We start from the raw sequence: 121,623 nt of genomic DNA, 5'->3' as shown, positions 1-121,623 counted from the left end.
AACACTAAACAAAAGACAAAAAACTAAAAAAAACAAAACAAAAAACATTCCCCTTTTACAAAACACAAAATTAAAATGAAATACAATAATAATCTCTCATTCTCTCTAGCCGCTTTATCCTGCTCTACAGGGTCGCAGGCAAGCTGGAGCCTATCCCAGCTGACTACGGGCGAAAGGCGGGGTACACCCTGGACAAGTCGCCAGGTCATCACAGGGCTGACACATAGACACAGACAACCATTCACACTCACATTCACACCTACGCTCAATTTAGAGTCACCAGTTAACCTAACCTGCATGTCTTTGGACTGCGGGGGAAACTGGAGCACCTGGAGGAAACCCACACGGACACGGGGAGAACATGCAAACTCTGCACAGAAAGGCCCTCGCCGGTCACGGGGCACGAACCCGGACCTTCTTGCTGTGAGGCGACGGCGCTAACCACTACACCATCATGCTGCCCTACAATAATAATAATAGACAGAAATTAATCAAGGGTCTTGGTTTCTTTTAAGAGGTCTTGAATAGATCTAGTCATGCTTGAACAGTTCTTGGTTTGGCCTTGTTGAGGCGCGTAGTTGTGCGCTCCAGAGAGGTTACGTGCTGGTATGAAGTGAGCCAGTATTCTTTTAGGGGTAGAGTGGGGAGATACCAGTGTTTTAAAATTGCCTTTTTTGCGGCTATGAATCCTGCCAGCAGTAATCTACGTTGGTTGAGACTGAGAGATAGCTGAGAGTCATCATTAAGAAGGATCAGAACACAGCTTTCATGGAGAGTCCTGTCGACTCAGCTCCTCTCATTTCACAGCACTGATGCAGAATATTGTAGAAAATACACTACATTGCCAAAAGTATTTGCTCACCCATCCAAATTATCGGAATCAGGTGTTTCAATCACTTTCATGGCCACAGGTGTATAAAATCAAGCACCTAGGCATGCAGACTGTTTTTACAGTTTGGAGCTGGCCCCTTCCTCTTCCAACATGACTGTGCACAAAACAAGGTCCATAAAGACATGGATGACAGAGTCTGGTGTGGATGAACTTGACTGGCCTGCACAGAGTCCTGACCTCAACCCGATAGAACACCTTTGGGATGAATTAGAGCGGAGACTGAGAGCCAGGCCTTCTCGTCCAACATCAGTGTGTGACCTCACAAATGCGCTTCTGGAAGAATGGTCAAAAATTCCCATAAACACACTCCTAAACCTTGTGGACAGCCTTCCCAGAAGAGTTGAAGCTGTTCTAGCTGCAAAGGGTGGACCGACGTCATATTGAACCCTATGGATTAGGAATGGGATGTCACTTAAGCTCCTATGTGAGTCAAGGCAGGTGAGCAAATACGTTTGGCAATATACTGTATCTCCAGTGGCATGCAAAAGTATGGGCACCCTTGCTGAAAATGTCTGTGAATAGTTAAGTGAGCAGAAGATGAACTGATCACCAAAAGGCATAAAAGTAAAGACGAGACATTTCTTTAATATTTTCCACAAGATTACATTTTTATTTCCATCATTTACAGGCGTAAAATACCAAAAAATGAAAAGGACCTGAAGCAAAAGTTTGGGCACCCTGCATGGTTAGTACCTAGTAACACCCCCTTTGGCAAGTATCGCAGCTTGTAAACACTTTTTGTAGCCAGCTAATAATCTTTCAGTTCTTACCTGGGCATTTTCACACATTCATCCTTGCAAAAGGCTTCCAGTTCTACAAGTTTCCTGGGCTGTCTTGCATGCACTGCTCTTTTGAAATCTATCCACAGATTTTCAATGATGTTTAGGTCAGGGGACTGTGAGGGCCGGGGCAAAACCTTCAGCTTGTGCCTCTTGAGGTATTCCATTGTAGATTTTGAGGTGTGTTTTGGACCATTGTCTTATTGTAGGACCCATCCTCTTTTTAACTTCAACTTTTTTTTTTACAGATGGTGTGATGTTTGCTTCCAGAGTTCTCTGGTATTTATTTGAATCCATGCTTCCCTCGATCGATGGGTGGCACAGTGGTGTAGTGGTTAGCACAGTCGCTTCACAACAAGAAGGTTCTGGGTTCGAACCCAGCAGCCGGTGAGGGCCTTTCTGTGTGGAGTTTGGATGTTCTCCCCGCCTCTGTGAGGGTTTCCCCCACAATCCAAAGACATGCAGTTAGGTGAATATGGGATGGCCTTGGGCTGAGGTTTCCTTGAGTGAGGCACCTAACTCCCAACTGCTCCCTGGGTGCTGTTAGCATGGCTGCCCACTGCTCTGGGTATGTGTGTGTGCTCATTGTGCATGTGTGTGTTCACTGCTTCAGATGGGTTAAATGCAGAGAGGAAATTTCACAAGTGTGTGATGAATAAAGTTGTGCTTTCTTTCTTTCAATGAAATGTGCCCTGTGCCACTGGCTGCAGCACAACCCCAAAGCATGATCGATCCACACCCGTGCTTCAGAGTTGGAGAGGTGTTCTTTTCCTGGAATTTGGCACTCTTTTTTCTCCAAACGTACCTTTGCACATTGTGGCCAAAAAGTTCTATTTTGATTTCATCTGTCCACAGGACTTGTTTCCAAAATGCATCAGGCTTATTTAGATGTTCATTTGCAAACTTCAGACGTTGAATTTTGTGGCTAGGACCCAGGAACGGTTTTCTTCTGATGACTCTCCCATGAAGGTTGTATTTGTTCAGGTGTCGCTGCATAGTAGAACAGTGCACCACCACTCCAGGGTCTGCTAAAGCTTTCTGAAGGTCTTTTGCAGTCAAACAGGGGTTTTTATTTGCCTTTCAAGCAATCCAACGAGCAGTTCTTTCAGAAAGTTTTCATCTTCCAGACCTCACCTTGATCTCCACTGTTTCTGTTAACTGCCATTTCTGAATAACATTACGATCTGAGGAAACAGCTACCTGAAAACACTTTGCTACGTTCTTGTAGCCTTCTCCTGCTTTGTGAGCATCAATAATTTTATTATTCAGAATGCGAGGGAGTTGCTTAGAGGAGCCCATGGCTGTTGATTTTAGGGACAAGTTTGAGGAGTCAGAGAATTTATACAGCTTTGAAATCTGCATCATCTGACCTTTCCTAACGAAGAATTTGAACAAGCCACAGCTCAATAAGCTAATTAAGGTCTGGAACCTTGGTAAAAGTTACCTGAGAACTCAAATGTATTGGGGTGCCCAAACTTTTGCATGGTGTTCCTTTTCTTTTTTCACTCTCCAGTTGTACAAAACAAAACAGTAATACACAAATCCTGCAGAAAACGCTGAAATGAAATGTCTCGTCTTTACCTTTATGCCTGTTGGTGATCAGTTCATCTTCTGCTCACTTAACTATTCACAGTAATGGACATTTTCAGTAAGGGTGCCCAAACTTTTGCATGCTACTGTATATATTTGTGTCATGATTTTAAATCTTGGTAAATTTGTAACCTAACTACTGACTAGCTAAGCAGTTCTGAGGTGTTTGAATACTAAAGTTTGTGTGTTTATAGCCTTGTTGTTGTTTATTAATGCTCGGTTATATTTCTGGATTAAATGGCCCATGAATCAGATCTCATGATTCATTTACAGGATCCGCTCAAAAGAATCGAATCAGTTTGTTGAACCGTTCATGAGATGAATCATCTCTCTCTCTCTCTCTCTCACGGCTTAATTTGACACACTTGTGATTAATGATTTCTTAGTGTTTTGATCTATTATTGTCCTCTTTGTGTGATTTTTTCCCCCTTTAGTGAGAATTTTACAAAAGGTTTAAACACTCAACTATTGGTTTTAATGTTTTTTTTTAACTTGTCGAAAAGGTTCGGTGTGTATCGCCATCTTGTGGACGATCATTAAAATTACACCCACTTTATAAACACGGATTTGAGTGTGAAGTTCTACGTTCACACTGCAAGGCTTAATGCTCAATTCCGATTTTTTGTGAAATCCGATTTTTTTGTGAGGTCGTTCACATTAACAAACATATGCAACTTGTATGTGATCCTCAGTATGAATGAAAAGCGACCTAAAAGTGTTCCGCATGCGCACTGCAGGATACAACGACGTCACACGCAGTGAGCATGGCCAGTGTTTACGGAAGTAAAACCGCCCGGTTGCGGTATGACCCATCCAATCTAGCTTGAATAGCTGCATCCCCCCAAATGGAAATCAGCTCCCAACCTCTGCGTCCTTCCATTGAGAAGATTCAGAACCTTCACAGCCCGAAGCGTCCCTCGCATTGATGTCATGCGCAGATACGTTTTTTGAACTGGGGGGGACAAAAAACTGGGGGGGACAAAGCTGCCAGCAAACCAACCCCAACATGCCTGTCAAACTTGTTGTTAGTAACCATAGCAACCAAGCTCGAGCTCGCAACCTGTGCAGTCTGCGCAGCTCAACCAACCAAATATCAGTCTTTGTTTTGTTTTATGTGAGTTGTTGCAACTATATGTATACACTGCTGTGCACCTCAATAAACCGAATGGTAATTAGTCTTTTGATTTTTCCGTGAGGTTTGCCTTATGCAAAGAAAGACAGCATAGACGTTTTTTCCTCCCTATAAGTAGGGGGGACCGAACGAGGTGAATTTAAATATGACTCGTCCCACCCTCTATCTGCGCCCGTGATTATGCGCCATGTTGTTGTAACTTTTTTGAGAGACCCGCCGCCTACTTCAGCGCAGAATAGTGACGTTTGTGGCTTGTTGATGACGTGCAAGTCGGATGAATGCGACCTGGCGGTTCAGACTGAAGTCGCATATGAAAAGAGCGGATAGGAATCGGAATTAGGACCACATATCCAAACGGCCTGGGTCGGATTTGAAAAAATCGGATCTGTGTCGTTCATATTGTCAATAAAAGATCGGATACAGGTCACATATGGGCGAAAAGATCGGATTTGAGTCACTTCAGCCTGCAGTGTGAACGTAGCCTTAGAAGAAGAAACCTTTATTTGTCACATGCACATTTCAAGCACAGTAAGATTCATCCTCTGCATTTAACCCATCTGAAGCAGTAAAACACACACACTCTCTACAGCGCCCGGGGAGCAGTCAGGGGTTAAGTACCTCATTCAAGAGCACTTCAGCCCAAGGCCTCCCCATGTGAACCTAACCTGCATGTCTTTGGACTGTGGGGGAAACCGGAGCACGTGGAGGAAACCCACGCCGACACGAAGAGAACATGCAAACTCCACACAAAGTCTCCCGCTGCCGGCCTCGAACCCAGAACCTTCTTACTGTGAGGCAACAGCGCTAACCACTACGCCGCCCAATGGGGACCTTTCAACTGGTAGCTCTAAACTTCCTTTTAGTTATTAGTCTGAAGAAAAATAAGCTCTCTTTAGTTTTAGGAACATTTCAAATATTTTATAAACATACAATTTTTAACTGCTCCTTTAAAATGTACACCATGTCCATCTTAGACTTAATGTTTGTAAGCAAGAAACATGCATCTCAAATAACTGAAGCAGGAAACAGCTTCAACCTTTAAAATCTTTATTTTCTGTTTAACATAGTTTGTTCTTCTCAAAGCAAAAACTCCACTAGCCCCACCCTCTGTGTCCATGCGGCTGGCGGACAGAGGGATGGAGCATGGGTCGGGCGAACATGTCCTTTTCAGCGAAAAGGACCTGCAAACTTTGATAATACCTTAAAACTGTCGTAGCAAGGAAACCGGTATATACAGAGCCGAGTGGAAACGCTCCACAGCTGAGGGCGTGTCTGCGTCCAGACTGCTGATGCACACTCGCGTGAGATAGCAAGTCGCGATAAAATTGTCCACTGTACAGTTTAAGGCATGGCAACAAAAACAAGGGGGAAATTTTTTTCAGAAAATAAAAATTTACATTTATATACACAAGAAGTGTGGAGCGTAAGGTGAAATCCGATCAGCTCGTAAGATATGTTAACATCATTTGCCAGCTTGACTATAGAGTGCTACGTTCATGTAGCTAATGTTTGCTAGCATTAATGTTACCTCACAGGCAGTTAGTACTGTGTGAAATTAAAAATCGCCATGTATTCAAGCAAGCAAGCTAACATTGGGTTAATAACATTGTCATTAAGAATAGGCACCAGTTTTGTTAGGAAGCTAAAATACAGTGGTGAGATCATGATCGAGTTTAACTTCAGCTCCACCCTTATAGATCACATGACCAAGAGGAGGAAATTTAAAGTAAAATGTATAATTGAGGAAGAAGGAAAAGTAGTTGGCATGTGCCATGATGACATTTTTCTATGTATGATCTCTGATATAAATTTTGTGACTAAATTCAAAACAATACGTAGCTGTTCTGATCGGTCACTGAAAAGCAACCTCGGCTTCCTCTTCGTACAGCAGTGGTGCTCGTGTGCAGTCACATTTGTTTACGAGGATCTCCGCTTTGCTAAAGGGAATAGCGCTAACGTCTTGTGTATGCGGAGTACTGGGATTATAATCGACGAATTTCGGCACATGCCTGAAAAATACAGAAAGAAAGAAAAGGACGCAGTTCAGTGTGTCAGAAACCTCGGACAGATCCTGAGGTCGTCCTCGCAGGAGAAACCCGGCTCTGATCACAGGGAATCTGTCGAAACAATGAGAAGAAGTCGGATCAAAACACGGTCACAAGGTTCACACGCTAATCGTATACTCTGGGTCACACGGTTATCGGAAAACAATCAAGCCAAGTTTCTGTTACATCATCAAGGTTGATTATCGACCTAAAACAACACGATGGCAGGTGTTTTATTCCTCTTATAACAACACAGCAATTTATTACAGAACATCATGTCATTTCTTATCCATTTACACTTATATTATAGCAGCTATAAACACACTTTCCTGCACCAGCCTCTTTTTTTTTTCTCTTGAAGTTAAGACAAAAAAAACCCTTGTGTTTCTGAGGAAAGGCAAAGATGCACAAACTCCTCTGTACTGAAGACAACAGAGGTAAAGCTGTAACTAAGGTTTCTGACACTGGAGACTCCTTCCACAAATATTACAGAGCAATTAGTCTGAGATTAGCTGGAGCATCTGTTCTTGTGAATGAGTTGTTACCAAAGAAACGATAATGTCTTAGAATGAGCAAGTTAATATAAACCTGGGATGAGCAGAAGGGGGAGGAAACAAACAAACAAAAAAACAAGCACCTTCCAATCAGAATTCAGTACTGCTGTGAGAGAAACTGTAGTATTCTACTAGTATGATATGAGACAAACACACAGTCACGATTTGGGTCAATGAGGGTTGCGTTTCATCCTTAGACAGGGTAGTAGAGTCAAAACTTTGACGTGTACGGTCACTAGTAAACTGGTTACTTGTATAAATGAGTAGAAGCTGGTGTTTTACCTGTCCTCACGCTGGAACTGGGAGGTTTCATTCATTCCTCTTCCACGAGGACCAGCAGCAGTGTCTGTCTCTCGCTCTCTCTGCAGTTCTAGTCCACGATGTAGGTAAAGGAACTTCCACCCTGTTCTTCTTTACAAGTTGTCCATCCAAATCTAAGGGTGAAAACACACCGTAATGTTCTCCGGAAGCCAAGCTGCTGTCAAGTTTTCGGTGGAACATTCAGTTAAAACCAGCCATTTCAGTAACGGTGCTGGATTTTCCTTCATGTGACAAAGACGACTCGAGTGACATTCTCCAGTCACCTTTTTTCCCTCCAGAACAATGCAGGAGACTTGAGTCCAAGAATCCACTTGTCTAACACTGTGGACGCTGTAGGACATTGCAAGTCTGCAGCTTGAAATCTTTGAACTTTGTGTGAGCCTTGAGTCTACTTGGCCAAGATGGCAGACGCAATACGAGTCCACCAGAATGCTGAGAACTGCACAAGACTCGAGCCCACTTGTCTGGGACGACATAGGAGGCTCGAGTCCGTTTCATAAGACTGAAGATCCATTTTATTCCTCCAGGACGCAGTATGAGGTTCAAGTCCACTTCTCCTGGAGAATGCATATCCTCACACATGTTCTTGTCCTTATTGCTGCTTCTTACACATCTTATTTTTCTTCTTTTGCAAAAATATATTCCAAACCAAGAAAAAGTGAAATGTTTCCTTTCCTCTAGCTCAAGTACCGATTATTAATAATAATAATAATAATAATAACCCTCAGCTCCAGGCTTAAAAAGTCTCTGTCTTGACTGAAGAGTGGGGCGGGGTGGGGTGTCTACTACTGCTACACGGTGCATGTCCTTGGCTCTGATTGGCCCGAGGTTCACTGCTGGAGAAAGTTCTGGAAGAACAGCAGGACATTTCCTTCTGAAAATGTCTTTGTTGAAAGCCCATCAGACTTAATTGAGAAGACTCTGGGCTTGGTGTGACGCCCCGTTCCACATTTTAGGAATACATTCATTTGTAATAATAAACTTCCCAAGGTTGCAAACAAACCCAAAACAAAATCAATAATAATAATAATAATAATAAAAAAAATCTATATGACAGTAAGGTAGCAGCCTTGAAAATGCTCCAAATCAGATCACAGAAGTTTCAAATACTTTGTATGCAACGATAAAAAAATAAATCAGTCATTCTTTTCTTTTCCCTTAAACAGCAATGAAAAGTAAAGTTGTCTCTTGCGCGCACACACACACTCAAAAGGCAATTAGTTCACATGTGGTCCTCCGAAATCGGGAGAAATAAACATTACACAGTTTTGTGGTGTTTTAAAGAGAACAAAAAGAGCTACACTATTAACGCTTCAACATTATTCATTGACTCACTCACACACTCAATCACTCGACAGGGCAACAGCAGCTCGCCCACCGTGGTAGAGTTTTAAAATGTCACACACACACGCACGCCTTTTTCCTACAAAATCTACACCGATTCCTCACTTGAGCTGGTGTCGCACTAAAGATGGTGACTACGACAAAGTCAACAAGGGTGTTAAATGTGGGATTGGGACGAGGCCCAACACTCAAACTTCCTCAAAAAAAAAAAAAAAAAAAGAGGAAAGTTAATACAGCACCACACTGTCCCATCTTTTCTGTCTCTAACGATCTATGTACAAGTGAAAAGCAGGCGAGCTCACACACACACACACCCCTCTCTCTCACACACACACACACTTGAAATACAAAAATTTCTCTTGAACAAAATAAAAACATGGCATTTCCTTTATACATCTCAGTAATAAAGTTCTTTGTGCAGACTTTTCTTCAAATCGCTCACATACACAATCTGAAAAATATCTAACTTTTTTAAACTTTTTTTTTCTTAAATTTTTGTTAAACAAGTGCAAATGTTCAAGTTTTTCAAATGTATAGCTTTCATATGAAAACAAAACAAATAACACGACAGTGTTTGTCTTCTGAGAGCACATTCTCTCACGCTGATCTGGCTAATTCATTAATGCGCGCGCACACACGCTTTGTATACAAACGGTTCTACACAATGTATGTAACAATATATTCACACTTTTGCACTGTAAAAAAAAAATAAGACAAAAACTCAATTTCAAATATTGAAACTCTGGTAATAAAGTGCAATAGCTTAGTTAAGGTGCTTAGACAAACAGGTGCGAGAGCTCTCTCCGTCTGCACCCCGTTCCTCTGATCCACCCCCCGTCCTCGTCTGGGCGAGAGAGTGGGTGAAAGAGGGAGTGAGTGAGAGAGCAGTGCACATTCGTCTGCTAGTTTGCTCCAGGTTAAGGCCTCAGGTAGTCTCAAGTAAGGTTCTGCTGGATCAGTAATCCTCCACTGCCTCCATCTCTCCGAGCATCATCCGGTCGCTCGAGCCCAAAAACGAGTAACCTACACACACACACACACACACACACACACACCTCCAGCTTTAACTTGCTAAATAACCAACAAAAAATCCTGCAGAGTCCTCAAAAGCCGATGTGATGAATCACCTGAGAATGTTATAAATTCTGTGAAGTTTGTGCTGGACAGAAATTTAGATAAAGACTTAAGCTACTTCACACTCAGCATTTTTTTTTTTTTTTTAACCCCCTCAACTCCCGGTACGTGATTTATACGTAATCTGAAGGGAAGCGCTCGAGGAAACATTCTGCTTAAAAGCAGACGGCCTTTCACTTTAATAAAAATCAGTGAAATTTAGTTCCCTCTGAAATTTGGTCATACATTTATTTCTGTAATATCTTAAAAAAAAAGGCCATTCTGTGGCTGGGAAGTTATTTAATTTGAGGGGATTAAAGCAAATAATGTGCATGAAATTGCTTGCTTCACACAGTCAAGCAGACAGAGGAAGTCCGCGTGTGCGCGCGCGCGCACGTGCATGTTTCCCTTTGAGCGTGCACTGACAGTTCCATCATTCTGTCGCTAAACGAACAGCTGATCACACCGAGGTGCTCGCTGAGCGCCCATATTTATTAGTTTGGTCCTGCGTTTCCTTTCCTTCGTATATACAACCCCGATTCCAAAAAAGTTGAGACAAAGTACAAATTGTAAATAAAAACGGAATGCAATGATGTGGAAGTTTCAAAATTCCATATTTTATTCAGAATAGAACAATCAAATGTTTAAACTGAGAAAATGTATCATTTAAAGAGAAAAATGAGGTGATTTTAAATTTCATGACAACAACACATCTCAAAAAAGTTGGGACAAGGCCATGTTTCCCACTGTGAGACATCCCCTTTTCTCTTTACAACAGTCTGTAAACGTCTGGGGACTGAGGAGACAAGTTGCTCAAGTTTAGGGATAGGAATGTTAACCCATTCTTGTCTAATGTAGGATTCTAGTTGCTCAACTGTCTTAGGTCTTTTTTGTCGTATCTTCCGTTTTATGATGCGCCAAATGTTTTCTATGGGCGAAAGATCTGGACTGCAGGCTGGCCAGTTCAGTACCCGGACCCTTCTTCTACGCAGCCATGATGCTGTAATTGATGCAGTATGTGGTTTGGCATTGTCATGTTGGAAAATGCAAGGTCTTCCCTGAAAGAGACGTCGTCTGGATGGGAGCATATGTTGCTCTAGAACCTGGATATACCTTTCAGCATTGATGGTGTCTTTCCAGATGTGTAAGCTGCCCATGCCACACGCACTAATGCAACCCCATACCATCAGAGATGCAGGCTTCTGAACTGAGCGCCGATAACAACTTGGGTCGTCCGTCTCCTCTTTAGTCCGAATGACACGGCGTCCCTGATTTCCATAAAGAACTTCAAATTTTGATTCGTCTGACCACAGAACAGTTTTCCACTTTGCCACCGTCCATTTTAAATGAGCCTTGGCCCAGAGAAGACGTCTGCGCTTCTGGATCGTGTTTAGATACGGCTTCTTCTTTGAACTATAGAGTTTTAGCTGGCAACGGCGGATGGCACGGTGAATTGTGTTCACAGATAATGTTCTCTGGAAATATTCCTGAGCCCATTTTGTGATTTCCAATACAGAAGCATGCCTCTTATTGCCCGTCCCAACTTTTTTGAGATGTGTTGCTGTCATGAAATTTCAAATGAGCCAATATTTGGCATGAAATTTCAAAATGTCTCACTTTCGACATTTGATATGTTGTCTATGTTCTATTGTGAATACAATATCAGTTTTTGAGATTTGTAAATGATTGCATTCCGTTTTTATTTACAATTTATACTTTGTCCCAACTTTTTTGGAATCGGGGTTGTAACATAACGTCTTTTCTTCTCGCTTTCCGTTACTGTAGTCGGTCTTTCACGTTTCATTCGCACACTCACGCCCTCCATTTTTCTCTCCTCTTTCAAATTTGTATCCCACAATGCCTTGCATTGTGAACGGGGAAAGCCCACCACGTGACGCATGACATAGTATCTTGAATTGGGTCATGTTGAAGCAGGAAAAAAATAGCAGAGAATTTAGGGCCACGTGGCCTTTAATTCATTAACTGTTCTATTTAAAAACAAACAAACAAATAAAACTGGAAGTCTGTGATTCGAATTCAGTAGCTTTCGGTAGGTGTCGGGAAAATTATTTTTATGACCTAAATCTGAAAGTCAGTCTACTTTTAATGGGTTTATAAGATTTATAGCATGTTGTCTCTGTTGTTCATGAATCTCGGGTTAGACAGATCAGCATCTGGAAAAACTGACAACAGTGTTGCTATGGTTACAGTGTTTACAATGGGTAAGCCATGTCTTCCCCACACCAGTACATCTGTGCTGGCTGAACTGCATTATGTTAAACAGTGTGTGTGTGTGTGTGTGTGTGTGTGTGTGTGTGTGTGTACTGCTCACCGAGGATGCTGGGATCAGAGTGGAGCATCATGCTGGGTTTCTTCTTCATTTTCCCGCCCTGGCTGTCGTACATGCTGCCACTTTTACCCACGTGGCTCGTCTGGAATACAGACTGCAGATAAACAAACACAGGTGTTGATGCAGAACTGAAATCCTAAAGTAAATGAAAAACTACAAAACACTGAATTTAGGCTCCAAACACATTTGGTAGTAATGTTAGATCTGTCAGATCATAGATTGGGTGGGGCGGCATTACTTGCTGACATCTTGGAAGTTTCCTTAGAGCTGTTTTTCCCTGCTGAATGCACACTCACCTGTAAGGGGAAGTTCATATTCAGTCCTGCGATCTCCTTACACAGCTGTAGACAAACACAGCAGCAGTGATAAATTAGAAGGTTAAAGTTCATGGACGATCTTTGATGTTGGCTCGACAAAGCCAGCTAAAAGAGTTAAAAGATAGTCCAGGCTTGTTTGGTTTTTTTTTGTAACTGTTAAACCGTTGAATTGAAACGTTCAAAAATTAAAGCCAAAAGGCTGCGTTTGATATGATATTCCAACCGGGCTCGATGGTGGGGTTAGGAGCTTGCATTGGTGTTTCTACATGATCCCAGATCCTTGTGAGACTTTCAGTAGGTGGAGGAATGCAGTTTTAATTGTCCTCAGTGTGTCTGAATTAAGAAAGTCTTCAATTGTGTCTAAGTCGGACCAACAGAACATTTCCCGTGCATTCTTTGGATCAGCGCTACACGGTAACTAATTCTGAGGTTCACTGAAAGCACAAGCCTCAATTTTTATACAATAGATTCAGCTGTGGCAAAAATTTGAGACCACTTTTAACGCTGATCACTTGCTGTATCTACAGAACGGCATTCTATAAAAGTTTAGAGTGCCTGTGGGTGAATAATGACCTGCTGCTGCTGTCTCTGCTGGTTGGCTTTCTGCTTGGCACGGCGCTCCAGGAACTGCTTGGCGAACTCTTTGGCTTCGACCGTGTCGCCCAGGTACGAGCGGATGAAGTCATGCACCTCGTACGGCGACTCGACTTCCTTGAGATACGCCACGATGGCGGCCACTAAGTGCACGCACACACACACACACGGGAGAGATTACAAAAAACATGCGCTGAGAACAGATTCGTCTCAACAAACAGGAGAGAGAGAGAGAGAGAGAGAGAGAGAGAGAGAGAGAGACACACACGTGTCCTAAATCCAGTTGGTGATTGAATGACAACTCTTTCAAGCCAAGTAGAAACAGTACATTTAATAAAGGCATATGATTCGACATTTATAATTACATGCCAATTTTCTGCAAAGTACTTAATTAAAAAATAAATAAATAAAAATACTGGCATAATCATGACGCATCACTCTATATGCAATTCTTTTCCTGTAAACACTTGGGGCTTTATATTTGCATATTTAAATGTCACATCTTTGACCCATATCTCATCACTACACTCTGTGTGTGTGTGTGTGTGTGTGTGTGTGCTCACCATCCCCAGAGGAGGACGAGTTGTTGGCTGAGGTGTTGAGAGCGTGCAGCATTTGTTCACACCACGTGGTGAATCCGTCCTGCTGAGGCTTCATGCCCTGTAAGAGCTTCAGCAGCCGCTCCTCTTCCTCCGTCCGCTTCCGACGGTTCAGCATGTACTGATCACTAACACCACACACACACACAAACAATTAAGTCTTCTAATATAGACAGGTGAGCTAGTACTCGTTGTCCCTGAAGTAGGGCTGGGCGATAAAATGATAACGATACGTATCGCAATAGACACATACTTGATATCAATAGAAAATGCGTTCGATAGAACGTTTCGATAGAATGTTTTTTTTTTTTTTTCAAGAAACAAGCGTTAGCCAGAGCCCTCTCTGGTTTTGGTCCGCTTTCAATCAACTGTTGTTGCGAAGCAAGCTTGGTTGCATGAGCAGAGGCACTCGTCCTCTGGTGCCTAGCAACGCATAGGGAGTGACACGCTGACAGCAAATCATCTAACAGTATCGCGTTTGGTTGCGCCATCTCGTTGTCTCATGGTCGTGTTTATTTTTTTTCCTAGAAACAGCGTGGCCAAGAAAAGAAAGATGAGTGCCGGAACGAGCGAGGAAATTGTGGATAAAGTCAGTAAGGTCAGATGTTACAGATGTAAAGTCTTACGTCTACCTCAGTTTTACTTTAATTTCTTCTATGTTTACAAAACACTATTTTTATTTTATCAAACCTTCAATGAAAATATACTTGAATAGTTTAAGAATAGTCTAAGTCTACCTCAGTTTCACTCAATTTCTTTTATGTTTATAAAGCACTGCATATTTTTATGTTTTTAAATGTTATTCACCAGAGGGTGAACTTTTTTTGCACTAAACTTGCAGTAAAAAATTAAAAATATGACAGTCCTTCTCACATAGCAGCTTTTGCTATGTTTACATTTAACACTTTGCTCATGTTTTTATAACACTTGAGTTTTTTAAGCACTTTATTATTGATAACTGCTCAGTTTTCGTTGTGATCCTAACATTGAACATGCGTGTTGACATTCCTTGCTTATTGGCTGTCAGAGGAAGTTTAAGTTTAAAATAAATGTTTGAATTTAGTATTGTTCCCTCCTGGTCCTTATTTTAAATAGGTCATAAAATGTTTCAATAATTATCGATATCGACCAATATGAAACACTTATATCGTGATACAGATTTCAGCCATATCGCCCAGCCCTACCCTGAAGCCTTTAAAGCAGCGTGTGTGTGTGTGTGCGCGCGCGCGAGAGAGAGAACCTGAAGGAGGGGCTGCTCATGCTGTTCTTCATGCCCATGTTACGATGGTTGGCCTGGTTTTTAACTGCCTCTTCCCAGATGCCCATACTGCTCCCACTGCTGATCTTCCCCTCCATTCCTGTCCACATTCCCACCGAGCTGTCACTCCACTGCCCCATCGCCATCTACACACACAACAAATGTGCTAGCATGAGCCATTTTAATCTTGAAGTAGAGTTCCTGGTCTCCGGTGGTTGCCAGGCAGTGGATATTGTTATTCAGGTGGGTTTGAAGTTGCTATGGTACTCAGTAGTTGCTAGGGTGTCGCCAGGCGGTGGACGCGTTCTCCCAAGTGGCTGCAGCTCTGCTCCTGCTGCCGCCGAGCCAATCAAGGTAGCGAGTGTGAATTACGCAATCAAGACAGGACTGATTTGAACGGAGTGTGTGTAGTGAGGAGCGTCTCACCCTCTGCTGCTGCACTCTCTGCTGTTGCTGCTCCAGCAGACCGAGGTTCTTTCCCTGAGCTTTACCCAGAGACAGGGACCCTGCCTGAGCCGAGCTCCAACCTGCACCTCCCTGCGCCTCCCGCTGCTGCTGACTCTGCTGGAGCAGCTTCAAGAGGAGCTCCTGCTGACGACATTGCTGCACACACACACACACACACATTTCAGTATCCATATGTGCACGGAGTTGGTCCTCAGTCTTGTAATAGTGTTTTATATATGTTGTTATAAGCGAGCACGGTGTTCATTACAGGATGATGTAAGCTACAAGAGTTTTGATTAGTAAGTTAGACCCCGTGTACCTGCTCACGTTTGCGCCTGTACAACTCCTCCTCCTCTCTCCTCTTCTGCTCTTCCTGTTGCCTCCTCTTCTCCTCCCGACGTTTTCGCTCCTCATCCTCCCTCTTCACCCTGAGTTCAGCTTCACGCCTCTCCTGCTGGAGCTGACACACACACAAAATTATGAAATGAATCACAGGCGTCGATATACAGCAAAAGGTGACGCCCAAACCAGTCTTACTTTCTGCAGCTGCTCGAGAGTTGGACCCTGAGGTGAGTTAGTTATGGTCATATCCCACAGACCGACCTCAGCACCTGCAGGACACACACAGGACATTAGTGCTGACATTAGGTGTTCAACTCCTTAATAATGGTTTTTAAATACCAGAACAACGGGGCGTTCCAGAAAGAGCTGTAACTCTGGGTCAGTTGCCACAGTAACCAACTCTGTGAACCTGTTGAGCCTGAAGCAGCTGTCAGACACAGCGTCCTTTCCTCGTTAACTCGATTGATGTTGAGGCTGAATTAATTCACATTCTTGCATTAGGAGATGCTGATTAGATTTAATCATTAGAGCCGAAAATATAACGGTTCAGTTTACTGCAGTCTCATGATTAGATAACAATATGTTAATTTAGATTTTTATTTATTTATTTATTTTCACCATTACAACGTTTTGTCTTGTGCACCCCTAGAGACAATCTGCACACCTTCAGGAATGCAGGCACGACGCTCTGGGAAAGCCGGACATAGGGCGACCTTATTTCTTACTGGTTGCCATGGTGAATTCTAGTATCAGAGCTGCACTGAAGACGTCTTTTTATATTGTCACGCACACACTTAACTCTGATCAGCTGTTCTGGAACTGGACAGTTTTCCAGCTCAAGCTTCATCAACTCAGTGTTTTGTTAAACTTGCTTTCTGGAACATCCCCCAGCGGAACATCAATCTGGTTATGTTTTCAGCCTTCATGCTAAATGTCAAAGGACCGTTCTAAACAGTGTTCATGTAGGCGTGTTCTAACAATGTTTTAAACAGTTCTAAATGCAAATCTTAAAAAAAAAAAAAAAAGTTATTATACACAACTGAAAAATTTCACTTACTTATGACGTTTCGATGTCTTTCTTAGCTGACATCTTGATCACATGTAACTCTTGGTGTCTCTGGCCGCCGCCGGATGGTGCACGTGACCGAGAACTCAGCTGATCCCACGTACGGCTGGAGTTGGTTTGTCCCTACGTCCCAATTCATGCAGCAGTCTGTCTTCCAGAATCCATACGGCATCTTTTATCCATCTGGTCTGCCTGTCTATCGATCACCTTAACCCCCTCCCAGTTAATCACATGGTCAGGGGGTTAAAGGTGATCGATAGATAAAAGAGGCCGTATGGATTCCGGAAGACAGACTGCTGCATGAATCGGGACGTGCAGACATTCCAACTCAGCCATACATGGGATCAGCTGATTTCTAGGTCACGTGCACCATCCAGCGGCGGCCAGAGACGCCAAGCGTTAGATGTGATCAAGATATCAGCTAAGAAAGACATCGAAACGTCATAAGTGAAAATTTTCAGTTGTGTATAATAATTAAGATTAGTAGTCAACCGATTGGACGAACCTTTGAGTTTTAAATGCTGTGCGTTTCTATGCACCTTATTTTCCATGACAACAAAGGGAGTGGCCATGTTTGTTTATTTTGTGTTGGAATTTCCAGGGTGACCGTGAATTCACCGATTTAGATAAAAGACCACAGTGATAACACTGCACTACAGTTAGTAGTATTATATACTCAGAGGGTGTCACAATTATTGGATGAAGGAGTATTATGTTTGAACAGAAGCATTACAAACACAAAACAAAATCTGATTGTTGCGGGACACCATACACCTTGTATCCACTCTTCTTACCATTTCGTTGAGGGGGAAACCAAAACCAGAATATCTGTACCCAAAGAAACGGTAAAGTGGACGCGCCGGGTGCTGCTGAGTAACGGCTAGCATAGCTACTTTATGATCAGTGTCCAGAGCAGTAATGTTCAGACTTGAACTTGAGAGCGAGGTCATGAATAATGTGACACATTCATTTAACCCAGGGGTTTTCAAAGTGTGGGAGAGTCAGCCCCCCCTCGGAGAGCAAATAAAAAACAGCGCCCCCCCCCCCTTACAATTTTTGTTGTTGCTATACTTAATGTTCCATTCGTATTTTTTTAAAAATGGTTGTTGTACACAATTTTTTTCTTTTTCACATTTTAAACATCTGTGCTTTTTAAAACATCTTGTTTTACACATTTTAAACATCCCATAGCATCGTTAGCTAGCATCTCTTGGCAGACAACACACTGTGGCAGTGGGGCATCTTCAGATCCAGTCCATGAAAATCCAAACTTTAAATAATCGTGGTCATACTTCCTTCTTTTTCCAGTCCCCCAGGATTCCGCAGGCCTTTTTTGTGATTGTTGTGGGCTAAAATGTCTGATGTTGCGGGGGGTTTCCAAAAAAATTGCGATGAAAGTTGCGGTGTTTTTTAGGTTTTTGCTGCGATTACATTGCGGGAGGAAGTGAAAGTTGCGAGAAATTGTTGCGATTTTCTCTTTTTGTGATTAAAATCGAGTGATATGTTAAATATTAAGTTATTACTGAAAAACTATTGATTAAAAAAACAAAGAGAAATGGTCCTATAAACAACTTTACCAATATAAAAGATTACCAGGACTACAAAAATGCAGAAAAATAGGCTTTACTTATCCAAATGCACCTGTTGGTTCAAAAGTTAAAGGTCAGAGAACCTCACAGCACAACATGAAGTTACCTTAAAATATAATATAAATGCCTCAGCTTTTATGTAAGAAAAAAAAACCTATTAATACTAGTACTGTGTGCAGGCAGTCTCTCCTGAAGACTAAATTAAACAATAATTATAAACTAATAAAATACATGGCTCAGGCTTCATAGAAGAAAAAAACCAATTTGAACAGAATCTCACAGTATGATGCTGAAGCTGCCTAAACAATGGAAAATAAAATACCATTTTGGCAAAAATGTTGGCATCCATTAATTTCTTGTATAAAGTAAAAAAAAAAATAATAAAGTGCACACAGTCCTTCACTGTAAACATAACACTTTCAGTGTTGCCAGATACTGCTGACGTTTTCCAGTCCAAAATCCGCCAAAATGCACTTGAAATCGTCCAATCTGGCAACACGACGCGCATGCTGCTTCTCTTGAACACACGGAAGTAAGGCGGAAGGTAGTTTGTCGACGTCACCTCAAGACGACGCCAACGATTAGTCAAATTTGTGGGAAAGTTGCGGTGATTGGACATAATTGCAACACCGCCCTGAATTCGCGGGGATTGGTTGAATTTGCGCTGAAGTTGCAAATCGCAACATCCTGGAGGCTCTGTTTTTTGCTTGGCCCAGACTTTGTCTCCTCACTCACTGTAGCTTTAGGTACTAAAAACCGATCCATTTTGTCTCTCACGTTGCGCCCCCCCCGAAGAACTCTGGCGCCCCCCAGGGGGGGCACGCCCCACACTTTGAAAAGCCCTGATTTAACCCATTTGGAAGGTGGTGGATACAACATCCCAGTATTTTTTTTTTGTTGTTGTTGTTGTGTTCAGAACACTTTGAGGGAAATACTTTTCTTCTTCCAAGTATTGTGATGCCCTTTAAGTGGGCATGGTGGAGTAAGGTGAATAGGAGTGTTCTGAAAGACCTTTCCGAAAAACAGAGGTTTTTAACCAAGTGGTCTAAATGGAGTATTAAAACCAGCGTGATCTTTAGGAACACTCTGTTTTCTAAATGCAGTTTTATAAATGGAGTAAACTCAGTGCTCCTACACTGTGTGCACAATTATTAGGCAAGTGAGTACTCTGACCCTACCATTATTTCTATGCATGTTTTCCAACCGCAAGCTAGATACACTTGAATGCTAATTGGATTTAAGCATTCTCAGGTTGTATTTATTTGTGTAATGAGGGAGGGTGTGACCTAAAGTAATTAATACCCTATATTAAGGTGTGCATAATTATTAGGCAGCTTCTTTATCTCAGGCAAAATGGGCCAAAAAAGAGATTTAACAGACACTGAAAAGACAAAAATTGTAAAATGCCTATCAGAGGGATGCAGCACTCTTGAAATAGCTAAGCTATAGAAATGTGAGCACAGAACAATCAAACGTTTTGTTGCAAATAGTCAACAGGGTCGCAAAAAATGTGTGGAGAAGAAAAGACACAAATTAACCGCAAAAGACTTGAGAAGGATTAAACATGAAGCTACCAGGAACCCATTATCCTCCAGTGCCACAATATTCTAGAACTGCAATCGACCTGGAGTGTCCAGAAGGACAAGGTGTTCGGTGCTCAGAGACATGGCCAAGGTAAGGAAGGCTGAAACACGACCACCACTAAACAAGACTCACAAGTTGAAATGTCAAGATTGGGCCAAGAAATATCTGAAGACAGATTTTCCAAAGGTTTTATGGACAGATGAAATGAGAGTGACTCTGGATAGACCAGATGGATGGGCCCATAGCTGGATAACTAATGGACACAGGGCACTTTGACTCAGACACCAGCAAGGTGGTGGAGGGGTAATGGCATGGGCTGCTATTATTAAGGATGAGCTAGTTTGACCATTTCAGGTTGAAGATGGACTTAACATTAACTCCCAAACCTACTGCCAGTTTCTAAAAGATACATTCTTCAAGCAGTGGTATGGGAAGAAGTCTGCATCATTCAAGAAGGCCATGATTGTTATGCAGAACAATGCAGCATCACATGCACCCAAGTACTCCACTGCTTGGCGAGCCCACAAAGGCCTTAAAGATGACAAAGTAATGACATGGCCCCCTTCCTCACCTGACTTAAACCCTATTGAGTACTTGTGGCCCCTTCTTAAGCATGAGATTTACAGCGAGGGAAGACAATACACCACTCTGAATAGCATTTGGGAGGCCGTGGTTGCTCCTGCACAAAAAGTTGATCGTCAACAAATCAAAAAACTAACAGACTGGATGGAAGGCTCATGGCAGTTATTGAAAAGAAGGGTGGCTATATTGGTCACTGAATATTTCTGAAATGCTAGAAGTGTTTATTTGTTAATTCTGAGTTGTTTATTTGTTACACTGAAAATTAAAATAAACAAGTGAGATGGGAAACTTTAAGCTTTTCATTTAGTTGCATAATAATTCTGCACACTAAATGTTGCCTAATAATTCTGCACACTTATATATTCCCCTGAGAAGGCCTAAACTCCCCTTTCCTTTGTTAATCATTCTGGTTTAAGGTTTATTAACAATTTGGATTAACTGAGAGCACTGTATTTGTTCAACGATAAAATTAATCATCAGGAATACAACTTGCCTAATAATTGTGCACACAGTGTAAAGATGTTTGTAAAGGCATGTGTAGACAGTGCTGTTTACATTGTGTGGTGGAATTAGTGCTCAATGTTTATAAAGCAGTATTAACACTACCTTGTGTCTGTGAGGATGAGGTATGAATGTCCCAGGTTTCTGGCACTGACCGGTTCATAGCAGGCATCATTCCCGACTCACCACACCTGAAATGCACACACACACGAGTAAAACAGCTGGTCTGGAGTGTTTTAACCTGTGTGCACTTGCAAGAGAGATCCAGTACCTGTTCATGTGTTGGAACCTCATTTGGAGCTGCTGGTAGAGCGCTGCAGTGGCTGCCTGCTCCAACTGCTTCTTCAACATCTCCTGGTCCATGTTACCCTTACACACACACACACAGAGTTAATAATGAACAGAACATACTATAACATTTCACATATGCATATTCATGTGTGTTTGTGTCTCACCAGCAGGGGAGGAGGTGAGGGTCCTGGAGAGAAAGGCACGCGTCCCCACATCTTGATGACGTCCCCCAGTGGCTGGAAGCCCTCATCACAACCTCTCTTCACCAGCAGGGTCATGGTGAAATAACCAGCCTGGAACCACTCACACATCTCCACTGGACTGAATGGGCCTGAAGGAGAACACACACACACACACACACACACACACACACAATAAAACCATCTTGATGACACAAGCATTTAATTTTTAAAAAGTATGGCTTTTTTTCCTGCCAGAAAACACTATTTGGACAGGAAATCAGATAAAAAAAAAAAATCTGAATTTTTTTTCTGCCTGTTCCAGAAAACTCGAATAAACTGAAAGCTCCATACCTTGTATCTCTCCTTGAGGATCTTTGTAGAACCACTTCATGGCTGACTCGTGAGTGAGCGGCAGGGCGCCGGCGGTGTGAGGCAGGGTGTGTGTGTTGGAGTGGGAGTGTGTGTGCGCATTGGGGTGAGAGTGTGTGCGAGTGATAGCTGCTCCATGGCTCTCCTGGAGCGCCTGTGTGAAACGTTCCTCCTCCAGAGACGTGTCCTGAAGAGACGCCACCATCTTCTCTGCCTCCTGCACATGACATCATGATCAGTGACCTTTAACCCTTTATAAAACCACTCTTTTGTTTTAATAAAAAGAGCAACACTACAAATACTTAACATAAACCTGACCTGAATGAGCATCATAAAATTATATTTAAAAAAAATAAAATAAAATAAAAAACCCTAAGCTCATGAGCCTGAGAACAAAGTGAGATGAAAAATATGTGTGATTTTTTTTCCATAGTTTTTTAGCAGGTAATAAGAAATTAAGATTAAAACATGGAAATCATACAACCCCGATTCCAAAAAAGTTGGGACAAAGTACAAATTGTAAATAAAAATGGAATGCAATAATTTACAAATCTCAAAAACTGATATTGTATTCACAATAGAACATAGACAACATATCAAATGTCGAAAGTGAGACATTTTGAAATTTCATGACAGCAACACATCTCAAAAAAGTTGGGACGGGGCAATAAGAGGCTGGAAAAGTTAAAGGTACAAAAAAGGAACAGCTGGAGGACCAAATTGCAACTCATTAGGTCAATTGGCAATAGGTCATTAACATGACTGGGTATAAAAAGAGCATCTTGGAGTGGCAGCGGCTCTCGGAAGTAAAGATGGGAAGAGGATCACCAATCCCCCTAATTCTGCGCCGACAAATAGTGGAGCAATATCAGAAAGGAGTTCGACAGTGTAAAATTGCAAAGAGTTTGAACATATCATCATCTACAGTGCATAATATCATCAAAAGATTCAGAGAATCTGGAAGAATCTCTGTGCGTAAGGGTCAAGGCCGGAAAACCATACTGGGTGCCCGTGATCTTCGGGCCCTTAGACGGCACTGCATCACATACAGGCATGCTTCTGTATTGGAAATCACAAAATGGGCTCAGGAATATTTCCAGAGAACATTATCTGTGAACACAATTCACCGTGCCATCCGCCGTTGCCAGCTAAAACTCTATAGTTCAAAGAAGAAGCCGTATCTAAACACGATCCAGAAGCGCAGACGTCTTCTCTGGGCCAAGGCTCATTTAAAATGGACTGTGGCAAAGTGGAAAACTGTTCTGTGGTCAGACGAATCAAAATTTGAAGTTCTTTATGGAAATCAGGGATGCCGTGTCATTCGGACTAAAGAGGAGAAGGACGACCCAAGTTGTTATCGGCGCTCAGTTCAGAAGCCTGCATCTCTGATGGTATGGGGTTGCATTAGTGCGTGTGGCATGGGCAGCTTAAACATCTGGAAAGACACCATCAATGCTGAAAGGTATATCCAGGTTCTAGAGAAACATATGCTCCCATCCAGACGACGTCTCTTTCAGGGAAGACCTTGCATTTTCCAACATGACAATGCCAAACCACATACTGCATCAATTACAGCATCATGGCTGCGTAGAAGAAGGGTCCGGGTACTGAACTGGCCAGCCTGCAGTCCAGATCTTTCACCCATAGAAAACATTTGGCGCATCATAAAGCGGAAGATACGACAAAAAAGACCCAAGACAGTTGAGCAACTAGAATCCTACATTAGACAAGAATGGGTTAACATTCCTATCCCTAAACTTGAGCAACTTGTCTCCTCAGTCCCCAGACGTTTACAGACTGTTGTAAAGAGAAAAGGGGATGTCTCTCAGTGGGAAACATGGCCTTGTCCCAACTTTTTTGAGATGTGTTGTTGTCATGAAATTTAAAATCACCTCATTTTTCACTTTAAATGATACATTTTCTCAGTTTAAACATTTGATATGTCATCTATGTTCTATTCTGAATAAAATATGGAATTTTGAAACTTCCACATCATTCCACATCCGTTTTTATTTACAATTTGTACTTTGTCGGAATCGGGGTGGCACATCATTGCAAAATAACATACTACATTTTTTCTAAATGTTCTTAGCTGTGACAGTTTTTCAGACTTTAGCAATACAAAACAGGATTTAAAAAAAAAACAACTAAAAAAGCACAAACAGGGTGCAAATACTTTTTCTTCTGGCAAGACACTGACCTGCTGCATGTGCGTCATGCCGTCCTCCTCCTCGTTATCGCCCCCTGGTGGAAGGAGATCAGCGGCGGTGACAGGAGGAGAGGAAGTGCCGGCAGGAGGAGAGCTGTGAGGCAGCTGAGTGCTGCCCCCTACTGGAGCTGCGTTGAAAAAACACACACACACACACCCCCCTCTTTAACCTCCTAAGGCCCAAGCTGTTTTTTTACATGCATTTTTTTATTTCTCTTTGCTATTTGGGCTTATTAGAACCTGATTAGAATAAAAACTAAGCATCATCTTTTGATAAGATGTACTTTTAGAGAAAAAGTATGTCCACATATGTGGATTCTTGTTCCGAATTTCTAAAAAGTGCTGTCCACGTATGTGACCGCTAAGCCCTAGGAGGTTAAAGGAACAGTCCACCGTACTTCCATAATGAAATATGCTCTTATCTGAATTGAGACGAGCTGCTCCGTACCTCTCCGAGCTTTGCGCGACCTCCCAGTCAGTCAGACGCAGTCAGACGCGCTGTCACTCCTGTTAGCAATGTAGCTAGGCTCAGTATGGCCAATGGTATTTTTTGGGGCTGTAGTTAGATGCGACCAAACTCTTCCGCGTTTTTCCTGTTTATATGACCAGTGATATGAAACAAGTTCAGTTATACAAATTGAAACGTGGCGATTTTCTATGCTATGGAAAGTGCGCACTATAATGACAGGCGTACTAACACCTTCTGCGCGCTTCGGCAGCGCATTGATATGGAGCTCAAATATCAATGCGCTGCCGAAGCGCGCAGAAGGTGTTAGTACGCCTGTCATTATAGTGCGGACTTTCCATAGCATAGAAAATCGCCACGTTTCAATTTGTATAACTGAACTTGTTTCATATCACTGGTCATATAAACCTATGTAAACAGGAAAAACGCAGAAGAGTTTGGTCGCATCTAACTACAGCCCCAAAAAATACCATTGGCCATGCTGAGCCTAGCTACATTGCTAACAGGAGTGACAGCGCGTCTGACTGCGTCTGACTGACTGGGAGGTCGCGCAAAGCTCGGATAGGTACGGAGCAGCTCGTCTCAATTCAGATAAGAGCATATTTCATTATGGAAGTACGGTGGACTGTTCCTTTAAGGCACATCAAGGATTTTAAAATTAAAATAAAATGACAGTAATACAACACGGAAAAATTCAGGGTTCAGATTTCAAAGGTGATTCAGTGTCACACAAAATAATAAACATGCATATCTTAAATGCATAGTTTCACACATGCTGCATGGATGTAAAGTAACTCATTAGTTGTGCTTCAAATTAAAATCACATTAACTACTTTTGGACATCGAGGAGTTTCCTGGGGGGAAAATAAAGAAATATTCACAATATAAGGACAAAATGAAAAAAAAAAAAAAACTCCCAGTAGTAAGGAATATATTCTGTAATATATTTATAAAAGTCTAACTAATATAAGTATAATGTAATATCAAACATTTTCAGCACTTTTGGAAATTTGCCAAAAGTGGAGTGATTAAAATACCTTCATTAATCTGGAGACTGAACTTTGTGGGTGGAGCAACAGAAGGTGGGTGTGTTTCCTGTTCTAAGCCCAGAGCAGAGACAGAAACAGAGGCAGGAGGAGGAGGAGGAGATGTTGTAGTAGTAGAAGTAGTAGTAGTAGTTTTCATCTCTCCACCATCAGACACCCCAGATGTTTCAGTGTCCTCTGCTGGAAAAGACAGAGCGAGGAACAAGTGAGCGAACATTCCACTTTAACACGTGGACCATCTAGTCATATCCATGATACACCACGAGACGTTTTTAATTACCTTTCTCAGCACAGCTGTCCTTCTTCTCCTGCTCGGCCTCGTCTTCCTCCTCTAGAGCCTCAAACTCCAGCTCCTGGTCTTCAGGGATCGCGTCTCTTGACGTCCTCTAAAGATAAAATCAAATCGTTCGTCAACTTGCAGCATTCAACCTGCGCGGGTGAGAGTTTTATAACAGAATTTTAATTGTTCAAGCCAATCCACATTCGCAAAGGAAGACCTGTTAGAGACTTGGCTGTAACCACGGAAACACAAACCGTAACTGGACAGCTTTTTCCGAGGTTTTCCAGAGAAAAGGCATCACCCTGACAAATTCACAAATTAACCAAGACGACAAGCCTTTTTAGAGCAATCATATTTATAAAAAACACCCCAACCCCACAAATGGATGACCAATGAAAAAAAAATAAACTGACGAAACTTATAATGCTTCACAGAATCAAGAGATCTTTCTCACAACAATCTCACCATGACAACAGGTCAATAATGATAAATTCTACAGTCAAATGTTTTACAGGAGAATCTTCTGGAATGTGGCGGCACGGTGGTGTAGTGGTTAGCGCTGTCGCCTCACAGCAAGAAGGTCCGGGTTCGAGCCCCGTGGCCGGCGAGGGCCTTTCTGTGCGGAGTTTGCATGTTCTCCCCGTGTCCGCGTGGGTTTCCTCCGGGTGCTCCGGTTTCCCCCACAGTCCAAAGACATGCAGGTTAGGTTAACTGGTGACTCTAAATTGAGCGTAGGTGTGAATGTGAGTGTGAATGGTTGTGTGCGTCTATGTGTCAGCCCTGTGATGACCTGGCGACTTGTCCAGGGTGTACCCCGCCTTTCGCCCGTAGTCAGCTGGGATAGGCTCCAGCTTGCCTGCGACCCTGTAGAAGGATAAAGCGGCTAGAGATAATGAGATGAGATTTTCTGGAATGTCAGTGAGAGTCAAGATTATGCGCTCACTGTTCAGCTCTGTTGTGTCACTGATGGACAAGCCACACACCCCCAATTCACAGATCTATACATCAAAATTTCCACCTCACCTTGACACACATGAATGCTCCGGACGAATCGAAGGTGCCCATCTCTCCCTCCTCTTCATCAGTGCACCACTCAGGCAGCCCGTCTCTATCATCTTCTCCTCCCTCGCTCCCTGCTCTCCGCCGGACCACGTCGCCTTCCCGAAAATCAAAGTCGAACTTTCTGCGCCGCCCGTCTCCGTTTCCATGGTCTCTCCATCCAGCTGAGCGCGGGCCTCCTTCTGAGAGAGAGTCCAGAGCAGGTCAATGACCGAACACACACCCAAGTCTATTATAAAAGGTATATTGTGTGCTTGTACCATCACGGCGTGTCCCAGCCACCCTCCAGCTCCCGCCTGCGTCTCCACCTCCTTCCTCTTCGTCCTGCTCCTCCCGGAGTGTGCGCCAGTTATCGCTGTCAGAGCGATTGTAATCCTTCCGTCCCGTCCCACCGTCCTCGAACCCGCTGCGTCCTCCCTCTCTCCTCAGCTGCTTCTCAAAACGACGCTCACCTCTGAAAACACGACATACAGAAACAAACAAATACAGAAACCGACTGTGGAGGTTTTGTTTTATAAATCTGGAGAGAGGGGAAAAAAAAAAAACCCAAACAAACCTGTATTTAGTTTCCTTAACCTGTCTGTAGTGTTCATTACTCGCACTGTAACCATGACAACACTCTGACCAGTCCAACTAATCACTTGCTAATTAAATTTTCCATTCAAAATGTAGTAAATTTCCTCAGGTTCATATTCTAATGAGACTAATTTTTTTTCACTGCCATTTTGTCCTCCATGTTGGTTTCTCATTTGCTCTCCCTAACATCTCACCTGATTGGTCAAAAGGGTTTAAATAAATAAATAAATAAATAAATAAATAAAGGCACTTAATGCCACTCGCCTTAGTGCCGTTTTAACACTGTTGTCATTTTATTCATTATTATTTCTCTTTTATTTGAAATCTCCTCCCCCATCTAGGAGAACATGCACACTAAATCCAGTGGCCAAGTTCCTGAATGCTGAAATTAACGATCTCCCCCCAAGACATTTTGGCAAATTTATAAACAGGAAATTATGTGTTGTCTGAGAACAGACCTGTCATCCCAGCTCTGGCTGCGGTGCACCTCTCGGCTGCGTCCGAATCCCACCTCCTCATCCACTCCTCTTTGGTAGAACCCTCCTTCTCCTCTTCCCCTCCCTACCAAATATGAAACACAGCTTGCATCACATGTTCTTCATGCTTACTTGTGTGTGCGCGCGAAAGTGAGTGAGTGAGACAGAGAGATGTGAGACGCACCTCTCCCTCCTCTAGCGCTCCCTCGGCTTCGGGACACACCCACTGGGGCAGCCCCGCCTCCTTTGCCCATGAGCCTCAGCACGGCCACGCTGTTCACAGACATGGAGAAGTTCCTCTGTGGAAGAAGAAATAAAGATATAAAGATAAAAAAAGTGTGTATCTGTGTTTGTGATTAAGTATCTCCTTGGGGTTTGTGCAGTGACCTGCTCCTCCTCGGTCAGAGGCACCAGAGCCAGAGGCTGCTGCGGCTCGTCCTGCAGGATGGCAGCAAACTCCTTATCCTGCATGTCCTCAGGGACCTACACACACACACACACACACACACACGGTGAGCCGACAGCGCACATAGCCCAGAGTGCATGCATGTCTGTCTGTCTGTCTGTCTCTCACCTTGTTATCTTTGATGTAAAGTGCTAACATCTCCTCGCGGCCGTAGCGGTACTCGGCCAGCTTGGACTTTGGCATTGCTGGAGAAGGAGGAGGGGACGTGACACTCCCGCCTCTGGATAGTGCACGGAGCCTGGGGAGAGGACACACACCATCATCATGTCGTCCTTTTACAAATCACAGGTCTGCTGTCCCTCACAGGAACTGAGAAATGTTTCCACACATACGACATTTTCACTGCTGATCTGAGTAAAGACACAAACTTTTTTTTTTTTATTAATAAATCTTTAAAAACAATGATCATTCACAAAAATATAATTTGTAAAGTTTTAGATTTGATACGACGTGGCTCTTGTTATTCATCACTTCATTACAAAATCATTTATGTGAAATGGAAGGAGCTGATTCACTGATAACCTCCAGAGAAACTCCTCCAGCTTTCATTCATAGTTACGTACGTGATGCGAAAACATCATGTCCCCACACGCGCACACACTCAGGCTGTTCCATAAATCCAGCTTTTCTTTCAAGAACCTGGTTAACACGCCCACACAAGTCACTACGAGTAGAAATCTTTGGATTCGTTCTTCCTTACTCAGAGACATCACGGGGTGTATAAAAGTACATGTTAAGTCTGCGATACTGGACTTATGGGACACCGTAATTATTTCCTGTTTATAAAAATGACTGATTTGGAAAACGAGTGCTCCGAGAGCACAATATCCCCTGCTGGCAACTCTGCCATAACTCTGGTAAAACGTGACGGAATTAAACGAAATTGTAACATGCATATTATCGACATATAACAAAAAATCCTGTCAAGTTTTGTGAAATTCCTCCAAAAATTGTGAGAAGAGTTGATTTCAGAAGGTGAGAACCCTTCCCCGGATGGACATCACCACGACATAATCCCCCTTCGGGCCTTTCGGCCAGCGGGGGATAAAAACTTTTTTGCCAAATTACATGAAATTCCTCCAAAAATCGTGAGGGAAGTTGATTTCAGAAAACAAGCACACCTTGATGAAATTGCCAAAGTGCAAGTTTCATGGACGCAAACGGCGCGCCTTTTGGCGGATGCCGCCTTTTTCACGGCTGTCTGGGGGACTTGTGTGAATCGTGCAGATCCGATGAGGTTTTTTTTTTTTTTTTGGGCGTTGGAGTGTCTGATTATAATTTCATCAAAGTAAATTCTGTATTAAAATTACGAAATAAGCAAATGCCGTTACAATCCATGAAACATAGGAAGTATAAGTATGAGAAGAAAACAGTAAATCAGAAAGCTGCGCACGTAAAGCCAATTGGCTGCGCGCCATTATCTGCTGCTGGCTGCACTTCACTGCACGTGCAAGGATTTCCATCAGTCCAACGCAAGTTGCGTAAGTTACGTAATTGGCTTTACGTGCGCAGCTTTCTGATGATTTACTGTTTTCTTCTCATACTTATACTTCCTGCTTCATGGACTGTAACGGCATTTGCTTATTTAGTAATTTTAATACAGAATTTACTTTGATGAAATTATAATCAGACACTCCAACCCCCCCCCAAAAAAAACCTCATCAGATCTGCACGATTCACACAAGTCCCCCAGACAGCCGTGAAAAAGGCGGCATCCGCCAAAAGGCGCGCCGTTTGCATCCATAAAGTTTGTTAATAATCAAGGGCATAACTCTAGGAAAATCTGCCCAAATTAAACGAAATTTCAAGATGTGTATAATTGTCATATAACAAAGCCTTTTGCCAAGTTTGGTGAAATTCCTCCACAAATTGTGAGAGGAGTTGATTTCAGAAGAACGTACACCCTCATGAAATTGTCAAAGTACAAGTTATTTAATCAAGGGTCAAAACACTGGGAAAAGTTTCACAAACAAAATTAAATTGCAATCTGCGTATTACCGTCCTATAACAAGGCCTTTTGCTGAGCTTCGAGAAATTCGTCCAAAATTTGAGAGAGGAGTTGATGTCAGAAAGCGAGCACACCTTCATGAAATTGTGAAAGTACAAGGTTGTTAATCAAGGTCCATAACTCTGGTAAAATGCGACCGAATTGAACAAAATAACAGTATGCGTACTACTGACATAGAACAAAGAATCCTGTCAAGTTTCATGAAATTCCTCCAAAAACTGTGAGAGGAGTTGATTTCAGAAGGTGAGCACCCTTCCCAGGACAGCCAGACATCGCCACGACATAATCTCTCTTCGGGCCTTTCGGCCAGCGGGGGATAATAAAAACTGTTCCTGAGAGTGCGATGAAAGCAGTGATTATACCTGTGATGTTCGGAGATAAAGGTACGGTGGTGTAATTTATCAGCGCGTGTCGGTGAGCTGTTATTAAATCACTTCTCTAAACTAATTCAAAACAAAGTGCTGACCTTCAGGAAACATCTGTTTCCTCGTGTGATGGGGAAGTAATACATAAACACAGCTAACGTGGGGAGAGAGAGAGAGAGAGAGAGAGAGAGATATTACCATTCTGGACCGAAGTTAAGCGTCTCAGCAGTCATGTTCTCCTCGTCCTCAGAGCTCAAAGGTTCTGCTGACATGAAGAAATAAAAAATAAAGGTGTTTATCTGAGGATTAATGCCTTATTTACACCCCAAATCCTTACAAACAGATCAATGTCTGAGAGATGCATGAAAGCAGAAGTGACTTCATTAGAATTACTAAAACAGCTCATCCTCCCACTTTAGGAAAAAGAATTTCAAATAAACGGACTGATGAACAAACTCTCAGCCCTATTTGAACGGGATTCGTTTTTCAGAGCGATTTCCATAACAAATAAAAGAACCTCAGCACATTTTATCGGCGAGAGTGATATGAACTGCTTCCTTTTCCAATAAAGCAGGTCACTGGACCATGAAGTTATTCCACAAAACCTGGACCATGTGATGGTGATGCGTGGAGAGCTCGAAACCCCACCTCGCCTGGCTCAGCGCTGAGAGCTGGACCACCAGTTAAATCATTTTATCGCATCACACTCAATATTATCGACACCCATTTGCTGTCCACTTTAAACAGTAAATGATGATCATCAACACGTCTCGATGCGAGGCTTCTACTGATCTGTGAAAAGCACCGAAAGCCTTCAGCAGTGACATGAGCAGGCGCTTTAACTGAAGTGACTTCATTTATACTTCGGTGTCAAATCGACATCGTAAGCAACAGCGTCACTGCGTACCCACAAAGCAGTCAGTTCTGGTGCATTTCATGCGACATGCAAGTAGAAATACTTCACCCTGCACCAGCAAAGACATCAAATATATAAATTTAAAGCTGAATTGATTTTTGTGCCAATTTTTTTTTTTTTAGTGCATTAATGTGATCACGCTCTTGTGCAGAGATTTTATTTGACTGGATTATGTCATGCTCAGTAAAAAAAAAAAAAAAGACAACATGATAGATTCTATTTAAAATAAAATAAATAAATAAAGTAATCTTTTAACCCCTTAAACAAACGTTTGTTTGTAATGTGAAGTTGTCACAACATGGGAATTTAGTATGCAACACATTTCTGAAAAAAATAAAACAACCACCAACCACAAGTGATTAATTTATTACTGCACATCCAGATTGGATCCAACTCCCTCTAGTGTGTTGATTAAAACTTACTCTAATTGCATGTACATTTCCTTATATTTCTGATTTGATTCCGTTTTAAAGCAACAGTTCGGGGGAAAAAAAAAAAAGTCTACGATCGCTGCTTCAGCTCGGTTATTGCATCACGACATCATGTTCGGTTTTCTTAAGTTTGCATTTTGTAAATTTGCACTAATGATGTTTTAAAGGAACAGTCCACCATATTTCCATAATGAAATATGCTCTTATCTGAATTGAGACGAGCTGCTCCGTACCTCTCCGAGCTTTGCGCGACCTCCCAGTCAGTCAGACACAGTCAGACGCGCTGTCACTCCTGTTAGCAATGTAGCTAGGCTCAGCATGGCCAACGGTATTTTTTGGGGCTGTAGTTAGATGCGACCAAACTCTTCCGCGTTTTTCCTGTTTACATAGGTTTATATGACCAGTGATATGAAACAAGTTCAGTTACACAAATTGAAACGTGGCGATTTTCTATGCTATGGAAAGTGCGCACTATAATGACAGGCGTACTAACACCTTCTGCGCGCTTCGGCAGCGCATTGATACGGAGCTCAGACATCAATGCGCTGCCGAAGGTGTTAGTACGCCTGTCATTATAGTGCGGACTTTCCATAGTATAGAAAATCGCCACGTTTCAATTTGTGTAACTGAACTTGTTTCATATCACTGGTCATATGAACCTATGTAAACAGGAAAAACGCGGAAGAGTTTGGTCACATCTAACTACAGCCCCCAAAAATACCGTTTGCCATACTGAGCCTAGCTACATTGCTAACAGGAGTGACAGCGCGTCTGACTGCGTCTGACTGACTGGGAGGTCGCGCAAAGCTCAGAGAGGTACGGAGCAGCTCGTCTCAATTCAGATAAGAGCATATTTCATTATGGAAATACAGTGGACTGTTCCTTTAAAGCTGTAGCCTGAATTTTTGTAATAAAGATTTAAACATGACACCAAAACTAAAGACACAAACTGACTGATGGGACTAAAGTCACATAAAGGCAATTTGACCTTAAACCATACGTCTGCAGAGTGCTTACCTCTTACCAGGGTGAGGAAGACAGCAGGAGCAGTGGTGCTGTATGACACTGTGTGTGTGGTGTGTGTGTGTGTGTTGCTACTCTGAGCTCAATATGAGTGAACTGATAGCTGCCAAACACTGAATACAAGAGCTCGCAAAAGAAGAAAAAAAAAAGTTAATGTATAGAAGAGGGAGGGAGGGAAAAGAGAAGAGTTTATTTTATCAACACACACTGAGTGAATATGAGCGAGTGTTCAGGGCAATGTAGTTGTGTTTCATGCGGTCGTTATCACCAGACGTTTCTCTCTGTCCGTCTCGTCTGACCTGCAGGGAAACCGGGACAGGAACAGAAATGTGAAGTTGTCATCAGCTTTTATATAAAAACAGAACAATGGTTATGTTTATGTCCACTATACATTCAACATTGAGCACGATCCGGGGTTCACCAAAACCCCAAACAGAAATCTTCAGGATCACATGATGTCAATCTTGTGCTGCTTTATAACTACTGATCAAAACACAAGCGTGTTCATTATATATGCCTGAACCTTGGAAAGATAACGGTCGGTTTTAATGTCAGAACTGAGCCAGATGTTATCTTTTCGCTGTTTGCTTTTAACAAACATTAACCGATATAAATTTGCACAATCTGGCCAGGATAAGCGCTTCTGCACCACAAGCATCCTTTTCTGAAAAAATAGAGAGTTATATACCTGTAATAACAAACTTAAACATCAATACCTGCTTACAAAAGCAGCAAACAAACATCAGATACATTAATGCTATAAACATTTATATGTATTCAGAGTGACATAATCCCAAAGCCAATATTACACCACCTTTAGAGACTAAACTAATTATTTTTGTGAATAAAATGAATTACTAAAAACAATAATAACAAAAACACACGACCTCTAAAATTATTATATAAACTCAAATCATCATCAAATTAACACACTTAGTTATTCCTGTAAATTATTAGGGGTGTACTTTTTCCATAAACTGATGAATGAGCAGGGCTGTGTCTCGAATCGCGGTCTGCTTCCTACATAGGCGCCCTACAGAACGTATTAAATCTCGTCTCCTGTAGTACACTACAATACACACACAGCGCCATTAAGGATTCCGCCTGACAGACTATCAGCGTTACGAAAATAAAGATTTAAAATTATTCTACTCCTTTTAGCAGCTAAACTGTGAAACACCGTGATTTAGTTGTATTAAATATGCATTAACCGCCACCTGGGAGCAAAAAACTCTAAACGCTAAATGAACAATTTGAGTGAATGAGGACACCGGAGCCGAATGCATATCAGCACCCGAGCCCCGATCTGCGTCACCCTGTACCGGCCGCGTTTCAAACTTTACCCCGAGGATCCACTCAGGGCCTCTACAACTCAACACGATTGTCAACATTTTCAGTCATTTTTTTAGAAACGTTCATGGGATTAGTGCAATCAGTGACTCGATCGAACGTTTCTGTGTGAATAATTCTAACAAAAGCCGTGCATTTCTTACCTTTTTTCTTCTGCCAGATGGACAAAATGGGAGCCTGCTAGCGAGCAAGCGAGAGACAGAGGGTTAGCCAGCCAGCTAATGTCTCCTTCACGTGAAGTTTTCTACGACTTTATTCAGTTTGCACGCGCGTGCATCGCAGCAACAGATAAATTCGACTTAAATATATAGAATTTCTGCACCTATCTTCTACAAACACGATAATGAACTGAATATTTACTTTTCCTTATTTTTGCAACGTTCGCCGTTTTTCTGTCTCGTCTTGTTTGTGTTTTACAAAAAAAAATGGCTGTTCAGTGTGAATCACGTGGCAAGTTTATCCAATCAGAGACGACTTTCTCTTCACACTGAGGTTGAATTACAAATGGATGCTCACTACCTACAGCAATGCTCTACGTAGGGTGCTACAATAAAACCCACTGCTAAAGTGTAGTGTACTTCAAGGTGATTAGGAAGCTATTTGTGATTCGGCCCGGCGTGGTTGATGTTGTTGGGAGAAACCGCATGATCAGCATGGCGTCCTGAAAATACAAACCGTTTGACTTTGTGGGGAGAAAACCAAACAAAACACAACCACGCAACGTTTTTCTGGAATACCTTTTAGTGTTTAATAAAATATCCTAACCTGTTTCTTTTTTTTTCTTCTTCCTAAAATGTCTACATTTATTTCACACTCATGCCTAGTCAGGTTGTTTCTCATTACAGCTTTTCATGATTGATTAATTGATTAACTCTATTATTGTGTTTTATGGAAAATAATTACGACAGTCAATGTCATAAAAACATGTACAGCGTTAAATGAACCCTTACAGCGTTTAATTAACCCATGCAGCAGGCTGTCGACTCACCCCAGGAGAAATGTGGAGTGTTGAATTCACATCTGAACTATTTCACTGAGTCACACCATTCAGTGCATTCTGAGTGTTTAGCACAGAAAGTGTTGAATTAATGCAAGTGTTCAAATCAACATGGAGTGTTGAAATGAAGCTAAAAACAATGAATAAGAGATTATAGTAATTAAACTAATTATTAGGACTAACTAAAGTCTAAACTCTGAAAATGTTGCATTAACACCTGTTTAACTGACAACTAATATTGTTCATTTAGAGCAATGTATGAGGGAAGGCAATTTATTATTATTTTAATTTAAAGCATCGAATATGATGCTTTGCAAAGTTTTTGACATCAGTTGGAACGAACATTGGACAAACGATCGGTTGTATGGCTCCTTACCACGCCTATCATCATTAATTCCCAAGCGCCGTCTGGCATTGTGGGGCCACGTACTCCGCCATGATCAACCCGCAGCTCAGGTCCTCCTATGGGAACCTGAGGCGAGGCGTAAAGTTGGCTGGCCTCGTACAACCCTAAAGACAGTCCTCGAATGTGGCACTGGTCTACCATCAGATCTGCTTGGGATGGCCATGCTCGACCGGCAGGCCTGGCATGGAATATCGCTTCAAGTCACTGGCTTGCCAGATGACTAATCATCATCAAAGTAACTAATTGTAAATGTGATATTTTTGGTTATCAGATGACGTGCAATAGTTATATATGGCAGTTATAGTCATGTAAGCCATTGGAAAGAAATTTTGTTCAAATGTGCATTCTGAATGTATATGTGAATGACTATCTATCTATCTATCTATCTATCTATCTATCTATCTATCTATCTATCTATCTATCTATCATTATTTTGCATTAGCCTGTAAAGCTCTCTGTGCACACAGGCTCGGCCAAGACGTGACCACTGCCTCCTCAATGATATATTTCTCACTAAGTGTTCTGGAGTAGGTTTTCCAAAAGCCTCTTAATGCTAAGAGCATCTTAACTCAGAGAAGAGTGTTCATTGTGATGCTCATGCTACCATTTAATGATGATCTTTGTGCTACGATGCGTTTGGGAAACCCACCCCTGATTAGTTGAGAGTGGCAGCTCATATGAGGTTCATGCAGGGATTTCTTCAGTCAAAATGGATTTGGCACAGTTTTTAAACAATGGCTCAACCGAGGAAAAAAAAAATACTGTGTTCATTTTTGACGAATAAGTGAGTTCAGGCTTGTTTGCAACGAAGCCTTTCCGGACCCTTCGATCATGGAGGGTGGACATTTTCGGACATTGTTTGGAACGAGCGAGGCCATCTGAACCAGGATCAGAGCAGTCTGAACACAAATAAAACACAATTCTCCAAAAGTCGTCGATGAGCCATCCAATGAACGTGTATTGCCTCCAGTGTGTGAAAAATAATCACACATGATATTTGGAATAACGGAAACATCATGTACATTTAGTTTTTTGTCAGAACTGCTCCATCACAACTTCATGTGTCAGCTATAAATTACAAAGAACAGCAATATGACAGCAATAAAACTGAGGAAAAGAAAGAAAGAGTAAAAGGAAGCAAGAGAGGACAACATTAGAGCGACAAAGAGAGAAATTGGAAAGAAAAGGCGATAAATAGAAAGAAAGAAAGATCAGGAAAAATAAGTGTTGAATCAGGTGAGACTGAGGAGCTCACACTGCCCTCTAGAGGACAAAGTCGGTATTACAGCCAACTTTCACCATTAAAGGAGATACACAGAGCCATGGCCTCACTTTTTGTTTATAAATGCCTTGAGACCTCAAGAATGGCACAGGAATAGTTACACATCTATTAACAATAAATCTAATATAGTAATTTTTACGATTAAAGTGATTTATATAGGTAGCGGTCTGAGTGAATGACCTTGACGTCCGTAACGTCACAGCAGGAAGTCTATCGGTCTCATCGCCATTTCCGCTATACTAAAACACAGAGCTGACTGCAACTCCGATCCTCCATTTTGAGCTAATTTATCACCATGACACGTAGATGTGTTTTTGGCCGGTCCAGCAACACGACAGAAGGTGGATTTACGTTGCATTCATGGCCCAAGAATGTTCAAACTGCAAAGATTTGGAAGCATTTTGCGAGAAGTTCACGGGCACGTTGGGTGCCTACAAAGTGGTCTCTCCTCTGCTCTGCACATTTTACTGAAGACTCACACGAGACTTCTGATCTGTTGAGGAGCGTTGGCTATAAGCCCGTATTGAAAGAGGGTGCAGTATCAAAAATTAAAGAAAAAGAAAACTACAAGAAAAGGAACGTAAGTTCAGTTGCACCAGTTCTCCCGGAGTGTGAGCCGAGGGTTGTTGATAAAACCCAGGACATGACATATTATTGCTCGGGCAGTGACCTCCCTGCGATTGTTGCTAAAACCGGTGACGTCCTGTCCCGGGTTTTAGTAATTGCCTGAGCTGAGCAGTAATGGCGGAGTACTCAGTATGGAGAAAATGGAGAATGAGTGGAGCAGCCGTCTGATTTCTCCGCTGGATATGCTCGCTTCAGCAGCAATATCTCACCCTTATGTGGAAGAAGTGAATGAACGGAGAACTGAATGAAGAACTGAAAGTCAGATTGTTTCAAAACAGTCAGCCACAAGATCGGCCTTCAAGAAGCGAGAATGCAGACGGGTAAGCTCCGACTCTCATTTGGAGAAAAAAACAACACGTTGTTTCCCTGCATTTAGATTAATCCATGTAACTTGTATTGTGTGTTTAAGTTAGCGGTATAAGATTATTTAATTTGCTTCAGAATGTGATTGTCTCAGTTCATCTGATTATTTAATGAGCCTTTTACATTTTATCAGTGAAAATGCATGCGTGTACATGTATGTTGCATAAGTTATAACACCCATTCTGTTTTAATGAGAGTCAACCCACAATCAATGAAGTCAAATCAGTCTTAGTTGAGTAAGTCGGTAACGCTATTTCTTACTTTCACCATACATTTTTATTTATGTGACTTTGGTCTATAGCTGTAAAAGGCCTCGGCCTTAAAACCGGTTCCCACTGTGACGTCACGCGCTCAGGGCTGGCTGGCTCAGCGGGGCAGCGCCAATCACAACTTTGCGGTCGATTTTAACTCTCAAAAATATATTTTTTATTCCCATTTCTGCAGCATACAAGAGTCAGGGATGGAGAGACTATCCACTCAGAAATGTATTTACAAATAAAAGGTTCTGTGTATCTCCTTTAAAGATGGAGTTTCACCAAAACACACACACACACACACACACACACACTCTTCACTGGTCTCTGAATGCAGTCCATCAGTGAAGAGGCTAATGTAGATAACGGGTAAGGGAGGGTTAGAGCTACCAGTTTAGCACAGTGCACTAAATTAGCAGCAGCGTCTCCTCAAACACTTTCTGACTCTGTGTAACGCACGATGATCTATAAACATGAACAAAAAGACATGAATCACATCAGTATCACTCAGCTGGTGGCTTCCATTTACATGTTTGCGACATTAGCGCCAGTGTCGTGTCTCCTGAAGCGTTACAGAAAGACTCAGAGACGCCTGTGTGTTTTATAACGTCTTTTAATTTTCTCCAGTTCATATACACAACATACAGTGTGTAATAGCCTTTATATGAAATAGAAATATGAATGACGCTTTCCCTCAGACCTGTTACTCTCAGCACGAGTCGCTGTGACTGAACAAAATGAAAAGCAACAGGTGCAAGTGTGTATTTGGCGCCCCAGCGTTAATATTAGAACAGGTGCACTTAGTAAATATCTGTAATATACCTCTACCTCCCACTCACACAGTAACACACACACGGCCACGGCAGACGAGAGGATCACCGTGAGATCTGGTGACAGTGTGCTTCGCAAGTCTGTCCGCTGCCTCTCAGTCCCTCTGTACAAAAATATGGACAGTTTAAATTCTCTGTTTCTGAAATATAACATGCTGAGAGGTTTCAGCCTTCATCAACTTAAACTGGAATGGGTTTGAGTGAGGATCACGCCGACACAGTGTCATGTGACCAAATCAACCAATGATGATCAAGAATCGTAATCAGTTATACGACAGTTTCATCGTGGACGCTTCAAAATATCATCAATACGAGAGAAATCACCACATCATTGTGTTACACTGTTAAACATAACTCATTCTCTCTCTCTCACACACATACAGAGGTGAAAAAGTAATGGAGGAAAGAAAGATGAAAGTTTTATTTTCAAAAAGTGTTTTAATGTTTTGTTCAGGAGAGAAGTGATGGAGGAAGGAAAGAGGAGGAAAGTGGAAGGGAAAGAAAGCAATAAAAAGAATGAAGAGATAAAAAGAAAATGGGAGTAAGAAAGAAAGCATGAATTGGAGAAGAAAGGGTAAAATAAACTATCCATCCATCATCTGTAGACGCTTATCCTGTGCAGGGTCGCGGACGGGCTGGAGCCTATCCCAGCTGACTACGGGCGAAAGGCGGGGTACACCCTGGACAAGTCGCCAGGTCATCACAGGGCTGACACATAGACACAGACAACCATTCACACTCACATTCACACCTACGGTCAGTTTAGAGTCACCAGTTAACCTAACCTGCATGTCTTTGGACTGTGGGGGAAACCGGAGCACCCGGAGGAAACCCACGCGGACACGGGGAGAACATGCAAACTCCACACAGAAAGGCCCTCGCCGGCCACGGGGCTCGAACCCGGACCTTCTTGCTGTGAGGCGACAGCGCTAACCACTACACCACCGTGCCGGCTAAAATAAACTAATAAACTAATAAAAGTAAGAATGAAGAGAGAGGACGTGAAAGAAAACAACAGACAGAATGAGAAAGAAAGAAAGATGTGGGGGGGAAGAAGTGAGAGAATATTATGATATTATCATCTCTCTTGGTGGGGAAGAGAATTCTGTGCTGCTCTTTGCTGAGGTCATGTGACCCTGTGTAATGATTTTGTGGTCATGTGACCCTGTGTAATGGCTTTGCTGAGGTCATGTGACCCTGTGCAATGAATGAGGCCATGTGACCCTGTGTAATGACTTTGCTGAAGTCATGTGACCCTATGCCATGACATTGAGAAGACAGCTGTGCTTTTCAGGCTTCTAAATGAGACAGAGTTTCTAACACTCGCTCCTGATGTCCTGAGTACTGATGATGTGTTAAAGCGTTCACGATAAAGCGTCAAGTGAGGTCGAATTCCGAGGCTCAGGAAAAGCATGGTTTTGTTACGTGCTAAAGAAAGAAAGAAAGTAAGAAAGAAAGAAAGAAAGAAAGAAAGAGAACGGTCAGTAAATCAAGAAATGAAAGAAACTCAACTTGCACCTGTTCTCACTAAAGAGTCACTCGGCCGTTCACCTGTAAACCCAAACAAATAAACAGAATATTTACAAAGACCATGTCATCTCGTACAGCTTCAAAAAAATGTACAGTCTGTAGGTTTTGTTTATTTTTTGTTTGTTTTTTTAGTTTTTGTCAAGATTTTTATATCCATCCATCCATCCATCCATCCATCCATCCATCCTCTGAGTATTTTCCAGAAACGAGACAGAAAGATGACGATGAGACGAGCGATGAAATGAGGACGCACCATCACGGTTCGCGTTTTAGTTTTTCAACGAGTATTCTGTCCTCCGTGACACTTTGGATCCTTGTCGATGGATTCCTTGTTGTTCCGTGTGGCCTCTTTAGCACCCTGACTGCACACGAGTGTAGAAATCGGAGGGGAACCAGGGATGAGAGGGAAACACTGAACGTGAGAGAAAAAGAGAAAGAACAGGATCTCATTCCTTATTGTGCAAGTTCAATGAAAATGTAGTGGAATATACAGTAGAAATAAAGATGGAGAGAGAGAGAGAGAGAGAGAGAGATGGAGGGATGCTGGAGGGTTGATAAGTCCTTCCTTGATGTTCAGCGTTCCAAGATTTCCGGCTTTTGATAAATGAACAAAAAGGGAACTATACATCTTTTTTTCTTATTATGATCGTAATCAGTTTCCATTTTCCTGATATGCTCCTGATAAGTCTCTAGAGAAGGAAAATAATCTCCAAATGAAGCGCACAATATAGCGGAGACGTTTTTAAAAAAAAAAGCATGAAAGAAAAAGATGGCGATAATAAAACAACGAGGAATCTCGTGCGCGTCTGTTTTCTTTAAAAATAAATCATGCAAATTTTCCCCGAGAGCAAACAAGATTATAAATTTTCATAAATCTATATTTAGACTTTAATATAGATATTCTGCTTATAGTTTCAAATCTCATCCCAGACCAGCGACAGTGCAAAAGAGAGAGAGAGAGAGAGAAGAAAATAAAAGCAAACAAGGTTTTGGCACTTTTTTCAGTGACTTCTTCTAAATTCTACAAATGCGATCCTCGGACGTGCTCCCAATCCGAGTCCGTCCTCTCGACTCAGAGTCTGATCAGATGGATATCACAGTACTTGGCACAGAAATGCTGGTAAAAACTAAATATTCAAATCTTTTTCTTTTTCTCATTCATGTTCTCATAAGGTTCTCGATAATAAGTATTACACACAGGTTTTCTTGATTTATAAAAGTGTTCAGTTTAGGCAAAAAAGCAGAGTTCTGCAGTAGGTGTAGGAGATGAGAAAAAAAGAAGGGATGGAGAGAAAAACGCAACACAGCAAGCGCGGTTAAAAAGAACATAAAGCTGGAGATTGTAGAGAAGAGGCTGAGGGAAAGATGGCCAAGTGAGTGGTTCTTCCTCGGTTCCTTATCTTAAAACTCTTTGTTTTCCAAAAAAAAAGAGAGAAAATGAGGACTGGAGGGGTTATACGAGTGTGTTGAATGTGTTGCAGATGTCTATAAAGGTTTTCAGTCCTCCAAGTCATTAAATTGTCTAGTAGGAGGAAGTCGAGGCATCTGGACTGTTCAAGATCTCTGAGAAGGACACAAGTCCAGTGACTTTGACTCTCTACCACTAGGCTACAGGTTCCTAGTTCCCCTCCTGAAGTTCTGGAGTCCAGTACGGTTTGGTTTACTTTTGAGCATGAAGATCACCAAGCTGTGCCGCACACCAGAACTCCAGAGTTGGACCTGGACGTTCCCGGCCGGACAAAATGTGTTACCTCTGCAGAGCACCAGTCTTGGCACAGGTAGTCCTTAGGTGTGTGAAGAGCTTGGCGAGGTACTATACACGAGTGGTTGAGTGCTGATGGGGCAAAGCATTGTTGGTATGCACAGAGCTAGAGCTGGACCCAGGGGCAGGGCCTGGATTTGGGGTGTGACCAGGAGCAGGGGGGTATGTATTAAAGGCGTGCATGGCACTAATGGTGCTGGGCATCATGAGTGGCACGTCATCAGGCGCCCTCCTCAGTGCCAGCGTGTAATCCGGTGGGCATCGAAGTGGCTCCAGGTCCAACTCAGCCCTCTGCTGCTTCATCCTCAGTGACATGAGCTCCTCTTCCAGGTCGTTGCCCACAGAGATGGCTGTCGCAGGAATCGGGGCACCAGCAGCTCCGCGCTGGGGCGAAAGGCGCCGGTGGCGTCGCCTCTGTTGCAGCAGCATCATTTCATGGCGCTTGTCACGTTTGTAGTAGAGTGCTGCAAAAGCCAGGACGTTCAGGAAGAGCAGAGATGCACCAACTGCCACTGTTACACTCAGCTCCGTCGAGTAATCACGTGCTGCCTCTGGGAACGGAGACAAGCGCGGGCGCTCCGAACCGTCTGGGTCCATATCTATATCCGGTGGGTATGTGGAGGAAACTGAGGGTTGGCGTGTGCCGGCATGATTCGGATTCAGCCCTGGATTTTTCCATCCAGGTCTGTGGGGGACACCACCAGGTGGTGGTAATCGGGTTGCACCAGAAAACCTGTTAATAAAACTAAGATTAATATCGCATCCTTCTTTTACAATCTAATCACTGTTTATGATGCTGTTGGAAGTCTGATATAAAGGAAAAGGTTTCCCAATCATTAGAATTCTATGGTTTAACATTCTAGACATTAAACAGTCCATTAAAATTGTGTGCCACTGACCTGATGATCTCCTCGTGTAGTGTGTGCAAATGTGGCACCAGCTCGAGCCAGAAGGCCACCTTGTTGGCACGGTAGTTGTCTCGGACACGTGGTTTCAGGCCAATGTGAAGGTACTGCTTGTCCTTAGAGCTGAATTTAGTCCACACGACCTCCTCGAAGCGGTTTGGCTTTGTGTGGATGAACTTGGTGTCCTGGGGAACTGGGATGTTTGGGTCTCTGAAAGAACCAGAAAAGAGGGAATGGAATGAACAGTTGGGTCAGGAAGGGATGGTATACAATGACTCTGTGAGAAACCTTTTACAATCAGCATCCACAGATGATATTGGAAGGTATGAGAAGTACATATTGAGGTAAAATGAGCTACATTAGGGTTGACTATTCTTCGTTCAAATCTGTGAACAAATCCTAATCCATGTCTTGGTGTGTAACCCAGTCCCTGTTTCAAGCCCTGATATCGACCCAACCTTGTGTTTGGTTCTTGTTTCGGTCCCAATACCTGTCTCAAGACTGTTAAAGATATAGTCTGTCCATCCCAGTGTCTTTCATCCCCTGTTCCATATTTTGGCCCATGTTGCAGTTCATTTCCCAGTCAGCTGCTGATCCAGTGATCCTGTGTCAGCTTCAGATAAAGTCCCAGTCCCTGATCCTGCACCTACTTTGTGTCTCAGGCCCTTATGCCATCTCAGTCCCTGTCTCTAGCCCTGGTCCATCTCAGTCCCCACTCTGGACCTGAGTTCCATCAATCCTCAGTCCTCCTCACCATGGTTGTGATACGGGGCATAATCTCACTGACCAACTGACGACTCCCCCAGATCTTTGTTTGTCCATGTTTCTGAAGTTCTCACTGGATTATGACCCTGTACCTTTCTGGTCGTGTATTTCTGCTGTAAGTACAGTAGTGGACTGAGATTGCAGCAATGTGATTATATTTAATAAAAGATCAGGTTTGTATTTTTCCCCACAGCCTCAAACCAGACAGCATAATGAACTGACCCGGTTTTAGCAAAGTTGGTCCAGTAGGTCATAACGACGGCGCTAAGCATCACGTCATTTTTGGAGAAGTTGCAGGGAAAGAGGTCGGTGGCGCCCACCATGGGCACTCCAAAGACGTAAGGAATCTCATCTCCATGCGCAGCGTCCGCCCACTCTGGTCGCCCCTCCATCTGGCAGTGATGGTGGAAAGTGTAGAAGTAAACCGGCGACTGGAACTCTGCATGCAGCTTGGCCGTGGCCACCGCCGGCGCCACCCACTGGTGATCTGTGAAGAGTGCAAGCAGAGTCTTCCTCCTCATATCGCCATTATCGCGATCTGCCCAGTCGGTGTACATGAACTTTATGGTCTCACGAAGGATATCTTTACCGAGAGAGGCAGGGAAGGAGAAGGGGAAATGAAAAGATGTGACAATATGAGAGAATGTATTTTACGTTTATAAGCATGTTTTTGTGTTGATATATATTTATGTTTCCATGTAGCGAAGCATCACACACCGCTTGGGTATCCGTAAAGGTTGTCCACAAAGTTGGATATGGTGTAGTCAAACGTAGCAGCTGAAATTCCGTCCTCTCCTTCACTATCATCCACAAACTTCAGTCCTTCTCCTTGATTCACCCCCAACAAGATGTCATAGTTAAGGAACTCTCCCTGTCCACGGCAGAGAAAAATTAATTTCACAAAAGCAATCTAAACAAACTATTTTAGTAAGTTTAATAATTGTGTTTGTTCTGAGTGCTGTTTTAGTTGAAAAAGCAGAACCGTGTGTTTTCCGTGTGTCTCCCTTATCGCCATATCATTGGAAATACAGTGGTTAAACTGTCCATGTTGGCATTTCTGCTGATGTCATCAAGAATTCTTGGGGAACAATATGAATGACCTCTTGGGCTTTGAATGATGGTGATAATAAAACTGTAATGGTGAGACCTGCTGCATGAGGATCTCAGGGTCATCAGGAACCACGTCTCCGTCTACCACAGGCCCAAAGGCGATGTGATAGCGAGCGGGCTGAATGTCCTGATCCACCAGCTCTCGGAAGCTCTTCCTCCTCAGACAGCTGACCATGTCGGCCGTGTCCCCGGAGCTGCAGCCCACCTTCTTGGCCAGGATCTTGGTGTACATGAGCGGGCGGTAGTTCACAGACCAGCTGGAGATGGCAGACCCGCTCTGGGCTATCGCTCTCTGGAACAGACCTGAAACCAGAACCATTAAAAATAATAACATGGTAGACTTTAAGGGTTATTTAGCTGTTCATGGGATAATTAAGGCTTCTTAGCTTTCCAAAAAGGGTGCTAATGACAATCCTTTGAGAGGAAACTGTAGGTTGGAGATTTTCTCAATGGACAATAGAAATACCGTTAAGGTTTCAAAATTTTCTCAGATTATTTTTGCCAGCTTATAAAATAAAACCTTCTCATTCAATCTCCTAATGCATTGTAAAAATAAAAAATAAAATAAAAAGCCCTACAAAGAATTCTATTTCCAGCCATTATCCGTAGCCACTTATCCTGTGCAGGGTCGCGGGCGGGCTGGAGCCTATCCCAGCTGGCTGTGGGCAAGAGGTGGGGTTCACCCTGGACAAGTCGTTAGATCATCGCAGGGATGACACACAGAGACGCACAACCATTCACACTCACGGTCAATTTCGAGCCACCGATTATCTGCATGTCTTTGGACTGTGGGGGAAACCGGAGCACCCGGAGGAAACCCACGCGGACACAGGGAGAACATGCAAACTCCACACAGAAAGGCCCTCGCCGGCTGCTGGGCTCGAACCCAGAACCTTCTTACTGTGAGGCGACAGCGCTAACCACTACACCACCGTGTCGCCCAGAGTTTAATTTCAAATGAGCAAAATAAAAACACTTCTGTTTTGCATGCTTACATTGATGAACATGCTGATGGGGTTGGTTCTATCTAAAAATGCCAAAAAGAGGGGCGGAGCCAATGCAAATTGATTCATTTCTCAACAGAGATTTTGTGTGTGTAAACCAGACGCGACGGTGAAACAGCACGAGGAAGAAACCTTGAAGGAACCAGACTCAAAAGGGAAGTGGGCGACACCGGACAGTGTGATTATAAATCATTACTCTTATATAACTGTACACTACAGAGTAACAACAAAATCCGAGCAGTAAAAGAAAAAAAAAACCCATTATTTTTACCACAGAAACCCCAAGTGTAGATTATTAGCAGAGAAGACAAAATATTAGATTTTCAAGTGTGCGCCATTTAACAGTGAACAGTAAGAAAACATCAAGGGGAAAGATGTAATAATTAACAGCTCCTCCATTTTGTTTCACTGAACAAACGGACCACAGCTCCAGCTTCTTGCTGTCTTGTTCATCTCACACAGCTGAGAAATCCACAGGTCAAAGGTCATGGAAATAACTCTGACACAAAGTGAATAAAATTGCATCCTTTATGTTCTCAATCATTTTCCCATTCAGGGAACGTCATTTCTTTTGACCACTGGTTTACCCGAACCATCCACATGAAGCATAATGGCTCCTCCATCACCATCATCAAAAATAATCAACAGTACAGCTAAACTGGGAACGCTGGCACCAATGGGACATCATTTACAAAATAATAACATTTATTCCCACAGTTACATTCAGGTGCTAATTTTATCGATTTGCATTGACTTTAAGCAAGAACGCTCTGATTTACATATTCATTACGACAAACACACAAAAGGAACAAAACGTGTTATTTTGCTCATGTGAGCAACAATCCTCCACGGATCCTGTTAATAAATCAATCAGTTTTCACATTTCTCTTTGAGGATTTGACCAAATTTTTGTGGTTATTTTCAAAACACAAGCCTTTACGCTTTATTCACTAGTTATTGTACAATCATTGTGGTGGGATGACGCTGTAATGAGCATCGTGAGAGCAACTGACTGAATAAGGCACAAATATCATGTCACACATACATGACGAGACGGAGTGTCAGTGTGACTGATTTTTGACAAGTCTGTGTGTGTGTGTGTGTGTGTGTGTGTGTGTGTGTGTGTGTGTGTGTGAGAGAGAGAGAGAGAGAGAATTGGAGATGGACTGTATGAATATATTAGAAATAATGACCCAGAGAAGTACAGCATATATACATACACACACACACACACACACACACACACACACACACACACACGGCCTCTGGGTTAAATCTGTGTATGGATAATAATATATGCATCACACATGATGACCCATATACTACAGACTTCATGGTGAAAACTGAAATATACATTATGTTCCTCTTTTACAGGAATGTGATGTTGCCATATTTTCAAAATCCTCATCTGTTTAAATAATTAATCAAGTTTGAATCATTCATTAAATTGTTAATTATAAAAGAGAGAGAGACAATGTGCATTTTGATGCTGCTGTGTGTCAAATATGGAAAAAAAATATACATTGCTTTAAAATGAGTTTGATCTCAGTAAGTCCTGATCTAACAATGGGTTGAAGATAAAAATAAATGCAGGTACCACCAGGGGGCGCGCTAACACACTGCACACCTCTCCTTCTCTCTCTCTGTATATATATAATAAGTGTGTGTGTGTGCAGTCATGTTCCCACATTTGCATATTTGCATGTGAAGATTCTGTGATTAATTATTAATTTTAATCTCATACATTAATCTCTCTCTCTCTCACACACACACACACACACACACAGACACACACACACACACACACACAGCACCATGTCCCCACCCCCTTGCAGTTCCTGTCCCTATGAAATCAATTAGGAGTCAGTTCAGATGCAGCTGAATGCATCATTCTGTCTCTCTCTCTCAATCTACACACACACACACACACACACGCTTACATGCTCCTTGTTATGGATCTGTCTCACACCCGTCTGTATTTATCACGCACTTTCTCATTGTAAAACCCACATCAGAGCTCTGTGAGATCTTGGTGTACATCTGTCTCTCTCTCTCACACACACACACACACACACACACACACACACACACACACACACACACACACACACACACACACACACAGTGCTGTAAATCAGTCACACTGACACACAGACTCATCATGTATGTACGACTGAATGGAACACAAACACACTCACATTACAGTTGATTATTTTCCTCGAACAGCACATCCCCGTGTGTGTTATTCCTCTTACACAACAGCGGTTTGTCAACAATCACAATTTTTTAATTTACAACACGTCATACTTTTGTTCAGTTTACCTCGAAGCGCTGATGCTGCAGACTCCTTCCATAAAATGTTACATAAACAACATCTCCTTTCAGAAAACTTCACCATCTCAATAATTTATTTCAAACGGCTTATCTGCCGGACGAGTTCCTGTGAATGAGCTGTTCCTATAGAAACCATAACGCGTTAGAATGAGCGCATTAATATACACCTGTGGCTTGCAGCTGCTCTACTGTCATGTTATAGAAAGTGAATCAACACCTGATGACCAATCACAATCCAGAACTCGGCAGCATCGAGGGATCAGAAGCCTTAATCGTGTATGATGATGATGATGATGATGACGAGACTCACCTTCAGAGTGATGGGACAGGATGAGCAGGTTGACGCAGGATGCTCCAGCGCCCGAGCCGAAGATGGTGATCCTCTCGTGGTCACCTCCAAAATGGCCAATGTTTTCATTGAGCCAGCGCAGAGCCTGGATCTGATCCAGCAGGCCGTAGTTCCCTTTAGCTGCCTGATCGCCGGTGCTCAGGAAACCTGCACATAAGCAAAGATGCGTTCGTAATTCATTATCTATGCACGTATAAGGCTTTGTACTTACTTTGTAAAGATGCATCATAATAGTGCTTTCGTAAAGCATTATACACACCCACATGCTTAACGTCACCTAATTAAATGTAAAACAGAATCAAAAATAGAAGCCAGAAAATGATCTTAGACTTCAGATTTTGTTTCTAGATTAAAGGTTCTGACTGCAAAGTTAAATTTTGGGCAAAAATTCTCTACTATTTCTATTGCTGTTGGAGTTTTGAGATGTTTTACTGCTACACACACACACACACACACACACACACACACACACACACACACACACGTGTCCTGCGTATAAATATTTTGCCGAGATAAAAAGCGTCCCGCATCTTACGATTCCGGAGATCGCCGAAGCGAGCGAGCAACAATATCACGTGACCACTGTGGGGCGTGTTTGACCTACTTTTAACCAAAACAAGTCAGTGTGGGCAAACATGGCGAATTCGGCTCCCCCTCCAGCTACAAGTCAACGGAAAAGAAAAGGAAAATATGAAAGTGAATCAGCTAGAAAACGTGCCAGAAAAGCGATGTAAGCTATAAAATACATCCCTGCGACTCAAAACTCTCCGAGGTCGATGCAGAGTCACAATGTTTTCCGCATGTCGCCATCTTGGTGTGACGCAGTTCCATAGTTATACTAATTAGTTCAAGCTCCTCACGTTCGGCTGTTCCTGTAGCGCCGTACTGTTTACCCCAAGAGGGAGGAAAACGGTTCCAAAATGGAGAAAAGCAACCCTCAGGGCATCAAAATGATCACATTTCATTCGCATGATATTGTTCTTGTGGGACAGGAAAATGCCATGCATAATAAACAATTAAAAAATTTCAGATGACTTTGCAGCCGGTACCTTTAAATAATAAATTTAATGCCACGATTCTATTAACAGAAAAAGCAGAAAGGAGTCAAAAAGGGCAGAAAAATCAAACTTCTGTTTGTAATAGTTGTTAAATTTCTTGGTCTATTTAGTGACTAAACCTGACACTGATGCCATTGTGACGCTCTTTACTGTCCCTCCTGCTTTCAGCCAATCAGAGCTCACTGCACTGTATTTGTGTTCGTGATGAATGCTGAAATCTTGCTAATACAAAAATCACATTAGCGTTTAATAACCGACGGAATAAAAACAGCTCTCGGTAGTGGACCAGTATGAATACAAGGCTGCAAATCAAATGAAAAACATAGCTCTTACGATAATGTCTTAAAATATTAAAGCAAATTAAATTAGAACAACTGTGTCACAGCTTATATCTGATTCAGTACTACATAAATTAAAAGATGGGGAACATTAAAAAAAAAAGGCACTAGAGGAAGGACAGGCTTTTTAGTGAGGATGAAAAGGGAAGAGAGAAGAATATGGGAATGGATGAAGAAAGCAAGCCGGATAAAATAAATAAAAAAACCCCACAAAAATAGACTTAAAAGCTTAAACGCGTCCTGCCTGCCTTAATATCCGAGACTGAGTGAGGGCTGAGAGAGAGAGTGTGTGTGCGCATGTGTGTCGGAAAGATAGACAGGGAAAAGACAGAAAATATGAGTACGATAATTCTGTTGCCACTAAAGCACTTTTTCCTTCAACACTGACTCACAAACATGACAAAACACCACAATATACACTCGACAGGCATACAGTGTTAATAAATGCACTATGGTGTCCCTCAGGGTTCTCCTTCAGGCTCGTTGTTGTTTTCTCTTTACATGTAGCAGCTTGGACTTTGAATTCACAAAGAAACCAGAATGATGTCTTTCACTTCTTCCCTTATGATAATTTTCTGTTTTGCTGCACTGCTACATTAAATAGATGACTGTATAAAACAAGGGATTCTTAGACTTTTTGAGCAAATGGATACAAATAATTTTCTGCATCACCTAAACTTGGTGTTTTGATTTCTACTCATTATTTACCACTTGAAAATCCATACTCGGTAAAAGCTCTGGTATATGCGTTCGTGTTTGTTTTCCTGATCAATTTCCATTGTGGGCAGCACGGTGGTGTAGTGGTTAGCGCTGTCGCCTCACAGCAAGAAGGTCCGGGTTCGAGCCCCGTGGCCGGTGAGGGCCTTTCTGTGCGGAGTTTGCATGTTCTCCCCGTGTCCGTGTGGGTTTCCTCCGGGTGCTCCGGTTTCCCCCACAGTCCAAAGACATGCAGGTTAGGTTAACTGGTGACTCTAAATTGACCGTAGGTGTGAATGTGAGTGTGAATGGTTGTCTGTGTCTATGTGTCAGCCCTGTGATGACCTGGCGACTTGTCCAGGGTGAACCCCGCCTTTCGCCCGTAGTCAGCTGGGATAGGCTCCAGCTTGCCTGCGACCCTGTAGAACAGGATAAAGCGGCTACAGATGATGAGATGAGATGAATTTCCATTGTTCCACTGAGTCAGAGTCACTTGACGATGTTGAGGAACTAGCGGAGGTAAATGGATGCTTTAAATCCAACGCTAGGACTCCAAGCTGAGGGTATCAAAAAATACTAAAATACTCTGTACAATGTTCATTTAAATCTGGCTTGTTTGAATGCAGCTCCAAATAGTAGAAAACAAAATGTGTCTTCATAGTTGGAGTGTGATAATTATTAAAATAATGGAATAATTAGGAAATAATAATCCTGAATAACATGTTGATAGACGGCTGTCATCAAACTTTAGACGGTCAGGGTCATTACCACCAATTACCATTACCATAAGTCCAAGTCCAGTCTCAAATCCCCAGTGTTCAAGTCCGAGTCAAGTCTAAGTCATTAAAGGAAATTTCCGAGTCAAGTCCGAGAACAAGACTCCAACTGTACATTTGACGGTGGCTGTTGCTGCCTTTATGTGAAAGCGTCTCTGCTACTGTGTTGGACTAACGTTACTGCTCGACTGCCCCATTTTAGTTTATAGGCTACAGATAAAAAGCTTGTTCATCACTCAGCAAGCCCCGCCCACTATCAACAGAGCAATGAACATAGCTCACTTCCTTCTCTGGGTGGAGTCTTACCAAATGCCGACTGAAGTTCGAGGTTGTCTCCGTCGTCTCCTCGATAGTTCTTCTACATATGGAACACATAGCAGTGGATTTTTTTCCCACTGCATGAGAAGTCTGTAGAAGCAAAGCGGACAACCCTAGGGGCGTCTCTCCAGGCATTTTAGCACCGTTAATGTTAGTTTATTCCTGAACATGACGTATGAACAGGTGACTGTGCATTCTCTTGCACAAAATTAGTACGAAAATTAATGTAGATATAAATATGTTTTATGCAAAGTTATTATGGCATGTTAAAAAAATAAAGAAAAAATCCAAGTCCTCGTCTCCGATTTACAAGTCCGAATGCAGTTAATGCACGAGTCTGAGTCCGAGTCATCAGTGCTCAAGTCTAAGTCAAGTCACGAGTCCTTAAAATTAGGGCATGAGTCGGACTCGAGTCCGAGTCCTAGATTCGAGTACTACAAGCCTGAGTTAGAGTGATAGTTGTGATAATTATTAAAATGATGGAATAATTAGTCAAAAGTAATCCTGAATAACATGTTAATAGACGGCTGTCATCAAACTTCAGATAGTCAGAGTCATTACCACAGTCTTATACAATCTACTCTGGCTGCCTATTAAGTCCCTTATTAACTACAAGTCCTGCTTATGATATTTAAATCTCTGAATGGCAAATCTCGCTGATCTTCTGAAGCAGTATAACCCATCAGGAGGATCAGTCACGCATCAGTCAGTTCCGGAGAACATTAATAATGCTCTGTATTCCTGCAAACTGGTTTTAAATGTACATTAAACACGTACTTACTCGGTTTAACTTCTAAGATTTTGGGTATTCTTTCTTTCTTTCTTTCTTTCTTTCTTTCTTTCTTTCTTTCTTTCTTTCTTTCTTTCTTTCTGTCTATCTCTGTATAATGAAGCTCACCTGCTGTTCATTCATTTCACTTGTTTCCATCAGGGTGGGGCGGGGCATTGTGGGGCGGAGTGGGGTGGGTGTGGAGAGTGAATATTCTGTATAATATAGTAATAATCTCGATTAGAAAACAAACTGATGTGTGCGTTGGACGTCTCTGGTTTTGAAGGATATGTCTGACTGTGGTCGGTTGCCAGGCAACAGCAGCAAAATCGCACCAGAGAAGGTTAATGTGATGGCAGACGGATCATTTTTTTGCTGGGATTTGTGTGTGTGTGTGTGTCTTTTACAGTAGTTGAGCTGTCCTGTTTAAACTGTCCATCACAACACCAACACCATCTGAGTACACTAATATAAACCGAGTTCAGTTTATCAGTTATTCATAATAGTACATCTGTATGTCTGTCCATCCATCCATCCATCCATCCATCCATCCATCCACCAGTCAACTATCACAAGGACCTGTATATTTAAATTATCCTTCCATTCATTCATCATTTATCCACTATCCATCCATCCGTCCGTCACAGGGAACTGGTTCTTTAAATTCTCCATCCATCCATCAGCTTAGTCATCCATTCATTACTCATAGGAACCTGTTTAATTAAACTATCTATCCATCCATTCAGCATTCTTTCAACAATCCACTTATCAATCCATTGGCCTATCTTTCTATCTGTATATCCATCCATCTACTCAACAATCTAACTATCCATTCTTTATTCGATCCATGCATCATTCATCATTCATTCATAAGGACCAGTTCTTTTAAACTATCCATCCATCCATCCATCCTTCATAGGGAACAGTCCATCCAACCATCCACCTATTCATCAAACCATCCATCCATTAATCCACCAATGCATCTGTACAATAATTCATTCATTTATCTATCCATCTATCTATTTATAATTCATAGGGACCTGTTAATTTAATCCATCTTTCTCTCCATCCATCCATCATTCATAAAAAGAAGTTTATTTAATCCATCCATCCATCCATCCATCCATCCATCCATCCATCCATCCATAATTTAGCAGGTTCTGTTCCTTTATTTCTCTGTATCTCCACCTCCGATCTGCAGAGTTGGAGCTCTTGCTAACTTTAGCACTGAGTAGAGCATTCCAAACTCATAAATATTCACCAACTAACCACCAGGACCACTGTGAGCCTGCATCCTTTGTTTTCACTTAGATGAGAGTAAAGAGGAAAAGGAAGAGAGAGAAAGGAAGAGAGAGAGAGAGAGAGAGAGAGAGAGAGAGAGAGAACATCTGGTGTAGATTCTGTAAGATATCAACAAACCACAATATTGAGAATGATTTCATCCTGTGAACTGATCGTGACAGAATTATATATAAATATATTCTACTGATTTTATTTGCAATTCTTTCTGCCAGAGCACATGCACCATTTAGGATTCAGCTCCCTACTACCTTTAAAAGTGCACTATATAGGGCACAAAATAATGGCCTCGGTACTGTGTGATCCATTTGGGACCCAAGCTGACATATTTGGGATTCATTTTTGGTGAACTATATGACCAACATGGATCCATTTAGGACACAGCCTTGCGTCTCATTTGGCATTCAGCTACCTACTCCCTATAAAATGGTTTGTCCACCCTACACAGTGCACTATATGAGCAATACAGATCCATTTGGGAGGAAGCATGACTCTCATTTAGCATTCAGCAATCTAATCCCTATGAAATGGCTTTGACAGCTTACGTAGTGCACTACATAACCAATACAAATTAGTTTGGAACATAGCCAGTGTCTCATTTGGCATTCAGGTACCTAATCCCCTTTAAATGCTTTTTACACTCTACATCGTGCACTATATAACTAATATGGACCTATATGGGATGCAGCCCAATTCTCATTCAGCATTCAGTTACCTAAAGCCTACACAGTAGTTTCTACAGCCTGTCTAGTGCAATGTATGACCAATATGGGTCCACTTGGGACGAAGCCTGACTCTCATTGGGTCAGTGAGCTATCTACTCCCGAGACAATGGCTAGTACAGCCTATGTAGGGCACTATATGACCAATACAGTTCCCTGTGGGACATAGGCTGTGTCTCATTAGACATTCAGGTATCTCATCCCAATGAACTTTTATTTGTATACCCTACACAGTGCACTATATGGCCAATATGGATGAATTTGGTATGTAGCCTGACTCTCATTTGGCATTCAGCTACCTAAAGCCTACAAAGTGGCTTCTACAGACTGCTTAGCTCACTATATGGCCAATACAGATCCATTTGGGACAAAGCCTGCATCTCATTTGGCATTCAGATACCTATCCCCAAGTCAATGGCTTCTACAGCATACAAAGTAGACTATATGACCAATACAGATCCATTTGGGATGCAGCCAAAGTCTAATTTGGAATTTTTTCACTTATTCCCATCATAATGGCTTCTACAGCCCATCTAGTACACTATATGAGCAAAAACGGTCTGTTTGGGACGCAGCATGTGTCTCCATCCGTCATTTACTGCTTTGGAGATGGATGTAAGACCTAAACATAACCAGCCAAACACCTCAAACTTACACTGGTGCGTTCTAAATTAGACTTTATAATCACACGTCTGGAAGCGACATCACAAGCGAGGAACACAAACGCCTCAAAGCGAACACACTCGAGAAGAGCGGCGCAGGAACACAGAACCCTAATTTAGGGATGTGGAGCTCACTGGTAGCATACAGAGAAAAAAAACATAAAGCAGCAGAAAGGTCTCGTGTGGAATTAAGAAGCTAATTAGGGTAATCTGTTTCCGTAAATAGAGCACATCTGATAAAGGGACAGAGAGGCTACAAAGAGTGAAGATGGAGATGGAGGGAGAGTCAAGAAAAAAAAGAATGGCATCTTCCATATGTGAGAGCGAAAATAATGGAACACCTCATCTCATCTCATTATCTCTAGCCGCTTTATCCTTCTACAGGGTCGCAGGCAAGCTGGAGCCTATCCCAGCTGACTACGGGCGAAAGGCGGGGTACACCCTGGACAAGTCGCCAGGTCATCACAGGGCTATAACGGAACACTGTATTAAAAAACTGGAAATTAAAAACAGGATTAACTGAGCATCGTTAAATAGATGTGAACATGATTGGCTCATGTCCACACTCTTCAAACTGTACACCTATGGAAGAGAAAGGATGGAAATGTGGTGAAGAAAATCGAAGGAGTGACTGAGTGTTAAAAATGGAGAGGAAGAGAGGAATGTAGTTAAAAAGATAGATAGATAGATAGATAGATAGATAGATAGATAGATAGATAGATAGATAGATAGGGAATCAGTGAATGAGGAAGAATAAAGAAGTGATGGAAGGGGAGGTCATGAGGATGGAGTGAGAGGAAGAAAGAGAGCTAGAGAAAAGTGTAGAAGGAGATTGGAATGGAGAGATAGAGGGAATAAAACAGAGGATAGAAGGATAGAGACTGACATGGTGAAAGAGCTCCTTTCTCTCTGTCTCGAGTTCATTAATTAGTTAAGGAGTAAATTAGTCTGAACAGATGGCTGTGCTCACAAATCAACAAGTCTTTGAGGCTGTGAGGATGGAGTGATGGAGGGAGGAAAAGTCAGAAAAAAGGAAAGCGTGAAAAAAAGAGAGACCAGGCTGATGTAATTACCAATAACTAGAATGCAGAATGCAGCTAAAAACAGCTGAGGAATATCGATATCTATATCTATACACCTTTGCCCTCATTAAAAATCCCAGGAACTATGAATATGCATGAATATGCAAATTAGAAATGTCCTCCTGCTATTCCAAACAGCACTAATATCACTGACCTAGGTAGTCAGTATGCCAACTGAGAAGAAACTAGGAGTTCAGATTGTCAGTTTACATGTCACTTTCTTACTGAAACTTTTTCCTATAATGTTACTATGACAACCACGATTCTATCACATCAACAACATTAACCACGCTAGCTTTCTGATCCAATAGCTTAGCATAGAGGCTGTGTGGCTATTCGTCTCAGTACACAACATCATCCTCGAATCCTGGTCATGATTGGGGGAGATTATTTAGTGACATCACAAAGTGAGCCTATGCATAGCCCCGCCCCTGAATCAGCTTTATACGGAGGTGCCGAGAAAGTCTCTGTTGAGCAAAATTATTCTTCCCTTCTTCTTAATACATCACTACTGGCCAATCACAGCAGAGGTGAAAGACAGACTCCACCCCTCACCATTATCAACCCAAGCCCCGCCCCCTTCCTGCTCTGTCAAAAGCCAGTATAACCCAGGGTTAATGCAGCATGGCTTCATGATAAATACACGGGAAAATATGGGATAACAATGTGCACGGGTCAGGAGGCATAAATAATACACCTGTGTGTTGTACAGTCTTGAGGTAATGACTCACGGCATGGCTGGTGATGATGTCACACTTACCCAAAACCCCCAATCTGTAGTTCAAGGTGACAACGATGACGTTGCCGTAGGCAGCGAGGACACTCGCGTCGAACATGCTTCCTGCTCCCTCCATAAAAGAACCGCCGTGGACGAACAACATGACCGGCTTCTTCCGCCGATCTCGGATATCTATGAACACGCACACACACCACCACCACAAGGTTAATCCTTTTTATAATTCCATTAAGTCGCTAATGATTACGATTCTTCTTTTTTTTATTAAAGAATGACATCATAAAAAGTTACAGCTTTACATCTGACTGCTACAAAATGCTGACATTGGAGACTCCTTCCATAAATGGACCAAACAACTTCACCATTTCAACGATTACAGGTTTTTCAATCCATTTATGTGGAGCATCCGCCGTACACGTCCCTGTGAATGAGCTCGTCTTAGAGAAACGATAAAGTATCAGACGAATGCACGAATATAAACCTGTGATTTTCAGCTGCATGACTGTCAGAGGTGCTGTTATATTCATAGAGAATTCATCAACACCTGATAACCAATCACACTTGAGAATGAAGAAAGCAACAAGGTTGAATTCCACTCAGCTGACACTTACTGTAAAGCATCATCTCTTTTTTTTTTTTTTTTTGGTTTGCTAAAATACTTTTTCAGACCCTGTGCTTTTACATTCACTTTAGACGAAAAAAAAAATACGTGACTGGAAGATGATGACACCAAAATGTGGGGTGAAAAAATAAGACAAATAAGACGCCAATATCTGAGAAAACACACAACCAGGGGTGTTATTTAGGGCTGCGCAAACAGTAATTTTTTCGTTGTTTACAATTTTCTTCATAAGTACATGGACATCTTGACACATCAGGGTGGTGTGTGTGTGTGTGCTTGAGAGACTTTTCTTGCTCAATTACAGTGATTTATTTTCAGGAATCTCCCTGTGTTTTTTCTCATGACACGTTTTCTGATTTACTGACTCTTTTTCAGAGCTTGATTTAGAGCACATGGAGTGACTTTAGATGGAACCGAGGCCTAAACGAGCCTCGAATGGAGTGATAACTTCTGCAAAGTATTGATTCTGAAATAGAAGACTGAAGTAGATCCCTACAGACTGCTCTAGGATCAGCTGGCCTGTCTCATTCTCACATGAGCTCTTACAGAAGATTGATAGCACACAGGTGCTCAGTCAGTAATGTCTGATGACCTCATCATTGCTCTATTAGTAATGCCTGTTTCTTTTCTCCTTATTAGTAATCTGTCTATTTTATCTTCACTCCATTAGTAAGGTCTGTCTTTTCTCCTCACTCTTTTCAGAACACCTGTCTCTTCCCTCGATTAGTAATGTCTGTCTCTTTAATAGTCACTCTGTTAGTAATCTGTGGGTGGTAGAAAAGGGCAACTGGACTTGCTTTGGACTAAGCAAGTCCAGTTGCCCTTTTCTACCACCCACAGTTTACTATGACCTGGATGATTGAGAATCTTCACAGATCTGTTAGTAATGTCTGTTTCTTATCTTCACTCCATTAGCAATGTCTGTCTTCCCTCTATTAGTAATGTCTGTCTTTTTTCTCCTCATTTTATTAGTAATGTCTGTCTAGTTATCTGTGGAAAAAAATGGCTGTCTAGCTACACTATTAGTAATGTGTGTCTCTTTTCTCCTCACTCTATTAGTAATATCTGTCTCACTATCTTCACTCTATTAGTAATGTCTGTCTCTTTTATCATCACTCTATAGGTGATATCTGTCACTTTAATTCCACTTTCTCTCTGAAACATTGGATTACTCAAATTTTTAGCATTTCTCCTTCTGTTTTGCATTGGTAAAGCACCTCTCTCTCTCTGCAGTGTGTGTGTGAGAGAAAGAGAGAGAGAGAGAGAGAGCATCAGACCCGGCCGGTTAGCCAACGCGTCTGCTCTGTGCAGGATCTGTGGATAATTCATACGAACAGTAGACCAACTGGAAACAAAACTAACAGCCACGGCATCTGTTTATCCAGACGAGAGAGAGAGAGAGAGGAGTCAGGGACAGGAGGGGGAAAACACAGAAAGAGAGAGAGAGAGAGAGCGCGAGTGTGACAAAACGAGGGACAGACGTGAAGAAAGAGAAACACAAAGAGGGAGAATGTGAGAGAGCAAGAAAAAGACAGATGGAGTGGGGGAGCAGGAGGACTACAAAAGACAGACATAAGAGACAGATAGAGGGGAGGAGAGCTAGAGAGAGCAAGACATGAGAATGAGACAGAAAACAAGAGACAGAGAGAATGGGAAAGGGGAAAGAAATGGAAAAAGAGTGAAAGAGAAACAGACATGAAAAGAAGGAGACAGAAAGAGTGAAAAAAGGAGAGATGAAGAGAGACAGACAAAAGAAGAGAGGGACAGGAAATGGCATTGAAAAGAGGAAAAGTTACACAAACCAAGGTCTTTTCATGGACACACATGCTCCCACACACACACACACAGCTGTGATTGCCCGGTCGCTATGGAAACTGCCTCTCTGCCTAATAGAGGCTCCATTCCACAGCACTGACTCACTCAGGCCTGTTGCCACGGAAACAAATTCTACGCACGTCTCTGCATGCCTGCCTGCATCAACACCTGAACACACACACTTATGCACATACAGGTCTAAAACCCTCTCTCTCTCATTCTGTCTATCTCTCTGTCTCTCTCGCCACTGAGTTCAATTGGCTGCTGATTTCCCAGAGGAATTATAAACATGTTCAATTATCCTGGTATTAGCATAGCATGTCCCTTCCAACACACACACACAGCTTTAATATCATGGCTCTTAATGTGTGTGGAATGTTCTCATGATCAGTTATATCGGCCATTTAAACCCATCTGCATACAAATGCTAACAACACAAACAGTGCTTACAACACTAACAACGTCTACGAGTTTATGAGCACTGCAATCACAAATTCTGTCATAATCCTCACATCTTGAGCATCTGCCATTTGCACGTCCTGATTCTGAAGAGTGAAAGCTGCTAGTTTTTTTAGATACACCAACTAACTACCAAGCTAGCCAGCCGTTTAGTGACATAGCTGTTTTACTTGCGTTTGGCTAATCCAGCTCCTCAGTGTCACACTTGAAAGCTAACTATATTGAAAATCTTATCACACTATGAGCTAATTATTAGTTTAGCTCAGAGATATAAATACCTTGATGCCACTTTAAATTGTCTGCGATGTGTTGAGCAAGTGAGTCTCAAAAATAACTTTTCATTATGTTCTTCTAAAAATGACGTCATACTATATGAAGTAGTCAGTAGATTTGAGGAGCTTCATTAAGTTTCAATGATGGAATAAAATCGGCTAAAAATCAAGTCAAATGTTATGAATACAATATTTAACAGTTATCCCACGAAATCGAGTCGTACATGAGCTGATAGGCGACGAGGCACGTAGCCTCGACGAGGAGCAATTTGTGAAAAATGCAATAATAATAATTCTTGAAAAATTAAAAAAAAAGATACGTTCTTACCATTATATACTTTTATTCCATAGCTTGTTGCTTTTTTGGGGGGGGGTTTGTTTTCGAGTAGAGTTTTTATTTCATCCTCGGTTGATTCAGCAACAGGCTCCGCCATTTTCTTTTGCTCTACTTAAGGTATATGAGCTGATAGCCTTGTAATAGAGTAGCCAATCAGAGCGCATGATTGCTCATATCCAGTGACTGTAGAGAGAATAAATTCCATTATTCATTCACTATGTAAAAATTCCACTTCTAGTAAGAGTCCAGCTGAAACTCTTACCCGAGTGTTTTGACATCATCAGCAGATCTGGCAAATTTAATGAGACTGTACGAATCAGTGTGAGCTCGCCTGCTAGCTGACGGACGACACAGTATATCGTATGGCTTCTTCGGGAAGTACAGTATTTCCGTTTTCAGAGCAAAAATAAACAAATTATTTGCCCATATTGTGTCTGAAATATCAGTTACTCCAGCTTAAATTCTTGTTCTATATAAACTGTTGTATAAAAGTGAGATCACACTCGCACTATATGTCGTTAATAGATGCTCCTGCTGATAGCTGTGCTGCAAATTCAGTGTAAAACTGCAGTATTGATTGTGTTAACACTGTAAAGTATAGTAATGTTTTTCCAACGCTGATTATACAACAACAACAACAACATCATGCTGGATCTCATGCTGCCATTGATGGGTTTCATAAAACGGTGTAAAATAGGGAATGGAGCATGGTTCGATGTGTCTATGGTTTAGTGAACACACTCCAACAGCAGCCTGTTCATCAGTGTTTAGCAAAATTAGGCAACTTTTTGTTTTTTATTTATGAACATGACTGTCATTCTATCGCTTTCTCTCCGTATCTCACTGTCGACTGCTGGATCTTTCTGGCTGCCTTTTTCTATGTCACTCTCACTTTTTGTCTCTCTGTCTGTCTGTCTGTCAGTCACTCTCATTTTCTGTCTGTGCTTATCTCTCTGTTTCTCTTTCTCTCTCTCTCCATCTCTAACTCTCCATCTTTTTCTCCCTCGCTCTCTCTTTCTATATTTTGCTCTCAGGCTGGATCTTGCTGTCTGCCTTTCTCTCTGTCGCTCTTACTTTGTTTCTCTCCCTCTGTCTGTCTCTCTCTCCATCTCTCTCTCTCAATCGCTCTCTCTCTCTCTCTCTAGTATCGGTCTCTTACTTTCTGTTGCTCTCTCCACCTGTCTGTCTCTCTCTCTCTCTCTCTCTCTCTCTCTCTGTGTCATTCTCACATCCTAAAACATACAGTATGACTGGATTCACCAGATGTGTCTCTATTAAAGCCTCACCAATCTCTCACACACACACACACACACTGAGCAGCCTGTTTTTTGTGTTGCCTGGAGACAAAATGGTACAAGAAAGATCAATAAAGGTACTAAATTAGCACCTGAGAAACACACACACACACACACACACACACACACACACACACACACACGTTTGTCTTACTATCCCTCTGAGGACCTTTCACTGACATTATTATGAACGCAGTTCATTAATGCTTTGCCTGGACCTATACTTTAACCTTTTTAACCTCTTTTATTTTTTTTTATTTTGCTAAAAACACAACATTTATTGATGATGACCAAATCACAACAACTACTTTGTTTAGAACTGAGTATAATCAAGTCCCCAACTTCATCTTTAGGAATCTAAAGGGTCCTTCAGGGGTTCTTTAAGGCTTATGGAACTCTTGAGAATGTTTTTTTTTTTTCTAAGAGTGTACTCATGAAAATTATAGAAAAGGTTCAAAGTAGAAGCCAGTTAGGAACCGAGCAATTCCAGCGTTATGGACGTGACACTTGAACTCAAAATGGCAACAAATGACCCAGTGCATGTTTTATTGTCTCCCAGTATTTAAACAGGTGTTGCATATTTTAAGGCTGTACCATTCTGGAGAAGTGATAGAACAAGAACAATTCCCATAGTACATCTAGGGCATGCCAGAAAATGCCAATAAAAGATGCGTTATGGATGTGACAGAAAAAGTATCACTTTTCTTGGGTGACTGTACATTTTTATCAAACTCTGTGAAATTGTAAACCTAATGTCGAAATGGAGATATCCATTTGATAGAGGGGTCCAAGGTGAATATTAAAAAATCTTTGTTTAAAATATTTTGTATTTCATGCAGAGTTTCGGAAGGAAAAGTCAGCGTTATGGATGTGACGAAATTCCGTTATGGATGTGACGCGTCTGAAATAGACATGGCATACGTTTAGAAAATCAGCAATTTAACCACCATAACCCTTTGAAAAACTCTCTAAATATCAGCTAAAACTATCAAAGTTCTTAAATAATATTTAGGATGGCTATTGTTTTGCTGTTTTGTGGATTTTAGCATACATTTCTGTGGCTTGTGGCAATAATATAGAATTGTACATGATCAAAGTTGATTTTAGCTTGGGGTTTACATTATAAGAAAGAAAGACCGACAGTGACATATTAGGTTGGTTACAAATTGGTTCAACTTATTCACATCTGTAAAATACAGGCCTAGGTGATATCTCTGGGAGTGGTTTTGATGTATTACATGTTGCTTTATTTTTGCATGGTGAGGTTGACATTTACATGGAATTGCCCAACCCAAGAACCCTATACGATCTAAATTTTCCTTTTTCAAAGTGTAGCTATGAACAGGAATGACACAGAGACCACATTTAAGAAGGTATGAAGCCTTAAGAGTCCAAAGAATCTTTGAGCAACCCTTTTATCTCAGAGCTCCTTTGTCAAGTTCCTTAGTTCCTCTGGACAGGAATCATTGAGAGGGTTCAAAGTAGAACCATTTAGGAACCCTTACCTATCTAAAGAACGTCTGAGGGATGATTTTTGGACAGGAATCTCTAAGAGGGGTCAAAGAAGAACCCATTTAGTAAGTTAAGAACTCTTAACTATCTAAAAACCCAAGAGGAACCCTAGACAAATCAGGAACTTGTTTAGGAACCTAGTCATGTTTTGGAAAGTTTCAGAACTCTGAATTTGTTCAAAATGTTCATGTCAATCCGGAACACCATCACAATCTCAAAACCGAACACCATCCATTATCTATAGTGCTTATCCATCAGGGTTGTAGAGGAAGCTGGAGCCAATCCCATCTGACTTCAAGTAGGAGGCAGGATTCACCCTGGGGAGGTCGCCAATCTATCACAGGGCTACACAGAGACCAACAACCATCACACTTACGGGCAATTTAGAGCAGCCAGTTGACCTCATCCGCATGTCCTTGGACTGAGGAAACCTGTGCAGGCATGAGGAGAACATGCAAACTCCACAAGGAAAGGCCCCACTCAGCCTTGAGATTTGAACCCGGAACCTTCTTGTTGCAAGGCGACAGTGATAAGCGCTCCACCACCCTGATGCTACTAAACACCATTTCAACTTTAAAAAAAAAAAATCACAACGCTGTGAGAGTGCTACATGTTGTTCAGCAGGACAGACGAAGGTCAGGATTTTATCGACCCTGACCCACAGGAATGTCTGCAGGTACACAAGCTTAGTAGAGAGATTAGCGTCTGATTACAGAGGATGGCAGAGAACGTGCCGAGAAAATTGAAAGCATAATTTCTCACATCTTTAACATCTTGCATAAACAATTTTAAATTTGCATATGATCAAATCTGACCGTAAAAAATCCAGCTTCGTATTTATCCGATCAAACTCACGGCTCAGCCTTTCAGTTTCAAATTTCAGTCTTTTTTTTTTTTTGACCTTGCAGCATGACATCTTGTGGATAGAATTCTTCTTTTTTTTAAAAGCAAAAAAGTGTTCATTTTGGGGTATATTAAAAATAGCTGCTCCGATTAGGAATGCTGTACATTTATCAAGTTAATTCACAATAAAGGTTTTTGTAATATAATGAGTTTTATGATACATTTTTGTGACATTAAACAAATATCAATTAGAAACTGTGATTGAAAGCTGATTTAATGTTAGAACAGAGATGACATGATACCACTTTTCTTTTCTGATACTGGTATTGATACTGAAACACTGAATAGTTGCCAATATCGATATCCACCCCATATTGTTTTCTTTCAAAACTACTAAGCTTTAAAAAGTATTTTTTTTAACTGCAGCACTTCATGGTTAAACGCACTCACAAAAATCACTTACATTGTAAATATTGTATATTAGGGCATAAATATTAGAAAATCAATCCAGTGTCTTTGTATGTAAATATTTCCAGGTCTGACATCAACACCAATACTGACACTAATACTCACACTGACACCGACATCAACATCGACACCATTACTGACACTAATACTCACACTGACACCAACATCGACACCAACACCGACACCAATACTGACACTAATACTCACACTGACACCAACACCGACACCAATACTGACACTAATACTCACACTGACATCAACATCGACACCAACACCGACACCAATACTGACACTAATACTCACATTGACACAGACACCAATACTGACACTAATACTCACACCGACACCAACACCGACACCAATACTGACACTAATACTCACACTGACATCAACATCGACACCAACACCGACACCAATACTGACACTAATACTCACACTGACACCGACACCAACACCGACACCAATACTGACACTAATACTCACACTGACACCAATACTGACACTAATACTCACACTGACACCACCATCAACATCGACACCAGCACCGACACTGAAACCAACACTGATACTGACACCAACATCGACACTGACATTCACACTGACACCGAAACCAACATCGACACTGACACCGACAGTAATACTCACACTTACACCAACACCTACATCGACACTCACACTGACACCGTTACTGACACTGATATTGGTGCTAACACCGGCACCAATACTGACACTGGCACAGATAATGACATTAATACTCATACTACAATGACACCCAGTGACACTGATACTGACACTGGCACCAATACTCACAGTGACACTGATACCAATACTGACACTGACACCGATACTCACGGTGACACCGACATGGACATCAATACTGAAACTGACACAAATACTCATACTGACATGTCCATAACATGTCCTTAATATTCACACATATACCAACACTGACAGTGACACCAACATCGATACTGACACAGATACTGACAGTGACACAGAGACTGACAGATACTGACACCAATACTGACAGTGACACTAATCCTGACAGTGACACTGACACTATTACTCATACTGACACCGACACTGACACAGATACTGACACCAATACTGATGATGACATCGATCCTGACAGTAACACTGACACTAATACTCACACTGACACCGACACAGATACTGACACCAATAATGACAATGACACCGATACTGACAGTGACGTTGGCACTAATACTCACACTGACACCGACACAGATACTGACACCAATACTGACAATGACACCGATACTGACAGTGACATTGACACTAATACTCACACTGACACCGACACAGATACTGATACCGACTGACACTGATATTGACAGTGACACACTAATACTCATACTGACACCAATACTGACAGTGACATTGACACTAATACTCACACTGACATCGACACAGATATTGACACAAATACTGACAGTGACACTGACACTCATACTGACACCGACACAGATACTGACACCAATACTGACAGTGACACTGATATTGACAGTGACACTGACACTAATACTCATACTGACACCAATACTGACAATGACACTGACACAGATACTGACACCAATACTGACACAGACATTGACAGTGACACACTAATACTGACACCAATACTGACAGTGACAATGACACCGATACTGACAGTGACATTGACACTAATACTCACACTGACATCGACACAGATACTGACACCAATACTGACAGTCACACTGACACTCATACTGACACCGACACTGACACAGATACTGACACCAATACTGACAGTGACACTGATACTGACACCAATACTGACACTGACAGTGACACACTAATACTGACACCAATACTGACAGTGACAATGACACCGATACTGACAGTGACATTGACACTAATACTCACACTGACATCGACACTGATACTGACACCAATACTGACAGTCACACTGACACTCATACTGACACCGACACTGACACAGATACTGACACCAATACTGACAGTGACACTGATACTGACACCAATACTGACAGTGACACTGACACTCATACTGACACTGACACAGATACTGGCACCAATACTGACACTAATACTCATACTGACACCAATACTGACAGTGACACTGATACTGACAGTCACACTGACACTCATACTGACACTGACACAGATACTGACACCAATACTGACAGTGACACTGATACTGACACCAATACTGACAGTGACACTGACACTCATACTGACACTGACACTGACACAGATACTGGCACCAATACTGACACTAATACTCATACTGACACCAATACTGACAGTGACACTGATACTGACACCAATACTGACAGTGACACTGACACTCATACTGACACCGACACTGACACAGATACTGACACCAATACTGACAGTGACACTGATATTGACAGTGACACTGACACTAATACTCATACTGACACCAATACTGACAATGACACTGATACTGACACCAGTACTGACAGTGACACTGATATTGACAGTGACACTGACACTAATACTCATACTGACACCAATACTTACAGTGACACTGACACAGATACTGACACCAATACTGACAGTGACACTGATACTGACACCAATACTGACAGTGACACTGACACTCATACTGACACCGACACAGATACTGACACCAATACTGACAGTGACACTGATATTGACAGTGACACTGACACTAATACTCATACTGACACCAATACTGACAGTGACACTGATACTGATGCCAATACTGACAGTGACACTGATATTGACAGTAACACTGACACTAATACTCATACTGACACCAATACTGACAGTGACACTGATACTGACAGTCACCGAGGATGAGACTCACACTGAGACCGACATTGACACCAATACTGACACTGACACCGATCCTGATCCCAACACAGACACCGACACAGATATTGATACTAGACAGTGGTTGCTCAGTCGATAAGACCCTGGACTACTGGTCCTGAGTTCAAATTCCAGCTCTGCCAAGCTGCCACTGTTGGGCCCTTCAGCGTGGCCTTTAACCCACAACTGCTCAGGTGTGTTTGTCTTACCTTACTGTGCAAAGTGCTTCATTAGGAAAGGAGAATAAGTCTGGTGCGCTCTGGTGCGGGCCTCGCGGCCCATCTGCGTTTCTGTGCATCCTAATGAAGCAGTCATCATCGCTCAGGTGTATAAATGAAATACGTGTAAGTCACTGTGAATCTCCAACTGCCTTTACATTTCATATCACATTAGTGCCATCTTTAATGACATTTGTATATGTTCAATTTGATTTGACCTTTTTTAAAATCTTTTTTTAGATATTAATGTATAGAAGTGGTACTGATCTGATACCCAGGAAATGGTGGATCAGATATTGGAGAAAGACAGAGAAAAAAGAATGAATCCGATCCTGGGAGAAATGAAAAATATTGGAATTGGATTAGATTTTTTTTAACTATAAATATTTACATATAAAGAGATATGATTTGTCAGAAAGAGAGTAAGAATGGTTTTTTAATGATACTTATGTTTTATATTTTATGATGCTAGTATTTATGATTGATGAGTGATTTTTAAGTGCTTTAGTTAAAAAAAACTGAAAGCTTAATAGTTTATCGTAAAGGAATAAAATATCAGATGGGTATTGGTACCAGCTGATACTCAAAGTTTCAGGACTGATATCAGTCTCAGAAAAGGAAAAGCAGGATTGTGCCAAATCTAACAAAGTATCATTAATTAATTTTATTTGTTCTTATTTTTTATTTATTTAAATACAATATACCTAGCAGGTTTTTACTAGTCCTATAGATTATGATATGTATGTGTATCGTAGAAATATCATAAAGTATTATACATATGGGCCACTTTTTTCAAGGAATAAAAACGTATTCTATTCCCTTCTAGCGGGTTTATTGATGGCATGCAATATTGTTATCATATCGCTTATCCTCCATGTATTAAGCCGCTCTCCCCAATGGAGAATGAGCGTGCAATATTGTTATAATATTGCACGTTGTCAAGACAACACGATGTCACACATCGGAGCTCATGTGAAGATCCAATGACAAAACTCTTCTGCTACGCATGCGCACTATCATTTCTTTGTCAGCCGGGAAAAAGAGAAGATCCAGTGCTAGGTTTAAGCACTAAATAAATAAAGTGAAAACTGAAACTAAAGACGCGCTGAACACCTGAAAAGCTACCAAAACTTCATTATATATTCTTCATGCATATTTACAAGAGAAAAACATAGCAATAGACATCGAAAAACTGGAAAAGAGACACGTTGGAGATGTAAAACTTCCACGTTAGTGAGTGACCATGACAGTTTGTGAACAAACATGGCCGCCAAGTTTGCTTCATTAAAAGCATAAGATTTAAAGAGACAGACACGTTGAACACCCGGAAGGCTACCAAAACTTCACTGGATGTTCACGCATATTTACAAGAGAAAAACATACCAATGGACATCGAAAAACTGGAAAAGAGAGCAATATCGGGAGATCAAGTTCTCCTTGGAGGTGAGAAAAAGTGACGGAGACTTTTACAAGAGGACTTCACTCGTGGACTTCACTCAGCAAAGCCCTTTTGTTTTGAACAACTGCAATAGAACAATTAACTACAACCAAAAGTAACTGAATTTGAACTGTAACCTGGATATCACTTGTATACAAGTCGGGTCGTTGTTCAGGCTTTTTGGACTTGTACCATTTTTATTGTTAGAACTTTGACTTTGTACAGTACTTTGGATTGACAGAACACTGAATTACATTCAATCAGAATCAGCATTCAATATTGGTAAGTTACCGCCCTGTTCTTAACTTTTTGTAAAATCTATAATTGTTCCATCGAATGTGTATAATATTAATAATAATAATAATATTGACTGGCTTTTTTCGTGGTCTATCAGATATATTCCATTCAGCTACTCATCTTCGACTTGTTCAATATCATGCTAGCTGAATGGAATATATCTGATAGACCACGAAAAAAGCCAGCTGATATTATTAAGTATTGTAATTTGATATTTTGGTCGTCTCGCCCAGACTTATTTGTGAGTATTTGAGATGTGAATCAGGAGAGTGAGAGATAAATATGATGTAACAATAACTTCTCAAACTTATTTCTTTGAGGGTTACCTCATTTACTTTGGGAGTTAATATTTGGTGATGTGGAGTGAGGAATGAATGATTTTTAAATTTTTTTTAATTTTATTTCATCATGAACATCCATACATTGCATTTTCTAATATGTTTTTCTGCCTTCATTTTTGCTTCATATTCACACTGCAGTCGAGCTACACTCCCTCATTCTCTGTCTCTCCTCTTCATCTGTCTTTCCATCGTTCCGAGACAATTGGATTAGCCAGATGTGTCTCTATTTAAACCTCAGCAATTACAGAGCTCAGCAATGTGTGTGTGTGTCTCAGATATACAGTGTAAAATCTCAGCTCAGGCTGTGATAATCAAGAGAACAGATGCATTTACACCCCCCAAAAAAGAGTGTGTGTGTGTGTGTGTGTGTGTGTGTGTGTGTGTGTGTGTGTGTGTGTGTGTGTGTGTGAAAAAATTGACCAAAAAAGACATGCAGGAAAAATACCTTCGTCCCTCGGTCTGTTCGTCGCTGACTCGTCAGGTTTTTTAGTGAGTGGACCTGAGACAAAAAAAAAAAAAAAAGAAAGGAAAAAAACCACACACACACAGGGGGAAGAAGAGAAAAGAGAAAATTCAAAAAGAGTCTCACTGAGTCTCATTAAAAAAACAAGAAAAAACAGACAAGAAAAACAAGAAACGACAAAAATTTGTTTTTTAAAAGACAAAAAGACGCAAACAATGAAAGAAAAATCAGACACACTAATATTGCAGCATCCCTCATGTCTCTCAGTCCTCTGTATCTCCTTGTTACACACACACACACACACACACACACGCACACAGGTAAATCTACCTGTAACTCTTTGTATTCAGAGTTAAAACTGAGTGCAACTAAACACAGATGGAACAGATCACACACCAAAGAAACAAAAGCACACACACAGACACTATAAAAGTGCTGTACCACTGGACACTACATATGGCAAAGTACTTCCAATTTTTAACCCAAATCCAGGACCATCCACAACCGTATCCCTGTGCCTGCGTCCCATCACATAACCATACCTGTGAAAGTAGTTTGCGACTTATTTTACACTAAAACATGCTAAGCCACCTTCACACCTTCTGAACACAAGACCCAGTTTGTTTTAAAAGCAGCAACAGCCCTAATGAAACCAAGGGTGCCAATACTTTTTTCAAAAAATCTTCATGAAAATAGATAGAATGACATTTGCCCACCAGTCAGCAATCCCCATCATACAACAGCTACCAACCGGGGAAGCTGATGGCAAACACATGCTTCCTTCAAGACACATGAAACCAATCAACCACACCTTTTCAAACTGCTGCATCACAGGGCAGTAGGCTTGGGTGGTACAACCGGATTACAGTACACAGGGGTATTTAGAAATCCCAATGGTATGATTTTAATTACAGTCAAAAATAGACACTCCTCTTTCGATTAAACTGGGACGGAGACGCTCCAACCCTGATTCCAAAAAAGTTGGGACGCTGTGTAAAAAATAAATAAAAACAGAATGCAATGATTTGCAAAACTTTTTTTGACCTATATTCAACTGAATAAATATTTAAAAAAATTAATGTTCAAACTGATAAACAATTGTTTTTTGTAAATATACTGTACATTAATTCTCAATTTTGTGCCTGCAACATGTTCTAAAAAAGCTGGGACAGGGGTGTCTTTACCACTGTGCTACATCACCTTTTCTTTTAACAACACTCAGTAAGCGTTTGGGAACTGAGGACACTAGTTGCTTAAGTTCTGAAAATGAAATTCCCTCTCATTCTTGCTTGAGATATACAACTTTATTTGTTCAACAGTCCGGGGTCTCCGTTGTCATATTTTGCACTTCATAATGCACCAGACATTTTCAGTGGGAGGCAGGCAGGCCAGTTTAGCGCCTGCACTCTTTTACTACGAAGCCACACTGTTGTAACACATGCAAGAATGTGGCTCGTCATTGTCTTGCTGGAATAAGCAGGGAAGTCCCTGAAAAAGACATCACCTGGATAGCAGCATATGTTGCTCCAAAACCTGGATGTACCTTTCAGCGTTAAAGTGCATATCCTGGACCAATTTCGTTTTTTTTATATGAAAGTACAGTGGGGCAAAAAAGTATTTAGTCAGCCACCAATTGTGCAAGTTCTCCCACTTAAAAAGATGAGAGAGGCCTGTAATTTTCATCATAGGTACACTTCAACTATGGGAGACAGAATGGGGGGAAGAATCCAGGAAATCACATTGTAGGATTTTTAATTAATTAATTGGTAAATTCCTCGGTAAAATAAGTATTTGGTCACCTACAAACAAGCAAGATTTCTGGCTCTCACAGACCCGTAACTTCTTCTTTAAGAGGCTCCTCTGTCCTCCACTCGTTACCTGTATTAATGACACCTGTTTGAACTCGTTATCAGTATAAAAGACACCTGTCCACAACCTCAAACAGTCACACTCCAAACTCCACTATGGCCAAGACCAAAGAGCTGTCAAAGGACACCAGAAACAAAATTGTAGACCTGCACCAGGCTGGGAAGATTGAATCTGCAATAGGTAAGCAGCTTGGTGTGAAGAAATCAACTGTGGGAGCAATTATTAGAAAATGGAAGACATACAAGACCACTGATAATCTCCCTCGATCTGGGGCTCCACGCAAGATCTCACCCCGTGGGGTCACAAGAACGGTGAGCAAAAATCCCAGAACCACACGGGGGGACCGAGTGAATGACCTGCAGAGAGCTGGGACCAAAGTAAGAAAGGCTACCATCAGTAACACACTACGCCGCCAGGGACTCAAATCCTGCAGTGCCAGACGTGTCCCCCTGCTTAAGCCAGTACCTGTCCAGGCCCGTCTGAAGTTTGCTAGAGAGCATTTGGATGATCCAGAAGAGGATTGGGAGAATGTCATATGGTCAGATGAAACCAAAATAGAACTTTTTGGTAAAAACTCAACTTGCCGTGTTTGGAGGAGAAAGAATGCTGAGTTGCATCCAAAGAACACCATACGTACCTACTGTGAAGCATGGGGGTGGAAACATCATGCTTTGGGGCTGTTTTTCTGCAAAGGGACCAGGACGACTGATCCGTGTAAAGGAAAGAATGAATGGGGCCATGTATCGTGAGATTTTGAGTGAAAATCTCCTTCCATCAGCAAGGGCATTGAAGATGAAACGTGGCTGGGTCTTTCAGCATGACAATGATCCCAAACACACCGCCTGGGCAACGAAGGAGTATTTCAAGGTCCTGGAGTGGCCTAGCCAGTCTCCAGATCTCAACCCCATAGAAAATCTTTGGAGGGAGTTGAAAGTCCGTGTTGCCCAGCGACAGCCCCAAAACATCACTGCTCTAGAGGAGATCTGCATGGAGGAATGGGCCAAAATACCAGCAACAGTGTGTGAAAACCTTGTGAAGACTTACAGAAAACGTTTGACCTCTGTCATTGCCAACAAAGGGTATATAACAAAGTATTGAGATGAACTTTTGTTATTGACCAAATACTTATTTTCCACCATAATTTGCAAATAAATTCTTTAAAAATCAGACAATGTGATTTTCTGGATTTTTTTTCCTCATTCTGTCTCTCATAGTTGAAGTGTACCTATGATGAAAATTACAGGCCTCTCTCATCTTTTTAAGTGGGAGAACTTGCACAATTGGTGACTGACTAAATACTTTTTTGCCCCAGTGTATGTTCCTTTACACACTCATCCAGAAGGGTAATTTTGCACAAGGCCATCTGTCTACAGCAGAAAAAAATAAAATAACAAAACGCGTCTGGAAAAATCCAGAGGGAGTCTAGAGCCAGATTCGTGATGTTACCTGCGGAAGCGCCAGCAGGCTGCAAGAGCTTGCACGGTTTCAGTGCACAGCCTGAGTAGACCAAGTTTAGCAGCTAGCGATTTTGCACTGAAATATGGAATTGTCACCTGAGCGCAATGTTACTTCACCTTTGGATGAAGAATATAATGAGATGTCAGAATTGGGGCTTCATCTGTTTGGATTTGATGATGATTCAAGTAATGAAGACAACAGAGACAACACCGGGGATGTAAATAATACGGTCGTTTTCTGATAAACAAACCAGCGCTGATGTAGGATTCAGAGAGAGGCGTCCCGCACGTGATGTCACAAAAATCAATGTTGGCCAGGATATCCAAATGCGAAGTGTTTTCAGAGGCGGACCAATTCGCCTCAAACGGCTTGATTTCAACTGAATTTTTCTGGTATTGCGCAAGGTAAAAAAATTGCAAAAATGCAAAATGTGACCGATATTTGACCAAAGTTTAATATAAAATAGGAGAATTACATTGATCTTGCTCTTGAATTTACCCGTGATATGCACTTTAATGGAGTCTTCCCAGATTTGCAATTTACCTATACCATGGGCACCAACACATGCCCATACCATCACAGATGCTGGCTTTTATACTCTGTGCCTGTAACAATCTGGATGGACACAATGCCCATAATTTCTGAAAATAATGTGAAATGTGGACTCATCAGACTTCAGCACATGTTTCCATTTTGCATCAGTTTATCTCAGATAAACTCAGGCCCAGAGAATTTGGTGGTGTTTCTGGATAATGTTGATGTATGGTTTTCATTTTGCATGGTAGATGCAATGATGAACTGTGCTTACCAACAGCAATTTTCCAAAGTGTTTCTGAGCCCATGCAGTAATATCCTTTATACAATCCCTGAATTCTTTGCAAGTGTACATTGAGAAATGTTGTTCTTAAACTGTTGGACTATTTGCCCACGCAGTTTTTCACAGTGTTGAACCTTGCACCATTCTTGCTTGTGAACAACTGAGCCTTTCCAATTACCAATTAACCTGTTTACCTGTAGAATTTTCCAAACAGGTGTTTTTTGAGCATTCCACAACTTTCCCAGTCTTTCGCTCCCAACTTTTTTGGAATGTGTTTCAGGCATCAAATTAAGAATGAGGGTATATTTCCAACAAACCAGAAAGTTTATCAGTTTGAACATTAAATACCTTGTCTTTGTATTGTATTCAATTTAATATAGGTTGGAAATAATTCGCAAAATCATTGCATCCTGTTTTTATTTATGTTTTCCACAGTGTCCCAACTTTTTTGGAATCGGGGTTGTATATTGAAGTGATGTAGTGCACAGCACGTACCACCAGAGGTCAGTCTACTGGTGGGGGTAGGGGGGCTCACACTGTGTGCTCTTCGACAACGAGGAAGTGGAGTGGTGTTCTGAAATAAACGAAAGGTGATCTTTTTAACTCAACAACGAGTTGTCGCTGCATTTCCTGAGCAATCAACTTCCACACTGGTGACCCCATTTACTCTTGAATGATTCCAGAGTTTACAGTGCATGACAGCTAACGCTAACAACTTTTTTTTAAAACATAAACAAATAATGTCAGGATAATATGAAGGAATCTCTCATCTCATCTCATTATCTGTAGCCGCTTTATCCTGTTCTACAGGGTCGCAGGCGAGCTGGAGCCTATCCCAGCTGACTATGGGCGAAAGGCGGGGTTCACCCTGGACAAGTCGCCAGGTCATCACAGGGCTGACACACAGACACAGACAACCATTCACACTCACATTCACACCTACGCTCAATTTAGAGTCACCAGTTAACCTAACCTGCATGTCTTTGGACTGTGGGGGAAACCGGAGCACCCGGAGGAAACCCACGCGGACACGGGGAGAACATGCAAACTCCACACAGAAAGGCCCTCGCCGGCCACGGGGCTCGAACCCGGACCATGAAAGAATGAAAAGAAAAAAAACCAGATACTACCCAAGCCTACAGGATAACATTATTCAGCTGGAGGAAAGCGCTATCCGCCCTCTTGTGCATACCTGGGTCCCCCTGATTTTGAACACGCTATCTGTTCATTCTGAATAATGTATTCGTATTCAATTACAGCCTGGCAGGAAGAGGGACCTGACTAAGCATGGGAATATCATCGCAGTAAATAACCAGATTTCTTGCAGAAAAAAAAAAAAAATCACTATATGGTGTGTATCAGTATCCGAGTGTGTATCAGTCATGTCTTACTCAGCGCTAAATGCTCCAGCTACTAGCAAGAGCTATCAGTGTAACCTGTGTTTGCCTCTGTGTGTATTGCTGTGAAGCAGTAAGATAGGGATCCCCTTCATTATTTACCCTGTTTACCTGTCAGCAAGGAACACACACACACACACACACACACACACACACACACACACACACACACACACACACACACACACCCCTCTACTGACCACACATGCTCCATCAAAGTCTGGGCTGTGAGGGCGGACTATATAAAACACACACACACACACACACACACACACACACACACACACAGAATGCTGCTCACTAGTGGGCATGTCCTTATGTTAGTTTACAGCCAGTTGCAGTGGTTTTATTGCTAGCAGCATGCTAGTGCAATATCCACACAAGCTAGTTGCAGTCCATATAAAGCCAGACCCGGCAGCAGAAGCGGTCTAGTAGCCGGGCATTGCACTGGCTGGGGGTGGGCACGCATCGGCAAACCCAATTTTACTAGGGGGGTCCGGAGGCATGCTCCCCCGGAAGAAATTTTTGAAAAAAAAACACTCTAAAATGGTGTATTTTGAGCTCTTCAGACACCCTGTTCCGCTGCTATATATTGTCCGTCCGTCACTGTGCGCATTTGCAGGGAATATTCCGTTTCATCCGGAATATTGGCAGTATTCCATTTGCGCACGAGTCATGTTGTAAACTCGTTCCAAATACCCAACACTGAATGCGCAAACGGATGATTGTGATCAATGTTGACAGCAAATTAAGATTGATATTTACAATTAAGAGTGCGCAACAGAAGATTACATCACACTCATCCTCCCTGCACAAAGCCTAACTGCAGTCACTGAATCCCTTCTAAGTGAAACCATGAGCATTAAAAGTTTTATGTCTCAAATCTAGTTTTGTGAAGCATGACAACATTAATCTTTAATACAGATGTGTTGTGTAGGTTAACTGAAACGTCAAAACCAGTTTCTTACCTCCAGTGCTTAGTTTGCAAATCAAACGCCAAGTGCATGACAGCGCAGGGCTGACGAGATGGGCGCAGGCCGAAACGTTAAGAAAACAGTGTGTCATGTATAACTATTTTGTAGCCCATACAGTAGGCGTACTATAATCAACAACTCAAGTATAACTATTATGTCGTGATTAAAAATTCAAGCTCACCCTCAGTAAAGCGGTAGGCGACGATGTGCAGCTGCGTGGAATCTTCGCAAGACAGCGTCACTCCACTCCTCCCTGAACTTTTTTGTTAAGTCCTTCTCAAATGCCAATTTGATCAAATTGGCCTTGCATGTGTGCAGCATGCTTTGTCTGTGGTCGGTGAAAACGTTCTTCAGAGTGGAAAAGGAGTTCTCGCAGAGAGCAGTGCTTGCGCCAAAAGCCAGAGCGTGTTTCCATTTCCGTTTAACCAAACCATTTCCATTTAACCCGGATCATTACGAAATAACCAATCAGATGATTACAAATAGTTTTAACACATTTTAAATTAAGGACTTTTTCTTTAATATTATGCCCTTTTAAAAAAAAAAAAAAAAAAGTGTTTAATTGTAGTAGCCTGCAATTTATTTATTTATTTTAAATATTGTGTTAAGCTGTTGGCCCTAGCCTATGACAGGGCGGGCGGGCCCACACTAGGGCGGGCCCACAATGCCTAAATGGGCGGGCCCGGCCCCCAAAGGCCCGCCCATCGCACCGGGCCCGTATAAAGCCACCCATCACCACTTGGTTCAGATGCTGTAACTATTCTCAAGTATTATTTGCATTTATTATTTACAGATTATTTATTATTTCTGAAAAAAAAAGTAGCAAAAAAGTACCTTCATGGTGCAATATCTTGTCAAAGGGTATTACCCTCAGGCATGCATCTCAACCAAGAAGATGAAAATATTTTCTCATCTTTCTTTTCAGTTTTAAATGGAGTTATTGTTTTGTTCAGATGCTGTAGTCATTCTCAGGTACTACTTAGACTTTGAGAAAGTGAGGTACCAAAAAAAAAGGCACATTTTGAGGTACAATTCCTTATCAAAGGACAGTACTGGCAAGGCTATATTTGTACCACTAATTAAAGGACCTAGAAGATAAAGGGTTTAGGCTTAATTACCCCTTTCATTTCAGATGTAGTAGTTAACCTCGAGTACTACTCACACTCAGAAATAAGTGTACAAAAAAGGTACTTTTCATGGTGTAATCAATTGCTGAACTGGTGTTACCTTTAATTCATAGCTCTAGAGGAAGACAGACTTGAGAATTCTGTTATCTACTATCCTTTGCATAGTTTTGAATTTAGTTATTACCTTGTACTGATGCTGTAGGTACTCTCGAGTACGACTTAGACTTAGAAATTAGTGTACCAGAAAAGTTCCTTACAGGGTATATTGACTTGACAAATGCTGCTCTCTCACAAGCAGAGATCTTGTGTCTTTAGTTGAAGGATCTGTATGATGACAGACCTTGGGACTCTTTTCTTACCATGATGATCAAATGTTGTAGCCACACTCAAGTACTATTTACCCGCTTAGAAAGAAAGGTACTCAACAAAGCACCTTTTGAGGTACAAGCACTTGTTAAATTGGTGGTTATCTACTCTGTTTTCTACTCTTCCATTTCAAGTTTGAATGGACTTACCACTTGTTTAGATGTTGTTGCTCCTCTCAAGTACGTCTTAGAAAGAAAGGTACAAAATAGGTACCTTTTTGGGTACCATCACTTCTTAACATAGTGGTTCCTTCTCATGATCCCTGTACCAATAGTTAATAGTTAGAAAACCCAGAAGATTAAGGACACTGCTTTCTATTCTTTCAGGCATTAATACAATTTCCACTTTGTTCAGATGCTATAGATATTCCTGCGTACACAGTACACTCTGAAAAATGGTACCTTCCAGGGTACTTTTACTTGTGGTAGTGGTACCATCAAGAATCCAATTTTTACTTTAAGGCCCCTGAAGATGAAATGCAAATGTACTCCGTTTTCCGCTTTTCAGGTTTTAAAAGACTTACCACATGGTTCAGATGTTGTAGCGACTCGAGTACCACTTTCACTCTGAGAAAGAAAGGTACCAAAAAGGCACCTTTGGGGGTACATTCACTTGTCATCGTGGTGGTCCCATCAAGGATACATCTTGTAACTTTAGTTAAGGATCCGTGGACTGTTTTCGACTTTGCTGATTTTTGCTTCAAATTGGTTTGAGTTACCGTTTAAATTCCATTGTTGTAAGCACTCCCAAGTATTAATAACATTCTCAGAAATAAAGGTACTAAGAAGGAAACATTTCATGGTACTTTCAGTTATCAAATCTGTGGTACTATCAAAGGACCAGCAATGGTGCCTGTTTTCTACTCTTTCTTAGTCACTATTTCAGTTACCACTTGGTTCAGATGCTGCAGCTAGTCTCAAACATTACTTACACTGAGAAATTAGTGTCCCAAAAAGGTACCTTTCATTGTGCAATCCCTTGCTGAAGTGGTGGAATCTTTAGTTAAAGGATGACAGACTTGAGGACTGTTTTCTAACCTGAGGCTCTGGGGACTCTTGAGTACTAAATAAAAGACCAAAAAGGTACTTTTCAGAGTAGAATTGCTTGTCAAGGGACTGGTAACCTCAAGATTATATCTGTGCCTATACTTGTCTGTTTTTGTTTTTTAAAGACTTTTTTTTACAAGTTATTTTAACCACTATTACATATCATTAGAGGTAGACTGCCTTTCAGATTTTTCAAGTGCAGGTCATAAAAATAATTTTCCCAACACCCAATTTATTTTTGTTAAGTGGACTGTAAGCTACTGAATTCAAATCACAGACTTCCAATTTTTTTAGGGTTTTTAAAAATTGAACAATTAATGAATTTAGGGCCAAATGGCCTTAAATTCTCCGCTATTTTTTTCCTGCTTCACCATGACCCAATTCAAGACGTCACATGAATCACGTGGTGGGCTTTCCCTGTTCATGCAAGGCATTGTGGGATACAAATTTGAAACAGCAGAGAAAAATGGAGGACGTGAGCGTGCGAATGAAATGTGAAAGAGCGACTACAGTAACGGAAAGAAACCGAAAAGAAAAGACGTTATGTTATATACGAAGGAAAGGAAACGCAGGACCAAACTAATAAATATGGGCGCTCAGCAAGCACCTCAGCGTGACCAGCTGTTCATTTAGCGACAGAATGATGGAACTGTCAGTGCACGCTCAAAGGTAAACCTGTAGATGGCAGTAATGCAACACTGTGGATGCCAGCTGCCGTAAAACCCAAAAGAAGAAGAAGGTAAACCTGCACATGCGCACACACATGGACTTCCTCTGTCTGCTTGACTGCGCGAATTGAGCAATTTCATGCACATTATTTGCTTTAATCTCCTCAAATTAAATAACTTCCCAGCCACAGAATGGCCTGATATTTTGAGATATTACAGAAATAAACAGATATCACAATCACCACATTTCAGAGGGAACTAAATTTCACTGATTTTATGAAATCGAAAGGCCATCGAGCTTTAATACTTTCAGAAATTAAAGTACTACCTTTCATAGTGCAATCTTTCGTCAAAATTATGGTTTTCTCAAGGATACATGTTGTAATCTTTACTTAAAGGACCTAGAAGATGAGAAAAACATGACTTCTATTTGAATTGATGGACTGCACTCTACAAATGCTGTAACTGCTCTCAAGTCTCTTTAGATCTTGTATCTTTAGTTAGAGAAACTAAAAAATAAAGGACACAAACACACTGTTTTCTACATCTATTTTTTCTAAGGTTTGAATTATTACCACTTTGTCCAGATGCCAAGGACAAAAAGGCATCTTTTGGGGGTACAGTTGCTTGTCAGATAGGTACATCTTGTACCCTTTACTTTGAAGACGACAGACTTCAATTTCAAATCTGTAACCGTGTTATCGCTTTTTTTTTTTTTTTCAGATGCTGCAGCCACTCTTAAGGCTTTACTTCCACTCAGAAGACCTGGTACCAAAAAGGCACTTTTCAAAGGGTGCTACACTTAAGGATACATCATGTACCTGTACTTAGAGCACATAATTGGACCATACGGGCCACCTTTAAAGGGACATTTACATGGTTTGCGTAATCAGGAACACAAACATGTCTGTACGATACCTTTCGAAACGGCGCACCTGCTTGCTTTAGTTTTGAGCCTAAGGTACAGCATGTGTATTTGCTTACTCTTCATCACCCGTCTGATGCGCGCACACACACACACACACACACACACACACACCCCTCTCCATCACAGCCTCGTTTAATTGGAGTCATAGTGGTTGCACTACGTTCACAAACACTTGTATCTGGCAGACCACCACACAAACGCATGCAAGACTTCTAATAGCAAAATACCACACACACACACACACACACACACACACACACACACACACACACACACACACACAAATTTTCCCAGCAGCACTTAAAGAGCAGCAAGCGATCAATGCAGGGCCGATTCACCATCTCAAAACACCTCTTCTGGGAAACATCTCAGAAGGAGAAGGCTAGACGCTATCACAATGTATCTGTGTGTGTGTGTGTATGTGTGTGTGTGAGAGAGAGAGACAGAGAGATGGATCAGGATAGATTAAGCGCTGACCACATCAGCACTTTAGCAGTGTGTTCGAGTGCACTTTAATTGCTTTAAATGGAGTTCTCCATCAGTGTGCATGAGTGTGTGTGTGGGGTGTATTTATTACTCTGCGGGGACACTCGGATGATCTCATCTCATCTCATCTCATTATCTGTAGCCGCTTTATCCTGTTCTACAGGGTCGCGGGCAAGCTGGAGCCTATCCCAGCTGACTACGGGCGAAAGGCGGGGTACACCCTGGACAAGTCGCCAGGTCATCACAGGGCTGACACATAGACACACACAACCATTCACACTCACATTCACACCTACGCTCAATTTAGAGTCACCAGTTAACCTAACCTGCATGTCTTTGGACTGTGGGGGAAACCGGAGCACCCGGAGGAAACCCACGCGGACACGGGGAGAACATGCAAACTCCGCACAGAAAGGCCCTCGCCAGCCACGGGGCTCGAACCCGGACCTTCTGGCTGTGAGGCGACAGCGCTAACCACTACACCACCGTGCCGCCCCCGGATGATCTCTGTGGGGGAAAAAAAAAGTTTCCCTTTCCGATAGTGTGTGTTTGCATTCAATGCAAAGCATTTCAGCACCTATCATATTCTCAAAAAGCAACAATGTTTCTTTCTTCCTTTTTGATGAACGACAGCCAAATTTTCCCTGGATGCACCTCAAACAGAAGCATATCAACATTCCTGGGAATTGGTGAAAGCATTCTTAAGGTTCTGGTTCATGGGGTCACCAAAGATCACACCTCAAAACACCCTCCAACTGAAGCTAACATTCATTCATTCATTCATTCATTCATTCATCTTCAGCAAGTGCTCTTTCCCAGTCAAGGTCACGGTGGAAACGCAGAGTTTATCCTGGGAATATTCAGAGTGAGATGAGAAGACACCCTGGATGGGATGCGAGTTCATTTCAGGGCACAACACACACTCTTTCCCACACCTAAAGGTAATTTAAACTCATCCATGCACAAGCATGGGAGGAAGCTGGAGAACCCAGAGGAAACCCACACAGACACAAGGAGAATATGTCCAGAAACTTAGCATAGAGCGTCGCTCAGGATCAAACCAGGAACCCTGGAGCTGTGAGGTAGCAACACTACCCACTGCACCTTGGGGAGATTTAATAAACAAGCACATCTTATTCAAGGTAGTGCATCGTTGCTGCCTCACAGCTCAGAGTTTCCAGGGTTCAATCCTGATCTCAGCTTACTGTTTGTGTAGGTTTCCTCCAGGTTCTCCAGTTTCCTCTGACCTCCTAAAAACACGCCTGTAGGTTAACAGGCGATGATAAAATCATGGTACCCTGCAATGAACTGCTGTCCCATCCAGGGTGTATTCCGACCTCACTGGGATAAAGTGGATAAAGCGATTGAAAGTGAGTGAGAGATTATTTCCTTAATCCTTTTTTTTTCTTAGTGAGGGAACACAGAATAGAAGCACCATGAGCCTGAAATATAGAGTTCTCAGAAAATTAGATTTTCACATTTACAAGGGAACATCGGATGCCAGGATCAAAAATTACAAGATCTGACCTTTCTTAAAATCCCAAAAACGTGGTTTCGGACGTTGAAAGGAAAAAAATGTGGTCTGGAAATAAGTGATGCTGCAACCAGGAGTGTAACATAGAGGGCACATTGTCTTGCATGTAGGAGCGCCTAAAGGGCACTTCATCACATTTTCTCTACTGGAAGAGCACACAATAGGGCACTTCATTACAATTTTCTTGCACACAGGGGCACCCTAGGAGGCAATAGTTCATATTTTTCGTACCATCGGGACAACCTCAAAGGCATTTTCACAGTGTTTTTTATATCATGGATCAAATGCATTTAAATTAAGAGCAGAATTTCCACTTAAGTCAATTATTCAGCATTTACATAAAGAAACAAGGTTCATATTACTACATTAAATAAATTTTGCAAATGAATGTGTTTTTATTTCACGAGTTTAACATAAATATGTCAATGCTCGAAAAACCTCATGTCCGATCGTCCCAGACGACTAAAGTCTGTGCAAGGACGAGTAAAACTAATGGTAATCGTCCGATCGGATGACAAAAGTTAGTGCTGGCAACCTAAACAACACAGGCACTAAGAGAGCAGGGACCCAGTCTAAAGTAGCTCGTCTCATTTCACAGGAAATGCATTAAAAAGTTTTATTCATCAACACGACAATATATAAAAGTACAAAAAACATTTTGAGGAAATCCTTCAAATGTCCTTGTTTTTGGATATAATTCATCGCAGTATGCGTGTGTTTGCATGTACTGGAAAAGCTCGGCTCAGAGAAGTCCACGTAATGACGTAATTATACCGATTGGCGAAGGACGACGAAGGTCAAGGACATCATGTGCCAGCAGTACGGTTGAAGCGGGCAGGTGTCAAACTTGGAACTTTCATATCACGATTGGAGTTAATAATAAACGATATCACCGAATAATGTTCCTTACTTCTAACCAGTACATATATAAGATTTTTTAATTACTTTTGATGGTTTCATATATTTCATAATGATATTTTTATTTTCGAAATATTTATCAACATACTGCCATTGTGGCACGGGAGCCGGTGATTGGTGGACAGCTGACAAAGGGCGTCTCCCAATGGTTGTAAATCGTGACATAAAAATCGTAAACACATACGGGACCAGCTGATTGGCTGTTCACATACTGAAGCCAAGTGAAGATGTCCGCCGTCTGTTGCTGTTGTCCAAAGAAAACTACAGCTACAAAAGCTCTACTACCGGATTACTTGGACAATCTTAGTCAGAAAGAAGCACAGGATGGATATACCTGGAAATCAGAGTTTATTAGCGGTTATGATCTGTACAAAATTCTTCAAAACGACTGGAGTGACGGTGCAGATTTGTGGCCCAGCGATAGCATTAGCTACATGTTGGAATAGACCTTCTTTTTCCCGAAGAGTCCTGACACAGAGGAACAGTTTAAAAACAAACTACAGAAGCAAGAAAACCTTCTTTGTGTAAAGACTTTTTCCCAGCATCAGCTTTTGGGAACAGAATGTTGCGAAAGCCAACGCATTTACTCTCAAAGGGCTCTGACCTAAACTATGGGCTAAATGGTATCCCCACCCCTCCATGTCTCAACAACCTCAAGGACATGTAATTACACAGCTATCTGCAATCTATCATTTATACAGTGATGCTTATTATTGTTAAAACAATATCTGAAGTGTTATTATTTGTAAAATAAAAGATCTTGCTCTAGACTTTCAAACAATATTGTGAGATTTTATTTTAATTTTATCTAATAATGGTCGGTACAATAATTACAAACACTAACAAAATTGGCACATTCCAGTTGTAGCTGTACTTATACAGTTACTATAATCATTCTTGTAATAATAATTTCAATAAACGGTTAATGTTCAGTTCCCTTTTCACTTATTCTCGATTCGAAGGCACAGCTGAGTCACACAGGTTGATCAGTGTGTAACGGACAATAACAATTTTATCCAAAATAGTTTTTCCTGCCTGAGTCGATTTATTTCCATTTCACACGTGTGCAGCTGTTGGAAAGTTCAGTGTGTGTGTGTGTGTGTGTGTGTGTGTGTGTAACTCTGTTGAACTGTAGGTTCATTTCTACACCTGGTTCAACAGTGACATTTTGCACAGGCCTGGGTTCCTTTGATAACAGAAACAAAGCTCCAGCATTATTATTATTATTATTATTATTATTATACTCTTTCAAAACTCTCCACAGGTTAATATGCCCTAAATCATTAATTCCTCTGCTACTAGAACTTCTTTCTTTCTGAATGGATCTGCATATATTGGTGTTATGGTTTTGTGGATTTACGAAAATGATGCTGCTACACTTATTTAAAAAAAAAAATCAACTGCATTCTGTCCTCTCCAAAATAAAATAAAGCTCTGGGCGAGTGGAATTGTTTTTCGGGCGAGTATGTTTTGGGTGCTGCTCGCCTATTGGGGAAGTAAGACTGAGAGATTTTTTTCGAGGACTGCATGTCATTATTTACTTGTCCATTTCTGTTGAACTGTTTCACTTCAGTAGTGAAACAGTAGTGCTGCTCTTAATTTAAATCTGTTGCTCAATTAATCTTTTTTTTCCAGTGATATAATAAACACACGAAGTCTAAATTTGTGTATAAAACAACTCCATTGGGGTAGATTTCTATCTCTCTCTCTCTCTCTCCACCCCCTCAGTTTAATCCAAGTGCTCAGTATTAGCATTATTTCTCTCTCTCTCTCTCTCTCTCTGTCTCTGTCCGTCTCTTATTTATCTCTCATTTCTCTTTCTATCCGTCTCTCCATCCCACTCCTTTTCAATCCTCCCCCTCCCGATCCCTTCCTATCTTTATAGCCATCCATCCTCTTTCTCTCTATTCCTGTTTTCATCCCTATCTATCCCTCCTTTCTCCCCTCCCTTCTCCATCTCTCTCCATCTGTCTGCCTGTCTGTCTCTTCCTGTCTCTCTCTCTCTCTCCATGTGAAATGTGTTTTTAATAAAGTAAATGGTTTTAGCAATAATAAAAATTAGGGACTGCAGAGCTCAGCTATGGATGGGAACAAGATCAAGGAGGAAAGTGTGTGTGTGTGTGTGTGTGTGTGTGTGTGTGTGTGTGTGTGTGTTCATTCTGGCAGGCTTCCAGTCCTCATGGTAACAGAGGGTCAGTCATGCTTTTGTTTAAAGGGAGTTTGAATGCAGGAGCAGCGGCCTGCAGGAACAGACATGCAGCTGAGGAGCTGCCAGTTTCAGGTGTGTGAATGCATCTTGGTGGTAAAAAGGTGTTTATATAGGTGTGTGTGTGTGTGTGTGTGTGTGTGTGTGTGTGTGTGTGTGTGTGTGTGTGTGTGCGTGCGTGCCAGCTAAAGCCTGGATACTGATATCCAAAAATGTCAATAGAACTGCAAACTGATACTCCATCAGGAATTTTCGCTCAGAAAACACTTATACTGGACAAACACAAATACATTTGATCCCTGTTCTCTTTCCAAAGAAAAACACACACACACACACACACACACACACACACACACACACACACACACACACACACACACACACAAAAGCCTCCTTCAAACACAGTGTCAGCATGACCGAGGGCTTCACTTTAGCTTTTTATGCAGTGTGCTCCTTCAAACACCAAAATTCACTGTCACCCACCATCAAAGCAAAACCCAACACAATTAAACACCAACAAATCATCAGTCACCAGGATTCAACAACCTTTACCAATATTCCCCACAAAATATCAACAAACACCATGAATATCCAACAAACAGCTACATTCTCCAGAAAACAGAACCACGTACCAACATTTATTATGAAAGATAAACACCATTTACAGCAACACCAACATTCACACTAACACTCACCTTCAACACCACAAAACCCCAACATTCACACTAGCATACAGTCAAACACCAAAAAATCCCAACATTCACACTAACATACGGTCAAACACTACAAAGCCCCAACGTTCACACTAACATACCATCAAACACCACAAAACCCCAACATTCATAATAAAACACACTCAACACCACAAAACCCCAACATTCACACTAACATACCGTCAAACAGCACAAAACCCCTACATTCACACTAACATAATGTAAAACACCACAAAACCCAAACATTCACATGAACATATCGTCAAACACCACAAAATCCCAACATTCACACTAATACGCAGGCAAACACCACAAAACCCCAACATTCACACTAACATACCGTCAAACACCACAAAATCTCAACATTCACACTTGCATGACGGCAAACACCACAAAATCCCAACATTCACAATAACATGCCGGCAAACACCACAAAATCCCAACATTCACACTAACATACTGTGAAACACCACAAAATCCCAACTTTCACACAAACACTCACCCTGAACACCACAAAACACCAACATTCACACTAACATACTGTCAAACACCACAAAATCCCAACATTCACACTAACATACCGTCAACCACTACAAAACCCTAACATTCACACTAACATACCGTCAAAAACCACAAAACCCCAACTTTCACACTAACATACGGTGAAACACTACAAAGCCCCAACATTCACACTAACATACTGTCAAACACCACAACATCCCAACATTCACACTAACATACCGTCAAACACTACAAAACCCCAACATTCACACTAACATACTGTCAAACACCACAAAATTCCAACTTTCACACTAACACTCACCCTGAACACCACAAAACACCAACATTCACACTAACATACCGTCAAAAACCACAAAACCGCAACTTTCACACTAACATACAGTGAAACACTACAAAGCCCCAACATTCACACTAACATACCGTCAAAAACCACAAAACCGCAACTTTCACACTAACATACAGTGAAACACTACAAAGCCCCTACAATCACACTAACATACCGTCAAACACCACAAAACCCCAACATTCACACTAACATACCGTCAAACACCACAAAAACCCAACATTCACACTAACATACTGTCAAACACCACAAAATCTCAACATTCGCACTAACATACCATCAAACACCACAAAATCCCAACATTCACACTAACATACCGTCAAACACCACAAAATCCCAACTTTCACAATAACACTCATCCTGAACACCACAAAACACCAACATTCACACTAACATACTGTCAAACACCAGAAAATCCCAACATTCACACTAACATACCATCAAACACCACAAAATCCCAACATTCACAATAACATACCGTCAAACACTACAAAATCCCAACTTTCACACTAACACTCACCCTGAACACCACAAAACCCCAACATTCACACTAGCATACCGTCAAACACCACAAAACCCCTACATTCACACTAACATACCGTCAAACACCACAAAATCCCAACTTTCACAATAACACTCACCCTGAACACCACAAAACACCAACATTCACACTAACATACTGTCAAACACCACAAAATCCCAACATTCTCACTAACATACCGTCAAACACCACAAAATCCCAAGATTCACACTAACATACCGTCAAACACCACAAAATCCCAACATTCACACTAACATACCGTCAAACACTACAAAATCCCAACTTTCACACTAACACTCACCCTGAACACCACAAAACCCCAACATTCACACTAGCATACCGTCAAACACCACAAAACCCCAGCTTTCACAGGAACATACGGTGAAACACTACAAAGCCCCAACGTTCACACTAACATAACATCAAACACCACTAAATCTCAACATTCACACTAACACTCACCGTGAACACCACAAAACCCCAACATTCACACGAACAAACAGTCAACACCACAAAACCCCTACATTCATACTAACATACCGTCAAACACCACAAAACCCCAATTTTCACACTAACACTCACAATGAACACCACAAAACACCAACATTCACACTAACATACTGTCAAACACCACAAAACCCCAACATTCACACTAACATACCATCAAACACCATAAAACCCAAACATTCACACTAACATACTGTCAAACACTACAAAGCCCCAACGTTCACACTAACATAACATCAAACACCACTAAATCCCAACTTTCACACTAACACTCACCCTGAACACCACAATAATCCCAACATTCACACTAGCATACCGTCAAACACCACAAAACCCCAGCTTTCACAGGAACATACGGTGAAACACTACAAAGCCCCAACGTTCACACTAACATGACATCAAACACCACTAAATCTCAACATTCACACTAACACTCACCGTGAACACCACAAAACCCCAACATTCACACGAACACACAGTCAACACCACAAAACCCCTACATTCATACTAACATACCGTCAAACACCACAAAACCCCAATTTTCACACTAACACTCACAATGAACACCACAAAACACCAACATTCACACTAACATACTGTCAAACACCACAAAACCCCAACATTCACACTAACATACCATCAAACACCATAAAACCCAAACATTCACACTAACATACTGTCAAACACCACAAAATCCCAACATTCACACTAACATACCATCAGACACCACAAAACCCCAACTTTCACACTAACATACGGTGAAACACTACAAAGCCCCAACATTCACACTAACACTCACCCTGAACACCACAAAACCACAACATTCACACTAACACAACCTCAACACCACAAAACTCCTAAAATCACACTAACATACCGTCAAACACCGCAAAACCCCAACAGTCACACTAACATACCGTCAAACACCACAAAAACCGAACATTCAGACTAACATACTGTCAAACAACACAAAATCCCAACATTCACACTAACATACCGTCAAACACCACAAAATCCCAACTTTCACAATAACACTCACCCTGAACACCACAAAACACCAACATTCACACTAACATACTGTCAAACACCACAAAATCCCAACATTCACACTAACATACCGTCAAACACTACAAAATCCCAAGAATCACATTAAAATATGTCAAACACTACAAAATCCCAACATTCACACTAACACACCCTCAACACCACAAAACCCCTACAATCACACTAACATACCATCAAACACCACAAAATCCCAACATTCACACTAACATACTGTCAAACACCACAAAATCCCAACTTTCACAATAACACTCACCCCGAACACCACAAAACACCAACATTCACACTAACATACTGTCAAACACCACAAAATCCCAACATCCACACTAACATACCATTAAACACCACAAAATCCCAACTTTCAAAATAACATTCACCCTGAACACCACAAAACACCAACATTCACACTAACATACTGTCAAACACCACAAAATCCCAACATCCACACTAACATACCGTTAAACACCACAAAATCCCAACTTTCAAAATAACACTCACCCTGAACACCACAAAACACCAACATTCACACTAACATACTGTCAAACACCACAAAATCCCAACATCCACACTAACATACCGTTAAACACCACAAAATCCCAACTTTCAAAATAACACTCACCCTGAACACCACAAAACCCCAACATTCACACTAACATACCATCAAACACCACAAAACACCAACATTCACACTAACATACTGTCAAACACCACAAAATCCCAACATTCACACTAACATACCGTCAAACACCACAAAATCCCAACTTTCACAATAACACTCACCCTGAACACCACAAAACATCAACATTCACATTAACATTCTGTCAAACACCACAAAATCCCAACATCCACACTAACATACCGTTAAACACCACAAAATCCCAACTTTCACAATAACACTCACCCTGAACACCACAAAACATCAACATTCACATTAACATTCTGTCAAACACCACAAAATCCCAACATCCACACTAACATACCGTCAAACACCACAAAATCCCAACTTTCACAATAACACTCACCCTGAACACCACAAAACATCAACATTCACATTAACATTCTGTCAAACACCACAAAATCCCAACATTCACACTAACATACCGTCAAACACTACAAAATCCCAACTTTCACACTAACACTCACCCTGAACACCACAAAACCCCAACATTCACACTAACACACCATCAAACACCACAAAATCCCAACATTCACACTAACATACTGTCAAACACCACAAAATCCCAACTTTCACAATAACACTCACCCTGAACACCACAAAGCACCAACATTCACACTAACATACTGTCAAACACCACAAAATCCCAACATCCACACTAACATACCGTTAAACACCACAAAATCCCAACTTTCAAAATAACACTCACCCTGAACACCACAAAACACCAACATTCACACTAACATACTGTCAAACACCACAAAATCCCAACATCCACACTAACATACCGTTAAACACCACAAAATCCCAACTTTCAAAATAACACACCCTGAACACCACAAAACACCAACATTCACACTAACATACTGTCAAACACCACAAAGCACCAACATTCACACTAACATACTGTCAAACACCACAAAATCCCAACATTCACACTAACATACCGTCAAACACTACAAAATCCCAACATTCACACTAACATACCGTCAAACACCACAAAATCCCAACTTTCACAATAACACTCACCCTGAACACCACAAAACACCAACATTCACATTAACATTCTGTCAAACACCACAAAATCCCAACATTCTCACTAACATACCGTCAAACACTATAAAATCCCAACTTTCACAATAACACTCACCCTGAACACCACAAAACCCCAACATTCACACTAACATACCATCAAACACCACAAAATCCCAACATTCACACTAACATACTGTCAAACACCACAAAATCCCAACTTTCACAATAACACTCACCCTGAACACCACAAAGCACCAACATTCACACTAACATACTGTCAAACACCACAAAATCCCAACATCCACACTAACATACCGTTAAACACCACAAAATCCCAACTTTCAAAATAACACTCACCCTGAACACCACAAAATCCCAACATTCACACTAACATACCGTCAAACACCACAAAATCCAAACATCCACACTAACATACCGTTAAACACCACAAAATCCCAACTTTCAAAATAACACTCACCCTGAACACCACAAAACACCAACATTCACACTAACATACCGTCAAACACCACAAAATCCCAACATTCACACTAACATATCGTCAAACACCACAAAATCCCAACATTCACACTAACATACCGTCAAACACTACAAAATCCCAACTTTCACACTAACACTCACCATGAACACCACAAAACCCCAACATTCACACTACCGTCAAACACGACAAAACCCCAACTTTCACACGAACATACGGTGAAACACTACAAAGCCCCAACGTTCACACTAACATACCGTCAAACACCACAAAATCCCAACATTCACACTAACATACTGTCAAACACCACAAAATCCCAACATTCTCACTAACATACCGTCAAACACCACAAAATCCCAACATTCACACTAACATACTGTCAAACACCACAAAATCCCAACATTCTCACTAACATACCGTCAAACACCACAAAATCCCAACATTTACACTAACATACCGTCAAACACTACAAAATCCCAACTTTCACACTAACACTCACCCTGAACACCACAAAACGCCAACATTCACACTAGCATACCGTCAAACACCAGAAAACCCCAGCTTTCACAGGAACATACGGTGAAACACTACAAAGCCCCGACGTTCACACTAACATAACATCAAACACCACTAAATCTCAACATTCACACTAACACTCACCCTGAACACCACAAAACCCCAACATTCACACGAACACACAGTCAACACCACAAAACCCCTACATTCACACTAACATACCGTCAAACACCACAAAACCCCAATTTTTACACTAACACTCACAATGAACACCACAAAACCACAACATTCACACTAACACAACCTCAACACCACAAAACTCCTAAAATCACACTAACATACCGTCAAACACCGCAAAACCCCAACAGTCACACTAACATACCGTCAAACACCACAAAAACCGAACATTCACACTAACATACTGTCAAACAACACAAAATCCCAACATTCACACTAACATACCGTCAAACACCACAAAATCCCAACTTTCACAATAACACTCACCCTGAACACCACAAAACACCAACATTCACATTAACATTCTGTCAAACACCACAAAATCCCAACATTCTCACTAACATACCGTCAAACACTACAAAATCCCAACTTTCACACTAACACTCACCCTGAACACCACAAAACCCCAACATTCACACTAACATACCATCAAACACCACAAAATCCCAACATTCACACTAACATACTGTCAAACACCACAAAATCCCAACTTTCACAATAACACTCACACTGAACACCACAAAGCACCAACATTCACACTAACATACTGTCAAACACCACAAAATCCAAACATTCACACTAACATACCGTCAAACACTACAAAATCCCAACATTAACACTAACATACCGTTAAACACCACAAAATCCCGACTTTCAAAATAACACTCACCCTGAACACCACAAAATCCCAACATTCACACTAACATACCGTCAAACACCACAAAATCCCAACATCCACACTAACATACCGTTAAACACCACAAAATCCCAACTTTCAAAATAACACTCACCCTGAACACCACAAAACACCAACATTCACACTAACATACCGTCAAACACCACAAAATCCCAACATTCACACTAACATACCGTCAAACACCACAAAATCCCAATATTCACACTAACATACCGTCAAACACTACAAAATCCCAACTTTCACACTAACACTCACCATGAACACCACAAAACCCCAACATTCACACTACCGTCAAACACGACAAAACCCCAACTTTCACACGAACATACGGTGAAACACTACAAAGCCCCAACGTTCACACTAACATAACATCAAACACCACAAAACCCCAACATTCACACTAACACCCCCTCAACACCACAAAACCCCTACATTCACACTAACATACCATCAAACACCACAAAATCCCAACTTTCACACTAACACTTACCCTGAACACCACAAAATCCCAACATTCACACTAACATACCATCAAACACCACAAAATCCCAACATTCACACTAACATACCATCAAACACCACAAAATCCCAACTTTCACACTAACACTCACCCTGAACACCACAAAATCCCAACATTCACACTAACACTCACCCTGAACACCACAAAATCCCAACATTCACACTAACATACCGTCTAACACCGCAAAACCCCAATTTTCACACTAACAAGCCGTCAAACACCATAAAATCCCAACATTCACACTAACATGCTGTCAAACACCACAAAATCCCAACAGTCACACTAACATACCATCAAACACCACAGACTCCCAACATTCACACTAACATACCGTCAAACACCACAAAACTCCAACATTCACAATAACACACGCTCAACACCACAAAACCCCAACATTCACACTAACATACCATCAAACACTACAAAGCCCCAACGTTCACACTAACATACCATCAAACACCACAGACTCCCAACATTCACACTAACATACCATCACACACCATAAAACCCCAACATTCACACTAACATACTGTCAAACACCACAAAATCCCAACATTCACACTAATATTCCATCAAACACCGCAAAATCCCAAGATTCACACTAACACGTCAAACACTACAAAATCCCAACTTTCACACTTACACTCACCCTGAAGACCACAAAACACCAACATTCACACTAACGTACTGTCAAACACCACAAAATCCCAACTTTCACAGTAACACTCACGCTGAACATCACAAAACCCCAACATTCACACTAACGTACTGTCAAACACCACAAAATCCCAACTTTCACACTAACATACCGTCAAACAACACAAAACCCCAACATTCACACTAACGCTCACCCTGAACACCACAAAATCCCAACAGTCACACTAACATACCGTCAAACAACACAAAACCCCAACATTCACACTAGCATACCGTCAAACACCACAAAATCCCAACATTCATACTAACATACCGTCAAACACCACAAAACCCCAACATTCACACTAACATACCGTCAAACACCACAAAATCCCAACATTCACACTAACATACCATCAAACACCAGAAAACCCCAACATTCACACTAAGATACCGTCAAACACCACAAAACTCCAACATTCACACTAACACTCACCCTGAACACCACAAAACCCCAACATTCACACTAACGCTCACCCTGAACACCACAAAATCCCAACAGTCACACTAACATACCGTCAAACAACACAAAACCCCAACATTCACACTAGCATACCGTCAAACACCACAAAATCCCAACATTCATACTAACATACCGTCAAACACCACAAAACCCCAACATTCACACTAACATACCGTCAAACACCACAAAATCCCAACATTCACACTAACATACCATCAAACACCAGAAAACCCCAACATTCACACTAAGATACCGTCAAACACCACAAAACTCCAACATTCACACTAACACTCACCCTGAACACCACAAAACCCCAACATTCACACTAACATACCGTCAAACACCAGAAAATCCCAACATTCACACTAACATACTGTCAAACACCACAAAATCCCAACTTTCACACAAACACTCACCCTGAACACCACAAAACACCAACATTCACACTAACATACTGTCAAACACCACAAAATCCCAACATTCACACTAACATACCGTCAACCACTACAAAACCCCAACATTCACACTAACATACCGTCAAAAACCACAAAACCCCAACTTTCACACTAACATACGGTGAAACACTACAAAGCCCCAACATTCACACTAACATACTGTCAAACACCACAACATCCCAACATTCACACTAACATACCGTCAAACACTACAAAACCCCAACATTCACACTAACATACTGTCAAACACCACAAAATTCCAACTTTCACACTAACACTCACCCTGAACACCACAAAATCCCAACATTCACACTAACATACAGTGAAACACTACAAAGCCCCAACATTCACACTAACATACCGTCAAAAACCACAAAACCGCAACTTTCACACTAACATACAGTGAAACACTACAAAGCCCCTACAATCACACTAACATACCGTCAAACACCACAAAACCCCAACATTCACACTAACATACCGTCAAACACCACAAAAACCCAACATTCACACTAACATACTGTCAAACACCACAAAATCTCAACATTCGCACTAACATACCATCAAACACCACAAAATCCCAACATTCACACTAACATACCGTCAAACACCACAAAATCCCAACTTTCACAATAACACTCATCCTGAACACCACAAAACACCAACATTCACACTAACATACTGTCAAACACCAGAAAATCCCAACATTCACACTAACATACCATCAAACACCACAAAATCCCAACATTCACACTAACATACCGTCAAACACTACAAAATCCCAACTTTCACACTAACACTCACCCTGAACACCACAAAACCCCAACATTCACACTAGCATACCGTCAAACACCACAAAACCCCTACATTCACACTAACGTACTGTCAAACACCACAAAATCCCAACTTTCACAATAACACTCACCCTGAACACCACAAAACACCAACATTCACACTAACATACTGTCAAACACCACAAAATCCCAACATTCACACTAACATACCGTCAAACACCACAAAATCCCAACTTTCACAATAACACTCACCCTGAACACCACAAAACACCAACATTCACACTAACATACTGTCAAACACCACAAAATCCCAACATTCTCACTAACATACCGTCAAACACCACAAAATCCCAAGATTCACACTAACATACCGTCAAACACCACAAAATCCCAACATTCACACTAACATACCGTCAAACACTACAAAATCCCAACTTTCACACTAACACTCACCCTGAACACCACAAAACCCCAACATTCACACTAGCATACCGTCAAACACCACAAAACCCCAGCTTTCACATGGAACATACGGTGAAACACTACAAAGCCCCAACGTTCACACTAACATAACATCAAACACCACTAAATCCCAACTTTCACACTAACACTCACCCTGAACACCACAAAATCCCAACATTCACACTAGCATACCGTCAAACACCACAAAACCCCAGCTTTCACAGGAACATACGGTGAAACACTACAAAGCCCCAACGTTCACACTAACATAACATCAAACACCACTAAATCTCAACATTCACACTAACACTCACCGTGAACACCACAAAACCCCAACATTCACACGAACACACAGTCAACACCACAAAACCCCTACATTCATACTAACATACCGTCAAACACCACAAAACCCCAATTTTCACACTAACACTCACAATGAACACCACAAAACACCAACATTCACACTAACATACTGTCAAACACCACAAAACCCCAACATTCACACTAACATACCATCAAACACCATAAAACCCAAACATTCACACTAACATACTGTCAAACACCACAAAATCCCAACATTCACACTAACATACCATCAGACACCACAAAACCCCAACTTTCACACTAACATACGGTGAAACACTACAAAGCCCCAACGTTCACACTAACATACCGTCAAACACCACAAAATCCCAACATTCACACTAACACTCACCCTGAACACCACAAAACCACAACATTCACACTAACACAACCTCAACACCACAAAACTCCTAAAATCACACTAACATACCGTCAAACACCGCAAAACCCCAACAGTCACACTAACATACCGTCAAACACCACAAAAACCGAACATTCACACTAACATACTGTTAAACAACACAAAATCCCAACATTCACACTAACATACCGTCAAACACCACAAAATCCCAACTTTCACAATAACACTCACCCTGAACACCACAAAACACCAACATTCACACTAACATACTGTCAAACACCACAAAATCCCAACATTCACACTAACATACCGTCAAACACTACAAAATCCCAAGAATCACATTAACATATGTCAAACACTACAAAATCCCAACTTTCACACTAACACTCACCCTGAACACCACAAAACCCCAACATTCACACTAACACACCCTCAACACCACAAAACCCCTACAATCACACTAACATACCATCAAACACCACAAAATCCCAACATTCACACTAACATACTGTCAAACACCACAAAATCCCAACTTTCACAATAACACTCACCCCGAACACCACAAAACACCAACATTCACACTAACATACTGTCAAACACCACAAAATCCCAACATCCACACTAACATACCATTAAACACCACAAAATCCCAACTTTCAAAATAACATTCACCCTGAACACCACAAAACACCAACATTCACACTAACATACTGTCAAACACCACAAAATCCCAACATCCACACTAACATACCGTTAAACACCACAAAATCCCAACTTTCAAAATAACACTCACCCTGAACACCACAAAACACCAACATTCACACTAACATACTGTCAAACACCACAAAATCCCAACATCCACACTAACATACCGTTAAACACCACAAAATCCCAACTTTCAAAATAACACTCACCCTGAACACCACAAAACCCCAACATTCACACTAACATACCATCAAACACCACAAAACACCAACATTCACACTAACATACTGTCAAACACCACAAAATCCCAACATTCACACTAACATACCGTCAAACACTACAAAATCCCAACATTCACACTAACATACCGTCAAACACCACAAAATCCCAACTTTCACAATAACACTCACCCTGAACACCACAAAACACCAACATTCACATTAACATTCTGTCAAACACCACAAAATCCCAACATTCTCACTAACATACCGTCAAACACTACAAAATCCCAACTTTCACACTAACACTCACCCTGAACACCACAAAACCCCAACATTCACACTAACATACTGTCAAACACCAGAAAATCCCAACTTTCACAATAACACTCACCCTGAACACCACAAAGCACCAACATTCACACTAACATACTGTCAAACACCACAAAATCCCAACATCCACACTAACATACCGTTAAACACCACAAAATCCCAACTTTCAAAATAACACTCACCCTGAACACCACAAAACACCAACATTCACACTAACATACTGTCAAACACCACAAAATCCCAACATCCACACTAACATACCGTTAAACACCACAAAATCCCAACTTTCAAAATAACACCCTGAACACCACAAAACACCAACATTCACACTAACATACTGTCAAACACCACAAAACACCAACATTCACACTAACATACTGTCAAACACCACAAAATCCCAACATTCACACTAACATACCGTCAAACACTACAAAATCCCAACATTCACACTAACATACTGTCAAACACCACAAAATCCCAACATTCACACTAACATACCGTCAAACACCACAAAATCCAAACATCCACACTAACATACCGTTAAACACCACAAAATCCCAACTTTCAAAATAACACTCACCCTGAACACCACAAAACCACAACATTCACACTAACACAACCTCAACACCACAAAACTCCTAAAATCACACTAACATACCGTCAAACACCGCAAAATCCCAACAGTCACACTAACATACCATCAAACACCACAAAAACCGAACATTCACACTAACATACTGTCAAACAACACAAAATCCCAACATTCACACTAACATACCGTCAAACACCACAAAATCCCAACTTTCACAATAACAATCACCCTGAACACCACAAAACACCAACATTCACATTAACATTCTGTCAAACACCACAAAATCCCAACATTCTCACTAACATACCGTCAAACACTACAAAATCCCAACTTTCACACTAACACTCACCCTGAACACCACAAAACCCCAACATTCACACTAACATACCATCAAACACCACAAAATCCCAACATTCACACTAACATACTGTCAAACACCACAAAATCCCAACTTTCACAATAACACTCACCCTGAACACCACAAAGCACCAACATTCACACTAACATACCGTTAAACACCACAAAATCCCGACTTTCAAAATAACACTCACCCTGAACACCACAAAATCCCAACATTCACACTAACATACCATCAAACACCACAAAATCCCAACATCCACACTAACATACCGTTAAACACCACAAAATCCCAACTTTCAAAATAACACTCACCCTGAACACCACAAAACACCAACATTCACACTAACATACCGTCAAACACCACAAAATCCCAACATTCACACTAACATACCGTCAAACACCACAAAATCCCAATATTCACACTAACATACCGTCAAACACTACAAAATCCCAACTTTCACACTTACACTCACCATGAACACCACAAAACCCCAACATTCACACTACCGTCAAACACGACAAAACCCCAACTTTCACACGAACATACGGTGAAACACTACAAAGCCCCAACGTTCACACTAACATAACATCAAACACCACAAAACCCCAACATTCACACTAACACCCCCTCAACACCACAAAACCCCTACATTCACACTAACATACCATCAAACACCACAAAATCCCAACTTTCACACTAACACTCACCCTGAACACCACAAAATCCCAACATTCACACTAACATACCATCAAACACCACAAAATCCCAACATTCACACTAACATACCATCAAACACCACAAAATCCCAACTTTCACACTAACACTCACCCTGAACACCACAAAATCCCAACATTCACACTAACACTCACCCTGAACACCACAAAATCCCAACATTCACACTAACATACCGTCTAACACCGCAAAACCCCAATTTTCACACTAACAAGCCGTCAAACACCATAAAATCCCAACATTCACACTAACATGCTGTCAAACACCACAAAATCCGAACAGTCACACTAACATACCATCAAACACCACAGACTCCCAACATTCACACTAACATACCGTCAAACACCACAAAACTCCAACATTCACAATAACACACGCTCAACACCACAAAACCCCAACATTCACACTAACATACCATCAAACACCACAAAACCCCAACATTCACACTAGCATACCCTCAAACACCACAAAATCCCAACATTCACACTAACATACGGTCAAACACTACAAAGCCCCAACGTTCACACTAACATACCATCAAACACCACAGACTCCCAACATTCACACTAACATACCATCACACACCATAAAACCCCAACATTCACACTAACATACTGTCAAACACCACAAAATCCCAACATTCACACTAATATTCCATCAAACACCACAAAATCCCAACATTCACACTAACACGTCAAACACTACAAAATCCCAACTTTCACACTTACACTCACCCTGAAGACCACAAAACACCAACATTCACACTAACGTACTGTCAAACACCACAAAATCCCAACTTTCACAGTAACACTCACGCTGAACATCACAAAACCCCAACATTCACACTAACGTACTGTCAAACACCACAAAATCCCAACTTTCACACTAACATACCGTCAAACAACACAAAACCCCAACATTCACACTAACGCTCACCCTGAACACCACAAAATCCCAACAGTCACACTAACATACCGTCAAACAACACAAAACCCCAACATTCACACTAGCATACCGTCAAACACCACAAAATCCCAACATTCATACTAACATACCGTCAAACACCACAAAACCCCAACATTCACACTAACATACCGTCAAACACCACAAAATCCCAACATTCACACTAACATACCATCAAACACCAGAAAACCCCAACATTCACACTAAGATACCGTCAAACACCACAAAACTCCAACATTCACACTAACACTCACCCTGAACACCACAAAACCCCAACATTCACACTAACATACCGTCAAACACCACAAAATCCCAACATTCACACTAACATACTGTCAAACACCACAAAATCCCAACAGTCACACTAACATACCATCAAACACCACAGACTCCCAACATTCACACTAACATACCGTCAAACACCACAAAACTCCAACATTCACAATAACACACGCTCAACACCACAAAACCCCAACATTCACACTAACATACCGTCAAACACCACAAAACTCCAACATTCACAATAACACTCACCCTGAACACCACAAAGCACCAACATTCACATTAACATTCTGTCAAACACCACAAAATCCCAACATTCTCACTAACATACCGTCAAACACTACAAAATCCCAACATTCACACTAACATACCGTCAAACACCACAAAATCCCAACTTTCACAATAACACTCACCCTGAACACCACAAAACACCAACATTCACATTAACATTCTGTCAAACACCACAAAATCCCAACATTCTCACTAACATACCGTCAAACACTACAAAATCCCAACTTTCACACTAACACTCACCCTGAACACCACAAAACCCCAACATTCACACTAACATACCATCAAACACCACAAAATCCCAACATTCACACTAACATACTGTCAAACACCACAAAATCCCAACTTTCACAATAACACTCACCCTGAACACCACAAAGCACCAACATTCACACTAACATACTGCCAAACACCACAAAATCCCAACATCCACACTAACATACCGTTAAACACCACAAAATCCCAACTTTCAAAATAACACTCACCCTGAACACCACAAAACACCAACATTCACACTAACATACCGTCAAACACCACAAAACCCCAACATTGACACTAACACTCACCCTGAACACCACAAAATCCCAACATTCACACTAACACAGTCAAACACCACAAAACCCCAACATTCACACTAACGCTCACCCTGAACACAACCCAATCCCAACATTCACACTAACATACCATCAAACACCACAAAACCCCAATATTCACACTAAGATACCGTCAAACCCCACAAAACCCCAACATTCACACTAACACTCACCCTGAACACCACAAAACCCCAACATTCACACTAACGCTCACCCTGAACACCACAAAATCCCAACATTCACACTAACATACCGTCAAACACCACAAAATCCCAACTTTCACACTAACACCCTGAACACCACAAAATCCCAATGTTCACACTAACATACCATCAAACACCACAAAACCCCAAAATTCAAACTAACATACCGTCAAACACCACAAAATCCCAACTTTCACACTAACACCCTGAACACCACAAAATCCCAAAATTCACACTAACATACCATCAAACACCACAAAATCCCAACTTTCACACTAACATACTGCCAAACACCACAAAATCCCAACATTCACACTAACATACCATCAAACACTACAAAACCCCAACATTCACACTAACACTCACCCTGAACACCACAAAATCCCAACATTCACACTAACATACCGTCAAACACGATAAAACCCCAACATTCACACTAACACTCACCCTGAACACCGCAAAATCCCAACATTCACACTAACATACCATCAAACACCACAAAACCCCAACATTCACACTAACACTCACCCTGAACACCGCAAAATCCCAACATTCACACTAACATACCGTCAAACACGATAAAACCCCAACATTTACAATAACATTCACCCTGAACACCACAAAATCCCAACATTCACACTAACATACCGTCAAACACCACAAAATCCCAACATTCACACTAACATACTGTCAAACACCACAAAATCCCAACATTCACACTAACATACCATCAAACACTACAAAACCCCAACATTCACACTAACACTCACCCTGAACACCAAAAAATCCCAACATTCCCACTAACATACCATCAAACACCACAAAACCCCAACATTCACACTAACATACCGTCAAACATCACAAAACCCCAACATTCACACTAACACTCACCCTGAACACCACAAAATCCCAACATTCACACTAACATACCGTCAAACACGATAAAACCCCAACATTTACACTAACACTCACCCTGAACACCACAAAATCCCAACATTCACACTAACATACCGTCAAACACCACAAAATCCCAACATTCACACTAACATACTGTCAAACACCACAAAACCCCAACATTCACACTAACATCGTCAAACACCACAAAACCCCAACATTCACACTAACGCTCACCCTGAACACCACACAATCCCAACATTCACACTAACATACCGTCAAACACCATAAAACCCCAACATTCACACTAACATACCGTCAAACACCACAAAACCCCAACATTCACACTAAGATACCGTCAAACCCCACAAAATCCCAACTTTCACACTAACACTCACCCTGAACACCACAAAATACCAACATTCACACTAACATACCGTCAAACACCACAAAATCCCAGCTTTCACACTAACACTCACCCTGAACACCACAAAACCCAACATTCACACTAAGATACCATCAAACCCCACAAAACCCCAGCATTCACACTAACATACCGTCAAACACCACAAAATCCCAACTTTCACACTAACACTCACCTTGAACACCATAAAATCCCAACATTCACACTAACATACCGTCAAACACCACAAAATCCCAACGTTCACACTAACATACCATCAAACACCACAAAAACCCCAACATTCACACTAACATACCGTCAAACACCACAAAATCCCAACATTCACACTAACACTCACCCTGAACACCACAAAATACCAACATTCACACTAACATACCGTCAAACACCACAAAATCCCAACGTTCACACTAACATACCATCAAACACCACAAAAACCCCAACATTCACACTAACATACCGTCAAACACCACAAAATCCCAACTTTCACACTAACACTCACCTTGAACACCATAAAATCACAACATTCACACTAACATACCGTCAAACACCACAAAATCCCAACGTTCACACTAACATACCATCAAACACCACAAAATCCCAACGTTCACACTACCATACCATCAAACACCACAAAATTCCAACATTCACACTAACGCTCACCCTGAACACCACAAAATACCAACATTCACACTAACATACCGTCAAACACCACAAAATCCCAACATTCACACTAACGCTCACCCTGAACACCACAAAATACCAACATTCACACTAACATACCGTCAAACACCACAAAATCCCAACATTCACACTAACGCTCACCCTGTACACCACAAAATCCCAACATTCATACTAACATACTGTGAAACACCAGAAAATCCCACCTTTCACACTAACACTCACCCTGAACACCACAAAACCCCAACATTCACAGTAACATCCTGTCAAACACCACAAAACCCCAACATTCACACTAACATACCGTGAAACACCACAAAATCCCAACTTTCACACTAACAATCACCCTGAACACCATAAAACCCCAACATTCACAGTACCATCCTGTCAAACATCACAAAACCCCAACATTCACACTAACATACCATCAAACACCACAAAACCCCAACATTCACACTAACATACCGTCAAACACCACAAAATCCCAACATTCACACTAACATACCGTCAAACACCACAAAATCCCAACATTCACACTAACATACCATCAAGCACCACAAAACCCCAACATTCACACTAACATACCGTCAAACACCACAAAATCCCAACATTCACACTAACATACCGTCAAACACCACAAAACCCCAACATTCACACTAACATACTGTCAAACACCACAAAACCCCAACATTCACACTAACACACCCTGAACACCACAAAACCCCAACATTCACACTAACACACCCTGAACACCACAAAATCCCAACATTCACACTAACATACCATCAAGCACCACAAAATCCCAACATTCACACAAACATACCGTCAAACACCACAAAACCCCAACATTCACACTAACACTCACCCTGAACACCACAAAACCCCAACATTCACACTAACATACCGTCAAACACCACAAAATCCCAACATTCACACTAACGCTCACCCTGAACACCACAAAACCCCAACATTCACACTAACATACCTTCAAACACCACAAAGCCCCAACATTCACACTAACATACTGTCAAACACCACAAAACCTCCACATTCACACTAACATACTGTCAAACACCACAAAACACCAACATTCACACTCTCACCCTCATCACCAGTAAACACCAATATTCACCCTGAAACACCACAGACCATTCATCAGCATTCCCTATCAAACACCAGAATTCACCATAACACCCACAAAATTCCATTATTACATTTCACATACCACAAAACCCCAACATTCACACTAACACTCACCCTCAACACCACAAAACACTAACATTCACTACAACACCCAAAAAATTCCATTATTAAATTTCAAACAGCAAAAAAACCCTACATTCACACTACTCACCTTCAAACACAAGAAAACATGAATATTCACACTAACACTCACCCTCAACACCACAAAACACCACCATTCACCAAAATACCCACAAAATTCCACTTTTAAATTTCAAATCCCACAAAAAACCATTCACAGTAACACTCACCCTGAACATCACAAAACACCAACATTCATGATAAAAAAGCACAGAATTTATCAGCATTAAACACTATCAGAGCAATAAAAATATTTATGTTGTCCACATTAAACTAAACCGCATGGAAATCTTCCATTCGCTTTCCTTTTTTGTATTCTTTTGAAAAGCCAAACTGAGCATCAGTAACGTTCATATTGGAAAACTCTTTTTAACATTGTTAGTAAAAAATGTTAATCGGAGTGTTGGAGCCGAACAGGATGTTGGAGTTTATTATGAAAATGCATCAGAGTGCAGAAATCCATCCGGTGCTGAAGGAACATTCCGGCATCACTCACCAGCATAACTCATTTAGTATCGATCATGAAGTGAGAGATTTAATAAGTGCACTCACACCACTGCTCTAAGGCTCCTCTCTGATCATCTGGCTTCCACGAGACAAACCGAGCTCGTCTGGATCAGAAGGGTGTTCCCCTTTAATGGGAAAGCTCTGGCTGAAATCTGGTTTGGATGAGAAATCCTAAAAGAACACATTTTGAGATGTCGTACAAGGATACGATATCTCAACATCATAACCGGACTATTGTAGCATAGTTGCTAGCTAGCTAATCTGCTAATAAGTGGTTAGCATGTGAGATCCCTTAGCATGTTTCTAATGTACTCTTTCCCATGCAATATATACGTAGCACAAATATTTTATTTTCTGCATTAGATGCGTCTCAAATGGTGCACTTCTCATATTTCTAGTGCACTCTATAATCCTAAAAGCATTACAAAATTTATACACCAGATGGTGCTGAATGTTAACGCAAGTGCAGCAATTTGTTCTTTCCCCAAGCGTATGAAAATATTCGATTTGAGTTGTTACTTACATGCGAAAGTGCACAACGTATAATATATGTGTATAGAGTATAGTGCAGAATTTGGGAAATGTATAAAATTCACTAAATTATCTGTAAAATGTACAGTGCCTTAGACAAGTTTAACTTTCCATAACTTTTTGACTTAATCGGAATTACAGTATATATCATGAATCTATATTGAATAGCTACTGCACTGTGGGGAACAAATCAATACAGTTAGCAAAATGATTTACAAATCTACATATACAAAAATGTAAAAGTTGTGATTGCATCAGCATTCACATTATGAACACAAATTTTTAAAAAAAGCATAACCGATACAAATTCTAAGAGTACCATCATTCTTCCGTATGCTTACACACATAAGAACCCTAACCAGATGTGTAGCCTTGTGTCCAAAGATCAAAGGAAGTGTAAGCCTCTGTGATCCCTGATAACTGAACATCAACGGGGATGAGTGTGTGGTGTGTTCCTGATACACACCTTTACTCTCTGCAAATGAAATCAAAGAAACCTGATCTAATTTTCACCATATCACGAACTACAAAAATAGAATTTGTTCTTGCATCAAAAGAAAAATCACATGACGGTTCTTCTGCTGAGTCACCTGACTGCTGGATTTTATTTATAATCAGCTCCTACACACACCCATCCCCTCACACACACACACACACACACACACACACACACACACACACACACACACACACACACACACACACACAATTACCAAACAAATCTACATCTATATTACACTCCTGCTATTCAAATGACTAATCAAGTGGCTTTGGTCTCTTTGTTTTACTGTGTCGTGTTATTGATTGGATGAAAAGAATATGAATTTGGAACACAGCCAGGGACAAAGCAGAAGAACATATGGATTCAATTTATTATTTTTTTGAAAAATATGATTAAAAATGTGGGAAAGATGTGTCAAGCCTCCATAAAAACCAAAACCCTTAATTTCCTGCAGTCTCGTTCTTTAGGGGAGAAAAAGAAAGCCAGAGTTACGACTGCAGTGTGGAGGGAAGAGGAAGAGAAAGGAAAAACAGTACAACAGTAACAGTGGTATGAAGAGATGTAATACCTATGAAGGTGGTTGGATGTAAAAAATGGCACGAGTACAGTACAGAGAGGAGGAGGAAGATAAAAGAGGTAAGGGAAGAAGAGGATGAACTGGTCAGATTTACAGAAGACAAAGAAAAGGGATAAGGAAGAGGAACAGGAAGTAACAAAGGGGAAGTGGACAAAGAGCAGGGATGACAGCTACAGTAAATATGCCTTTGCTATTTCACTGTCATGTGACTTTAGAGGGGTGTGGCACAGTGGTGTAGTGGTTAGCACTGTCGCCTCACAGCAAGAAGGTTCTGGGTTCAAGCCCAGTGACCAATAGGGGCTTTTCTGTGTGGAGTTTGCATGTCCATGTGGGTTTCCTCCGGGTGCTCTGGTTTCCCCCACAGTCCAAAGACATGCAGGTTAGGTTAACTGGTGACTCTAAATTGACCGTAGGTGTGAATGGTTGTGTGTCTCTGTGTGTCGCCCTGTGATGATCTGGTGACTTGTCCAGGGTGTACCCCGCCTCTTGCCCGTAGTCAGCTGGCATAGGCTCCAGCCCACCCGCGACCCTGCACAGGATAAGCGGTTATGGATAATGGATGGATGGTGTCTTTAAAGGGAATTAACCTATCAAGGTTAGCTAGCTAGCTGATTTTTTTCCAGAATCAGCACACAACTGCTAAAATATTGACTAGCTAGTTATCTACAGTGCCTTCCACAATTATTGGCACCTCTTGTAAAGATTAGTAAAAAGGGTTAGAAAAAAATCCACCTTTTGGTGAACTCGCTTCATCTCACACTGAAAAAGGAGAAAAATCCAGCCTTTAATTGAAATGAATTTATTCAGAGAACAACAAATCTCTCAACAAGAAATATATTTTCAACAAAAACATGCTCCACTATTATTGGCACCCTTGCATTTAACAATTTGTACAACCTTCCTTTGATAGTAAAACAGCACTGAGTCTCTCCTGTAACATTCTGGAAGGTTGGAGATCTAGAGCAGGGCATCTGAGACCGTTCCTCTTTACGCAATCTCTCCACATCATCCAGGGTCCTCGACCCTCTCTTGTGCTCTCTCTCTCTCTCTCTCTCTCTCTCTCTCTCTCTCCTCTTCAGCTCCTCCCACAGGGTTTCACTGGGGTTCAGCTCGGGGGACTGAGATGGCCAGGGCAGAAGCTTGAGTTTGTGCTCAGCGAACTGTTTTTGTGTTGATTTGGACATTGGGTCATTGTCCTGCTGGTAGATCCAATGGCGACCCAGTTCTAGTTTCCTCTCAGAGGAGCCAGATTCTGATTTAAAATGTCCTGGGATTTCATGGAGTCCATGATGCCATGGACCCTAAAAAGGTTTCAGGGCCTTTAGGGAAAAACAGTCCCAAAACAATCACAGAACCTCCACCATATTGTACAGTTGGGATCGGGTTCTTTTCATTATAGCCATCCTTCTTTTTACACCAAACCCACTGTGAGTGTTTATCACCAAAAAGCTCCATTTTTGTTCCATCAGACCAGAGAATACGGTTCCAGTTAAAGTCGTAGCAGCGTTTCACAAACTTCAGGTGCTTATGTTTGTGGTTAACTGACAGAAAAGGCTTTTTTCTGGAACCTTCTGAATAACCTGTTGTCATGGAGGTGGAATCTGATGGTGGTTTTGGAGACTCGGAAACCCCAAGATTTTACTTTTTCTTGTAATTCACCAACAGTGATCCTTGGGGCTTATTATTTTGCCTCTCTTACCCTCCTCACTGTACGTGGGGTAAAATAAACTCGGCTCCTCTTCCAGGCGAGGGTCTAATGCCGCTTTTCCACTACCAACGCGGCTGAGTTGGGCTGAGCCGTGCCGTGCTGAGTTGGGCTGAGTCGAGCTGTTGGAGTTGCATTTCGACTACAACCACGCTGAACCGTGCTGGCTGGAAGTGGGTGGACACATTGGGTGGAGTTAGCGAAAGTGGGTGGACGTCACATGATGTCGTTAGGCGGCGCAAACAGTGACATCAGTGACCTTTTAAGCGGTAGTCTCACGACCCGGATAGTAAACAATAAACATGGAAGACATGGAGTCGTTAGTGTTGCTGGTCTTGGTGCTGTGGCTTGTTGTCATCGACAACGCCAACAGATACTGGCAAGAGCGTATAGATGAGGCGAGGCGCATAAGGCTTCAGAAATTCTCGTAATTCGTAATTCTTCTTCTTCCGGGTTTACGGTTGTGGCAGCGGGGGCGTGGTCTAGCATCGGTCTGTGACAGGAGGGCGGAGTCGGGGAAGTTAAGTGGCAGAATCACTACACCTGTTGTTAATTGATGTGTTTGTGTGTCTTCCCAGTGACCGCGCCCTTCTTAAGGAGAGAGAGTGAGAGCAGAGGGACTCTCTCCACAACCAGACGGCTGATGTGTGTGCGTGTGTCCGAGTGTGTGTTTGCAACTGAAAAGTGCAAATAAAAGAGAGTTTTGTTAAAACAGTTCTGTCCTGCCGTCCTTCTGTGCTCCACCCACCTACATGGACTGCTACAACGGTGTTTACAGATCCCAGCGTGCTCGCGGGGCGTGTGTGGGCACGTGAGGACACTCCTCCTCACCAATCAGTGCACAGGGGAGTGTCTCCTCACGCCCCTAGCCCCACTCGGCTCGGTTTGGCTCGCTTCAGCCCCACTCCAAAACCGTGCGAGTTTTGGGTGCTGAGTAGGGCTGAAGCGAGCCGAGTCGTGCTGCTCTGAGGTAGTCGAAACACGAGCCGTGCCGGGCTGAAGTGAGCTGAAGTGAGCTGAAAAAGGGTAGTGGAAAAGGGCCATAACAGTTCCAGTCGGTGTCTACTTTTTTATTATTTTTGCCCCAACAGTAGAAATGGACATTTTCAGGCGAGTAACTTTTTTTTTTAATAACCATTTCCTGTTCACTTATGAAGGTCAACACACTTCTCCCTCATTGGATTTGTGAGTCTCTTATCTTTCCCATGTTGATGGATGAGTAAGCGAATTTGGCCTCTGGGTCGCCTCATATTTGTTCCCCAGTTAATCAGGAAGTCATGGATTACAGAGTGAAAGTTCCTACACACTCCAATCAACTCAAACATGCTGTACAATTTAAATGGGAAACATGCTTCAGTTACACTGTGTTCATGAAACTTAGAGGGGTGTTTTTGTTGAAAATATATTTCTTGATGAGTGATTTATTTTTCTCTGAATAAATCTATTTCAGTTAAAGGTTGGATTTTTCTCATTTTTTCAGCGTGAGATGAAGCGACTTCACCAAAAGGTGAATTTTTTCTCACCCTTCTTACTAATCTTTACGGGGGGCAGCATCATGGGGGCCCTGTAGATAGTGTGATGAGATTAGCGTCCAGTGAAACTTCATGAACAAAACTGCAAATTAAAAACACCAACATAGGCACTCAGGTGTTTGATGTGAAAGAAATAAAAAAAAACCCTAACAGAACAAAATGTTAAAAAAAATTTAAAAATAGATATGTAAATAAATGCTAAATACTAATGTGTCACCATTGATGTGTTACAAATTTCTCTACAATACTGAATGTAGGTCCACAAATCAAGTGATGATTAATTCGGAAGGATGAAACACACACACACACACACACACACACACACACACACACACACACACACACACCAGGATGCTAAGTGGCTAAGTGCTATGCTATCAGTCTTTGGCAATCTCCTGAGCTTTTGGTGTGAACAGTGAAGTGCTCTCGTCTCTCTGATGACAGACTCATCTCCAGAGATCCGGCGACTGATTCTCTTCCATTGTACACACACACACACACACACACACACACACACATTTGATTTGCCAAAAGAATCAGAGGATCAGCTTGGGGAGCCATTATGGAGCAAAACTTCTCATTTACTGCAGCCAGTGTGTCGTCCCCTGAGACCTCCTCCTTAGAGGAGAGATTAAAAACGGAAGAATGACTGCAGTGCAGAGAGGAAGAGGAAGAAGAAGAAGATGCAAGGAAAAGGAAGAGGATTCCCACCTCTTTATTTGGGGGAGAAAAAAAAAAGCTTTGGATTCAGATGGAAGTGCTGAATGTTACTTTTTCCCCCCACAGTTCAACCTTGGCAATAACATTAAAAATAAATGTGTGTGTGTGTGTGTGTGTGTGTGTGTGTGTGTGTGTGTGTGTGTGTGCGCGCGCGCGTGTGTGTGTATTCGTTTGTCAGTGTTTGTTCATTTACCTCACATCTCATCTTTAATAAAAAAATCAGCTGGTAAGACGTCTGTAATGTTATATTTATACATTGGGCTTAGATTTTAAGTCAATAATGAGTGTATTTTCCCGTGTAATGGAGCAGAGAGCTTCACAAAGTCTTACCTGTTCTTAAACGCTCTCTGTAGAACCCTACCAAAGTGTTTTTCAATCATAAAGGGTTACAAGAACAGCCTTATTTTTTAGCAGGGTAAGAACCCATAATGATCCACTGAACCCTTAAAGAACTCCTGATAGTGTATGGACGTGTGTGTAGGCACAGTCCCTTTTTAACTACATTTCCCATCAGCCAACTTCCGCGTTGAACTGCGTCACGCGGGGGCGGGATCACCAACGTCACATCCTCCATGAAAGCATAAGAAACCCGGGAACTCCTAGCTCCTCCTCTTTTGGCGCCGTGATTTCAACACGGACACAGGGAGGAATTGCTCGCTCCGCGAGCAAACCCAAAAAGACGTCTTTTCTTTTCCTCAAGAATCAGAGTTTCGCACTTTCCTTTCACCTTTGGCCACGGTAGATTCTCGGATCGTGCGATTTTAAACTCAGCTTGAGTTACAACCAGTTTATTCATTATCAGTACATACGAACTGCAGCCCAAAGGTTCAATTAAAAATTAGGAGCAACAGAATTCCTCCTAATTAAACAGCTGTGCACATTATTCTGATCAGAGACTCTCTTCTCATCACAAGCGACCACGAGTCGAACCAAGGGATCCTCTACTCCACGGAATCGATTCACGGAGACCTCCACAACGGTGAAACTCCAAAGTCTCGGAACATCTCTTCATAATCTTGCTAGAGGCAAGATACTAAGTAAGACTGCCAAATTTTGGGCATAAAGACTAGTCTTAGGAATTAGCTTTTATCGAACTAGTGTGAATTTAAACTCGAACGGTTTAATTGTTTACACTGTTCGACACGCAGCGTGTTGAATTGATGATTGTTATATTTTGTTTTAATCTCTCAATTGTTTTAATAGATAGGCTGTGCATGCTTCTCTTTATTCCTTACTAATATCCTCAATTTCATTCTTACACATCTTGACCCCATCAAGATTTCAGTGGATTCAGTACTGTTATAAGCTAGTGGAATTAGCCTAATTCTTTTGTCCCATTAGCCTCCAGGGCTAAGGGTATTGTCTCAAGAGAACACGTGGCGGTCATCCCCCACACTCACATACACACCTTTTGTTTTAACTCCACGAGGTAGGGTCCTTGGGCCTTAGCTAGCCACATGGCTAATTCTTTTGTCTACTTAGCAACACAAAGCTAATCTAGGCCTTACCACGTGGTCAAACACACCTCAGCTAGCATCCCACGCTAGCCTTTTTCTTAGGCCAAGGCCTACACCACGTGGGGACACACACGTGGAGTTAGCTACCAGAGCTAATTCCTTTGCTTCCACTTAGAAACACGTGGTCACGACCACCCACACCTCGGATAACACACACAAACACACCTTAGCTAGCTTCCCTTTTGTCTTAGCTTAGCCACATGAGGTTAATCTAGGCCTACCCAAGCACATGGTCACCCACAAACACACCTTTAGCTAGCAACCAGAGCTAACTCTCTTTGTTCTCACACCCACGTGGTGACACACCCTCCTTAGCTAGTCACACAAAGCTAATTCTTTTGTCTTAGTAACCAAAGCTAATTCTTTTGTGTAGGCCACACACACAAGGCCTCTCACACACACACACACACACACACACACACACACACACACACACACACACACACAAAGCTAATTCTTTTGTATAGGCCACACACAAGGCCTCTCCCACACACACACACACACCATATCATATTTGTATATAATGATTCCATCTGCTATTATCCATTTTTATCTTTGTTATAATAAATTCATTTATTACTGAAACTGTGTGTTTATTTGTGTTCCAATATCTCTGGAGTCCCCAATCTCCAAAGAATTCTAAAAGGTGCATATGATTTATGTAATATGGTAAGTGATCATAATAATTTGGAATATACCATAATTTAGCTGTTTGGTAATTTATTATTAAGCACCAAAATTAATGGTATTAATTAATGAGACTGATTAATGAGACTGATTCCATGAGTGATTTAATGATAATATGAGACTGATTCAATGAAAATGATTCACTGAAAATGATTCAAATGAGACTGATTCAACTTTAATTATTAACCTTCAGATTTAATGAGATTGATCACTCAATTATTTAAATGCACCTACATGTGGTACAAATAACGTAAGAGCTATTTATTTGTCTACAACTTTTAAAGGTTCTTTGTAGAACCTGACAATGGAGTATTCCCCACGAGGAAGAGTTCTAAGACAATAATTATCCAAGGAACCCATAAAGAACCCCTTTTTATAAGATTGCACCAAGTACCAAGAGCCGAATCCTAAACAGCTGCAAATGGTTCTATAAGTGCAGCCTTTGACACTATCTCTCACTCCATCCTCCTTCATAGACTCTCCTCCATCGGTATCACTCACACCCCCCTTGACTGGTTTCACTCCTATCTCTCTGGCCGCACTCAGTTCATTCAACTCAAGTCCTTTAGATCTCAACCCTCCCCTGTCACCTCTGGCATGCCCCAGGGCTCTGTCCTGGGGCCCCTCCTCTTCATCACCTACCTGCTTCCCCTTGGCAATACATTTAGTAAATTTAATATCAACTTTCATTGCTATGCGGATGACACCCAGCTCTACCTATCTGGAAAACCCTCTTCCACCCTCCCTCCCCCCTCCCTTACCACCTGCTTAGCTGAAATCAAATCCTGGTTCACCTCTAACTTCCTGAAACTGAACAGTGACAAAACTGAAGTCCTCCTTGTAGGCACCAAATCCACCCCCTCCAAAGTTGACAGTATCTCCTTTTCAATTGATGGTTCCATAGTTTCCCCCTCCCCTCAGGTCAAGAGCCTGGGTGTCATCCTAGACAGCTCTCTATCCTTCCTCTCTCATATCAATAACATTACACGGTCTGCTTATTTTCACTTACACAACATAAACCGTCTTCGCCCCTCCCTCACCTCCCACACCACCTCCATCCTTGTACACAGTCTTGCCACTTCCCGCATTGACTACTGTAATTCTCTTCTCTTTGGTCTCCCTCAAAAATCCCTTCATAAGCTCCAATTGGTCCAGAATTCAGCTGCCCGTATCATCACCAATACGCCCTCTTTTCATCACATCACCCCAACACTACAGACTCTCCACTGGCTCCCTATCAAATACAGGATCAACTTCAAAATTCTGCTCCACACATTCAAGGCCATCCATAATCTTGCCCCTCCATATTTGTCCAATCTTCTCCACATTGCTACCCCCTCTCGCTCCCTCCGATCCTCCTCCTCCATCCTCCTCACTGTCCCCTCTACCCGTCTCAGTACTATGGGGAGTAGAGCTTTCAGTCGCTCTGCTTCCCAACTCTGGAATTCACTCCCCCCCGACATACGTAATATCGACTCTCTACCTCTATTCAAATCCAGACTGAAAACTCACTTGTTTCAGTTAGCATATTCACTGTGACTCTTCCCATCTCTAAATTCTCTGTTTACTCTCTCTGTGCTTTTATTGTGTCTTGTTTTACTGTTTTTACTGTTGTTTTTATTCTTGTTTTACTGTTTGTATAGTGTCCTTGAGTGTTTTGAAAGGCGCTTCTAAATAAAATGCATTATTATTATTATTATTATTTATTATTAAGGGTTCATTGGATAAATACAGGTTCTGAGCCTCCTAACAGCAAGTTTAGATCAATTCAGAACCCGCCTTGTGTTTAACTAAACAGTCTTGGTCCATGTATAACCCTTGTAGGAAGTTAAGAACTCTTCATTATCCAATGAACCCTTAAAGAACCCCTGAATAACACACACACAATAAAAAAAAAATGGTAACCAAAGCTAAATGCTAAATTCCTGACAGGTTCTAGGTGTTGAGAAGACAATAATGAGCAATAATTTGTCGTTGGGTTCTATCAAGAAGACGTTAGGTCTGGAGACAGATCGAAGAACACTTAAGGGTTCTTGTGATGCTAAAGAAGAGGAGGAGAAAAGAAGGAAAGGAAGATGAAGAAGAAGACAAGAAAGAGATTATAAGGTCTGGAGCTTTAAAGAAAATAAAAGAGAAGAAACGAGAAGAAGGGGAAGAGGACGAGAAAGAGATAGAAAGGAAGAAAACCAGAAAATGGCAAACTCAATAAAAAAGATTAGAATGAGAGAAAGGATGAGATAAGGAATGAGAAAAAAGAAGAAAGAGGAAGATGAAGGAATAGAGGAAGATGATAAGGAGAACTGCTACTATTTTGAAAGTGGAGGAAGAGAAGGAGCAAAAGGAAGATGGTGAAGAGGAAGAAGGAAAAGAGGATAAATAGATGAATAAAAGGAGGATGGTAAGGGAAAATTTTGCTTGAATACCAAAGCAGAACTGAGAGGAAGAGCCGACGTACAGGTGTACATGATCTCACACACACACACAAAACAAACCTATACTCAAACACACTGCTAAAGCTGAAAATAAGGAAACAGGAGCGTGTGTGTGTGTGTGTGTGAGTGTGTGTGTGTATAGCAGCCTCAGCCTCAGATGCTCCGCCCACAGGAGCACACGGTGTTTCTCTGTGTCTAAAGCATATTGTTCACTTTTCTGGCCACAGCCTTCAGAATCTGCACGCTGACACTCAGTCAACTTTTCAGAAGACTTTAGTTTCATGTAAAAGTTCAGTGTTGCGCCTTTAAAAGTTTTGTATCGCGAGTAAATTGCAGTAATCTCATGTGTTTGCTGATGAGTGACAAGAAAAGGTCTGTGATTTGTCATGAAACAGCCTCTTCTTGTAAAAGTGGGCAAGTCTTGGGCACATTTAGTAACTCGAGTGAAATGTAGAAACCCGGCTTATGAGCCTTCACTAACAGATCTGTATAAACTAATGTGCTGCAGTGCATTGTGGGATTGCTGCAATTTAAGACACAGTTATAAGAAAAGATTGGTGAATACAGTGTAATTTTGGACATATGGATAGTGTGTGTGTGTGTGTGTGTGTGTGTGTGTGTGTGTGTGTGTGTGTGTGTGTGTGGCGTCTCACCGTCCTCTGTGGGGACGTAGATGTTGAGATAGAGACAGTCCTCGCTTTGATCCTGCAGGTACGCAGCAGCAGCGTCCAGGTTCTCAGTGAACCACACAGGCATCATGATTTCGGGCAGCGCTCCGTGGACGTTCTGTGGGCATGCAGGTGAGAACCGTGTGGCATTCCGGATATCATGCCAGGCTCCAGGCGCTTCAGGGGGCTGGAAGCGCCGATCTCCGATGGGTGGCGTGGCGTACGGAATGCCGAGAAACTGTTCCACAGGGCCAAGGATCTCATTATTCAGCTCCTTCCGGATGCCACGGATCTTCCCGTAACTGGTGGAAACGATGGGGTGTTTGGAGGCGCTGTAATCCGAGCGCTGGCATGACGAGACCGCCAATCGGAGCGCCAATCCTAACAACCATAACATGCATGTGTCCCATTTACGGTGAAAGCGGGATAATGGACGCCGGTGTCCACCATCACAGGGTAGAGACATGGCTGAGGGTTACGAGGAGAAGGAGGAGGAACGTTCCTACTTCCTGTCTTGAGGGGGTCAAAGTAAAAGGTGGTGGTGGGAAAAGGGGAGGGGCTGGAAATACAGTGTTTTGTGTGTGTGTGTGTGTGTGTGTGTGTGTGTGTGTGTGTGTGTGTGTGTGTGTGTGTGTGTGTGGCCTAGCGGTGCACGAGAGAGGCCTGACGCAGAGCGCTGAAGAGCTTCATGCTGACGTTACTGCACCATCCACATCGTCCTCACTGAGCTCCGTCAGCTTCCTGCAGAGAGAGAGAGAGAGACAGAGAGATCATAAAAGGAGTAAGAGAGAGATAATAGAAAGAGAGAAATGAGGGTGTGAGAAGAAAAAGACATGGAAAGCAAAAATGAGAGAGAGAGAGAGGAATGGGAGAGAGTAAAAGAGGGAGAGAGACAGTAGGAAACAGAGACAATGAAAAAAGAATAGAGATGGGATAGAGAGAGGAGTGCAAAAGAGGGAAAGGAAGAACATGAAAAAAATACAGCAATAGAATAAAAAAGGAAGAGTAAGACAGATGTGGATGGGAAAGAAAGAGAGAAAGAGTAACAGAATGTTAGAGATAAAGAAAGGGGAGAGAGAGAGGAAAGTTAAAGCCATACATAGCGAATTGCGAAGTCCAAAACCACACACACACACACACACACACACACACACACACACACACACACACACAGGCTATGCTAACTGCTACTTAGTGATATTTTTGATTTAGAGTGTACTTGTTATGTCATTCAGAAATAAATGACATACCCACTGGCCACGGCTCCTTTACTTTGGCTAAAAAAACATGAACAGAGGCCACACCTCCTTTCGTAGGAATGACAGGATAGAAACATAGCCACACCTCCTTCAGCTCCTTCACCAAAATACACACGTGAAAACCTGAAGTTGATTATTGTTCTTTAACAGCAGTATTTTGTTTCTCTTATCCCACAACAATCTGCCGATGTTGATACTTCATACGCAGCTTGTCGTGTTCCAGAGAAACCACAAAGAAGCGTAAACTCATCTGTCCTGAAGCTGCTCCAGCTTTACCTCCGACTTTGACAGAGTGCTGACACTGGAGACTCCTTCCATACACGTTACAGTTACAGAAAACGTCACCAGATCAAATGATCACACACGTTTTTAAATCTGTTTCTCAGTGAAGTGTGCACTGTACATGTCCCTGTGAGCTGTTACTATAGAAACGATAAGGTATTAGAACGAGGGTTGTATTAAAGTGTTGTTTGGATCCGGTAGAATTGTTTCAGTTAAACTGAAATGACTGTAATGCGTCTGTGTGTGTGTGTGTGTGTGTGTGTGTGTGTGTGTGTGTGATGAAATGCTATGATGTTTACATATTTATGAGACACAATTAAGGCCAGAGACTCGTCCATCATTAACACAGTGCAGTCAGACCTTATACATATGCATTTCAGCTCTGACCCCCTATTGTCTCTCTCTCTCTCTTTCTCATACACACACACACACACACACACTAATCGCAAAACCAGTGTTTGTTCAGAACATCAAACCCCAAAAATAACATCAAAGTAGATGCTGCCTTAAAAGTTGCATAATTAAAGTGGAATAATGAAAGAATTAAAGGATTAAAGCGACATGTGCACATGACTTACAGGCTTCAGCATCAGGATGGAGTTGGGGCGTTGCTTTACAAGTTTTCTTATAAAAGTAAAAAAGAAATAAAATACCCCCCCCCCCCAAAAAAAAACAAAAACAAAAACAAAACAAAAACAAAACCCCGCCTTTCACCCGTAGTCAGCTGGGATAGGTTCCAGCTTGCCTGCGACCCTGTAGAACAGGATAAAGCGGCTAGAGATAATGAGATGAGATGAGATGAGTTTCCTGAAGAAAACGCAGTGATTGCGCACTGTAACGAAGTTCTCCAGCAGTTGCTAGGTTTTTCCTAAGTGGTTGCTAGGGTGCTGTTAGGAAGTTTCTATAAGAACCCAGATGGTTGCTAAGGATATTCCAGGTGGTTGCTAGGGCGTTGCTAATTAGAAATATTCTGCCATTCATTTTAAATGGGAGAAAAAGAAATTCAAATGATTGCTATGTGGAAACCATGAGATCAATAAAAAAGTTGGAGTCATTTCCACATTGATATCTTAAACTGTGGTACGCGTTAGCAGAGAAACATTCTGCAGAAGAACAAGAAGAGGAACAGGAGGAAGTTGGATAACAGTAGTGTTGGGCATTGGGCAATTATTCATAATGATATTTGAAATATATGGAAAAGTGAAAGCAGGGACGTCACTAGGTTTGAGAGACAGGGGTAGCTTAGCACCCAGAGGAGAAAAGGTATTGTGCGCGCGCAGCGCGCGCCGAACATTTTTCAGAGCACCTACTAAGGCTGTCAATCAATTCATTATTTCAAGAGCATCACACCTTGGGGACACACTTCCCACCATTTCTATTCTATTTTAAAATTGCTTTCATCATTTAATTGCTTGCTGAAGCAACTTCACCAGCTAAACTACAAAAATGTGAAAAAAACAATGGTAGGTGTCATGCATTCCTGCGCAAACTGAAGAGGGCAAGTGCTTCACAAATCATCATGTAAACATTCTACAGAAGACTCAATATAGCCTATAGGTAAAGTTAAGCAAATGCAAACCACTGACATCAAATTACAATCTCACCGTGTGTGTCTGCAAATGAAAGCATAGAATTCTGACTCTCTGCAAACCCAACTCAATGGAAGCCCGCACCGCGCCTGCTGCAGAATGCCCGCGTAGTTTTTTAAGTCCTACTAGCCTACCACTCGACGTGACGCTTGACACAGAGCCAATGAGGAGGAATCATAACGATATTAATAATATTGCATTAAACAATAAATAAGCAAGCAGAAACTGTTGTTCGGATTAACTTGCGTTCTTGATGGCTCATGTTCAGTGCTTTACTGCCTTTGTTTTTTTTGGGAAAAAAAATAAAAATATAAATAATTTAAAAAAGGGCAAAAAATATAGGGTGGCTTTGCCATAAGATAGGGTGGCTGGAGCTACCCTAAAATGGGTCTGGCGACGTCTATGAGTGAAAGTGTTACTCTTTAAAGAAAAAAGCTGTTTAATGTGCATATATATATATATATATATATATATATATATATATATATATATATATATATATATATATATATATGAGTGATTTTAAAAATTCACCTAAA

The 121,623-nt window shown here is 41.6% G+C and overlaps 2 protein-coding genes across 6 annotated transcripts; both read right to left on the bottom strand.

The window, feature by feature from the left end:
• Window positions 1–5,423: 5,423 nt before the first annotated feature.
• Window positions 5,424–33,239, bottom strand: gigyf1b (GRB10 interacting GYF protein 1b). Its single transcript, XM_060909347.1, has 25 exons — window positions 33,157–33,239; window positions 30,991–31,057; window positions 28,528–28,657; window positions 28,341–28,436; window positions 28,138–28,252; window positions 27,936–28,038; window positions 27,162–27,355; window positions 26,866–27,083; window positions 25,843–25,948; window positions 25,554–25,742; window positions 24,042–24,178; window positions 21,824–22,058; window positions 21,455–21,621; window positions 21,271–21,368; window positions 21,105–21,190; window positions 15,873–15,946; window positions 15,655–15,795; window positions 15,315–15,491; window positions 14,871–15,034; window positions 13,595–13,758; window positions 13,011–13,174; window positions 12,417–12,461; window positions 12,103–12,214; window positions 7,275–9,680; window positions 5,424–6,510 (listed from the first exon to the last, which is right to left on the bottom strand). Exons 2-24 carry the CDS (start codon window positions 31,023–31,025, stop codon window positions 9,613–9,615), a joined length of 3,018 nt encoding a protein of 1,005 aa, XP_060765330.1. The 5' UTR covers window positions 31,026–31,057; window positions 33,157–33,239; the 3' UTR covers window positions 5,424–6,510; window positions 7,275–9,612.
• An 8,855-nt stretch (window positions 33,240–42,094) lies between these two features.
• nlgn2b (neuroligin 2b) lies at window positions 42,095–118,654 on the bottom strand. 5 transcript variants are annotated; one of them, XM_060908963.1, is made up of 11 exons: window positions 117,940–118,351; window positions 75,461–75,478; window positions 74,047–74,097; window positions 62,085–62,130; window positions 57,511–57,662; window positions 48,992–49,177; window positions 45,381–45,646; window positions 44,953–45,104; window positions 44,456–44,824; window positions 43,463–43,678; window positions 42,095–43,296 (listed from the first exon to the last, which is right to left on the bottom strand). In XM_060908963.1, the coding sequence occupies exons 1-11, from the start codon at window positions 118,349–118,351 to the stop codon at window positions 42,615–42,617; spliced, it is 2,550 nt and encodes an 849-aa protein (XP_060764946.1). In that variant the 3' UTR covers window positions 42,095–42,614. The 5 variants fall into 5 exon arrangements, with proteins under 5 accessions (XP_060764946.1, XP_060764943.1, XP_060764945.1 ...); XM_060908960.1 differs by lacking the exons at window positions 62,085–62,130; window positions 74,047–74,097; window positions 75,461–75,478 and adding an exon at window positions 70,714–70,767 and having other exon boundaries at window positions 44,456–44,816; window positions 44,951–45,104; window positions 57,511–57,660; window positions 117,940–118,654; XM_060908962.1 differs by lacking the exons at window positions 62,085–62,130; window positions 74,047–74,097; window positions 75,461–75,478 and adding an exon at window positions 70,714–70,767 and having other exon boundaries at window positions 42,095–43,308; window positions 57,511–57,660; window positions 117,940–118,654.
• Window positions 118,655–121,623: the final 2,969 nt, after the last annotated feature.

The sequence above is a fragment of the Neoarius graeffei genome, chromosome 25 (genome assembly GCF_027579695.1).
Source record: "Neoarius graeffei isolate fNeoGra1 chromosome 25, fNeoGra1.pri, whole genome shotgun sequence".
Taxonomy (NCBI): domain Eukaryota; kingdom Metazoa; phylum Chordata; class Actinopteri; order Siluriformes; family Ariidae; genus Neoarius; species Neoarius graeffei.
Note: the sequence above shows the minus strand (reverse complement) of the source record. Positions and strands in the feature narration are given on the sequence as shown.

Excerpts from the sequence above, each read along its gene's own strand:
- nlgn2b (XM_060908962.1), bottom strand. The coding sequence starts at position 118,420 with ATGTCTCTACCCTGTGATGGTGGACACCGGCGTCCATTATCCCGCTTT. Across the intron at positions 70,768-117,939 it reads CTACGTCCCCACAGAGGACG|GTCCACTCACTAAAAAACCT; the intron begins GTGAGACGCCAC and ends TTTTTGTCTCAG. Across the intron at positions 43,309-43,462 it reads CTACACGAGGAGATCATCAG|TTTTATTAACAGGTTTTCTG; the intron begins GTCAGTGGCACA and ends TATTAATCTTAG.
- gigyf1b (XM_060909347.1), bottom strand. The coding sequence starts at position 31,025 with ATGACTGCTGAGACGCTTAACTTCGGTCCAGAATG. Across the intron at positions 25,949-26,865 it reads GAGCATTCATGTGTGTCAAG|AGGACGTCAAGAGACGCGAT; the intron begins GTGAGGTGGAAA and ends TTTTATCTTTAG. Across the intron at positions 15,035-15,314 it reads AGAGAGTGCAGCAGCAGAGG|ATGGCGATGGGGCAGTGGAG; the intron begins GTGAGACGCTCC and ends TTGTGTGTGTAG.